This window comes from Scyliorhinus canicula, chromosome 8 (genome assembly GCF_902713615.1).
Source record: "Scyliorhinus canicula chromosome 8, sScyCan1.1, whole genome shotgun sequence".
Lineage (NCBI taxonomy): Eukaryota > Metazoa > Chordata > Chondrichthyes > Carcharhiniformes > Scyliorhinidae > Scyliorhinus > Scyliorhinus canicula.
Genome location: NC_052153.1, coordinates 163,889,798 through 164,011,693, shown reverse-complemented (window position 1 = coordinate 164,011,693; position 121,896 = coordinate 163,889,798). Strand labels below are relative to the sequence as shown.

The window sequence follows — 121,896 nt, the reverse complement described above, 5'->3', positions numbered from 1 at the left end:
TTTAGATATGTGCACTTACATACAAGGCTATGGGCCAAATGCTGGAAAATGGGTTTAGAATAGTTAGGTGGTTGTTTTTGACCAGTGCAGATGTGATAGCGGAAGGGCCTGTTCTGTGCTGTGTGATTCATGATTGTGTGACTGAGTGAGGGGGCTTGAGGTTGTCTATTGTCAGCTGCTGGCTGGGCAGAAGGGGTGCGGCCAACAGACTCGCCACTGGGCACGGGGGGGCGGGGCTGGCCTGTCACTCACTAGCGGGACGGAAGCGGCGGGGTCGCAGGTTGTCAATCACCAGCGGGACGGAGAGGGCGGGGCTGAGAGACTGAATCACCAGCCGGACGGAGGGGGCGGGGCGGACAGGCTGTCAATCACCAGCCAGGGGGCGGGGCGGACATGCTGTCGATCACCAGCGGGGCGGGCAGACTTCATCACTGGCTGTTTTGCAAAGGCTGCCGGGAGACGGGCCTAGTGCGACGTTCGCGCGGCAGAGAGAGAGAGAGAGAGAGAAAGGAAAACGATCAGATAGATAGATAGGAACCGAGAAAGAATCGCTCGATCGGGTGTGTCAGAAAAAAAGAGACTCCCACCGAAGGAGAGCACAGCCTCTCTCGGGGACCCTCCATCATGTCCACCTCCGTGGTCCAGGTCACTAACATCTCCCCGGTGGCCAGCAGTGAGCAGCTGACCACTCTCTTCAGCTTCCTGGGAGAGATCGAGCAGTTCCGTATCTTCCCTTCCGAGTAAGTGAACGGGCTTGCAGACGCAAGGGCCGAGTTGGGGGTGGTGGGTATTTGGGACAAACGGGCCCCGAGCGGCGGCCGATGCGCTCCCTCTCCCTTATCCCTCCCGGTCCCAGCGCTGCCGCCATTTTACGGCGAGCGTTGCGCAGCTTCTACTGTTAGCGCCGAGCTCCCACCCCCAGCCAGAGCCACAGGTCAGCCTGGTAGGCCGCTAACTGACAGAATGGGCCTGGGTTTCAAGCAGATGGAGGGAAGCCGATCCACAGGTTCAATTTGTCCACCGTTTCCCATCTTCATCTGTCTATTCCCGCCCTCTTCCCAGGCTCCTGACCTTTTTAAAAAAAATAACAAAACCCCAGATGCCTCGTCGACTGAATGGCAGTGGGCCAGTGATGCCCATTAGGAAAGCTATGTATACCTGTTATTAGACGATGTTGCTAGTTGCGTTGACAACGGGGATATGGTTTATTTGGACTTTCAGAAGGCTTTCGATGGTGCCATGTTGGAGATTAGCGTGTAATCTTAAAGTGCATGGAATTGGGGGCATTGCAGATTCACTTGAGAAAGGAGCAGTGCTCTGAAAGCTCGTGTTTGAAACAAACCTGTTGGACTTTAACCTGGTGTTGTTAGACTTCTTACTGTGCTCACCCCAGTCCAACGCCGGCATCTCCACATCATGGAATTGGGGGCATTGCATTGAGATGGACAGAAAGCTGGTTGGCAGACAGGAAACAAAGAGTAGGAGTAAACAGATCTTTTTCCAAATGGCAGATAGTGATTAGTGGGATACCACAGGGTAGGACCCAAGCTATTCACGATAAACAATGATTTAGATGAGAGAACTAAATATAACAGGAGGCAATGGTGAAGTGGTATTGTCGCTTGACTAGTAACCCAGAGACTTGGGCTAATGCTCTAGGGACCCAGATTACACTCCCACCAGGGCAGATAGTGAACCATTGTCGTTTGGCGTAAAAACCCACCTGGTTCGCTCTGCCAACTTTACCTGGACTAGCCTACATGTGACTCCAGATAACAGCAATGTGGTTGACTTTTAAATGCACCGTAGAATGGCCCAGCAAGCTGCTCCAACCAAGAACAAATACGGATGGGCAATAAAAAGAAAATCTCCAACTTTGCAGACGAGGCATAACTGGGTGGAAGGGTGGGCTGTGAGGAGGATGCAGAGATACTTTAGTGCGATTTGGACAAGTTGAGAGAGTGCAAATGCATCGCAGTTGCAGTATAATGTGGATATTTGTGAGCTTATCCACTTTGCTAGTTAGCAAAAACAGGAAGGCTGATTATTATCTGAATGACCGTAAATTGAGATAGGGGAATGGGCAATGAGACCTGGGTGTCATTGTGCACTAATCGCTGAAAGTAAGCAGGCAGGTGCAGCAAGGGTTAAAGAAGGCAAATGGTATATTGGCCTTCAAAATGAGAGGATTTGAGAACAGGAGCAGGGATGTCTTGCTGCAGTTGTACAGGACCTTGATGAGATCACACCTGGAATACTGTGTGCAGATTTGGCTCTTGCTATAGAGGGAGTGCAGCAAATATTTACCAGATTGATTCCGGGGATGGTGGGACTAATGTATGAGGATTAGGAGTCAGTTAGGATTATAATTTATTAGAAGAATGAGGGGTGAAAACCTGTAAAATTCTAACAGGACTAAACAGGGTAGAGATGGGATGTACCCGATGGCGGAGGAGTCCAGAACCAGGGGTCACAGTCTAAGGATACCATTTAGGACTGCGATGAGGAGAAATTTCTTCACCCAGACTGGTGAGCCTGTGGAAATAGCTACCACAGGAAGCAGTTGAGGCCAAAACATTGATGTTTACACCAAGGAGTTAGATATCGCTCTGGGGCTAAAGAGATCAAAGGATGGGGAGAGCGGGAGCAGGTTACTGAGTTGAATGATCAGCCTTGATTATTACGAACAGCGGAAGAAGGGCCGAATGGTCTACTATTTTTGATATTTCTATAATTTTATTTTTTCATGTTACAATGAGTGATGGGGAATGCGTATGTGAGGTGAATTTTCCCCCTTTTCCAGGCAGGAACCTGGGCTGTGATTTGTGCCACCTCTTCTGCACCATGTCTAAATTGTTTCCACATGCAAGCAAAAATTTGGTGGTTGTTAAAACTGCCGGCAGATCTGATACCATCTATTTTTCTCTTGCCAGATAAAAAGGGAAAATTCACCCCGTTGTGTCAATGCTGTTCTGTTCTATCATGTACATCGTGTCAAGAAACCGCTTTATTGATTTCAAAGTTTCCCAAATCTCTCTAGAGAACGTAAAATTAGTGTGAGCAGACCATATGCCTTCTCTAGCCTGCTTTGACAGTCAAAAACTGTTCTTGAACATCAATTCCAACAGAATATGTTGGTGGGCATCTATGAGATCACAAAATCTTGTACATGCAGTCAAAGATTTTGTGGCTATATAATGAGTCATACTATACTATAATGGAATTATTGGGCACTAAAGGTTCTGATCATCAAGGATATGGAGTCCACCTAGACTTCTGATATTGAACCAGAGAATATGTAGTGCAGGCTCAGAACATGTATCAGGAACATTTATATATTTCATCCCAAGAAGCAGTCCATGCCCACATGTAACAAGTTCTGGGCTGATGAGCATCAAATACCCTTTGTTACCCAGGTGCAAAGCAATGACTATTTCCAACAGGAGGAATTTAAATACTTACCCATGTCTTTCAATAGCATTGCCATTAAATCCCACCATCAACATACTGAAGTTACAGTATGTTGACTGAAAAAGTTAACAGGACCAGCCACACAAATTTTAATAAGTTTGCAGATGACAGCAAGATTGGTGGCATCGTGGATAGTGAAGACGGTTATATAAGATTGCAACAGGATCTTGACCAATTGGGCCGCTGAATGGCAGACGAGTTTAATTTGGATAAAGGTATTACAGAACAAAGAGATCTAGGGTTATAGGTTCAGAGCTCCTTGTAGGTGGAGTCGCAGGCGGACAGGGTGTTGAAGAAGGCATTCAGCATGCTACGTTTTATTGATCAGAATATTGAATACAGGAGTTAGGACGTCTTGTTGAAGTTGTACAAGACATTATTCAGACGACGCGTGGAATACTGTGTTCAGTTCTGGTCACCCTATTATAGGTAGTCGACATCTTTTCCCAAAGGTAGAGGAGTCTAGAACTAGAGGGCATAGGTTTACGGTGAGAGGAGAGAGATAGAAAATTAAATAGACGGGAAATTTCTTCACACTGAGCATCTGGAATGAGCTGCCAGAGGCAGTAGTTAACTTGGAAATTTATCACTGTCCCTTCCTTGACCGACACTGGGTCAAAATTCTGAAATTCCCTTCGGTACAACAGGTTTTGAGTACTTTTACCACACAGACTGCAGCAGTTTAAGAAGGCTGTTCACCATCACCTTCTCATGACTAGAATCTCTGAAAATATTGGAAGGTGGTAGGAGTACGCTGTGCAGTAACCCATTTTGTTTCTTTTGGGTGTTGGTTACAGATCGGTACGTCTTTAACTATACACATACCCAGTAAAGGGTACAAGCTAGGAACTATCTTCATGCATAGGTCCGTTCATGCTTCTGTTCAACACCTCACCCTGGGTCTGGTCATGTGCCTTAGGTCACTGTATGGGCTGTGCTGTACTCAGTCCCACATTGACCTATATGTGCCAGACTCTCAAACTACACCTCCATCCAAGTCTTTATCTAATGTATTTGGAGTAAGAACCACATTATAGGAAGGACAGAATTGAAAATGAAATGAAAATCACTTATTGTCACGAGTAGGCTTCAATGATGTTAGTGTGAAAAGCCCCTAGTCGCCACATTCCGGCGCCTGCCCGGGGAGGCTGGTACGGGAATCGAAGGGTGCTGCTTGGTCTACTTTAAAAGCCAGCGATTTAGCTCAGCGAGCTAAACCAGCCCCTGGAGAGAGAGTGTGGAGATTTACAAGAATGTTGCTAGGACTTGAAAATTGCAGATATGAGGAAAGATTAGGCAGATTGGATTGGGTATGTTTTCTTCAGAATAGAGCTGGCCGAGGGGCAACTTGATTCTGGTCTACAAAATTATGAGGGACCTAAGCAGAGTAAACAGGGAAGACTTGCTTCCCCTAGCAGGGAGCTCTTCTTACCAGGGGGCACAGGCTTGGGGCAAAGGATTAGGGTGGATATTAGGAAAAACCTTTCATTCAGAAGGTTGTAGGGTGGCTGGATTGGAGATTGAGGCAGAAACCCTTAACTCATTTAAAAGGTACCTGGATCTACACCCGTGCTGTAACCAGCTACAGACTGGGTGCTAGGTGGGATTAGAATAGGCAGCTAGTTTTTTATCCAGCCAGCGCAGACGTGATGGGCTGGACATATGAGATTCTTAGGGGGTTAGACCGGGTAAATGTTGAGAGGATCTTTCTACTCATGGGAGAACGTAGGACCAGAGGGTGTAGTCGTGGAAAAAGAGGACGCTCATTTAAGACAGATTTGAAGAAGAATTTCTTCTCTCTGGTGAATCTTTGGAATTCTTTACTCCAGGAAGCTGTGGTGGCAGAGTCCTTGAATTTTTTCAAAACGGAGATCAATAGGCTTTTAATCAGTAGAGGAATTAAGGGCTATGAAGAGAAGGCCGGAAAGTCGATTTGATGAGTGTCAGGTCAGCAATGGTCTTATTAAATGGTGGAGCAGGCTCAAAGGGCAGAATGGCCTACTCCCTTCCGTATTTTTATGGTCTTGTGTTTCCTCACAGCAGTAATTTTCAAGCCCGGGCAGCATTCTGCTAAATCTCCTCTGCACGCTCTTCAGAGCAGTTATGCCCTTCCTGTAATATGGTATAACTCCAAATACATTGGATAAAGATTTGGGCGGAGGTGTAGTTTACAAGTCTGGCACATATAATAGGGTCAATGTGACCAGAACTGTATGCAAAACTCCAGCTGTGGTCTAACCAATGTTTTGTACAGTATCAGCCGTACATCCCTGCTTTTCCATTCGGCCCATCGAGTCTGTACCGACCCTCCAAAAGAGAACCCTACCTAGGCCACTTCCCTGCCCTATCTCTGTAATCCTGCACATTGATCATGGCCAATCCACCAAACCTTAACATCTTTGTATTCTATAGCTTGTGCAATCAAGGAATGCATTCCATAAGCCTTCTTTATCACCTTATCCACCTGTCCTGCCACATTCAGGGATCTGTGGACATGCACTCCAAGGTCTCTCACTACCTCTACCCCTCTCAATACCTTCCCATTTTCCAAGTATTCATTTGCTTTGTTTGCCTTCCTGAAATGCCTAATCTCTTAGTTCTCTGGATTGAATTTTATTTGACACTTTTCTGCCCTCAACCGGACCATTGATGTAATCCTGGAGTTGACAGCTATCCTGTTCACCATCAACTGTTAAGGCATGGCTGATGGTAAATGTTCAGCTGCCCAAATCCCAAAGGGAAACTTGAAACAACTGCCAAAACGATTTATATTATGAGGAGGTTTTCTGAAATCAGGAAATGACTTCTCCAACAATTGTGATGATTTTATATTAAAATAAATGTTTATTAAAATAAAGAAAATGCACTTAAACACAAAATTGACTTCATAGAGTTAACAGTAGATTAAAACAGTTCCTTAAAATCTTAACTTAAACCACATTCAGAGCTAACCTCCTCTTTTCTGCTGGCAACAGTCCTATAAAATTCCAGTAACGTTATCACTGAATGACCTTTTGCTCTTGAGATGTCCTACTAAGACTGACAGTAACTGGCTCACCAATTCTGGCCTTGTCTATGTTGTCGCCTGGGAGATCGAAGCAGCTACCTTTTATTCGGGCTTCAATGTTTTCAAAAATGCATTCATTCCTGTTGATCGCTCTCCTCTATTGTTTCACACAATCTCACAAAAATTCCATTTACCCAGAACTGATCGGACTCCTTTTTTTACTTTATAACTCCTATATTTTAAGAAGTAAGTTTAACTTATTTTCCTCACTTACTTACAATTTTACACCTTTTATACTGTATGTTTCTCTTTTAAATAAAAGAATCCACCTCAAAACAATTTTACACCTTTTATACTGTATGTTTCTCTTTGAAATAAAACAATCCACTTCAAAACTACTTATTTTATTGCCACATGTAAATTCTTATTGAAGTTCCTCTTGGTTTAGTAACATACATTAACTCATCATTAACATAACATATTACAGGGCGGCATGGTAGCACAGTAGTTAGCACTGTTGCTTCACAGCACCAGGGTCCCGAGTTTGAATCCCGATTGCGTCACTGTCTATGCGGAGTCTGCACGTTCTCCCCGTGTCTGTATGGGTTTCTTCCGGGTGCTCTGGTTTCCTCCCACAAGTCCCGAAAGACGTGCTTGTTGGGTTAATTCGACCATCTCAATTCTCCCTTGGTGTGCCCGAACAGGTGCCGGAGTGTGGCGACTAGGTGATTTTCACAGTAACTGCATTGCAATGTTAATGTAAGCCTACTTGTGACAATAATAAAGGTTACTATATCAAAACCACCTCTTACTGTTGGTTTGATCCTTGCAGTCTCACGGTCTCTTTATCTGGGTACAATATGAGAAATATGAGGGTACAATGAGAAATATGACAGTGATGTTTCCAAAAGGAAAATCCTAATTTTCCTGACACAACTACAAGGCTGATTTTTGAGTCATCTGCAGATTTCCTAATTGTGTCTGTCGTGCTTACATCCAAATCACTAATATATACCACAAACAGCAGGGGACCCAAGCCCTGTGGAATGTCACTGGAAGCTACTTTCTATAATAATCTTTATCGTCACAAGTAGGCTTACATTAACACTGCAATGAAGTTACTGTGAAAAGCCCCTACTCACCACATTCCAGCATCTGTCCGGGTACACAGGGAGAATTCAGAATGTCCAATTCATTGAACCACATCTTTTGGGACTTGTGGAGGGCACCAGGAGGAAACCCATGCAGACGCAAGGAGAGCGCGTAGACTCCGCACAGACAGTGACCCAAGCCAGGAATCGAAACTGGGACTCTGGCGCTGTGAAACAACAGTGCCTGTCACTGAGCCACATTTTCCTGTATACCGCAAACTTTTACTTTTCCGCCCAGTCTGCCATGTGGAACTTCGTCAAATATCTTACGAAAATTGAGGTAGACCACACTTACTACTAAACCTCATTAATCGCTGTTACTTTGTCAAAAAATTCAATCGAGTTAGTATGGCGCGACTTGCCCTTACCAAATACATGCTGACTATTCCTGATTACTCATTGCTTTTTTAAATAACAGTATATCCTGGCTCTCAGAATTGATTCTAAAGCAGCACGGTGGCACAGTGGGTTAGCCCTGTTGCCTCACGGCGCCGAGGTCCCAGGTTCGAATCCCGGCTCTGGGTCACTGTCTGTGTGGAGTTTGCACATTCTCCCCGTGTTTGCGTGGGTTTCGCCCCCACAACCCAAAGATGTGCAGAGTAGGTGGATTGGCCACGCTAAATTGCCCCTTAATTGGAAAAATGAATTGGGTATTCTAAATTTAGAAAAGAAAAATTTTAAAAATGAACCATTTAGAATTGATTCTAATAATTTGCCCACCACTAAAGTCAGCCTGGACTGGTGTATAATTATTTGGTGTACCCTTTGTATCCCTTTTAAACAATTGTACAACATTCGCAGACTTCCAATCACTCTGGTACTTCGCCTTTATCTAGTGAGGATTAAAAAACGATCCTCGGGGCATCTGCTGTTTCCTCCCAGGCTTCCTTTAATGCAATCCATCGGGATGTAGTGATTTATCCACCTTCAAAGATGTCAGTCCCTCCAGTACTTTCTCTCGTTATGCTTCGTGTCCCAGTTGATATTACGCAAATAAAGTCCCCAAATGTTTCTACCCTATTGTTTATGCACTCAGGTATTTGCCTACATGTGAGCTCTTTAATATATCATCCCTCAGCTGTAATTGATTTTTTAGCCAATAATGCTTGGGAATTGTGGAGGGCACCCGGAGGAAACCCATGCAGACCCATTTTAGCCCCTCTATCCTGTCTGAACAACCTATATCCAGGGATGTTGAATTGCAAATTCTGCCTCTCTTTAAGTCAAGTTTCTGTTCTCGCGATGCTATCATGCAACCATGTGGTTCTCTTGTCAGCTCATTGCCTTTGTTTGCCGTACTACTTACATTTAAATATATATCTTTTAACTGCCAGGGACTGGTTTAGCACAGTGGGCTAAATAGCTGGCTTGTAATGCAGAACAAGGCAGCAGTGCCGGTTCAATTCCGGCCTCCCTGAACAGGAGCCGAAATGTGGCGACTAGGGGCTTGTCACAGTAACTTAATTGAAGCCTACTTGTGACAATAAGCGATTATTATGACATTTTTGTGCTGTACATTTATAAATTTTTGTTTCTTCGGTCTTGCAGTCACTCACTAATTTTCTGTGACTCATTCCCTTCTCTGAAATTGCCCTCGGGTTCCCATCCCTGACCAATCTAGTTTTAAACCCTCCCCCGCAACAAACAGTCCCTGCAGGATATTTGTCCTGGTCCAGTTCAGGTGTAGAACATCTGGCTTGTACTGACCCTACCTTCACTGGAATTGGTCCCGCTGCCCCAGAAAACTGAAGCCCTCCCATCTCTCCAGCCACTAATTCAACTGGTGTATTCCTTTATTTCTATACTCACTAGTATGTAACCAAGGAAGTTATCTGCAGATTACTATCTTTGAAGTCTTGTTTGGTAATCTCTTTCCTAACTCCCATTTTTCTACCGATATTGTTTGCACCAATGTGGACTACGACTTCCAGCTGTCCACACTCACTCTTCAGAATGCCCCGTAGCTGGTGATATCCATGACCCTGGCACCAGGGAGGCAACATGCCATCCTGGAATGTCAGAAGCGCCTGCATGTTCCTCTGACTAAATCCTTTATCACTACTGCTCTTCCCCTTCCTCATCTGTACAGCTAAACTACCTGTGATGCCAAAATCCTGGCTCTGACAACATTCCTCTGCTATACCAACTGCAAACCGATTAGCAAGCAGAACCTCGGGGGACTTCCGTACTACCTGCTTGGTTCCCTTGGACTTCATGGTAGCCACCCATTCCATTTTTGTCTCCATGCTCCTAGCCTACGGTTCAACATATGAGCAAGGAGCAGGAGGAGGCCATTTGGCCCCTTGAGTCTTCACTATTTAATAAGATAATGTTTGATCTGATAACCTCAAATCTGCATGCTGCCCATCCATTTTTAAAAAATAAATTTAGAGCATCCAATTCATTTTTTCCAACTAAGGGACAATTTACCATGGCCAGTCCACCTAGCCTGCACATCTTTTGGGTTGTGTGGGTGAAATCCATGCAAACACGGGGAGAATGTGCAAACTCCACCCGGACAGTGACCCAGAGGCGGGATCAAACCTGGGACCTCGACGCTGTGAGGCAACCGTGCTAACCACTTGCACCACCGTGCTGCCCTCTGCCCATCCCTGATAACCTGCCACCCTCTTGCTTACCAAGAGTCTATCCACCTTGGTCTTAAAAATATTCAAAGACTATGCTTCCACTGCCTTTTTAGGAAGAGTTCCAAACACTCATGACCGTGAGAAAAAGTTTTGCCTCATTCCTGTTTTAAACGGGCGATTCCTTATTGTTAAACAGTAACCCCTCGCAGATTCTCCCACAAGAGAAAACATCCTCTTCACATCCATCCTGTCAAGATGTGTTTGTCAAGTCACCTCTTACTCTTCTAAACTCCAACTCCAAGACTCTTCAAACTTTCTTCATAAAGACAACACACCCAATGCAGGTATTAGTTTGGTAAACTTCTCTGAACTGCTTTCAATGCACTTACATCCTCCTTTAAATAAGGTTACCAATACTGTACACAGTACTGGAGATCAGTGGCTCCCAACCGCCGTCAGTGTACCGCGAGAAGGTGTCATGGTCATCGGCGCCCCAGTTGTTTGGATTAAATTGCCCTTCAGCCAGGTTGACAGGGCCTGTGTGTTACTCTGTATTCTCAGGATTCTTAGTTTAAATGGTCTCCAGATTGCTATTCAAGACCAATCTGCTGATTCCAATGTGATCACCTCGCACCAGCTGCATTAAATAAATAACTTCTATCCGGTAAACAGGATAATGAGTGAAATACACAATTCACTTCACGTGATATCAAGAAATGGCTGACGGTACTGGAAACTGCAAAGGCTATGGGCCCTGACAATATCCTGGCAATAACATTAAAGACTTGTGCTCCAGAACTTGCCACACCCCTAGCCAAGCTGTTCCAGTACAGCTACAACACTGGCATCTACCCAGCAATGTGGAAAATTGCCCAGGTGTGTCCTGTACGCAAGAAACAGGCCAAATCCAACCCAATCAATTACCGCCCTATCAGTCTATTCTCCATCATCAGCAAAGTGTTGGAAGTAGTCATCAATAGTGCTATCAAGTGGCACTTACCAATAACCTACTCACGGACGCTCAGTTTGGGTTCCACCAGGGTCACTCAGCTCCTGACCGCATTACAGCCTTGGTTCAAATATGGACAAAAGAGCTGAATGCCAGAGGTTAGGTGAGAGTGACTGCCCTTGACATCAAGAAAGCATTTGACCGAGTATGGCATCAAGGAGCCCGAGAAAAACTGGAGTCAATGGGAATCGGGGGGAAAACTCTCTGCTGGTTGGAGTCATACCTGGCCCAAAGGAAGATGGTTGTGGTGGTTGAAGGTCAATCATCACAGCTTCAGAGCATCACTGCAGGAGTTCCTCGGGGTAAAGTTCTAGGCCCAGCGATCTTCAGCTGCTTCATCAATGACCCCCCTTCCATCATTAGGCCAGAAGTAGAGATGTTTGCGGATGACTGCACGTTGTTCAGCACCATTTGCAACTCCTCCGATAATGAAGCAGTTCATGTCAAAATGCAGCAAAACGCGGACAACATCCAGGCTTGGTCTAACAAGTGGCAAGTTACATTCGGGACACACAAGTGCCAGGGAATGACCATCTCCTACATGAGAGGATCTAACCACCGCCCTTTGACATTTAATGACATTACCATCGCTGAATCCCTCACAATTAATATCCTGGGGGTTACCATTGATCAGAAACTGAACTGGACTAACCATATTGATACTGTGGCTACCAGTGCAGGTCAAAGGTTAGGAATCCCATGGCGAGTATCTCACTTCCTGACCCCCACTAAGCCTGTTCGCCATCTACTAGGCACAAGTCAGGAGTGTAATGGAATACTCCCCACTTGACTGGATGAGTGCAGCTCTAACAACACTCAAGAAGCTCAACACCATCCAGGACAAAGTAGCCTGCTTGATTGCTCCCCTTCCACAAACATTCAAACCCTCCACCACTGACGAACAGTAGCAGCCATATGTACCAGCTACAAGATGAACTGCAATGCATCTTCCAAACCCACAGCAACTACAATCTAGAAGGACAAGATCGGCACAGATACCTGGGAACCCCACCGCCCTGGAGGTTCCCCTCCACGTCACTCACCACACCAACAAGGAAATATATCGCCGTACCTTCACTGTTGCTGGGGCAAAATCCTGGAACTCCCTCCTTAACAGCACAGTAGGTGTACCTACACCTCAAAGACTGCAGCAATTCAAGAAGGCAACTCACCACCACCTTCTGAAGGGCACCTAGGGATGGGCAATAAATGCCAAACCAGCGACTCCCACATCCCCTAAAGAACTTTTAAAAAATGACCATATCTAGTCTTTATTGATAAGGTTAATGGGACCATTCTAGATCAGATTAAAGTATGATTGTCTCTTTACCACGTTTAATGACCCTGCTTCGGTTTTCGCAGCTCCCTGAGCTGTGGAGCGAAAGTTGTGATATTCCCCTCAATAGCATTCACCCACTCACTTTGAGCACCAAGAGTAGTCTACCTCCAGGGAGTCTTCTCCAGTTATACAGAGCCAATCACTAAAAGTGGCCCAGTCAGTTTGTCATCAATGTAGGAGAAGATAAGAGAAAATGTTATCTGTATTAATGCGTGCATGCTACCAGTTCACCACAGCAACAGTTTTCATGTTGCCTGGGGCCCCTTTTAAATGCTGACAAATTTTAAAAGACAGTTAACCAAATGGTGTCACCCTGGGAGAAAATAGTGATTCTTAAATTTGTTCTCTCTCCTGTTTTAAATACAGAAATAACATAAGTTGCCTTTCAGTCATTTTTTAAAATAAAATATTTTTATTCTCCTTTTTCACATCTTCAAATTTACATCCACCAACAAACAATAAGCAATAACAAATACAGTATCAATCCCCTTATCAACAACAACAATCCCATCCTCCCACCAAACCCCAAAAAACTGCCCACAAACAAAAGACCAGAAAGTAATCAGGAATCACCTATAGTCACCATTAACATATACATTGTCCTGTATACAGTGTCCTGGGGTAGGTGGGGAAAGTTCGAAACCTGCCTCTGTGCAAAGTCCTCACCTGCAAGTAGCAGAACCCATTCCCCCCGGGCATATCAAAGTCCTCCAAGCATGGAAAGCTGCCGTCAATAAACAGGTCTCCAAACCGCTCGATCCCAGCTTGCTGCCACCTCTGAAACACACTCTCTCTCTCCCCCCCCCCCATCCAGCCCACCCGTGCAAACGGTGCTTGCCATAAATAGGTGTCTGTACCGATGCCCCCTCCACTCCCATGTGCTTCCGCCACTGTCCGCACACCCTCAAGGCCGCACTAGCACCAGGCTTGTGGAGTACCGAGCTGGTGAGAACGGCAGAGGTTCCGTTACCAGTGCCCCTAAACTTGTGCCCCTACATGAGGCTGCCTCCACCCGCTCCCACACCGACCCCTCCCCCACTACCCACGTCCTGACCATTGCTATGTTCGCCGCCCAGCAGTAGTTCCTGAAATTCGGTAGGGCCAGCCTTCCCTCGACCCCGCTCCAGCAGCCCCTTTTTTACCCGCCCATACAAACCTCTTAAAGAAAGCCTTCGGGATACAAATAGGCAGGGACTGAAATAGGAGCAAAAGCCTCGGGGAGAACCGTCATCCTTACCGTCTGCACGCTCCCCACCAATGACAACGGGAGCATATCCCATCTTCTGAAGTCCCCCATCATCTGCTCCACTAACTGAGCCAAATTCAGCTTGTGTAGCTGCTCCCACTCATGCACCACCTGGATACCCAAATACCAAAAGCTCCCGCCCACCACCGTGAACGGCATCCCTTCCTCCCCCATTCTCCTCTTCTTCTCCCTCGCCTGAATCGGAAAGACCTCGCTTTTGCCCATATTCAGTTTGTACCCTGAAAACCTGCCGAATTCCCTAGGATCCCCATAATTGTTCCGATCCTCCCAGCAGGTCAGAAATAATCAAAAGTAGGTCTTCTGCATAGAGCAAGACCATGTGCTCCACCACCACCCCCCCCCCCCCCCCCCCCACCATATTATCCTCTGCCAGTCCTTTGACGCTCTCAGCGCCATCGCCAGTGGCTCTATGGCCAAGGCAAACAACAGTGGGGGAGAGTGGACATCCCTTCCTCGTCCCCTGGTGCAGCCTAAAATAATCCAAGCTCCTAAAATAATCCAAGCTCCTAAAATAATTCGAGCTTCGTAGCCAGTTCTTACCCATCATCTGCTCGTGGGAAATTATGAGGACCCATTTGGAATTGAATTATTTCGTCTCATTCGCTGTACATTCTAGCTGGGTCACCTCTTCCTCATAGGTTCTGATCTAGGAATGAAAATCCTCGCACGTTCATCATCTTTCTATCTAAAGAGGGAGCTTGTTGTAAAACATAGGATGCAGACCTCGGATGTAAATGTAGGGATATTACACACTCAAATTTTCCCACTGAGAGAGCCTGTATGTGTGCCAGCTGTCTTTGTGCAGGATATATTGACCATTATTGCTTGCAATCATCCTTACATTCCAGGGTACTTTGGCAGCTGTTAGTGCTACTCCTGGGTTGGATTCTCCGCCGCTCCACTTTTCTGCCCCAACCCGCCGGCGGGATTCTCCGTTACGGCGGCCGGTCAATGGGGTTTCCCATTATGGGGCAGCCCCACGGCGTTGGGAAACTCCCGGGCGCTGGCAAAATGGAGAATCCCGCCCCCTATCTTTGACTTGAACTGCTCAGTTGGAGAATATCGGAGGTGTGCCTCAAGATTTTTATTGTATATAGGTGTGCCGTGACAGATAAAGGTTGGAACCACTGCTTCAAAGGTGATCTCACAAGTACCCTGTACAACTGAAGCACCGTACCCTTGCAACAAACGAAACATTTCAATTAGCTTTCCTAATTACTTGCTGTACCTGCATACTAGCCGTATGTGATTCATGCACCCGGACACCTCAGTGCACTGCAATCTCCCACCATTTAGATAATATGTTTTTCTTTAATTCTTGCTACTAAAATGTACAATTTCACATTTTCCCACATTATACTCAATTTTCCAGATCTTTGTCTGCTCACTTAACCTATCCATATCTTTTTGGAGCTTCATGTCCTCTTAACAATTTACTTACCTACCTATCTTTGTCTCATCAACAAATTTAGCAACCATCCCTTCATCCAAGCCATTTATATAATTTGTAAAGCATGGAGGTCCCTGTGACACACAACTCGCCAATCTGAAAAAGTCCCACTTGTGCCTACTCTCTGCTTCCTGTTAGCCATTCAATCTTCTATCCATCCCCTGTACCATCTCTCTCAACATGCTGTCCGTATAGCTCTGAGTCTCGCAGATGCACCACAGTGACTCCAGCTGCTGTCGAACTTCAAAACCCGGAACTCTAGTTTCTGCAGACACTTCCTGTACATGTGGTCGTCTTGGTCACTGGTAGTGTCCGTGATTCCCCACATGCTGCTGGACATGCATTTCACTTGACTGAGCTGCCCTGCCATTTCTGCACTTTATATTAACTTTATTTTACTTTGGCTTACATATATTAATTTTATTGTCAGAGGAATGGGAGTCTGTTGTTACTGTTTTTTCTTTTTGGTCTAAAGGTTGAACTGGCACCTGGGTATGTTTCCATTCCTTTGTGTTGAACTACATTTGGTCAGTCTAGCTGCCGTGTTGGTCGGTGATTGCTGCCATGCTAACTCGTTTCTTGCAGGGTGGGTGAACATTATGTTTGCCTCTTTTGCCTTGTATGAAATGAAATGAAAATCGCTTATTGTCACGATGTCGTCGCGGAGGATCATCTTGATGTCCCCTCTGTCTGAGGAAGAGCATTCTTGACAAGAAGGTTAAATGGTATGCTAACTTCTGCTTATTGTTGTTGGTGATGGACAGCTGCTACAAGGTTCCAGCTACTTGTGGTTTTGGTATGCCGGCTGGGAGTTGCAGCATATGTGCAATGGTTGCAGTGTTGACGTGCTGTAACCTCATCGGGCAAGATGTTCTTGGACTGCTGATCCCTTCATCCCTTTCACTGACTGTTGTGGTTACCTCATGGGTCGTTGACTGGTCTGACCAGGATTGCCCAGCAGCTACTTGAGTTGTCTTTGAGTTATCTGCAAAACTCTGATATAAGTTTGACAACTGCACCTGGGCATTCAATTCTTTCTGGAATGTTTCTTGCCTGGCCAATGATTGCTGTTTAGACTCCTTCAGTTAATTTGTTAGATCTTCACTGTGTTTCTTAGAATTCTCCTTATGTGCTTGCAAAGTCTGGCTTTGCTGTTCCATACTACACAACTCATCCATAGTGTTGTTCAGGTTGAATCTGAGTTCAACAAAACAATCAGTTTTAGTTATTAATTCTGCATTCAAGGAACTGTTATGATTCTTCAGCAATTCCATCTCTTATGCCAGACATTTTTCACAAAGTCGACTAGAGAGATCTGATGCCTGACGTTCATCAAGTTTTAGATAAAAATCTTTTCGTTGCTAAGTTTATTTGTAAAAGTTCATCATTTAAGGATTTCAGGTCCTCTTTCAAGTGTTCTATTTCCTGTGAGTGACACTTTAGTGTTCTCGTCAGCTCTCCTTTTTCCTTTTCAAACTTCTTTTGTACATGGAAGTTGATTCTCTACACTGATCAGTTTTCCCATGGCAGACTATAATTCCTCTGTGCAATCGTTCAAGCTCACTAGGGACTTTTAATTACGAATAGAGATCCGACAGACTGGGGCTGTTTTCCTTGGAGTAGGGGAGCCTGAGTTGGTTGGTTGGGGGACGGGGGACGGGGGGACATGATTGAGATGTATAAAATTATGAGGAGTATAGTGCAGACAAGAAGAAACCTTTCCCTTTGGTGGAAGGATCAATGACCAAGGGGGCATGGATTTAAGGTAAGGGGCAGGAGGTTTAGAGGGGTTAGAAGGAAACATGTTTTCATCCAGAGGGCGGTGGGAGTCTGGAACGCAGTGCCAGATATGGATGGTGGATGTAGAGGCCCTGGTAACATTTTTAAAATATTTAGATGTGTACTTGCGATGCCAGGGCATACAAGGCTATGGGCCAAGTGCTGGAAAATGGGATTAGAGTAGTTAGATGGTTGTTCTTGATTGGCGCAGACATGATGGGCCGATGGGCGTTTTTGGTGCTATAGACCTCTATGACTCGCATTCTGTAATTGCACTCAATTGCTTTGAGATACCTCACTCCTTTTTGTGAGAGCTTCTACCTTTATTTGCCTTCTATGTTTTTGATTTTCATCCCTTTGAATATCTCTTTGGAAAATAATGTGTTTCCCAGGTTCCTTCCCAATTAATTTTTCTCAGTCTTCAGCATTTCGATTTGGCAAAGTTCTGGGTTTTTATCCCATTTCTGCCACCATGTTGGGAGGATGTTGGTTACAGACTGGTATTTCTTAAAGAGTTCTCTGTAATCTTGTAGGTTAACTGTAAATCTTTATTAACTAGAACGATTTACACATGTATATGGAGCGGTCTCCATGTTTAGATCTTCTGTTCAATACTATCCTGATCCCTGGTGTTGCTCGTTATGCTTTTCCTTAATTTCCTCTGTTTCTAATTACTTTTGCTCAAGAGGCACCAGGTATTTTTCTGATACCACCACAGGGTTCAAAACCGAATACTGATCAATTACTTGATACACCAGTTAGTAAGTTTGAAATCAATGCACATTTATTTACACACATAGTCAATTATTACTCATGCACAAACTCTACTCACTAAACTACAACTACTATTAAAAGCCTATACTTAGCTTCGGGGGCCCACTCAGTCAGAGGAACAATGGCCGTTGTCCGGTTCTGATACTGCTGGCTTCGAACTGGTATAGAATAGTAGCTAGGAGCGCCTATCTCGTAGCATGCGTTGACCTTAGACTTACTTGGCTGGTGCTTGGCGGGCCTCTCGTCGCTGAGAGCCAAATGCCAAGGTGATGGTGACGAAGAAGAGTAAGAGCTCTTCCGAGAGCTTCAGAGAGCGTTCTGACCTTGGGGACTCTGTTTTATAGTGCAAAGGGTTTCGCGCCCTTCTGGGCGAACCCTGGACTTGGTCCCAATTAATTGGACCATGTCCCAATCTTTTATATCGATTCTCTCCAATAACGGGGTCGTTCCCCGATCGCTGGGCTGCCTACAGCAGGCACTGTTGTACAGCAGATTGGAACCGTTGGCCTGCCTTTGTTTTAGTCTCCACTGGCGCCGGGTAGTCTGTCCTGGTACTGATTGTTTAAATGTTTCTTTTTGTCCCCGGAGATAGCTCATTACTATGCTAATGGTTTGTAGTTTCAGTTCTGCCTGGGTTCTGCAAGTTCCAATCCACAGGAAATCTTGTACCTGCTTGTTTTTCTAGTGCTGTCCATTTTTCCCTGCACTCTTTGCGAGTGTCCATTTTGGAATCGGGACGTGGCCACCCCAGGTGGTGACACTGGGTATGGGTCATGTGCCTTCTTACATCCTGTGTGGGTGGTAGTGTATTCAGTCCCACATTAACTATATGCGCACACAACCTTGTATTACAATTTCTGTAGGTTATTCCTCATGATTTAAGCACTTTTATTTCTACATCCATCATTCATTCGGAACTTAGGAACAGAATGTAAATACAGCACTTAGCATGGAGCCAGGCATTCAATTCGGACAATAATCAGAGAAAACAAATTGTAATTAATACATAATTCTCAAAAAATAGGTTTGCATTAGTTGGTTATGAAGTTATTAAATCTAACAAGATTGAAAACTGTGAAAGTACAATTCTCAAAATTAATCATTCATTTTGTACGTCAAAACTGTGACAGGAAATTAAGTTATCTGGATACTGGTATCAAATTTATTTGCACATAAGCAGGCACTGTTGTACAGCAGATTGGAAGTTCATGGGCCCCCCCACCACCACCACCACACACATACCACCACCACACACATACCACCACCACACACATACCACCACCACACACATACCACCACCTAAAAAACACTTTAAAAATAATTTGACATTTTTATTTTGGAGGTATTGCTGGTAGTGTCACAGATAATCCATCACCCTTCTGGTAACCTCCCAAGTAACAATTCAAAGCTGGAGTGGGTAGCATGTGGTGAGAGGTATATTTAGTCATCATAAATCAACCTGAGCTTTAATGTTCAAAGGACAGATAACATTGAGAGTTTCCTAATTAACACCTTTTGGTTGGATGTTAACCCAAGGTCCTGTCTGCCCCATCTATACAGGTAGATGTAAAAGATTCCAATGGTACTATTTTGAGCAAGAGCCGGGCTTTTATCTTCAGTGTTAACTGTCTGGGAGTATGTTGGTTAAGCACCTGAAGAAAAATAATGCATGGATATGTGAATAGGCAAGGGGGTGAGAATAGCTGAGTAGCTCTTGCAGAAAGTTGATACGGTCTGTATGTCCATTCCCTTAAGTCCAGAAGGTGCAGATTCGAATGTTTGTGGCGGGCCACTGGTTTAGCCATTTATCACCAGATCTGGCTGAACCATTTCAAGCATCATCAGGTTCTGTTCTGTCAAAACTCTGGCAACTCCAGAATCATTCTAGAGTGCTCTCTACTATAACTCTGGTATCTCCTATCTCCCCTGTGTCTTCTCTAGGCTGATCTTGTTCATGAGACTTACCTCCTGTAGCTCAACCCTATTCTCACTAAACTTGTTCACACAATTTCCTATCCTAACCCCATTCTGACTGATATTGTTAAGGTTTCCTTTCCTCTAATGCCTCTTTCCTTTCATATCTCTGCCACCTATCCTATTTAAGGGAGGGAGGGAGAGAGAATACAGAGATCTACAGGCCTGTTAGCCATACATCAGTAGTGGGGGAAATGCTCAAATCTGTTCGAAAGGATATGATAAATGGATACTTGGATACTAAGAATTTGATTTGGCATAAGCAACATAGATTTATGAATGAAAAATCATGTTTGATGTACCTATTGGAATGTTTTGAGGATTTTACCAATAAAATTGATAAAGGAGAAACGGTGGACCACTTGTACTTAGATTTTCAGAAGACTTTTGATAAAGTTCTCCACAGGAGGTTAGCAAAATTAAAGCACTCAGGATTAGAGCTAATATACTGACATGAATTAAGAATTGGTTAATAGACAGAATAACCCCAGCTGTTTGCAATATAGATCAATGACATGGATGCAGGGACCAAATGTAATATTTACAAGTTCCAGATAACACAGTAAGGTGGGACTGCATGTCAAGAGGAAGATGCAAAGTGGCTTCAATGAGATTTGGACAGACTTAGTGAGTGGGCATGAACATGCTCGATGGAATATAATGGGGAAATATGTGAGGTCAACTACTTGAGGAGGAACAGCTGTGCAGGGTGTTTCTTAAATGGTAGATTAGAAATTGTAGATGTACAAAGGGACCTTTTCTTTATTCTCTCATGGGATGTGGGTGTTGAAGGCAAGGCCAGCATCTGTTGCCCATCCCTAATATGTTCCATCCCACCATCAGACTCACCATGGACTATTCTCCAAATTCAGTTGCATTCTTGGACACACACTTCTCCATCAAAAACGGTCACCTCAGCACTTTGCTTTACCGCAAGCCCACGGATAACCTCATGATGAGTGTGGCCTTAACAGAACCTTGGATTCATGTCGCATTACATTCACCCTCCACCATCTAGCCTGGACTTGCAAAATCCTACCAACTGTCCTGGCTTGAGACAATTCACACCTCTTTAACCTGGGGTTACCCGTATCTCTGGATCTGTAATGATTTAATTACCCGCAAATGCTCGCATTCCAAGCATTGTCTGGCATCTTTGACTTTGTCTATATAAATGTTTCTGGAACACACCTCTCTATTCCCCTGAGGAAGGAGCAGTGTTCCGAAAGCTCGTGTTTGAAACAAACCTATTGGACTTTAACCTGGTGTTGTAAGACTTCTTACCGTGCCCATCCCTAATTGCCCTTGAACTGAGTCAACCACATTTGATATGGAGTCATGTAGGCCAAACATCCAGCAGCTGAGGAAAGGACATTCTGAATAAAATCCCAGTGAGAAAATAATGGAAGTAAGCGACGGCTATGTCGAAAATGCACATGTCCTGTATTGTTATCTGTGGTCTGTATGTACCCAATGGAAGTTCCTCTTGAGTTCATTGGCCCACCCCAACCCCACAAAAATAGTTTTTTACCCAAGTAGATTTTGATCAGTGATACAGATTTATTTTACCATCGTAAAAGTCATGGGGTAGAATTTAATGTGGCCCTTTGGAACCAGGTTTGGAGTACTGCGGAGATCGGAGAATCAGGAGGCAAGGTAGAGCACCCTTGATCTACCAAACACCCCGGAATTCTCTCAGTAATGGGGAGGGTAGTGGTTGTCATTCCTGTCCAAAGGCTGTTGAGGATCTAAGTCAGTGGTGGGTAACCTGCGGTCCGGGAGCCACATGCAGCCCTTCTGGGTTCTGAGTGCGACCCATGTGCCTTTTTGTTGATCATTACCCATGTGCAGGGTTGCCACATTCCGCTGATTTCTGTCCACTTAATTGTTTTCGTACTGGTATGATTAAAATGATATACGCATAAAGCAAGGGCAAGTGAAGTGAGGTGCATTCTGATTGCTCACAACACTGACTGTGAGAGCCATTCGCTCCCTCTGTGCCCAAAGTTTTATTTTGTTTTTACCATTTGAAGTTGATGACTGATCTATGTGGCCAATTGAGTCTCTTCCTGCTGCCACTGTCATCCAGTGGTCCTCAAAGAGTTTGCGCTGTGGAAACATCCAGCTGACCTTAGCGATTGCTACCTCCCCCATCACTTTGCCAGGCCCTCTCTGACTGTCCCAGTGGCACAGATCCCATTTACCGTGATTCTAGGTTGAAATGAAAATGAAAATTGCTTATTGTCAGAAGTAGGCTTCAAATGAAGTTACTGTGAAAAGCCCCTAGTCTCCACATTCCGGCGCCTGTTTGGGGAGGCTGGTACGGGAATTGAACCGTGCTGCTGGCCTGCCTTGGTCTGCTTTAAAAGCCAGCGATTTAGTCCTGTGCTATACCAGCCCCTTGGTGGCTGGTTGAGAACATGTTGGTGTCCATGTTGGGGGCTGCACTCCAAGGGACTGAAGAACTGATGGTCCGCTGTCACAGCTTCTTCGACCCATCTGACTCTCTGTAAAGAAATCCAGTCAGTCCCATTCGCCAGCTGTAAATCTGTAAATCTATTTTCCACAATTTCCCAACGAGCCCTTGTACCATCTGTTAGTGGGAGCAGCTTTTCTTTGATAATCTCATATAAAATTGTCTTGATTTTGGTCACTTCTGTCAAATATCCTCGCAATCTCTTTTCCTTTTCCAGCCTAGCCCAGTAGCTAAAATCTTTCATCCCTTCATAAAGTATAGTGACCAGAACTGGACACAGTGTTCCAGTTGGGGCTGTTGCTAAGTGTGCCTTTACTTAATTGCTCTGTTTTAATAACCTTTGCTCTAGAGTCGCCAGGTATCTTTCTGATACCACCACGAGGTTCAAAGCCAAGTGCTGATCAATAACTCAATATACCAGTTAGTAAGTTTCAAACCAAAACACATTTATTATACACACAGTCAATCACTACTCAAGAATAAAACTCTACTTACTAAACTATCACTGCTACTGAAGGCCTGTACTTAGCTTTCAAATGGCCCACCAGGTCAGGGGAACAATGGCCTTTGTCCGGTTCTGAATCTGCTGGCTTCAAGCTGGTATGGAATAGTCGCTAGGAGCGTCTATCTTGTAGCGTGCGTTGACTGGAGACTTGCTTGGTTGGTGCAGCTGCTAGACAGGTCTCTCCTTGCTGAGAGTCACGGTCAAGAGTTCTTTGAGAGCTGCCATGAGAGCGAACTGAACTTGGGGACTCTACTTTATAGTCGCCAGGGGTTTCGCGCCCTTGTGGGTGGACCCCGGACCTGGTCCCAATTAATTGGACCATGTTCCAATCGTTTCTATCGATTTCTCCAATACTGGAGCTGTTCCCTGATCGTTGGGTGGGCCCTAGGTGTCCGTTGGCCTGCCTTTGTCCTAGCTCCCGCTGGCGCCGGGGAGTCTGTCTTGGTCCCGATTGATTCAATGTTTCTAATTGTTCCTGGGGATTGCTCATTAGTATGTAGATGGCTATTGGTTTTGGTTCTGTCTGGGTTCTGCAAATCTTAATACACAGGAAACCTTGCACCTGCTTGTTTTCCTGTGGCTGGCCAATTTTCCCTGTATTCTTTGCGGGCATCCATTTTGGAATCGGGAAGTGGCCACCCCAGGTGGCTACAGGGCCGAATATAGCTTTATAAAAGTTCACTTTAACTTCCATGCTTTTTTACTTGCATTATTTGCACAATTTTATATTTGTTAATACATGTGAGAATTTCCTGCACAAGGTTTTGTAACTATGCGACTGTTGCCGTACAGCGCCAGGGACCCAGGTTCAATTTCACCCTTGGTGACTGTGGGTTTCCTCCAGATGCTCTGATTTTCTCCCACAGTCCAAAGATGTGCAGGGTAGGTGGGGTAATGGTTTGACTAGGATAGGGCGTGGGAGCAGGCCTAGGTAGAGTGCTCTTTCAGTGGGTCGGTGCAGACTCGCTGGGCTGAATGGCCTCCTTCTGCACTGTAAAGATTCTATGATTCGATGAAAATTGGGTGAGATTGGGGTCCGACTTTTTTCGGACTTTAGGGCCTAAGGGACGGGCGCCAAACCAAACCAATTTAAAACCGATGAAGAACTCCGCGGGAATGTCGGGCAGCCGGAGTGGAGGCATCGAGCCCGGAGTGTGTGGCAGTTGGAGCGGGCTGTGAGCTAAGCTAGAGAATATGGAGAACCGCTCAAGTTGACAAAATTTAAGGATTGTGGGCCTACCTGAGGGGGCGGAGGGCCTGAGGCCGACGGAGTACTTTGCCAAGATGTTGGCAGAACTAATGGGGGAATCTCGGTATGAATTGGACCAAGCTCATCGGTCGCTGAGGCCTAAACCTAAGTTAAACGAGTGGCCAAGGGCAGTGATGATCTGTTTTCACAGATATCACATGAAGGAGAAGATATTTAACTGGGCAAAGAGCGTGAGGTATAATGGGCTGGTGCCAAGGTTCGTATCTATCAGGACTTGAGGGTGGAATTGGCAAAGCGGCTGAGTGAAGGCGGCATTGTACAACAGTGGAGTGCGTTTTGGAGTGGCATATCCAGCAACGCTAAGGGTGACTTACAACTCCAGAGACTTTAATTTTGAAACAGTGGAGGTGGCGGAGGCATTTATGAAGGCAGAAGGCTTGGGACGGAAGTAAAGACTGGGAAAATGCATTTATGGAACTTTGAATAATGTTCCTACTTCATACTGTTATAGAGGTATTTGTTGTTGTTCTTTATATCTTTGAATAATGTTCTTACATCATGGTATTATAGAGATTAAAGTTTTTTTGTTGCTGTTTGTAGCCTTGAATAATGTTTTTACTTCAAGCTGTTATATAGGTTAAAGGTTTTTGTTGATGTACTTAGTAGCGACAGGTTTTTATGAAAAGTATATATTTGATTGTTTTTTTTTCTGAGACTGGGCACTAACTAACTTAAGTTAGCTAGTGAGTGGAGGTGTTGTTGGGGGTGGGGGGGGGCTGCGGACATTGGAGCCTGGTGAACAGGTTTCAATGGGCCTCGGAGGTGAGAAAAGGGAGGGGATCGACACGGGATGGGGTTTCTTCTTCTTCGAGAGAGAGAGAGAGAGAGAGAGTGTGTCGGGGGGATTCTGGGAGGGGGCGATGGGGTTCAATGTCAACAATGGGTCAGGCTCAGTGGGTAGGGCTCGAAATTATGATGGTGGATAAGCCGGGAAGGGGGGGGGGGAAGAGAGAGAGAAATCCTTGTTAGGATAGTTACGTGGAACTTGAGGGTGTTGGGAGGCCCAGTGAAGAGGTTGAGGGTGCTTGCGCATTTGAAAAGTTTGAAAGCAGATGTCGCGATGCTGCAGGAGACACTTGAGGGTGAAGGATCGGGGAGGCTTAGAAAGGGCTGGTTTAGCCAGGTGTTTCACTCGGGCTTTGATAGTAGGGCGCGGGGAGTTGCAGACCCTTGGAGGTTCTTGCACCCAGGGGACTGGTAGTATTCCTTCTTCTCTTCAGTTCATAAGGCCTATTCGCAGATAGATTTTTTTGTGGTAGGGAAGTTGCTGTTGGCCAGGGTCAAGGGGTCAGAATATTCAGCAATAGCGATATCGGACCATGTGCCACAGTGGGTCGATGTGGTGTTGGAGAAGGGAATGGTTTTGTCATAAGATTGGAAAAGTGATTGTGGAATATGTGGATCCAACACTCTTGGAAAAGAGAAAGGAGTTGCCTGGCTGTCCACAAGGAAGGCGGTTTAATTGTACGGGTGAGGTCTCGCAGGCAGTGGTATGGGAAGCTTTGAAGGCAGTGGTGAGGGGGGAAGTGATATCGTTTAAGGCAAAGGTGGATAAGGAGGAGAGGGTGAAATGGCAAAGGTTAATAGATGAGGGGCTGGATTCTCCGACCCCCCCCTCCTGGTCGGAGAATCGCCGGGGGCGGCGTGAAATTGATTTCACTTATTTCATGTAGCACCTCTGCAGCCTGAAGAAAAATCTTTGAATCCAAATCCCAACGGCAAAACAGCAGTGTTTGATTCACTGGACACGATTCTCCCAAAAGATTCCGAAGTTAATTTGTGGCGGGTTTTTCAGGGAGTTTCCGCTGGCTCTGCCGGCAAGTTCCCCACCGCTAATCAATGACACTTAGTCACGTTTTTGGGCCCTGGGGAGTGTCCACACTTTAGTTTAGCCCACACTTAGAATTTTGCAGTTAAATGTATGGCCCTGTTTAGTGAAGTAGTATTTATGTACAAATCTCTTTGGCAGTTATGGTGTTTTTAAAGACTGACAAATATTTGATACAGCCTCATAGTATGCTACTCATAATAATAATCTTTGGAGGGCATGATGGCGCAGTGGGTTAGCCCTGCGGCCTCACGGTGCCAAGGTCCCAGGTTCGATCACGGCCCTGGGTCACTGTCCGTGTGAAGTTTGCACATTCTCCCCGTGTTTGCATGGGTTTCGCCCCCACAACCCAAAGATGTGCCGGTTAGGTGGATTGGCCACGCTAAATTGCCCCTTAATTGGAAAAAATGAATTGGGAACTCTAAATTTATTTTAAAAATAGTAATAATCTTTATTGTCACAAGTAGGCTTACATTAACACTGGAATGAAGTTACTGTGAAAAGCCCCTCGTCGTCACATTCGGCGCCTGTTCGCATCCATGGAGGGAGAATTCAGAATGTCCAGGTTAACTAACAGCATGGGCGCGATTCTCTGCTCCCCACGCCGGGTGGGAGAATCGCTGGAGGACCCCCCGACTAATTTCACGACCCCCTGGCGCCCCCCGTTATTCTACCACCCCCCTGCTCGGGAGAATCGGCGCTCGCCGTTTTTCACGGCGACCGGCGATTCTCCGACCCGGATGGGCCGAGCGGCCTGCCGTTCGCGACCGTTTCACGACGGCGGCAACCACACCTGGTCGCTGCTGTCGTGAAATCACCGTGAGGTGCCCGTTTTGGGGCTTGTAGGGGGCCTGGTGGGGAATGAGCACCACGACTATGCTTGGGAGGGGACAGGCCCGCGATCGGTGCCCACCGATCGTCGGGCCGGCGTCTCAATCGGACGCACTATTTCCCCTCCGCCGCCCCGCAAGATCAAGCCGCCACGTGTGCGGGGCGGCTGAGGGGAAAGACGGCCACCGTGCATGCGCAGGTTCGAGCTGTGAGCCGTCGTGACGTCAGCTGCGCAGGCGCGGGTTGCAGCTGGCAAACCTGCGCATGTGCGGCTGACGTCACATAGGCGCCGCTGTCGCGTCACTTTCGGCGCGTTGCCCGGCAGCCGAGAGTTACGGAGTGCCGCTCCTAGCCCCGCCGGGAGGGGAAAATAGGGGGCGAGGAGCGGCCTCCGAGGCCGTTGTGAAACTCGGCGAGTTCACAACGGCCCTCCCGATTTTTCTCGGGAGCGGAGAATTCCGCCCCATGTCTTTCGGGACTTGTGGGAGGAAACCGGAGCACCCGGAGGAAACCCATGCAGTCTTGGGGAGAACATGCAGAATCCGCACAGAAAGTGAATCAAGCCGGGAATCGAACCTGGGACCCTGCCACTGTGAAGCTACTGTGCTACCCATTAAGCGAACAAAACAACAGCACCAGTATCCCATCATTTTCTCCAGCTATGTGACTGTGTACCAGCATTCCACTCTTCTGACGCTATCCTACTTGGTGTCATGCTCCCTCTGCTCTCCTATTCACAAGTAGTTTATCAACTAGTTGTGGTACTGTAATGGTTGTGTTAATGTATAATAATCCAGAGAATAAAAGTTCTAATCCTATTTGGCATTTTGACCAACTGGTTCACCAAATTTCTTTAAGGAAGGAAACCTCCCACCTTATCCAGCCTAATCTATATGTGATTGCAATCGTACATTAACATAGTTGACTTGAATTACCTTCTGAAGTAGCCTAAAAAGCCATTTGTTTGTATCAAATCACTTCAAGAAGTGCATCACTATCTTCTCTGGACACCAGAGTCTGGCTATATATGCTGACTTGCTAATGATGCCTACATCCAGAAATTCAGTTTCGAAAAAGCCACTTCAGCCTTACTGCTTGGAACACCCTGTCTCAATGTCCCGACCGTGGCACCTTCCTTTCTGCTGCCCATTCAATTGTGCTTCCATCCTCTCCTAGTTACAAATTTCCCATTTTCCTTCCTGCTTACTGTCCAGCATCTTGGAAAATGTCTTGAAATGTTTTGCTATAGAAATGGTAATTGTTACTGTGATTTTGAAGAATATGATGTAACATCATTGCAATTTAAACCTAATGAATTTATTCTGATGTTTTTCTTGCAGCAATTCGCCTATCCCAGTTTCGTCAAGGGTATGTTACATTAAATATCACGATCCTGTGAGTGTTGGTGTGGCCCAGCATCTAACAAACGTGGTTTTTATAGACAGAGGCCTGATAGTTGTACCCTTCCGCGAAGGTAGGTATTTAAGGCTTTGTTGAAAATTTATCAGCTCTCTTGACTATTATTTTAATGTACATCCATTTCTTAGCTGAGGGAAAGAGTTTTCTAAGGATTCTTGATGGTGGACGGTGATATTTATTTAACACCGGTTATTCCATTGCCTGGAATGTGTATTACTGTGCTAAGCAGTGGGCCTGTTTTGTGGACATCTGAGTATTGCATTAAAGGCACAGCTCGAAATTCATGACAGGAAAAATTGTTCCTTGATGTTGAGAAGCAATGGAATTGGAGCCAAATGGAATTGGAACCAAATATAAAAGGAGGCTTGGGCCAGAAATTGTACTGTGCAAAATTAGTAATTAATGTATTCCATTATTTTAGCAAAGATGTTAATCTAGTGATTTTAAATTGATTAACAGATAAGTTAAGAGCAGATAGATGAATTGCATCCACCCATATAAAGCATTCATTACTAACTTTGCATTGTGGTCCATCAATCATTTGTGCACATCAGTTAACTATGGTTTTAATTTGTTCTTGTAATCTAACTAGCCTACCAATTTTAGTCTTGCTAAAATATTTTGCAAAAGGTTGTGCTTGCCTATTGGGCTATGTCAAACAACACAAAGTTTGTGCAATGTAGCACAAGATTTGTTGGTAGGTCTGTCTGCAACTGATCATATTGCAAAAAAGTAATATTGCAAGATTTCATAAAGACAACATGACAAAAACATTAACCTGGATTTTGCAGTCAGTGCTGCAAGGTCAGTGCTTGCTGCTGGCCGAAATAATTATTTATTTAGTGTTGCATAGACACAGAGCCAAGCAATAAGCAGGTAAGTTGCTCGATAGAGTTCTTTAAACCCATCTTTAAGGTTCGTCAACAGGCACTCCTCAGCAAAGTGAGTCATCATTTAGACTGCACCACAGTTGCAGCCTGGATGGTCTTGTTATCCTTTCTGATGTTGGGTAGCTACACAGAGGTTTTGGTTTAAAAGGGCCCACTATTGCTGTGAAAGAGCAAAATTTGGTTGATGAACAATGGGGTCTACGATGAGAGAGTGGTTTCTTTCTGGTGAATGTTGTCTCCTGCAAATGCTCCTTGAATAAAAGCTGCCCACAAAGATTTAGTAGGCGCCATAGCATTGATTTCCCCTCTTCCAATTAGTTTTTTAATGCGGAGTAATCTTTCGGGGATTTTTGACACCCTGTAACAGTGAAATCATCAAGCAATCTAATAAACCAGTCAGATTGAAAATTTCTGACAGAAAACCAAGAAGTAAAAAGCCTGAATAGTTTGATTTTTAAATCATTTTACAGAAAGTGAAATAAATATTCAACATAATCATGAAATAACATTTTAAAAACTTTGTAACGGTCCAATTACATTTCATTCGACAAGGCTGAACATTTCCAACATTTCTTGCAGCACAAATAGCGTGCAAAATGTTGAGGGTGTGAAATTACCAATTGTGTTGATTGCACCTGAAGACTGCAACAACATATCCTGTGGAGGAACAGGGTATTATTGACAGCAACCTTCAAATTTAACTATGCATGTATAGACGCCAGATGTTGCTGTCAGTTTTACACAGTAATGATAGCATCGCTGACAGCGTTGTTATTACTGCATGTTCTGGACCAATATCTTAATTTTGTCCCAGTATACAGAAGATGGCTTTGAAACAAATCTTTAGATTTAATTTTTGTATTTGATTTACTCTTGAGTAAATATTTTTAAGGCTGATGAATTATCATTGTGCTCTTGAAAGTACCGTGTAGCTGATACTGTGCTCCCTGCTGCCAAGGTCCACACTTAGAATCGCACAGTGCAGGTGAGGCCCATCGGCCCATCAAGTCTGCACTAACATGTGAAAATAATTGTAATCCTGATTTCTGACATGCATGGGTCCACAGAATTGGAACACACAGATTTAGGCACCCATGTTAAAGAAATGAGCAACCAAGATATCAACATATAAATTATATTTTATCATCGGTATCATTAATAAAAATTAATAGATTTCCATGCAGACACTTTAAATTATAAATAATGCTAATTGCTAATAGGTCCTACTAACTGACTGTAGAAATGTATTAGCTAGCGTAGCCAGGATTTAATGTTACTGTCGGAAGTTTTAACATCCTACCGAAATTTTAACTGTTTTGTTCCATGCTGATTTCATGCCATAAAACCTAAATGATCTATTACAAAAAATCCCAGTAGAAAGTCCACACCAAGATTTTGTTCTTGCATCTTTTTAAGTTGAAATTCATAGGTATGATAATTTTTTTAAGGTATGCTTTTGAAAGTATTCTGTGGAGCTACTTTATAATATACATAATTATGTTGGGCAACGAATAATGCAGTGCTGTTCTACCAACGGTATTGTATGAACTGAGAAAGGTGTCATGGCATGTAAAGTTTGATTTTAAAATGCTTATTTGGAACTTATATTAAACAACCCGTGTTAAAGATCTGATTCTTACTGTATAGAACTTAGTAAAGGTCTGATTTCTTGATATATCTCTTATTTTAAATTTGTGCTTTGGTCATCACGTATTAAAATTCATAGCTTGTGACTTTATGTGCCATTTGAATAATGATAATGGAATTTACAATCCCCTTGGAGCAAACAAGTTTTTGCTCAATGTACAGACATAAAAAAATTGAATCTGTGCAGTAAAAAGTCATCTGAGCCATTTTAAAATTCCTTTAGTGTATGTTGGCAACTGTTCCATTCCAATTCCAAAAAGTTGGTTTTGTGTTAATGGATTGTTAAGTACAAGTGGCTGCATTATCACGTATATAAGCCAAAACAGTGGCTGGTTCTTTTCCTGCAGGTATAATCATGTTTTCAAGTAATTTGAAATATGTCCTAATTAATATAAGATTTTTCTTTATTAACCATATTTAATGGTGGATGGAATCCCAGTACCAATATTAATTTGGTTTTGTATGTTTTCTCTGTGATGTGTGTGCATTAGTAGATGACTAGACTGGCGAAGGCAGACCTGTGCACTTGCCTACTGTAGGCATTGTTTGCCATGCCACTAATGCTGACACCAAGCAAAACCTTCACGGGGGGAATAATGACTGGAGGCTGCCCGTCGACATCTTCCAAGATGGATACCCTGTCTTTATTTTTTTATTTGTCCCTTGTATACATCTCTTTAAGCATTTTAACCTTTCTGTTTTTGTACTGTGTTCTTTATAAATGTTCTCTAATTAAGATACTGTTTTAATAAATCAGTTCCTGATGTGCGTGTCTGTGTGTGTGTATGTATGTATGTATTGGGGAGTGGAGTTCTTTTTAGATATAGTAGCTTATAATTATATCATTTTATCTAAGCAGCCAAGATAAATTATGCGACTGTTACTTAAGATTTGCATTATACCATGATATCATGTTTAAAAATATTCAGCAATTATTTGAGAGCTTTTGTAAGGCATTGAAATTTAAATTGATATATGATGCAATTCTCTAACTGCTTCCATCACACTTTTTGTGATTGCTGCAGTGATATCTCTTGTTTTATTTTGGTGAATGATAGCTGTATGTTTGTGCATATTCCTGTACGTTAATGAGAAATATTTTTGGAAACAATGTAATTATATCATGTAGATAATGGATAGTGGCTATAGCAAAACAAAATCTGTTTTATACCACACATGACCTTCCAATCTGCTGTTATACTTTTTTACTCCATGATTAAAAACCAGTGGTGCTTTAATGTGCAGTATTTTAACCAAATTGTGTACAAAAATTAATATAATGCAAACTTTTTCCCCCTGTATTCTTATATAGTGACAGCACACTGGCACTCTTGTGCATTTAAAAGTATGAAAGTATTTAGTTATCCTCTTTTCCTGCCCTGCACCGTGCCTTTATTAAAATAAGTTTATTGTGTGGTACAAATCAGAGTTTGCATTTGATAACATGAAAGTGCAGGGTACTTCATGACCATCAACATTTTCCTCCCCAAGTTTTTAACTTGTTCGCTAGTGGCTTCAGGTACTATTTGAATGTTAAAGCACGTAAAAAAATTGCGTGTAAAAGCGAGTGATATATCCTTTTATAAAGTTATAATTTATACGGTCCTCAAATATAGTCCAAGTGGTTGGAAGCATTTGTTCTCTTTGCCTGAAACTGTGCATTTCTATTTTTTAACCTAAGCTTTGACAATTTTTTCCAATCCATAGGCGATGATTTGAGTTAGTTTGCAGTTTTCTTGGATGCCAATAGCTCTTTGGCTCCTTACTCAAAACCTCTTTTTTATGCGTGCATTCTGATAAGTATCACCTGGTTAATAAAAACAGAAATTACTGGAATTCTTTAGCAGGACAGGCATGTGAAGAGAGAAAGAGTTACCGTTTCAGTTTGATAACCTTTCATTAGTTGTCAGTTGTCTTTTGAACAATGGGAGAATTTTATCCTCATCCAATACCCACATTTATGGTTACAGACCGCAGTGATTGGAAATGTAAACCCTAACTAATTTTCTTCTCCACTATTTGAAGGGTAGAATGATAAGTTGTAGCTCCGTCCCCTTGTTTTGGCCTATCTGTGGTCAGCACAAGCTGGAAATTAAACTGAGATCTTCCAAGTCTGCATGACTACCAAATCACATGGTGCATTTGTTTATTAAGTTATCTCTTTTACTGATTGTTTTTAGTAAGTAGTTGAATTAGGTTGAACTAATGTTAAAGCATTTTTTGGTCTTAAAATTCTGAGCCAATTATAATAACCACAAGGTACATATTGTTTATTACAATAGCTAGAGGCTGATTATTTGTATGTCTTGTAGTTAACTTCCATGTCTTGTTCACTGAAATTCATACATGGTGTTGCTGCTCACAGTAAGTTCAGTAAGCTAAAGGTGGCATCAGTAATTTGGTGTGTTTTGTTTTTACATAAAAACAAATGGCAAAAGCCAGCTGGTCCTTTCCAGTCTGATGCATTCAGACATGACATAGCCTTCATGTACCATCCAATTAGCTACACCCATTCTTAGTAAAACAATCCTATGGGAAAGAAAAGACAAACTTGGGCAAATTTGTGGAAAATTCTGGGAAATTCTTCCCAGGCCTCCAAAGGCACAAGGGTTGTTAAAGGTGGCTGGTATCTGAGCAAAGTGCAATCTTAAAACATATTCTGAGGATTTTACTATCACTTCCGTCAAATTACACTTGCATTAAGTAATACTTGAATGTGAAAAGTCATGACGGAGTCATAACAAGCTTGCTGTTGTCACCGTTGATGTTCAGGGCGGGAAGCAAAACATCACCATGTTGTCGTGTTGTGAGCAACAAAAGCAAATTTTTAACTCCTGTTATAAGGTGGAGAAGGTTGGATAGGGAATTAAATTTGCAAGTGCACAAAACATGACTTAACCCACTGTGCATGTGCTCACTGGATTTTTGAGCTGGTAGGTTCATTGACGTCCAAATGTCCTGCTGAGCTGAGGTGGAACATAAGACGTAGGAGCAGAAGTAGGCTATTCGGCCTGTTAAGTCTGCACTAGCATTTAATGAGATGATGAGTAATCTGATATGATAATATTTAAGTTGGACTCCCGTGGTGCAAATGGCAGTCCAATTTAAAATTGGTTGGTGCTGTGTGGGTTTCCCAGGGCTCAAGAAACAGGTCAATAAAAGGGAGAAGGGCAGTACTGACTTCACAAGATAATTGCCTTTTCAGCACTCTTGCAGGGTAGGGAGCAAAACTGCTTTTTGCAGCCTCCCATCTTCGATCATGGCCTCTCTTGACTGGCAACTGACCGTCATCACGACTGATTGCTGTGAACTGTTCCCAGGAGTACTTGACTGCGACCACCTGCAGCCTGCTTTTCTTCTGGCCACTGACTGAACTATCCTATTGACTGGTTGTTGGATAGAAAACTGATCCAAGAAAAAGACAATCATAGAATCATAGCATTTACAGTGCAGAAGGAGGCCATTCGGCCCATCAAGTCTGCACCGGCCCTTGGAAAGAGCACCCTACCTAAGCCCACATCTCCATGCTATCCTAGTAACCCCATCTAACATTTTGTTTTTGGACACCAAGGGCAATTTAGCATAGCCAATCCACTTAACCTGCACATTTTTGGACTGTGGGAGGAAACCGGAGCACCCAGAGGAAACCCATGCAGGCACGGAGGGAATGTGCAGACTCCGCACAGACAGTGACCCAAGCCCAGAATCGAATCCGGGACCCTGGAGCTGTGAAGAAACTGTGCTAACCACTGTGCTACAGTGCGATAGTGAATCGACCTGTTAGAGGTTAGGGTGCATAGGTAGATGCAAAGTATAATAAGCTGCAGGAGCCTACGATTAATTTTAACACTCATTTTCCTCCCTTCTACATTTGTTAAATTTTTGTATTTTTGATTCAATAAGAAGCATTGATGGTACATTTAAGGAAAGCTGGCTCGCAGTAGGGTAGATTGATTTTGCAGGAGTGTGCAGAAGGTAAACCAATTATCAGGAAGCCCAAATATGTTATCAGAGCTAACTGAAACGAAAGTGGTACAAAATCCTGTTACGGTTGACTGGAGTCCATTTCATATAATCCTTACAATGCAGAAAGAGGTCATTTTGTCCATCGAGTCTGCGCCGACCCTATGAAAGAGCACTCTACTCAGGTTGGAATTGAATCCGGGTCCCTGGCGCTGAGGCAACAGTGCTAACAACTGTGCCACAGTGCATTTCTCCCAGCAGAGCACATTGAAGCATCAATAAAATAGGCGGATGATGGGATAATAGCTTAATCACACACCATCCCTTCCACCCCCTGAGATATACTGCGGTGATGAGAAAGTACTATAGTGAGGTCCAGCCATGAAGTTCAACAGAACATGCATGTTTCTTACCATGCCAGATTCTTTGGCCTCCCCTGCATCCTCCGTAAATATAGAAGCTACGTATCAGAATTTTGAACAGCCAGTCTTACTTTATACTCAGTTTTTTGGATTCAATGATGCATCAGAATGATTTATGTCAGGGATAGCCAATGTTTGGTAGCTAAAGGAACATCAAAATAATTCTATGCTAACAAACAATGCACATTTTAATTTAAAAAAAATCTTAATCTCTCCAATATTCTCATTACAAATTCAGTTTGTCTGAAACATAGAAAAGTCATGAACCAGTTTGCTAACAACACATTTACCATTTAGCTACACATGGTGACACACCAAATATTGTTGGAAGTATAACTTGGCACACCTCTAATGATTTAATTGTCTTCTCACACCCTCTCGTTTATTGAATTCCATTTCTCCTCTCCCCTTTTCTATTATGCTCCATTTTTGGTCATTGACCCTTACTTTCGAACACTTATCCACTCTGTCATTTTGTCCCTGCCTGTAGTTTTCTCTCATTTGCTCACTCATTCATCACTGTTTGTTGTACTTCTTCCCCCACTGTCTTTCTCATTTTAGTCTTGCGTATTACTTGCATTTCTCTTTTTCAGTGTTAATGGCAACAATTAAGTCTTAATAACCTGAGCAGCACACAGCTGAATAAGGGAGCGGAATAAGCTTTTGCTCAGCTGCAGAAGCTTCTAAAACAAAAAGGATGTGCTTGTGGCAGGAGCCGCAGTTTCACAACCCACCTACTCTCCCACCCTCCTTGTTGTCTTCCCCTTTGGAGATTGCAGGACAATGTGGTTGTTCAAAAACTTTGTTCCAGCACCCCTGCTGGATAAAATTAATTAATTACCAAAGGGATGTGAAATTCTTGTGTTTAACTCTTTTCATCACACCTCAAAATGGTCAGAAATATTAAGTCAAAGCCAGTTATTTCCTGGTAGTCTTTCTGACCGTGACAATCTGGCTTCTACCTACAGCAGGAATCAAAAAATTGCAACGTCACTGATCTACAGAAGCTTAATTTAGTGTTTGTCTAGTTTATTCCACTTTTCCACATAGAATAATTTAGCAGTAACCTTAAAAGGATACCATTTCATCTTAGCAGCGAAACATGAAAACTAATCCTAATCGATGCTACAAATTAGCTATAGGTTACCTGGGTCAAGAAGAAAGGAAGGACAGTTAAGTACTTCATCAAAGAGGCACTTCAGCTACAGAAGGGCTGCATGCGTTTTGAGCTGCCATCCCTGCCCAACCCCATCCCAGTTTTTTAGTACAGTGACTGGCGATCAGTTGACTGTAAAATGATTTGTGCTGATGCACATATATTATTTTTCCATAGGCAAAGTAAACAGATGTGAAATTTTAGAGCTGTAATTTATCATGGTATCCAGGGCAAATTGAATTACGTGAAACATTATAATCTCATAAGTAAACAATTATGGTGTCTTGCTGCAACTGTTAACTGGTTTTTAATTTTTAAAAATCAGTTCTTCGATTTTGGCTATGTCATTTTATTGGGGACTAAAAAAAAGAATTTTAAAAAATGTTCTTCTTTTCTGTATCTGATGTTCTGTGTGCTAGTAGTGATGCAGCCAACATGAACGGTTGTCGTGTGTAACACAACTTTCGAACACTGAGAGTGATCGCCTGGGGAAAGCGTCCATGCTTGATATCGTATGGTACATGACCAATAAGTTTCAAGTACAGGTGACCATAGCTCAAAGTGTTAAATTATTGTCTACATTTTTAATTATTAAAACAACTTTTCCTGTAATATATGGTTGCTTACAGTTTTGACAGTTTTGCATTTTATTTTAATTTTATTACAGAGTAGGTTAAAAAGACATCTTTAAGTTGTATGTTTTTGGAAGGATCTAGAAGTGAGCTCTCAGATTAGTCAATCTGTGCTTTTGAGATGGGAAAAGAAACTCTTTATTTTACTTGATTCCATTATCCTAAGTAATTGTTTTGTTTCTTTCACAGGTAAAATCCCAGATGAAGCCAAAGCCGTGTCCCTTTTGGCTCCTGCCACTTCTACAGGATTGCTGTCTGGTGCAGGGTTGCTCCCAATCCCAACTTCAAATCCCCTTGCTTCCGTATGTGGCGTTTTGAAGTTTCATGTGCCTGTAAAGCATTCCTTCATATTTACAATACATTTATGCTTTCACTGAACTGTAATTGACAAGTATAATATATGAAATATATTTATACAGGTGTAATATATGACTAACAACTGGATGGCCAATGCGTTTTCTTTATAAAATTTAGTGTTAAACTTGTTAAAGAGATATGGGCAGCAGCCTGTGAGGGAGAACTAGTTAGTGAGCATTGGAAGCAAAGAACTTGGCAGCCATCGGCTGAGTTGGAACAGGAATGCAGCTTGATGGAATGAAAGGTGATCTTATGCCGAACAAATGAGAATTTGGATTGGGGAACGTGAATACAGAACCCTTCCCCACTTCTCTCCAGCCCATCATTGGCCCATGCTCCAGAATTCACTGCCTAAATCCCTTGACCTCCCTCTCACACTTTTAAGGCCATCATTCAACCGATATCTTGGAGCAAGCTAATGGTCACCTCTCCTAATAATCTCCCTGTTGAGCTCTGTTGGTTTTCACTTGTAAGTTCACGTATACATTCTGAATGTAAGGATATAGCACATTTTGAAAGGAAATGGTTGTTCTAAAATTAAAATTAAAAGATTTTGTCGACTAATCCAAATTACATTTTTTTGACAGATTACTACAGTTGAGGCAGTTACGAGTACAATGGGAGCTGTTGTTGCTTCTGTCCCTTTTACTACACTGGGAGCACTACAAGCTGGACTTGACCCTGCTCTTACAGCATTAGGATTAAACTCTCAACCTCCAACAATGGGAAATGTGGACCCGACCAAGATTGAAGAAATCAGAAGAACCATTTATGTTGGAAATTTGAACTCGCAGGTAACTTGTTGATTTATGTTGACAGAACTGTCAAGTTTTTAAATTCTTCCCTTCCTCTTAAAACATTTTCTGCCACTGAGAATTTAAATGAACTGGTACAATTGTTTCAAATTCTAGATTGAAATTATGTACATCGGAGCTTGATTTTACATTAGCCTAGAATTTCCAGTGGCAGCGATAGCGAAACTGTCAGCATCCACTGTCAATACTCCATTGAAACTGAGTTTTGGGAGTTCGGTGTGGAAGTCCAGAATTTGTCGCCAGTGTTTCTGGGCTTCTCTGTAGTTTGCACTGTTGAGGTCTCCCCAGACTGCAATCTGTGGGAAATCTTTGAACTGACAAAAGCTTACACTCTGCAGTTACTCTCACTGTAAAAAACGTTGAAACCGTACTGCGTGTTGAATGTGGTGTAACTGGACTTTTAACAACTTATGTACTTCGTAATTATGTCTAAACACACTTACTAGTACTGAAAAGCTAATTTGTATTTGTGGAAATTAAAATTTCTTCATGATAATTTAAAAATCCACCGGTTTAAAAAAGCTTGTTTCCTTCATTTTAGCTTCAATATTAATTACAATCATAAATAATTTATTTTGCTAAGTGAACATTGAAAATAAAAGTAAAGGGATTCACTCCATTTAGCTTTCTGCTCTGCTGTTTATAAGAATAATTCGACATGATTGCCTGCTTACTCTAACTGCTGACATCACTGCAGCTATATATCCGACATCTCATGAATTGGCACTCAATTTAAATTGCAGTCAAGAAAGAGAGAGTCCATGCCACAGAGCTTGCTAAATCTTAATTGGTGGTTTTATTTGAGGTCAGCAGCGAGTGCTTTTGCTTCACCACCGATCATAAAATCCAGGCCATTATCTCTTTAAGACATGTGAATTGAGGATATGTAATCATGATTTCGAGGAGGTAGTTCAAAGGCGTAGTTACAGAGACACTTTTGGAAAGCTTTTGAAAATGGGAAGGTGGTAAATTAGTCCCTTTGCAAAAGAACATTGAAAGCTTGACCAAGCCCTATTTCTTATATTATCACTCCTGGAATAAATCGATTTATCCACACCGTCTTAAAACTTTAAAAAGTTGTGGGCCTGGTCCAGTCTCTTAGCCACTGTTGAGAGCTGACTAGGATATCTCCAAGGCTGTTACTGCATTAATGGAGACATGGAGTTAGGTGTTAACTGTAGACAAGGGTGACTACACTTGTTGAAAGTTGTGTACAATTAATGAATAGGAGAGAAACGAGAAAGAGACTCTAGCGTTGTACCATAAGCTGCCATGTGGGGCAGAGGAAGTAAAACTTTAGTAAATGCGTTGGGACAGATCAAAATTGAACCGCAAAAGAATGGTGCCATGCAGGTTGACTGGGTGAAAAGACTTGTCAACAGTGTTGAAAATGGAAGCAGCGAGACATGGCTGCGGTATCACTGCTGAAGGATAGAAGCCAGATTTAGCGAACCTCAATGGGAAGTAATGGAAGAGGTAAGGGCTCATTTATATGCATAAGAGCTTCAGAAGTAGCAGGTCTAAGTTAATTTAGAGCAATTATAATATATAATGATTACAGCACAGGAGGCCATTTGGCCCATCAAGCCTATGTCGGCTCTCTCCAAGAGCAATTTAACTACCTCCACTTCACTGCTCTTTCCTCGGCCCTGCAAATATTTTCTTCAGGCACTGATCTAATTTCCTTTTGAAAGCGACAATTAAATCTGCCTCCATTGCCCTCCCAGGCACCGCATTCCAGACCTGAGCCATTCATTTCATTGAAACATGTTTCCTTATGTCGTCGCAGGTTCTCTTGCCAATCATTTAAAATCTGTGTCCTCCATTGTCTACCTTTCTTCCAATCGGAACACTCCTAAACGTCTGAGCCTTGCTTCTTCAGGTGAACAACCGCAGCTTCTCCAGGCTGTTTTATGGAGAAGGGTACCAGCAAATGCCTGGAATGTGGCTGTAATACTGTTGTGTGAATTTTTCAGCATTAGTGATTACACTCCATGTGCCATAATTCCTTTCCATACCCACCATTGGCTTTTTTTCATGTACTGAATTTCAAGAAATAAATTAATAAAACTAATGTAGCTCCTCGTAATGTAAGTGTATGGTTGCTGCATTCTAGACACGCTACACACTTCCCGTACCAGCCTCCCCAGACAGGCGCCGGAATGTGGCGACTAGCGTCTTTTCACAGTAACTTCATTGAAGCCTACTCGTGACAATAAGCGATTTACATTTACACATACATGCCCAGCACACGGCTAGTGCTAGATTCAGAAAATAAAATAAGCTTAAGGATCCAACAATCTTCAAAACTCGGTTTCTGTCAAACTATGCAAGCAGAATTCTATAAATGTATTAATAAGCACTTGCCACAAACGCATTCGTGGGATGGACATCACTGGTAAGGCTAGCATTTGCTGCCTATTCCTGATGCCCTTGAGATGGTTGTGGTGAAATTTCCAATTATCAATGCAAAAAACATTTCTGGGGTATCTGAGAAATCAAGTTTATGTGGGACGGCTGGGTGTATAAATCGTTTTGTGACCTTGTACCTACTTATTACATAGTATTTACAGCACAGAAAAGGGATTCAACCCAGAAGTCATGTCAATGTTTAGAACATAGAACATTACAGCGCAGTACAGGCCCTTCGCCCCTCGATGTTAAGCCGACCTGTGAAACCAATCTAAAGCCCATTTACACTATTCCACTATCATCCATATGTTTACCCAATGACCATTTAAATGCCCTTAATGTTGGCAAGTCCACTACTGTTGCAGGCAGGGCATTCCACGCCCTTACTACTCTCTGAGTAAAGAACCTACCTCTGACATCTGTCCTATATCTATCGCCCCTCAATTTAAAGCTGTCCCCTGTGCTAGCCATCACCATCTGAGGAAAAAGGCTCTCACGGTCCACCCTATTTTTTTTTTTTTTATATAAATTTAGATTACCCAATTATTTTTTCCAATTAAGGGGCAATTTAGCGTGGCCAATCCACCTACTCTGCACATTTTTGGGTTGTGGGGGCGAAACCCACGCAGACACGGGGAGAATATGCAAACTCCACACGGATAGTGACCCAGAGCCGGGATCGAACCTGGGACCTCAGCGCCATGAGGCGGTTGTGCTAACCACTAGGCCACCGTGCTGCCCTCTGTCCACCCTATTTAATCCTCCGATCATCTTGTATGCCTCTATTAAGTGACCTCTCAATCTTCTTCTCTCTAACGAAAACAGCCTCAAATCCCTCAGCCTTTCCTCATAAGATCTTCCCTCCATATCAGGCAACAGCCTGGTAAATCTCCTCTGTACCCTTTCCAATGCTTCCACATCCTTCCTATAATGCGGCGACCAGAACTACACGCAATACTCCAAATGCGGCCGCACCAGAGTTTTGTACAGCTGCAACATAACCTCATGGCTCCGAAACTCAATCCCTCTCCCAATAAAAGCTAACACAATGTACGCCTTCTTAACAACCCTATCAACCTGGGTGGCAACGTTCAGGGATCTATGTACATGGACACCGGGATCTTTCTGCTCATCCACACTACCAAGAATCTTACAATTAGCCCAGTACTCTGTATTCCTGTTACTCCTTCCAAAATGAATCACCTCACACTTTTCTGCATTAAACTCCATTTGCCACTTCACAGCCAAGCTCTGCAGCTTATCTATGTCCCTCTGTAACCTGCAACATCCTTCCGCACTGTCCACAACTCCACCGACTTTAGTGTCATCCACAGATTTACTCACCCATCCTTCTACGCCCACCTCCAGGTCGTTTATAAAAATAACAAACAGCAGTGGCCCCAAAACAGATCCTTGTGGTACACCACTAATAACTGAACTCCAGTCTGAACATTTCCCATCAACCACCACCCTCTGTCTTCTTACAGCTAGCCGATTTCTGATCCAAACCGCTAAATCACCCTCAATCCCATGCCTCCGTATTAGCCGTATCTGCAATAACCTACTGTGGGGAACCTGATCAAACGCTTTACTGAAATCCATATACACCACATCAACTGCTTTGCCTTCGTCCACCTGTTTGGTCACCTGCTCAAAGAACTCAATAAGGTTTGTGAGGCACGACCTACCCTTCACAAAACAAAGTAATCAAATTATTCCTTTCTAGATGATTATAAATCCTATCTCTTATAATCCTTTCCAAGACTTTGCCCACAACAGAAGTACGGCTCACTGGTCTATAGTTACCGGGGTTGTCTATACTCCCCTTCGTGAACAAGAGGACAACATTTGCTATCCTCCAGTCTTCTGGCACTATTCCTGTCGACAATGACGACATAAGATCAAAGCCAAAGGCTCTGCAATCTTCTCCCTAGCTTCCCAGAGAATCCTAGGTAAATCCCATCCAGCCCAGGGGACTTATCTATTTTCACACTTTCCAGAATTGCTAACACCTCCTCGTTATGAACCTCAATCCCGTCTACCCTAGTGGCCTGTATCTCAGTATTCTCCTCGACAACATTTTCTGTTTCTTGTGTGAATACTGCCGAAACATATTCATTTAGCGCCTCTCCTATCTCCTCGGACTCCACGCACAACTTCCCACTACTGTCCTTGACTGGCCCTACTCTTCCCCTAGTCATTCTTTTATTCCTGACATACCTATAGAAAGCTTTAGGGTTTTCCTTGATCCTACTTGCCAAGGACTTCTCATGTCCCCTCCTGGCTGTTCTTAGCTCTCTCTTTAAGTCCTTCCTGGCTAACTTGTAACTCTTTAGTGCCCTAACTGAACCTTCACGTCTCATCTTTACATAAGCCTCCTTCCTCTTGACAAGTGTTTCAACTGCTTTATAAATCACGGTTCCCTCGCTCGACCACTTCCTCCCTACCTGACAGGTACATACTTATCAAGGACACGCAGTAGCTGTTCCTTGAACGAGCTCCACATTTCAATTGTGCCCATCCCCTGCAGTTTTCTTCCCCATCCTATGCATCCTAAGTCTTGCCTAATCACATCATAATTGCCTTTCCCCCAGCTATAACTCTTGACCTGCGGTATATACCTATCCCTTTCCATCGCTAAAGTAAACGTAACCGAATTGTAGTCACTATCACCAAAGTGCTCACCTACCTCCAAATCTAACACCTGTCCTGGTTCATTACCCAGTACCAAATCCAATGTGGCCTCGCCTCTTGTTGGCCAATCTACATACTGTGTCAGACAACCCTCCTGCACACAATGGACAAAAACGGACCCATCTAAAGTACTTGAACTATAGCGTTTCCAGTCAATATTTGGAAAGTTAAAGTCCCCCATAACAACTACCCTGTTACTTTCGGTCCTATCCAGAATCATCTTTGCAATCTTTTCCTCTACATCTCTGGAACTTTTCGGAGGCCTACAGAAAATTCCCAACAGGGTAACCTCTCCTTTCCTGTTTCTAACCTCAGCCCATACTACCTCAGTAGACGAGTCCTCATCAAACGTCCTTTCTGCCACCGTAATACTGTCCTTGGCTAACAATGCCACACCTCCCGCTCTTTTACCACCACCCCTGAGCTTACTGAAACATCTAAACCCCGGAACCCGCAACAACCATTCCTGTCCCTGCTCTATCCATGTCTCTGAAATGGCCACAATGTCAAAGTCCCAGGTACCAACCCATGCTGCAAGTTCACCCACCTTATTCCGTATGCTCCTGGCATTGAAGTAGACACATTTCAAACCACCTTCCTGCCTGCCGGTACACTCCTGCGACCTTGAAACCTTACTCATGAGCTCACTACTCTCCTGTACACTGGAGCTACAATTCGGGTACCCATCCCCCTGCTGAATTCGTTTGTTCTATATATAAAACTCCTCTCACCCATCTTCATCTAACCCATGAACATATCTTTCTTTTCCTTTCTCTGATGCATGTTTATTTAGCTTCCCCTTAAATGTACCTAGGTTAGTTGCCTGAACTATGAAGTGTGGTAGTGAGGTCCACATTCACAACACTTGGACAAAGAAGATTTCCCAAATTCCTTCTTCGATTTATTAGTAACTATCTTATGTTTATGTTCTCTAGTTCTAGCCTCTTCCTTAAGTGGAAATGTTTTGTCTCAATATTTTTATAATAGAATCATCTATAAAATTATCCCCTCAACCTGGAGAAAAAGACCTCAGCCTGTTCAGTGTTTCCTAATATATATATAACTTTTCGGTTCTGGTATCATTCTAGTAAACCTTTTTCTACCTCTCCAGTACCTCAATTGTTTATATAATATGGAGACCAGAACAGCTCACAATACTCCCAAGTGTGATCTAACTGCAGTCTGTACAACTTTTACTTTGCTTCTCAATTTGAGCCTTGGAGAAATTGATCTCATTGCTTTCTCTTTTCTAATGCCCCTATTAAACTACATCTAGTCGTATGAGCATATATGTGAACAATTAGGCGCAGGAGCCGGCTGTTTGGCTCCCCGAGCCTGCTCTGCCATTTGATAGGATCATGGCTGATTGACTTGTGGCCTCCACTCTACTTTCTTGCCTAGCCTTTGACTCCCTTGTCAAACTGGAATCGTTGGTGTATATTTACTCCAGATTGCTCTGCTCCTGTTACTACATCATAGTTACCTATATTGATATTTATTTGCCAATTATGCAACCATTGTTCAAGTTTATTAATGTCCTCCTGTGTTTAATCTCATTAAGTACATCTTTCTCTCCTCCTCCACCCACCCATTTCTCTGGCCAAATGATTTTGTGTTGACCGGACATTTTGAAATTGTTGATTGATTCCTGATAGTTTCTGTAAATTATGAATGTCACTGGTCCCAGCATTGAGGCTCGAGTAATCTCCTTCAGCCCAATATCCAGCTTTGATTAACCAAGTCTATCTGTAAGTCTACATCACTTTTGTGTCACTCTTCCGAGGTATGGGGCTGGTTTAGCTCAGTGGGCTAGACAGCTGGTTTGTGATGCAGAACAAGGCCAGCAGCGCGGGTTCAATTACCGTACTAGCTTACCCGAACAGGCGCCGGAATGTGGCGACTAGGGACTTTTCACAGTAACTTCATACTTGTGACAATAAAATATTATTATTCAGGGCTGGTTCAGCACAGTGAGCTAAACAGCTGGCTTGTAATTCACAACAAGACCAGCAATGCAGGTTCAATTCCCATACCGGCCTCCCCGAACAGGCGCCGCAATATGGCGACTAGGGTCTTTTCACAGTAACTTCATTGAGGCCTATGTGTGACAATAAGCGATTATTATTATTATTAGAACAGCTGAGCAGTGCTCCATATTCTGGACTGGGATTGCAGGATTAGTGCAGAATGAACCCTTATATGTGCAACATTATGAATAATGATGGGTCCATTGTTCTCTTAACATTGGCAGTAATTATATTGCTTTCATTTTTCTTTGAAGACTACGACAGCAGATCAGCTACTAGAATTTTTCAGCCAGGTTGGTGAGGTGAAGTTTGTACGTATGGCAGGAGATGAGACACAGCCAACTCGATTTGCCTTCGTTGAATTTGCTGAGCAACCTTCTGTACTACGAGCCTTGGCCTTCAATGGAGCCATGTTTGGGGACAGACCTTTAAAGTAAGTTTTTGGTTACTTAGATTATTGATTTTAAAATAAGAACCAGCTGTTTACCAAAAGTGTATTATCAATCCAGAAATAGAGTATCAAACACTCTTTAACTTGCCCCTTGATTTTTTACAGATGTTCCTCCTCCTTATAATTTTCATCTTTTGTTGTGTTATAGGATGTTAGATTTCAAATAAAATAGCTCACAGAAAATCAGATTTGCAGAACTGGGAATGGCAGGTGCAAAGTGAAAAGATTGCTGCATCTGACAAACAGGAAGCAAAAGTATTAACAGTTCATTCCATCATAAAGTTCAAAATTGAAGATGATCCTCAATGATTACAATAAATATCCAATGGACAGCACTGTAGCACAGTGGTTAGCACTGTTGCCTCACAGTGCCAGGGTCCTGGGTTTGACTCCCGCTTGGGCCACTGTCTGTGCGGAGTCTGCACATTCTCCCTGTGTCTGCATGTGTTTCCTCCAATTTCCTCCCACAAGTCCCGAAAGACATGCTGTTAGGCAATTTGGACATTCTGAATTCTCCCGCTGTGTACCTGAAAAGGCACCGGAATGTGGCAACTAGGGGCTTTTCACAGTAGCTTAATTGCAGTGTTAATGAAGACTACTTGTGACAATAAAGATGTTGAGTAGACTGGGACTGTACTCGTTGGAATTTAGAAGGGTGCGGGGGGGATCTTATAGAAGCGTATAAAATTATGAAGGGAATAAATGGGGTTCCATGGTGTAATGGTGAGCCCTCTGGGCTCTGAATCCAGCAATCCGAGTTCAGGTCTCGGTGCAACCTTTCCTCTTGTTTATAGGGGCTGTTTAGCACAGGGCTAAATCGCTGGCTTTGAAAGCAGACCCAGGCAAGCCAGCAGCACGGTTCAATTCCCGTAACAGCCTCCCCGAACAGGCGCCGGAATGTGGCGACTAGGGGCTTTTCACAGTTACTTCATTTGAAGCCTACTTGTGACAATAAGCGATTTTCATTCATTCATTTCATTTAATTCATTCATTTCATTTCATTTCATTCAGATAGGATAGATGCGGGAGGTTGTTTCCACTGACAGGTGAAAGCAGAACTAGGGGGCATAGCATCAAAATGAGGGGAAGTACATTTAGGACTGAGCTTAGGAGGAACCTCTTCACCCAAAGGGTTGTGAAGTTTTGGAATTCCTTGACCAGTGAAGCAGTTGAGGCTCCTTCATTAAATGTTTTCAAGATAAAGATAAATAGTTTTTTGAAGAATAAAGGATTATGGTGTTCGGGCGGGAAAGTGGAGCTGAGTCCGCAGAAGATCTGCCATCACCTCATTGAAGGGCCAGATGGCCTACTCCTGCTCCTGGTGCTTATGTTCTTATTGTTATTATTATGGGGTTAAAATCTAGACAGCAAATTTTTTTCAATGCTGCATTGTGCTTTTGCAAGTATCTCTGCTATGGCATACGTTTATTTACTGTTGCTAAGTGATGTTTTATATTTTGTAGTTTAGAATTATTAATTTTTTTATTTGTTTGTTGCCGTTTGCACTTTGTGTGAGATAGAACTGGTCAAGGGAGTATTACATTTTGCAAATGGTAGACGGGACTCAGGACCAATAGAAAGTTAGAACTAAGGATCATTTCATCAACTGGCTGCTATTAAATGGAAGCTGCCACAACTATGCAGAAGTAAAATTCAACTTCAGGGGCATAAAAAGGGTGGTTTTAGGCCGACGCAGAGGTTAGCACTGCAGCATCACGGCGCCGAGGACCCGGGTTCAGGCCCGGGACACTGTCTATGTGGAGTTTGTACATTCTCCCCGTGTCTGTGTGGATCTCACCCCCACAACCCAAAGATGTGCAGGGTAGGTGGATTGGCCATGCAAAATTGCCCCATTAATTGGAATTTTTTTTTTTAAAGGTGGTTTGCTTTCAGTGGAGAGGAAAATCGGGCAGGGGCATAATCAACAGCCAATCCATTGCTGGTTGTTCTGTGCCTTCACCAAGTGGAATTTTACCCCATCGAGCCTGGGGAAAAATTTATGAACACGCGCTTTTATGGTTTTAAGTTAGACACGTAGACTTAACAGGTGTTCATTTAACATCTTGACTGAAAGACATAATTTCCAAGAATGCAGCACCCTCTTGCCGTTAGGAGTCCTCGAAGAATTGTGTCCCTTCAATCAGGTGGTTCCTCCAAGTAGGTCTCTTGTGAGCAAGGGTCTCCCAGTTGTTGATGTCTATGTTGCATTTCTTCAGGTAAGCCTTCAGAGTGTCTTTGAAGCACTTCCCTTGTTGTCATCTTGTTTGGAAGTCTTTCTCGAGTTGGGCTAACCCTCTTCATAGTTTGGCAGCCGGAGCCCTGACATCTAAAGCGCATAGCTGGCCCCGCGGTTTTGGTTTCGGATGATCATGGACTCGATACTGGTGCTCTTAGCTCCTTCAAGGGCACTGATGTTAGTATGTGGAGAATCCATCTCAGACAGCGTTGATGTTATCTCTGTAGGGCCTTGCAGTCTTGTTTGCACGTGGTCCATGTTTCTGAGTGGTATAGAAGAGTTGTGAGGATGACCGCCTTGTGCACAAGGACCTTGGTGTCAGCACGGATGGTGTGGTCGTGAAAGACACCTGTCCTTAGGTGTCCAAACGAGGAGCTCGTGGATTGGATCAGATGTTAGATATCCACATCAATGTCAGCTGTAGAGGAGAGTTGACTTCCTAGGTATGGGAAATGTTTCACTTTTGGAAGGGTTTCTCCATTGGCCTTAATGGAGGGAGAGACCTGATCTTGTTCTGGAGCGGGTTCGTAAAGGAGTTGAGTCTTCTTGAGGTTGAGGCTGATTCTTTTGTATGTTTCCATGAAGGTGTCGAGCATGGCGTGGAGATTCTCTTCTGAGAGAGTGGTGATGGCAATGTCATTAACATACTGAAGTTCCACGAACAATGTCAGTGTAGTTTTCTTCTTGGATTTCAATTGGTTGAGGTTGAAAAGTTTTCAGTCCATCCTGTAGACAATGTCCACTCCACTGGGAAGCTTGCTCTTGACAAGGTGAAGAATGGTGGTGATGAAGATGGAGGAAATAGAACATAGAACGATACAGCGCAGTACAGGCCCTTCGGCCCTCGATGTTGCACCGACATGGAAAAAAAAACTAAAGGCCATCTAACCTACACTATGCCCTTATCATCCATATGCTTATCCAATAAACTTTTAAATGCCCTCAATGTTGGCGAGTTCACTACTGTTGCAGGTAGGGCATTCCACGGCCTCACCACTCTTTGCGTAAAAAAACCACCTCTGACCTCTGTCCTATATCTATTACCCCTCAATTTAAGGCTATGTCCCCTCGTGCTAGCCACCTCCATCCGCGGGAGAAGGCTCTCGCTGTCCACCCTATCTAACCCTCTGATCATTTTGTATGCCTCTATTAAGTCACCTCTTAACCTTCTCTCTAACGAAAACAACCTCAAGTCCATCAGCCTTTCCTCATAAGATTTTCCCTCCATACCAGGCAACATCCTGGTAAATCTCCTCTGCACCCGTTCCAAAGCTTCCACGTCCTTCCTATAATGAGGCGACCAGAACTGTACGCAATGATGGGGTGATGACACACCCCTGCTTGACTCCAGTCTTGACCTCAAAGGTTTCTGATTCTTTCCATAAGTGAGGACATTGTTTTGTTACTGACATATTTTTGTTAAATTGTTGATGTTGCTTCTGACATTTCTCTTGAAGTTGCCGAACATTGAAGATCATGTCCTCTGTTCCACAGTTTGGTCGGAAGCCACACTGGTTTTCCGGAAGGATTTCTTCAGAGACTCGGAGAAGGCGGCTGGTGAGCATTCAGGCAATGATCTTCCTGGCAATGCGCAGTAGGGAGATTCCTCGGTAGTTCCCACAGTACGCTTGTCTCCTTTCTTGAAGGAGGTGGCGATATACGGCATCCCCGACGTTGGCAGGAATTTCTTCTTTGTCCCAGATTTTCAGCAACAGCTGATGGTGATAACGGGTGTTCGCTTCTCAAAGTTTGAAAATCTCTGCTGGGATCCCGTTCACTCATGGCTTTTCTATTCATGTGTTTAACGGCTTATTTATCCGTAATTTGAGGAAAGATGTAGTGGCATTGGAGGCAGTTCATAGGAGGTTCGCTAGGTTGATTCCAGGGATGAGGGGCTTGCTGTATGAAGAGGGATTAACAGTTTAGGCCTCTACTCTTTAGAGTTCAGAAGAATGGGGGGAGATCAAATTGAGATGTACAAGATGACAAAAGTAGACGTGGAGCAGATGCATTCTAGAACGAGAGGTCATAGTCTCAGGATAAAAGATAGCAAATTTAAAATGGATTTGTGAACCTGGAATTTGCTACCCCAGAATGCAGTGGATGCTGGGACAGTGAGTATATTTAAGTAGGAATTAGATCGATTTTTAATTGGTAATGGGTTTAAGGGTTATGAAGAATGGGCAGGATGGTGAAGTTAAGGCCAGGATGAGATCAGCCATGATCGAATGGTCGAGCAGACTCGATGGGCCAAATGGCCTATTTCTGCTCCTATCTCTTATGAACTTACAATGGAGACTTTGATTTTGTCCATGTTTGGTTGGAGTCCAAGATCATCTTTGATGGGGAGTTGGGAGGATTTCCCCAAACATCTCCTCATTTATGGTTGTATCATGGTTTAGGAATTCTTTGAATTGTTCTTGCCATCGAAGGCTGATATTTTCTCTGACTTTAGAGGGTTCCGTCCTTATTCTGCATTGGTTTGAGGCCTTGCGTATTGTGTCCTTGTATTGCCCTGGTTGCACTGAAGAAGCCCCGGATGACATGTTGGTCAGCGAGGAGTTGCACCTCCTTAGCTTTCCCAGTCCACCATTGGTTCTTGATTTCTCTAGGTGGTCTTTGTGGTTTATTCACAGCTTGGGATGATTGCTGTCTTCAGCTTTTTCCAGTTTCCCTCCACTCCATTAGAATGGACACGTGGGAGATTTTGGAGAACACTTTGTTGATGATCAGGAGCATGCTTGGCTCTTGAAGCCGCTCAACTGTAATCTTCTTCCTGAGCTGTTTCTTCATCTTCTGTTGCTTCTGGTGGAGTTTGATGGACATAGAGGAACATATGAGCCAGTCATCTGTCCAGCAGGCATCTGCACTGGTCATCACTTTGGTGATGAGGGTACCCTTTTGGTCTCTGGATCGAATGATGACAAGTCAATCATCTGCCAGTTCTCTGATTGTGGATGAGTCCAGGAAGTTTGAACTTGTCTTTTTGGCGGACCAGTGTGTTAGTGATGACAACCAGTGTTCTGCACATTTGGTGAGCAGGAGAATCCCGTTGGAGTTGCAATTCCCAACTCCTTCCTTTTCGATGGTTCATTTCCAGATTTGGGAGTCCTTTCCAAACCTGGCATTGAAGCCCCCAATGAGGATGATCTTGTCTTCCTTCGGAATGTTGGAGAATGTGGTGCCCAGGGTGGAGTAGAAGCTACTTTAGACTCATCATTGGCATCAAGGGTTGGGGTGAAGGCACTCTCAACCGTTGTCCACTGGTTCTTAGCAAGTTGTAGATGGAGAGTCATGAGTCGCTCGTTGATGTCAACCGGGAGCTCCGAGGTCAGTTGACGAGTTTGTTCTTGATGGCGAAACCAATTCCATGTGTCCTTAGCTGAACCTCAGGTTTTTCTCTCCAGAACAAGGTGTAACTGCCACCATCTTCCCTCAGCTGCCGTTTGCCTGCCCTTCGGGTCTCTTGCAGGGCAGTGAAGTATGTGCTTGAGTTCATGGGCAACAAGGGCAGTTCTCCGTTCCGATGGATTGTTTTGCTCATTATCCATGAGGGTTCGTATGTTCCAGGTTCTGAAATACAGTTTAACTTTGATTTTCTGACTGCAGGACTGGATGTGGTTTTCCACAGAACAGATTATTGTTGAGGCACCTTTTCTAGCCCTTTCCCCATGCAGGGTGAGCAGAGTGCATCCTGAAGAGGGCCGCTCAGTCGTGAAGAAAGCTGCTGGAACACACACCTGTTCCTATTCCAAGAGCGAGACGACTGAATCAAACTTTCCCACCTACATGCCAGTCCGAAGCTAGGGACTTCCGAATCTCACGGCTCTATCCCTGACACCGATCGCCAATCACTACAGGGCTCGTCTGTGTGGGGTTGTGCTGGTTTCCTGGTGTGGGGCATCTTTTAACGTGGGTATGCCATTGCACATCAGACACATGGTCCTTGACAGATGGTAGGCCAGTTCCAGTGGCAAGAGTACCTCGGTGACCGGGGGATCTCCCCATTGCTGCAGCCTTCATCTATCATCGCAGCCATTGATACTATACAAAGTATCTTCCGCCTGATCCGCCATTGAGGACTTGTTTTGGATTGCACTTTGTCTAGTTCGTCCCCTCTGGGCTTAAGACTCTTGACGGATGAGCTCTCAGGACCAACGGAGCGCTCAAACCTCTCCGCCACTTCAAGGTGGCAATCCAAGGAAAGGCCAGTACAGAATATCCTGGATGCAAACAGACTCTGAAATTTAATTTATCCCCTCTTATTCCCAAGTGCTGGATAGTTTCATCATATCGAAACTAATTATACCTGTATTTGGTGGGCCATGTTAATTGAACCACCTGCTTGCCTTGTGACCAGGAATACAATTATAACTGAACACCTAACCACTGGTCTTGCAAAATTTGGCTGCTTTTCAAATGTAATTTTTGAGTCTTAGCTTTGGGAAAAGCCGCGTGCCACTGGCAAAGTTACCCAACTTTCCAAAAATGCCCTCTAATTGCCTCCATTATTACCTTAATTGGCTTCCCATCATTGAAAGGCAATTAGCCATCATTGCTCTAAAGCTGTTTCCAACATAATGCAAGGAGGCACGAACATGCAAGGGAAATATTTTCTTGGCAGCTCAAAAGGAGAGATGAGAAAATTCACTGAGTTAATTGGAAGATTCTAGAAAATGATGATCATTGGGTCATGCCCCAGGCGCTCTTTCTGCTTGCATAAATTACTTTGTTGTGCTTTATCAGAGAATTGAGTTACTCAAGGGAAACATTTTCTCAGTTATTTACAAGTTTTGGTAAAGGGAAGGTGATCGTGGAACATATATTCTGTGTTAAATCGGAAAAGGTTGGCAAAATTTACAAATGCTCTCTACTTTGAATTCACAGGGTAACTTTTGTGCCAGGAATTTCCGATTGTGCCTTTCCAGCAGCGGCTTTGAATTCTTCATGTTTGAAAGTATTTTTAAAAATGTATTTTTGATATTCAGGATCAATCATTCTAATAATGCGATTGTGAAGCCTCCTGAGATGACACCACAGGCTGCTGCTAAAGAGCTTGAAGAAGTGATGAAGCGAGTGAGAGAAGCCCAGTCCTTTATATCAGCAGTTATTGAACCAGGTATGATAAATGGGAGTGTAAGTAAGTAGATCTCAGGTTTTCATGATAGGTATATGACATTAAACGTTTTAGTCCCGTGACTATTTTATTAAATATTTACTGAACTACCTTTCACTGATTGTTTGGTATTTCGGTTGTTGCTCTCCCCATTACTACAAGAAAAAAACAATAGTCACTCAAGCTGGGAGCTAAAATCAGCCCTTAAGATAAATTTGTCATTTAAATGCTCCAAAGTGAGGCAAATGCGAGTCATGAGCACTTTGGCAATCTGCATGTGGATATTTTCATTTTAAAATAAAGCTTTTTACCTCAAAAAGCAAGCCAAATGGTCAGTTTTATTTGCTCAGTTAAATATAAATTAAATTTAAATACAAAAGAAGCTGATGAGGTATTGTCTCTCCGATTTCTGTCTTTACAGTTTGTCAAAGGTTTGCTAGCGAAAGAAAATTGTAAACAGCGGGAATTTTAAAAAATTCTTGGGATGCGAGCATCAATCCCAAGGCCAACATTTATTGATCATCCCTAATTGTCTTTGAGCAGGTGTGATGAGCTGCTGCTTTGAACTGTTGCAGTATAAATGGTGCAGCTACACTCAGTGCTGTCAGAAAATAAGTTCCAGGATTTTGACCCAGCAATGGTAAAGGACAGCAATATAATTCCAAGTCAGGATGGTATGTCATTTGAAGGGAATCTTGCAAGTAGTTCCTATGCATCTGCTGCCCTTATTATTCTAAGTGGCAGCAGTCACAGGTCTGGCAAGTTGATCCTGTGTATCTTGCATATGGGTGCACATTGCTGCCAATGTGAACATTGAAATGGTTGATGGGATGACAATCAACTGGGCTGTTTTGACCTGGATGGTGTGAAAGCCCTTGAATGTTGTTGGAGGTGCATTCATCCAGGTAAGAAGAAAGTATTCTACCACACTCTTGACCGTGCAGTGTAGATACAGTGAGCCTTGAGCAGTGATACTTTGAGGAGTTAGGAGGTGAGTTACTTGCTGCAGAATTCCTAACCTCTGACCTTCTCCTTTAGCCACAGTATCTTTATGGCTGGCCCAGGGATTTTGGCCAATGGTAGCCCCACCACCCCAGATTTTGATGGTAAGGGATTCAGTGATGTTAACGGCATTAAATGTCAAGGGAAATGACTGTTGTCGATCATGATCATTGCCTGGCATTTCTGGTAATAATGCTACTTGTTACCTATCAGTCCAACCCTGATAGTTGTCCAGGTCTTACTGAATACAGGCATGGACCACTTCGGCATATTAGGAGTTGTGAATGATAATGAACATGGTGCAATCATCAGCAAATATTCCCATTTATGACCATACATTGGAGGAAAGGTCATTGATGTAATAACTGGAGATGCATTGGGCCTAGGATATTTCCCTGTCAAACTTGTGCAGCAATGCATGACTAAGATGTTTAACCCGCAATAATCACAACCATCTTTTGTGCTAGGTATGACTCCCATCCAGTGGAGTGCTTTCCCCCCCCTGATTCCCGTTGACTTCAAGTTACGAGGTATCCTTGATAACACAAAGGCAGACTTGATGTCAAGGCCAGTAGATTAATTTAGATAATTACCAGCAGCATGAAGTCTTCAATGGCAACTACTTGCTAACAAGTATGATTATCCATCAAAGAAACTCCATGTGACTGGTCATGGGTCTATGGGTCCTTGCGTGGCTGATGAGCTCGATCGAGAGCCACATCCCTGATCGCATGCTTGGCTGCATGAAGTACAATACTGTAGTGTGACATTTTGGAACACGCCGACGAACTGCCCCCAAGTATCCACAAAGCCTTCCTCTGACCCTCGGATGGCGTACTTAATCTTCTCCAGGTGGAGAAATTCTGAGAGGTCAGCGAGCCAGTCTGCAGCTTTGGGCGGTGCTGCCGATCGCCAGCCGGGCAGGATTCTCCGGCGTGCGATTAGGGAAGCGAAAGCAAGAGTGTTGGCCCCCTTCCCCATGTGTAGCTCTGGCTGCTCCAATACCCCGAAGATTACCACTATTGGGCATGGCTTCACCCTCACCCCCACAACCTTGGACATTGCTTCGGAGAAGGCTGTCCAGAACCCAGCAAGCTTGGGGCAAGCCCAAAACATATGGGTATGGTTGGCCGGGCCCCTCTGGCACCGTTCACATTTGTCCTCCACCTCCGGGAAGAAACTGCTCATTCGGGTTCTGGTCAAGCGCGCTCTGTGCACCACTTTGAGCTGCATTAGATTTAGCCTTGTGCAGGAGGAGGTGGAGCTCACCCTGCTCAGTGCTTCGCTCCAGAGACCCCATCCCACCTCTGTCCCCAGTTCGTCTTCCCATTTTTGTCTGGTCCCGTCCAGTGGTGTTCAGGCTCTATCTAGTAGCTGTCCGTATATTTTCCCACGTAGCCCCCCCCCCCCCATCTCGTTGCTTGTGCCAATCAGGTCCTCTAGTAGTGTGCTTTCTGGGGCCTCGGGGTACCCTACAGTCTATTTGCGGAGGAAGTGCTTTATTTGGAGGTGTCTCAATTCCTGTCCTCTTGATAGTTTCCACTTCCTCATCAGTTCGTCCAGTGTCGCCAGTTTGCGCCCTACGTAGAAGTCCCTGACCGTCAGTGTGCCCCCGTCCCGCCTCCATCTTGTGAAGGTGGTATCTAGCATGGCTGGGGGGGGAATCTGTGATTGCCGCAGATTGGGGCCATAAGGGACATTTTGGTTATCCCGAAGTGTTGTCTCAACTGGGTCCACATTTTCAACATGGCCGCTACCACTGGGCTCGTAGTGTACCTTGTTGAGGGGAATGGGAGTGCTGCTGTGGCCAGGGCACGGAGGGTTGTTCCTTTACAGGATGCCACCTCCATTTGTACCCAATCTGTGTCGGGTTCTTGTACTCATCCCCTCACTTTTTACGCCATTGCTGTCCAGTGGTAGTATTGTAGGTTCGGCAGAGCCAGGCCCCCTCTGACTTTCCCTCTTTGCATTGTTGGTTTGGGAATTCTCGGGTTCTTGCGCCCCCCCCCCCCCCCCCCCCCCCCCCCCGCCCCCCACACACACACCACACCCCACCCCACCCCACCCCACCCCACACACACACACACACAAACGCCATGATTAGCCTGTCTTATGTTTTGGAAAAAGGCCTTGGGGATGAAGATCGGAATGGATCTAAACAGGAAGAGGAGCCTTGGCAGTACGTTCATCTTGATCGTCTGCACTCTTCCCGCCAGGGAGAGTGGGAGTGAACCCCACCGTTGAAGGTCTTTTCTTACTTCCTCCACCAGGCTGGTCAGGTTCCACTTGTGAATCTGTGTCCAGTCTCTGGATATTTAGATCCCCAGGGAACGGAATCTGTTCTGGGCCGTTTTGAACGGGAGTCCCTTCAGCTCTGTCCCCCCCCCCCCTTTTGGGTTCATTGGGAATGTCTCGCTTTTGCCCAGGTTAAGATTGCAGCCCAAGAAGGTTCCAAACTCTTTCAGTATTTGCAGTATTGCCTTCAGTCCCTCCTGTGGCTTTGAGACACAGAGGAGCAGGTCATCTGCATAGAGTGTGACTCTGTCTCCTCTCCGGATTCCCTTCCAGTTTTTTGCGTCCCGCAGGGCTATCGCCAGGGGTTCGATCGCTAGTGTGAACAAGAGTGGGGACAGGGGGCAGCCCTGTCTTGTCCTCTCTGTAGCTGGAAGTATTCAGAGCTGGTGGTGTTCGTTCGGACACTCGCTTTGGGAGCGTTGTACAGGAGCCTCACCCAGGCTGTGAACCCCGCTCCCAGCCGAAACCGTTCCAGTACCTCGAGGAGGTATTTCCATTCGACTCTGTCGAAGGCCTTTTCTGCGTCCAGGGAGACGATCACCTCTGGTGTTCCCCGGGGTGGGGGTCATTATTACGTTCAGCAGCCGCCTGATGTTCTCTGTGAGCTGCCTATCCTTGACAGAGCCTGTTTGGTCCTCTGCGATCACTTCTGGTACACAGCCCTGTAGCCTTTTGGCCAGGACCTTTGCGAGTATTTTCACATCCACACTCGGCAGTGAAATGGGTCTATATGATCCACATTCCGTGAGGTCTTTATCTTTTTTGGGCATTAATGAGATTGTGGCCTGCGCTAGCGTTGGGGGCAGAGTGCCCCCTGCCAGCGAGTCCGCGAACATGTCCCTTAGGTGTGGGGCCAGGACTGGTGCAAATTTTTTTTAGAAGTCCGCTGGGAACCCGTTGGGTCCCGGTGCCTTCCCCGCCTGCATGGAGCTGATGCTCTTCATGATTTCTCCCAGGTCTATTGGCGCTTCCAGATCCCCCCGTCTGTCTTCCCCCACCACCGGCAGTTCTGAGAGGTGTACAGTCCCTGGTAGAAGGTCTCAAATGCCCGATTGATCTCCTTTGGGTCTGTTACCAGTCTGCCTTTGCTATCCTTAACCTGCGCTGTTCCCCTCGTGGCTTCCTGCTTTCTCAGCTGGTGAGCCAATAGGCGGCCAGCCTTGTCTCCGTGTTCGTAGAAGGTCCCCCGTGTCTGGCGGAGTTGGTACACTGCATTCCTCGTGGATAGCAGGTTAAAGTCCATTTGCATCTTTTGTATATTATATCCTCAGTAACATTGGTGCCACACAAGTGCCAGGCAATCACCATGCCCAACCTGAAAAAATCTGACCATTGTCCCTTGACACTCAATAGCATTATCATTGTTCAATCCCCCATTATCAACATCCTGGACTTATTATTGACCAGAAACTGACTGGACATGGCATATAAGTACTGTGGCTACAGGAGCAGGTCTGTGCGGAATCTGAACGTTCTCCCCTTGTCTGTGTGGGTTTCCTATGGGTGCTCCACAAGCCACGAAAGGTGTGTTGTTAGGTAATTTGGACATTCTGAATTCTCTCTCAGTGTACCTGAACAGGCGGTGGAATGTAGCGACTCGGGGCTTTTCACACTAACTTCATTGCAGTGTTAATGTAAACAATGAAGATTATTTTTTTAAAAAAAGAACTGCAATCCTGCAGCAAGTAACTCGCCTCCTGACTCCCTAAAGCCTGTCCATAATCTCTAAGGCACAAGTCAGGAGTACAATGAAATACTCCTCCCTTGCATGGATGAGTGCAGCTCCATCATCACTCAAGAAGCTCAATACCATCCAGGACAAAGTAGCCTGCTTAACTGGCACCCCTTCCATAAACAATCACTCTCCACCACCAACGAATTGTGGTAGCAGTGTACTGTAGGAACTCACCAAGGCTGCTTAGACAACACTTCACAACCCACGACAGCTGCAACCTTGAAGAACAAAGGCAACAGACGCGTGGAAACCCCCCCCCCCCCCCCCCCCCCCCCCAAGTCCCTTACCACTCTGTCTTAAAAATAAATTGCCATTCCTCCACTGTTTATGGGTCAAATTCCTGGAATCCTTTCACAACAGCATTGTGGTTGGGCCTACACCACAGAGACTGGTGTGGTTCAAAAGAGCAGCTCACCACCACCTTCTAAAGGACAATTCGGGATGGGCAATAAATGCTGGCCTAGCCACCGATGCTCACATCCTGTAAATGAATACCAAAAAATAAATTCTAACTAAATAAAGTGATTGTTGTCTGTGCTATTCATTGTATTTATTCTATGCAACTGGCTCAGAGTTACTCATTGTATTGTTTAAATTTACTTAAGCTGCGGAAAAAGAAAGTGATGATAAAAACAGAAGATCGCGATCCTATTCCCGATCGCGAAAGAAAAGATCTCGTTCCAGTTCAAAACAAAGGTGAGGCATTATACAAAGTATATTTACCTCAGATGTGGTTACTCTAAGGGTTTCATATTTCATTGGATATTTTATTTCTGATGTATGCAGATGTTTGTTAAAACATAAATCCCTGTTTAAAATCCCATGTCTTGCACTGTGTTCATTTTTCAGACGTCCACTGCTTTTCAATATGTATTTATGATGCAATACTGTACTGTCCCATTTTATTGCAATTATCAATCTTGTTTTTTAAAAAAAGCGGAATATATATATGTGAAAGCCTGCATGCAGTGAAAATGTAGACATTTAGCAATTCGATGGACGACATGGTGGCACAGTGGATAGCACTGCTGCCTCACAGCGCCGGGAACCTGGGTTCAATTCCGGCCTCGGGTGACTATCTGTGGAGTTTGCACTTGCTCACTGTGTCTGCGTGGGTTTCCTCTGGATGCTCCGGTTTCCTCCCACAGTCCAAAGATGTGCAGGTTAGGTGGATTGGCCATGCTAAATTGGCCCTTAGTGTCCAAAAAATTAGTTGGGGTTACTGGATTACGGCGATCGGGTGGGCTGTGCCTCCGTAAGTGCTCTTTCCAAGGGTCGGTGCAGACACAATGCACTGTAACGATTCTATGATTTGAGGCTAGGTGATAGTTAAGCAAATACAAAAATGCAGTAACACATAGTTTCACAAAAAATGCAAATGATTTGAAAAGAGACAACATTTGTTGGTCAACATGTGCAATCATAATCACTATGCTATAATTTTCTGAGAAGAAACAAAAATGCAAGTGCAAGATTTTGTGAAAGACTAAACCTTACTAGAAATTCGTGTTGCATAAATGTTTGAAATGGATATTGATAGTTTCTGGAAGCACCTGGAAATATGTAAAGTGGTTTCTCACAAATATTTATTGGCATTTTATTTGAGTCGTGTGCTAGTTTCAGCTGCCTCCTGATCAGCATTCAAGAATTGAAAATGCTGATCAGTATTGAACACTGAGACTGGCCACTGGATACTGGAGTTCTCTGGCATGTTTGACATTGTGGGATCTGGAATTGCAAAAATATAAATTTAAAACTCTGCCTTCTGATAATTATTTGAAGTGTGCGGAGACCAAAATCAGCCATGGTTCAATTTAATCAGATCTTGCATTGTTCAAATAGTTGAAATTAAATAGTTGGACATCACTCATCCTAAATGCTTGTTTTAATTCTTTGATTTATTCCCAGATAAAGACATAGCAATAAGCATATTACGCATTCTGATGAGTCCATAATAAGTAATCGTTTTACATTAGACATTCAACATATTAAAAAACCGTGTACATTATTTTCATAGTGCTTGTTTCTTTTTTAAGCTGAATGGTTTACACAAACACTGGGCAGGTGGCTGGGCTAGGAAATGGCATACTTGCATCTGACTAGTTTTGGTTACCATGTAGCCATACTCTATCTTATGAATGCTTTCTCCTACAGCAATTCTTCTTAGTACTTAAGTTGTTGTCTCCCGTAGACTGATCTAATCCAAAAAGCCTCCCCACTGAGAAAATGATTGCTATAATGAATTTCAGAACTGTTGTCTATTATTTTGGTTTTTAGTATCATCTCAGTAGATTTTCTGATATTTATGACATTAAAGAAACATTACTTCCTGGCCCTTTTACAAAATTTGGGTATTATGTTTAATGAATACTGCTTAATATTTCTCACTGACCCTTTTCTGTGATGAACCCTGAATGAAGATTTGCATTTTTACAAAAATTAAAAAAGTTAAAAATCTGTTTTGTGCAGCGTACCTCTAATTGGTAAATAATAAATTAGCCTGCCATTTTGTGGTATTTTCTTTCCCCTAACTGCAGCTGCAAGTAACTTGCTGAAACATGATACTCAGTGAGTACGATGGCGTTATGCAGGCTACCTCCATGAACTCAGAATGGCTGATCTGATGATACATGTGAGAGAAATTACAGGTTTTTGCTTGTCTTTCTTTTCAAGATCTTGAATTAGCCACAGTAAGAGTGACATAACTGCACTGTTTGAAACTTACTTCCAAATTCCTTTGATAATAATTTTACTGTTAAAAGCTTTTAAGGCAAGTTTAAAATATCGAAAGAAGTTGGAGAGAAAATGTAGAACAATCTGATAAAAGCAGATAAAAGAAATACATTGATAAATATTAGTAAATGGTTTATAGAGGAGTTTCAGTAGCAAGCCATTGAATATGGAATTTGTCCCAGAAAATTATTACGAGTGATCGAATGTTATGGCAATGAGTATGAATGAAGATAATCAGAAACATGTAATTTTGAGATTGGCTGGCTTGGTTTGAATAGCAGCGATGGAGGTTTAGATGGAGATTGTGGAGTTTGCCTGCATGCTTTCGAAGAGCTATGGAGATTTTTTTTCTAAGAACTATATTTTAGGTGACTGGATGAGTTGGGTACAGTCCACGGTGAAATCGATTTTGCATTTTTTTCTGGAAGGGTTGATAGTGAAAATGCTGTCTGTCTGCTCTTTTTTTTTGTCTTTCTCTCTCCTGTTTCTCTCTCTGTTTTAGCAATGAGCACTAAGTACCTCTTGTGTGTTTTGAGTATGCGCTGTTAATAACTGGGATAAATTCAATTTTCAGTGACTTACTAACAAATATTTTGTTTATACCGCAAACATGTTACTAGTTGTGAAATACAAAAAAATAATTATTTTAATTTGGTTGGGGTTATTAAAAATGTGGATACTGTTTGGGTTTTCATGAGAAACCAATTATATCTCTCAGATTTGATTTGTTATTTTGAAAATCCTGTTTCAGGATTAGAGATTGTAGCGGCATCACAATGAAGAAAGCCCAGTGACACACTGGACTTCAATCTGAAATAACAACCATCCTGTTTTCCTGTTGAAGCATTTAGATGCTCCTTTAAATTAAACCAGTATCCTCCCCTCAACCACTTTCCCTGCAGTTGAGCAAAAAATTTGTCTCGTGTATTCACTTTTGTTCTGAACTTCACAAACATGAACTGATGGTTTCTTGCCATGGCATATAAAAAGATTGATTTGAGTTCACTTTTCTCAATCCTGTAGATATTTTCTTCATTGTTTGTTCTTCAAATATGTGTGACAATGTCAAAGCAGCATTTATTACCTTGCTCTTGTTGTCCTGAGGGCATTAGGAATAAGCATCATAGTACACAAGTGAGGTTATGTAGGCCAGTCTGTGTAGGGATGCCAAATTATAGTCTCTGAAGGACATTATTGAAAAAGTTGAGTATTCAGTATAGTTTCACAACTTGGTGGGATTTGAACTCGCAGCCTATGCATTGCTAATCCAATACCATAATACTCATATCAGTTTGTTCTGAAACATCTCTTTTTGAGCTGAGGTTCTCCCTGTTGCTTTCTTTTGCATTGTTTCTGGGGCTTGGATGGTCCCTTAATCATGGAGACCAAGCTGCATTCAGTACTCCTGGCATTGGCTTGGAACACTGAGTACCCTGGCCACCACAATTGCTTCAAGGTGACTTCTGAGGGATTTGAACTCAGCTGATTTAGCAATAGAACCCAACATTACATTTGCTTTTTGTCCACCTCGTACTGTTTGGATATGGTGAGCAATAAGTCCAGTAACACCCCTTCCGTTTTGCCATTTCTTGTGGCAAGTTCTGTTGTAATGTGGAGTGATTAGTAACACTTCTAATACCTGAAATGCATGGGACAGTGTTGCTTTTCACTTCAATTTCAAATTAATTGTATTATTATAACTTTGTAAAAATAAAGTTACTTCATTCTGACAGAATTGTTCAATAAAATAATTTTTGTAACAATAGCACTTCCAAAAGGTAAAATAATTTTGAGTATTATTAGAATATCTCAGAACATCTTGAATGTTATGTTACAGTCTGTTGAAATTGTAATGCAGAATGGAAACATATATTCATTGCCATTCATTCAGGAACACTAACTTGACATTAAACAGGACAAACTAACCACTTTGTTAGATTTTGATTAATGAGCAAAAGTACCTGACCTAATTTCAGTTGAAAATGGGCACATATTGAAGGTACTGATGAAAGGATAGGTGATGGGTTGGCTATCTCATTACTTCTTAATTCTTGATTTCAACCATACTGCTCTTATAACCAGACATTGTATGTCGGTTTTCCAAGCCTTCCCCTGGTTGATAAGTGGGAAGAAAGTTTCTAAGGACTAATGGTTGTGTTGCTGTGTGACATATTGTTTCTGAAATGTTCACAACAGCAGAGATATATTATTTCTGAAATGTTCAGAGTGGTAGAGACATGGAAGGAATTCAATCATTGAGTAGCGTGATCTAGTAGAAACGCTCACCAAAATTGCATCATTCTGAATAGGTCCTTTTTCGGAGGGAATTTTCAGAAGTGTTTATTTTTTAAAAATACCATAAATTGCCATTGTTGAATTGTACATCTTTCCTGTCCTGGTAAACTTGTTACAACAGTTCTGAAGGTTTTGACTCAACATGATAATGGGTATCCATTAATTTCTTGAACTTTGACACAGTTCTTGGTGAATGTGAGACCATACATACATTTGTGACCTCAGTAACTTTCCGATTTCAACCAAAGCCATATATGTAATGGCACAGTGGCACAGTAGTTTGCACTATTGTCTCACAGTGCCAGGGGCCCCGGTTCGATTCCAGCCTTGGGTGACTGTGTGGAGTTTGCACGTTCTCCCCATGTCTATGGGGTTCCTCCGCGTGCTCCGGTTTTCACCCACAACCCATATATGTGCAGGTTAGGAGGATAGGAATGGGGGAGTGGGCCTAGGTAGGGAGCTCATTCAGAGGGTTGGTGCAGACATGATGGGGCTGAATGGTCTCCTTCTGCACTGCAGGGATTCTGGATTCTATGCATTTCTCCAATACATTACTAATTCTGCATTTAATTTGGTGGGAACCTACCTACTTGGATGTTAAATCGCATAAATATTGTGGTACATTTGCTGCATGTAAAATCTACTGAAACATGCAGCGCTAATAAAACTCATTTGTATTGTGCAAAATCTGCAGCATGCCCAAAATATCTGCGGAGCAAAGTATGTTTTGAAATTAGCTTGTAAACATTAAAATAATTTACTCCTAAACAGTGCAGTTGTAACATTTAAATTGAGATGATTTTGAAAAAGTGGCTGGTTTATAGATATGATTCTAGTCCACATTTTGTAATAGTTTAGTGATTTTTTACACGGTCAGTTTTTTTTTAGGATTGTTCATATTTCTATCGTTTATCCCTCCTCAGAAGGGGCGCAAATTCAATAATGCTTTATAAAGAGGAACTTTATGAATTGACACGGCTGACATCCATCTCAGATACTCCAATCCATGCTCTCACTTAAGTTGACTATATCAGGACTGGAGGGTTCTTCCAAAATTTCTTCGTCTTTTTTTTCTACCATTGGACAATAAGCTCCTCCCTTTAACATTTTGACAGTGTTCTAGACAATTTGTTTCTTTGTGACTTTAAAAGGTTATCTATGTCATCACTTTTCATCTGGTAATTGTGGCAGGAAAGGCACTGTCCGATAACATTGTACCTCTCATATATTGCTGCAACAGTAGATCTCTGTCTCAGATATTGAAACTCTGCTGTACCAGTGCAGCACATCTCTTTCTTGCAGTGTCTATCTTTCATACCATCAAACTACACCAAATAATGTGTGTTAAGAATGGTCTGACGCAGGTATATGCATGCTGCTGACCCTGAGATAGGAAACATCCGGAGTATGATATGCATGCTGACACTGAGATGAATTTCTGGCCCCACCATCAACAAGACTGCCTACAGGGCAGCACGGTGGCAGCATTGCTGCCTACGGCGCTGAGGACCCGAGTTCGAATCCCGGCCCTGGGTCACTGTCCGTGTGGAGTTTGCACATTCTCCCCCGTGTCTGCGTGTGTTTCACCCCCACAACCCAAAGATGTGCAGGATAGGTAGATTGGCCACTCTAAATTGCCCCTTAATTCGAAAAAATAATTGGGTACTCTAAATTTATAAAAAAAACAAGACTGCCTACTTCCACCTACACAAGAAATTAGAACAGGAGTAAGCCATTTGCTCCATTGAGCCTGCTTCATTATTCAATAAGATATATGTCGAACCTGACTGGTCTTAAATCCACTTTCCTTCCTCTCCCCCATAACCATAGATCTTTGATCTCCAATGGGATCAATCTGCTTCAGCTTTGAACATTTTCAATGACCAAGCCACTATTGCTCTTTACGGTAGAGAATTCCAAAAATTAATGACTACTGAAAGAAAGAAATTCCTCCTCCCCTCCATCTTAAATGGGAGACCCCTATATTTAAAACTGGCCCCAAGTTCTGAAATCCCCCCGGGAGGAGAGTTTCCTCTCCGCGTCTACCCTGTCAAACCCCTTCAGAATCTTAGGGTTAAATAAAGTCACCTCTCATTCTTCTAAATTCCAATGAGTATAGGCCCAGTTTTTTCCTTAGAAGACAACCCCTTTTTCACAGGAATCAGCCTTCTCTGAATTGTCTCTGATGCAATTAAATCCCTCCTTGAGTAAGGAGGCCAAAAATATGCAGTACTCCAGGTATAGTCTATTCAAAGCCTGTAGCGTTGTAGTAAGACCTCCTTATTTTTATACGTCATCCCCATTGCAATAAAGGCTAACATTCCAATTAGCCTTCACAATTAATTTGCAGTGCCTTCATACTGACATTTAGTGATTTATCTCCAAGGACACCCAGACCCCTCTGTACTGGTCTCTCTCCGTTTAAAAAATATACTGCTTTTCTACTCTCCTCGCCAAAGTAGAGAACCTCACTTTCCCACATTGGACTTCATCTGTCAAATCTTCCAACATAAAATCTATATTTCTTTGCAGGCTTGTAACTTAATCAATCTCTGCCTCACCTTAACTAATCTATGGCACCATCATCTGTTATCTCGAGACTTGCCTGTTCTAAAGGTGTACATCCCTATAACCCTCCGATATCTCTGCGCTCCTCCAGTCCTGGCCATTTGCGCACCCACCTTCATCAATCCATCATTGGTGGTTAGGCAGGCTCTAATCTATGGGATACCCTTTGTCCACCCCACTACTTTGCTCTCCTCACAGATGCACTTTAAAACCTAGTCTGTCCAAATATTCCCATGATGTGTCTCAATGTAAAATTATGCCTGATTAACACAACTTTAAGGACCTTGTGATATTTTACTATGTTAAGGATGCAATACTAATGCAAAGCGTCAATGTTGAATGCTTACTGACTTTGCAGCTATTTCCTGTCATGTTTTAAACCATGACCTTTTTTGCTCATCAAATCCAATTCATATCATCCATGGGCTGTTCTCCTAAGGTGTATGAAGAAGAAAAACAATACAATCATGCTTGTTGAGCTGTTCCTGCTGAGACTCTAATATAAATTGAGCTACCTATTAATGTAATCGGAACTTCACATTCTGCATTGAGGCATTCAGGATATATAGGTCCACTAGAGTGCAGAAAGATGGCATTCGGCCCATTGTGTCTGCACCACCCTCTGAAAGAGCAACCTAACCAGGCTTCCACCCTATCCCTGCAACCCTATTACCCTGCTTAACCTGCACATCCTTGGTCACTAAGGGCCAATCCACCTAACTTGCACATCTTTGAACTGTAGGAGGAAACTGGAACACCGGGAGGAAACCTATGCACACATGGGGATAATGTGCAAACTCCACACTATCACCCAAGGCTGGAATTGAACTGTGGTCCCTGGCGCTGTGAGGCAGTAGTGCTAACTAACGTCCGTGCTGCCTATAATTTTATAGGCCTCAGATTTTTTTTCATGAAGATGTTAGTTAATATTGGGTTAAGATGCAGTGTCCCATCATAGTGTCTATTTTTCTCAAGTGAGCCTAAAGAATGAGTGTCAGCAACATATTTGACCACAGTGTGGACATTGCAGCTGATCCCAATCATATCTGGACCTATATCCTCGTGTTCATGTTCCTGTAGTGATTTTGAAAGCACCATAGAATGCTTTACAGCACAGAAGAAGACCCATCAACCGTCATGTCGGTGCCAGCTCTCTGTAAGAGCACCTTCTCTAGTCCCATTCCCGTAGACCTACAAATTATTTTCTTTGCAGATATTTGTCCAGTTCTCTTTTGAAAGTCACAATTGCATTCTCAGATAGTGCACCCGTTGCATTAAAAACAGTTTTTCTTTGTGTCGCTGTGATCCTGCGTTTGCCAATCACTTTAAATTGGTGCCCTCTGGTTCGTAGTTCTTCCGTAAACGGGGACAGTTTCTCTCTCTCTCTAGCCTGTCTGGTCCCCTCATGATTTAGAAGATCTCTGTCAAATATCTTCTAATCTAAAAGGAGAGCATCCCAGCTTCTCCAATCTACACAAATTTGAAGTTCCTCATCCCCGGAACCATTCTAATGAATCTTTTCTGCTCTTTCTCTAATGCCTTCACATCCTTCCTAAAGTATGGTGCCCAGAACTGGAGGCATTTCTCCAGTTGAGTCCCAGCCAGTATTTGATACAGGTTTATCATAATCTCCTCACTTTTGTACTCGGTGGCCCTATTTGTAAAGCCAAGGATTCCATAAGCTTTATTTTTATTTTTTTAAATTTAGAGTACCCAATTATTTTTTCCAATTAAGGGGCAATTTAGCTTGGCCAATCCACCTATCCTGCACATCTTTTGGGTTGTGGGGGCGAAACCCACGCAGACACGGGGAGAATGTGCAAACTCCACACAGACAGTGACCCAGGGCCGGGATTCGAACCAGGGTCCTCAGCGCTGTAGGTAACAATGCTAACCACTGTGCCACTGTGCTGCCCTCCATAAGCTTTATTAACCATTTTCTCAAGCTGGCCCGCTACCACAAATGATTTGTCCACGATGGTACGATTCACCCGAGGAAGGGCAGTGCTTCAAAAGCTAGTGTTTGAATCAAACCTGTTGGACTTTAACCTGGTGTTGTAAGACTTCTTACTGTGCTCACCCCAGTCCAATGCCGGCATCTCCACATCACAAATGATTTGTGCAGTGTAACCCCAAGTCCCTCTTTCTTGCATCCCCGTTAGAATTATAATCTTTGGTATAATGCCTTTCTGTGTTCTTCCTGCCAAAATGAATGATTTTACACTTTCCTCTGTCACGTATCCATCCATTCCACTGCCTGTTTATGTGCTCTTGACGTTTATCCCCATCTTCACAGTTCGCCATACTTCCAAATTTTGTATATTCCCCAACTTTTGAGTTTGTGCCCTGTAGAACCAGGGTCTAGGTCATTAATATAAATCACGAAAAGCAGGGGTCCCAACACCAACCCCTGGAATATTTCTTCCTCCAGTCTGAAAAATAACTGCTGCATTAACACTTTCTTTCCAGTCACTCTGCAGCCAATTTTAAATTCATGCATACATAGAAAATAGAAGCAGGAGGAGGTCATTCGGCCCTTTGAGCCTGCTTCGCCAATAAATATGATCATGGCTGATCATCAAGTTCAATACCCTGATCGTGCCTTCCTCCCACATATGCCTTGATCCCTTTAGCTCCACAAGCTATATCTAATTCCTCCTTAAAATTACGCAACGATTTTGCCTCAACTACGTTTTGTGGTCATGAATACCACTCACCACTCTCTGGGTGAAGACATTTCTCCTCACCTCAGTCCTAAAAGGTTTACCCCTTATCTTCAAAAAATGACCCCTAGATCTGGACTCCCCCACCACCATGAATATTCTTTCTGAATTTACCCTGTCTCATCCTGTTAGAATTTTATAAGTTTCTATGAGATCCCCTCTCACTCTTCGAAACTCCAATGAATACAATCCTAGCCGCCTTAGACTCTCATGATATGGCAATCCTGCCATCCCAGGAATCAGTCTGGTAAACCTTTGCTGCACTCCGTCCATTGCAAAAACATGCATCCTCCGGTAAGGACACCAAAACTGCACACAATACTTCAGGTGTGATCTCATCAATGCCCTATACAATTGCAGTAAAACATCCCTCTGCTTATACTCAAATCCTCTCGCTATGAAGGCCAGCATTTCATTTGCCTACTTTACTGCCTGCGCTGTACCAACACGCTTACTTTCAGCGACTGCTGCACAAGAGCACCATGGTCTCGTTGAATATCCATCTCTCTCAATTTACAGCCATTCAAATAATAATCTGCCTTCCTTTTTTGCTACCAAAATGGATAACCTCACATTTATTCACATTACACTGCAGCTGCCCTGCATATGCTCACTCGGCCTGTTCAAATCCCACTGAAGCATATTCATGTTGATCCTGTCCCATTTATTCCATGGGCCCTAACTTTGCTGTCAAGCTTGTTATGTGGCACTTTATCAAATGCCTTCTGGAAATCCATGTACACCACATCAAATGCATTACCCTCAAAACCCTCTCGTGTTACCTCCTCAAATGTCAAACATGTTAGTTAAACATGATTTTCCCTGAATAAATAAGTTGTACCTAATCCATGTTTGTCAAGGTTTGTTAATTTTGTCCCTAATTATGTTTTCTAATAGTTTTCCCATCACCGAGGTTAAACTGACTGGCCTGTAGTTGTTGGGGTTATCCTTGCACCCCTTCCTGAGCAAGAGTGCTATATATGTGCAGTCCTCTGACACCAACCTGAGGAGGATTGGAAGACCATGGCCAGTGCGCCAACAATTCCTTCCTTCACTCTTCCTTCCCTCAGTATCCTTGAATGGAACTCATCCAATCCTGGTGAATTCTTAAAGGCAGTTGGTAGCCTGAATTATTACTCATGTTTCCTCTTTTCGATGCAAAGGTATTGTTGTTTATTGTGATGCTCTACTATCAGCTGTGATATTAATCCCCCACTCAGCATTACGTAGTGGACGCTTTCACACACCCATTGTTAGATATGGACTGTATATTCCATGTCGCCTTTAACATTGCCCTGTGTGGTCATGGGTAGTGTTCTTTTCATAGCAGTCTATTTAATGTGACTGGAATGCAAAAAATGTCTGTAGTTGGTTGTTTCAACACAAACGGATATTTTTTAAAACTGGATTTTTTGAAGCTGCAGTACTTTGCAAAAAGAATTGGGATTTATTTTACTTCAAAGTGGTTACAAGGCTAGTCACTAATATTTTCTGCTTTTTCTAAAAATAAATTCTGCATGCATTCAATTTTGAATCTTTCTAATTAATTGTGTTGTCACAGAAAAAAAACTTTTTTCCACCTTTATTCTTTAGATCTTCCAGGAGTAGGTCGCAACACAGATCTCCTTCAAGACAGAAAGACAGGCGTGATTCTAAGAGCCCTCCTACAAAGCGTTCACAATCAAAAGACAGGCAGCAATCAAAAAGCTGTTCCCCACCAAGGTAAACATCCATTATTGTTTAAAATTTACAGAGCCGAGCTTCCAATTTTCCCTTTTCAGTCTTCTGTTTTACTAGCTCTTAGTTAGATGCCCAGGCAGCACCGAACAAATGTGTTCTATCCAGAAACTCCGAGCTGGAACATTTCAGTGATGAAATGTGTCATGTGAGAGTGTGTTTAAGAAATGTGCCTTTAAGAAATAGGTGTTTATTAGTGATGCCAGGTGTGGGTGGAGCTGGGGTGTCTGTCAGCTTTTTACTTTCGTTTTAGGCTGTTTGCCGCAGGGTGTGTTTTAATTTTGTTTTCAGTGTTGGAACTGAAGCCAGACAGAGCAGGTGTACTGTTGATCTCTTTTCCATGAAAAGACTATCTCTTGATCATTTGGTGAATTCAGAATTATAAATGTTTTCAGTAGTGAATGTAAACTTGATGTGCTTCTGTTAGGAGGTGTTTCTTCTGTCTTCTGGATGTTGTTTGGGAAGTTATTAAGGATTACTTAGTGTTGCATTCTTTGGGGGTTGTATTTGAATTGATGGTTTCTAAGATGTTCACTATGTTTCAAAAAGGTTAACTTGAGTTCATAGAATAAACATTGTTTTGCTTTAAAAATAACTTTTCCATTTCTGCTGTACCACACCTGTAGAGTGGGCCGTTTTGATTTTTAACTATATTAGCTTTGTTGCCTGGGTACTTGACAGCAGAATGCTATTTTTTCTCAATAATGAATGATTTTCTGCTTTTTCTATTGAAAGAAAGTCAATTTTCTGTACAATGCCAGCTTCCACCTGGTGTTATGGCTTCTTTGGAGGATGTTATGGGGAAATGGCTGTAACTCCTCTTGACAACTTGTGAAGTAATTTGCCTGCCTTCTCGAATCATTGGCAATTGTGTCCCTATCATAAGATAGACGGCCCTGTACTTGTTAACTGCAGCACTCTTTTGTGTTACCTGGAATGGAATGCGAAGGCTCATGGTTAATTTACAATCTCCTATGCATGTTCCACATCTTTTTTGGCCCAATGACACCGTCATTTTATCTCATACAAGGCAGATTGCATCTGTGTCTCAATTGCTGCGTAGAGTTCTGCTGCCATTTCTGTAATGACCACAATTGCGTATGTTTTTAGGGTACTTTTGGATAGGGATGAGGGTAACCCTCGCGTTAAGGTGCTAAACTGGGGAAAGGCAAATTGTAATGACATTAGACAGGAATTGAAATATTTGGATTGGATGCGGCTCTTGGATGGTAAATCAACATCGACATGTGGGAGTCTCTCAAGCGACACTTGGTTAGGATTCAGGAAAGTCACGTTCCGGAGAGAACAAAAGATAAATATAGGAAGTTTAGGGTGCTTGGATAACAAGGGATATTGTGAACCTCGTCAAAAAGAAAAAGTAGACTTTTGTATGGTCTAGAAGGGTGGGGACTGTCGAAACCCTTGAGGAGTATAAAGAAAGTAGGAAGGTACTTTAGCGGGAAATTAGGAGGGGTCATGAAAAATCCTTGGCAAGTAGGATGAAGGTGAATCCCATGTGAGGTTCACCGGCCTATAATAATAATCTTTACTGTCACAAGTAGGCTTACAATAACACTGCAATGAAGTTACTGTGAAAAGCCCCTAGTCGTCACATTCTGGCGCCTGTTTGGGTACACAGAGGGAAAATGCTGTCTTTTACACGTCTTTTGACTGTGGGAGGAAACCGGAGCACCTGGAGGAAACCCACGCAGACACAGGAAGAACATACAGACTCCACACAGACAGTGACCCAAGCCGGGAATCGAACCTGGGACCCTGGCGCTGTGAAGGATTGTCAGAGGATACAGCAGGGCATAGATAGGTTGGAGACTCGGGCAGAGAAATGGCAAATGAAGTTTAATCCGGGCAAATGTGAGGTAATGCATTTTGGTGGGTCTGACATACAGGGGAAATATACCGTAAATGGTAAAACTCTTAGGTAAGTCACAGAGATCTGGCCTGCAGGTCCATAGATCTTTGAAGGTGGCAACACAAATGGATAAGATAGCCAAGAAAGCATACGGAATACTTGGACGGGGCATCGAATATAAAAACTGGCAAGTCATGCTACAATTGTATAGAACCTTGGTATGGCCGCACTTGGAATACTGCGTACAATACTGGTCGCCACATTACCAGAAGGATGTGGAGGCTTTGGAGAGGGTGCAGAGAAGACTTACCAGGATGTTGCCTGGTCTGGAGGGCGTTGGCTATGTGGAGAGTCTGTTTCATTAGAAAGACGGAGGTTGAGGAGTAACTTGATAGAGGCTGTACAAGATTATGAGGCGCATGGATAGTGTGGATGGGCAGGCACTCTTTCCCAGGGTGGAGGCGTCAGTCACCACGGGGCATAGGTTTAAGGTCCATGGGGCAAAATTTAGAGGAGATGTGCGAAGCAGGTTTTTACTCAGAGGGTGGTGAGTGCCTGGAACACGTTGCCAGGGAAGGTTGTGGAAGCAGATACATTAACGGCGTTCAACAGACATCTTGACAAATACATGGATAGGATGGGTATAGAGGGATACGGCACAAGGGTGCTAAGGGTTTTGACAAAGGTTGGTATCATGATTGGTATAGGCTTGGAGGGCTGAAGTGCCTGTTCCTGTGCTGTATTGTTCTTTGTTCTTTAACACAGCTACACAACCTTGTTCACAGGGAACAGAACATTTAAATAAACGTGAAGTATGCCAATACTTCAATCACAGATCCTTACGCACCTTCATTAAATTAAATCCTTACCAAAATTAATTGAAAGGTATACAAATCACATCCGTGACCCATTACTTGCAAAAATTGAGATGCTCTTCTTCTGCCTTAGGGTTTTAATGCCTTCGTAATAATACTGCAGGATCTAAATTTCTCCTGATTTCCGAGTCCCGTCTCCAAAAGAAGGGTTTCAGCCGTATCAGAAGTCTTTCTGATCCACATAAATGAGTGCTACAATGATATGCGGAAGCACAGTGCTTAGCACAGTTGCTTCACAGCGCCCAGGGTCCCAGGTTCGATTCCCGGCTTCGGCCACTGTCTGTGTGGAGTCTGCATGTTCTCCCTGTGTTTGTGTGGGTCTCTTCCGGGTGCTCCGGTTTCCTCCCACAGTCCAAAGATGTGCGGGTCAGGTGGATTGGCCATGGTAAATTGCCCTTAGTGTCCAAAAAGGTTAAGTTGAGTTATGGGGATAGGGTGGAAGGATGGGCCTGGGTAGGGTTCTCTTTCCAAGGGCCAGTACAGACTCAATGGACCGAATGGCCTCCTTCAGCACTGTAAATTCTATGATTCTACGACGGCGTCGGGACCGAGTCACAAAAACTGAGAATCGAGCACATGATTCCGGATACTTTTTCCAGCTTGCCATGAGGTCGAAAGCCATTCCACAGCTGAAAAACAACAATGCCTCTGGCACAGATGGAATCTCTGCAGATGTATTATAATGCGACGGACAGGCATCTACAACCACAACATCCTTCTCTGGATGGAAGAGAGCATGTCCTGTGATATCAGAGGCGCCTTAATTGTGACCATCTTCAAGAAAGGAGGCCGGCCTGACTGCGTAAATTACAAAGGGATTTACTTACTCTCCACCATAGGAAAGATCATCACAAGAATCCTCCTCAACTGCCTCCTCCCAGTGACTGAAGAGTTCCTCCCCTAGTCTCAGTGCGGCTGCCACCCATCAAGAGGTACAATGGAAATGATCTTTAGTGCACGCTAAATCCAGTAGATGACATTCTTCTGGTTTGCCTTTCCAGAAGAAGGTGTATCCACCACCTTATTCCTTAAGCTGCCCTTCTTCTGCCAGTCGTGTCTTGCTCAGGTCGGTGATGTTCTGATGCTGGAATTCCTGGGCTATGATGCCGATGCGACGTTGAAGTCTGTTGCAGTTGGTTATTGCCCATAGGGTCCTGACATTTCAGGTCCTGAAATTTATTTTGGGTGGATAGGGTGGGGTTGTAGATGCCTGTGCGAGGATTTGTTTTAACTTTGGGTGGTTCTTGCATATCAACCACCACACAGTGCCAGTGGCCCAGTGGCAGGGAAATCCAAGACGACTGGAGACCTGGCTTTGCTAAAGGATTGGGACTAACTGATCATCCAGTGAGGTTACTTTTATGAGTAATGTGATTTTCCCCCTCATGCCTTGCAGTCTTGCCCCTGCTTGCCCTGCTCCTCTAGCCCCAGCTTGCACTGCTCCTCTGGCCCCAACTTGCACTGCTCCTCTGGCCCCTGCTTGCCCTGCTCCTCTGGCCCCTGCTTGCACTGCTCCTCTGGCCCCTGCTTGCACTGTTCCTCTGGCCCCTGCTTGCACTGCTCCTCTTGCCCCGTCTTGCATCGCTCGTCTTGCCCCTGCTTCCACTGCTCCTCTGGCCCCTGCTTGCACTGCTCCTCTTGCCCCGTCTTGCATCGCTCGTCTTGCCCCTGCTTCCACTGCTCCTCTGGCCCCTGCTTGCCCTGCTCCTCTGGCCCCTGCTTGCCCTGCTCCTCTGGTCCCTGCTTGCCCTGCTCCTCTGGACCCTGCTTGCCCTGCTCCTCTGGACCCTGCTTGCCCTGCTCCTCTGGCCCCTGCTTGCCCTGCTCCTCTGGTCCCTGCTTGCCCTGCTCCTCTGGACCCTGCTTGCCCTGCTCCTCTGGCCCCTGCTTGCCCTGCTCCTCTGGCCCCTGCTTGAACTGCTCCTCTAGCCCCTGCTTGCACTGTCCCTGTGGCCCCTGCTTGCACTGTTCCTGTGGCCCCTGCTTGCACTGTTCCTCTTGCCCTGTCTTGCATTGCTCCTCTGGCCGCTGCTTCCCCTGCTCGTCTCGCCCCTGCTTCCACTGCTCCTCTGGTCCCTGCTTGCCCTGCTCCTCTGGCCCCTGCTTGTCCTGCTCCTCTGGCCCCTGCTTGTCCTGCTCCTCTGGCCCCTGCTTGTCCTGCTCCTCTGGCCCCTGCTCCTCTGGACCCTGCTTGCACTGCTCCTCTGGCCCCTGCTTGCACTGCTCCTCTGGCCCCACTGCTGCTCCTCTTGCTCCACTGCTGCTCCTCTCGCCCCATTGCTGCTCCTCTTGCACCCGCCAGCTTTACTGCGATCCTGACTGCAGGACACTGTTCCCTATATTTATACTTCAAACAAAAGTTTCTGAATCGTAGTCAGAAGCAAGAATTTTAACTCTGTTATGCTGAAGATAGGTTACAGTGCCATTAGTGTCCCAACTGAGATGAGCAAAGATGTGCAGGTTAGGTGGGATGAGAGGGACAGGGTGAGAGAATGGGCCAGGTTGGGCGCTCTTTCGGGGGGTCGGGTGGACCTGATGGGCCAAATGGCCTCGTGCATTATCGGGATTCTATGTATACTCAGCAGAGAGCAGGAATCATCTTGGTTTGTTCCACTGACCTTTGATTTTTTAAATGTATTTTATTCCAAACTTAGTCAGTTACAAATCAAGATCCTTCACCAGGCATCCAGAGAGGCGAAGGTCATGAAATCGGCCTTCCTCCCCTCCATCAGCTCTGGCTTCTCTGATATACCGAATATCGCCACCGAAAGGTCCGCCCAACCTCCTCCCCCCACCATCTTCGTTAGTGTTGTGAACACACCTGCCCAGTTCTTTACGCAGAGGGTGGTGGGTGCTTGGAACGCATTGCTGGCGGAGGTGGTCGAGGCGGGCATGATAGCGTCATTTAAGATGTATCTAGACAGATACATGAATGGGCAGGGAGCAGAGTGATACAGATCCTTAGAAAATAGATGACAGTTTCAGATAGAGGATCTGGATCGACGCAGGCTTGGAGGACTGAAGGGCCTGTTCCTTTGCTGTAAATGTTCTTTGTTCTTTGTACCGCGCAAAGCCCCTTACCTGAAAGTACCTAAACTCACTTCCTCTCAGGAGCTCTACCCTCTCCTTCAATTCCTCTGTACTAGCAAACCTCTCTTCCTGGTACAGATCTCTTACCTTGACCAGCCCCGCTTCTCTCCATGTCCTGTACATTCCGTCTGTTCCCCCCTGCTCAAACTTGTGGTTTTCGCACGACGGAGTTAACACTGACATCCCTTCTATCCCAGAGTGCCTCATCAACTAATTCCACACCTTCACTGGATTGCACCACTGGGCTCTCCGTATATCCCTCTGGCGCCAGAGGCAATGCCGCAGTCACTATAGCCCTCAGACTGGACCCCCTGCAGGATCCTTCTTCCATCCTAGCCTATTCTGCCCCCTCTCCTTCCCACCACCGCATCACATTCTCCACGTTCGCCACCGAATAATAATGCAGCAAGTTTGGCAACCTCCCCTTCTGCCTCTGCTCCTGCAGCAGGGTCAAAGAACAATACAGCACAGGAACAGGCCCTTCAGCCCTCCAAGCCTGCGCCGACTATGGTACCTTCCTAAACGAAAACTGTATGCACTTACGGAGTCCGTATCCTTCCATTTCCACCCTATTCATATATTTGTCTAAATGCCGCCATTGTACCTGCTCTCACCAACTACCCAGGCAGCGCGTTCCATAGATATATGACCCTGTGTTTAAAAAATTTGCCTTGCACATAGACACAGAATTTACACTTCAGAAGGAGGCCATTCGACCCATCGGGTCTGCACCAAACCTTGGGAAAAGAACCCTCCACATCTCCACCCTATCCCTGTAACCTCAACTAACCTTTTGTTTTGGACACTAAGGGCAATTTAGCATGGCCAATCCACCTAACCTACACATCTTTGGACTGTGGGAGGAAAGCGGAGCACCCGGAGGAAATCCACGCCGACACGGGGAGAATGTGCAGGCTCCGCACAGACAGTGACCCAAGCTGGGAATTGAAACTGGGACCCTGGATCTGTGAAGCACTGTGCTACCGTGCTGCCCCTAAACGCACCTGTTCTAAACTTTTCCCCACACACTTTAAACCTGTTCTCTTTACTCTTGGCGTCTTTCCCTCCACATAAACTCTGAAATAATCGTATCTAGCTTCTGGATAAAGATCTTTGGTACAAAAATCAGAAGCATCTGGAATATGAATAGGAACCTTGGCAGGACATTCATCTTCACACTTGGACCCTCCCTGCCAGAGTCAGATACAACGTGTCCCACCTCTTGTGATCCTCCCTAACCTCCTCCACCTAATCTAAATTCCACTTGTGCAACGTCGCCCACTCTCTCTGGATCATCAGGTATCTGAACCTGGCTTTGAATGACAACCCCCCTAGGTTAGCTCTCCGACCCAATTCATTTGCCGGGAACACTTCACTTTTCCCTACTTTCAATTTGTATCTTGAGAACTCCCCAAACCTCCCTAGTAGGCCCATAATCCTCCTCATGCTATCCAGCAGGTCCGACATGTACAGCAACAGGTCGTCCGCATATATTGACACCTGATGCTCCCTATTCCCCCTCATAATCCCTTGTCATTCTGCAGACAAGACTAATAACCAAACTCTGCAATCTTGGACTTGATCCCTCCCTGTGCAGCTGGATCCTTGACTTCTTCACCAACAGAGCGCAATCTGTCAGGATAGGTAACAGCACCTCCTCCACAATAGTCCTCAATACCAGGGCCCCGCAAGTATGTGCACTCACTCCTCTACTGTACTCCCTATACACACACGGCAGTGTGGCAAGACTTAACTCCAATTTGATCTATAAATTTGCGGATGATACGTCTGGTGGGTCGTAGCTCAAACAAGGGCGAATCAGACTACAGAAGGGAGATAAATCACTTGGTTGCATGGTGTACCAAAAACAATCTCTTTCTAAATGTTGGAAAGACCAAGGAACTGATCATTGACTTCAGGAAGCCTAGCACTAGCACGCCACCCCCCCACACACACACGCACACAGCTTGGTATAGCAACTGCTAGGTCCAAGATCGCAAGAAACTAGAGTGTGGTGAACTCAGCCCAATGCATCACACAAGTTTGCCACCGTCCCATTGATTCTGTCTACACCTCCCGCTACCTCAGGAAGGCATACAGCATTTTCAGAGACCTCTCGCATCTAGGCTTTGACCTCTTCCAGACCCTTGCATCAGGCAGAAGATACAGAAGTCTGAAGACCCGCACATCCAGACATAGGAACAGCTTCTTCCCCACAGCTACTAGACTCCTCAACGACTCTCCCTTGGACTGATCTGTTCCCTGTAAGAACACTGTTCACGACGTCCTATGCTGCTCTCCAATCACTATTTGTTGATGTACCATTTGTCAATGTACTCTGTTGCTTATTCTTTTGTCTACTAACATTCCCTTGGCCCAGAAAAATACTTTTCACTGTACTTCGGTACATGTGACAATAAATATCAATCAATCAATCTCTGGCAGCTCCCCCGTCTCCAGCGCCTCGCTAAACGCCCCCAACAGATGCGGTGCCAGTTCCGTCGCAAACTCTTTATAAAATTCCGTTTGGTAACCATCCGGCCCTGGAGACTTACCCAAATTCATCCCCCTTATACTATCTAGTACCTCTCTCAGCCCCAAAGGCTCCTCTAGCGCCTGCCCCTTCTCTTCCTTCAGCTGCAGAAACTGCGGCTGATCTAAAAACCGCCACATGTACCCTTCTTCGCCTCTGGGTCTGCCCTGTACAGTTCCTTATAGTGTTCCCTAAATGTCTCATTTATCTTCCCCGGCTCCATTACCACCTCCCCTGTCTCTCCAGCTTCAAAGCTTTGACAAAGGGTCATCTGAATCAAAACGTTAGCTCTTTTCTCCCCATAGATGCTGCCCGACCTGCTGAGATTTTCCAGTATTTTCTCTTTTAGAAAGCAAAATAGGACTTCAGCATCATAGTATCAGACTTGCTAGGCCTCTGAAAGGATGAGTTAGATAGGATTTGTGATGTTGTTAGGACGGTAGAAAGAGGGAAAATCGACCGTGGATATCTAAGGAAATAAGGGAGAGTATTAAATTGAAGGAAAAAGCATATAAAGTGGCAAAGATTGGTGGGAGACTAGAGGACTGGGAAATCTTTAGGGGGCAACAGAAAGCTACTAAAAAGCAATAAAGAAGAGTAAGATAGAGTATGAGAGTAAACTTGCTCAGAATATAAAAACAGACAGTAAAAGTTTTTACAAATATATAAAACAAAAAAGAGTGGCTAAGGTAAATATTGGTCATTTAGATGATGAGAAGGGAGTTTTAATAATGGGAGATGAGGAAATGGCTGAGGAACTGAACAGGTTTTTTGGGTCGGTCTTCACAGTGGAAGACACAAATAACATGCCAGCGACTGATAGAAATAAGGCTATGACAGGTGAGGACCTTGAGAGATTGTTATCACTAAGGAGGTAGTGATGGGCAAGCTAATGGGGCTAAAGGTAGACAAGTCTCCTGGCCCTGATGGAATGCATCCCAGAGTGCTAAAAGAGATGGCTAGGGAAATTGTAGATGCACTAATGATGATTTACCAAAATTCACTAGACTCTGGGGTGATCCCGGTGGATTGGAAATTAGCAAACGTGACACCACTGTTTAAAAAAGGAGGTAGGCAGAGAGCAGGAATTTATAGGCCAGTGAGCTTAATTTCGGTAGTAGGGAAGATGCTGGAATCTATCATCAAGGAAGAAATAGCGAGGCATCTGGATAGAAATTGTCCCATTGGGCAGACGCAGCATGGGTTCATAAAGGGCAGGTGGTGCCTAACTAATTTAGTGGAATTTTTTGAGGACATTACCAGTGCAGTAGATAACGGGGAGCCAATGGATGTGGTATATCTGGATTTCCAGAAAGCCTTTGACAAGGTGCCACACAAAAAGTTGCTGCATAAGATAAAGATGCATGGCATTAAGGGTAAAGTAGTAGCATGGGTAGAGGATTGGTTAATTAATAGAAAGCAAAGAGTGGGGATTAATGGGTGTTTCTCTGGTTGGCAATCAGTAGCTAGTGGTGTCCCTCAGGGATCCGTGTTGGGCCCACAATTGTTCACAATTTACATAGATGATTTGGAGTTGGGGACCAAGGGCAATGTGTCCAAGTTTGCAGATGACACTAAGATGAGTGGTAAAGCGAAAAGTGCAGAGGATACTGGAAGACTGCAGAGGGATTTGGATAGGTTAAGTGAATGGGCTAGGGTCTGGCAGATGGAATACAATGTTGACAAATGTGAGGTTATCCATTTTGGTAGAAATAACAGCAAATGGGATTATTATTTAAACGATAAAATATTAAAGCATGCCGCTGTGCAGAGAGACCTGGGTGTGCTAGTGCATGAGTCACAGAAAGTTGGTTTACAGGTGCAACAGGTGATTAAGAAGGCAAATGGAATTTTGCCCTTCATTGCTCGAGGGTGGAGTTTAAGACTAGGGAGGTTATGTTGCAATTGTAGGCTAAGGTGTTAGTGAGGCCACACCTGGAGTATTGTGTTCAGTTTTGGTCTCCTTACTTGAGAAAGGACATACTGGCACTGGAGGGTGTGCAGAGGAGATGCACTAGGTTAATCCCAGAGCTGAAGGGGTTGGATTATGAGGAGAGGTTGAGTAGACTGGGACTGTACTCGTTGGAATTTAGAAGGATGAGGGGGGATCTTATAGAAAAATATAAAATTATGAAGGGAATAGATAGGATAGATGCGGGCAGGTTGTTTCCACTGGTGGGTGAAAGCAGAACTAGGGGACATAGCCTCAAAATAAGGGGAATTAGATTTAGGACTGAGTTTAGGAGGAACTTCTTCACCCAAAGGGTTGTGAATCTATGGAATTCCTTGCCCAGTGAAGCAGTTGAGGCTCCTTCATTAAATGTTTTTACGGTAAAGATAGATAGATTTTCGAAGAATAAAGGGATTAAGGGTTATGGTGTTCAGGCTGGAAAGTGGAGCTGAGTCCACAAAAGATCAGCCATGATCTCATTGAATGGCGGAGCAGGCTTGAGGGGCCAGATGGCCTATTCCTGCTCCTAGTTCTTATGTTCTTATTTATTTTGTAATTCCCAGTCTGACATTCAGCATTCTTGTTGATGTCACTGCATTGTAGAAGTAATTAATTGCGTGAAATACATTGGCATGTTTCAATAACCTGATGAAGTGCTATAAAATTGCCAATCTTAGACGGTAAAAGGAGCCAGACTTGTGGAAAAATTGGATCTTATTTGTCTTAATCAAAGAAGGCATTATTATAGTCAGTAGTTTTCAATGAAAACGTATCGGTGAATTTTGATTAATAAAACAATTGTATCTTTGTAAATATAATTTGAAAGCACGATTGAGGAAACCTGACAGTAAACATAAATACATTACCCTTTAGAATAAGTTGTATGTTAAATATAGTTTTGTTTCTGTGATTTACAAATTCTGTACACCCTAACAGGGAAAAGGCAACGGAAAGTGACAGTAAAGGGAAAGAAGAAGAAGAAGTAAACAAAGATGGAAATGGGGATATTGGGAAGAAGAAAGAAAAGAAATCCAGCACTCCGCAAGAAAGAAACAGCTCATCTAGGAAATCTCGGAGTTCAAGCAGGTAGGATATCAAATAAACTGGGGCATTTAATCATGTTCAGAAAATTAGAGAAGTTCTCCCATGTATTTAGAATTGTCTTCTATTTGATGACATAATGATTTTAAAAAAGTAAAGTTGCCATCAACAAGGATTAGACCATAAGAAATCGATACAGGAGTAGACAGTTCGGACCCTCGAGCATGCTCCACTCTTCAATAGGATCGTGGTTGATCCGACGTTCCTCACGTCCACTTTCCAGCCCTTTCCCCGTAATCCTTCATTCCCTTACTGATCAAGAATCTATCTATCTCAGCCTTAAATATACACAAGGACTCTGCCCTCACAGCTCTTTGTGGCAAGGAGTTCCAAAGTGTCTCAACCCTCCGAGAGAAGAAATTCCTCCTCATCTCAGCCTTAAAGTGGGCACCCCTTTATTCTGAGACTATGCCCTCTGATCCTAGACTCTCCCATGAGGGGAAACATCCTCTCAGCATTTACCCTGTCAAGCCCCTTAAAAATCCTATATGTTTCAATGAGATCATCTCTGATGCTTTTAAATTCCAATAAGTTGAGTCCCAACCTGTTTAACCTTCGCTCATAAGACAATCCTTCCATGCCGTGGATCATCTCTGAACCGTTTCCAATGAAATAATATCGTTTCATAAATAACAGGAACAAAACTGCTCTCAGTACTCCAGGTGTGATCTCACCAGTAGTTTGTACAGTTGCAGCAAGATTACCAAACTCTTATTCTCCAACCACCTTGAAATAAGGGCCAACAGTCCATTTGCCTTCCTGGTTACCTGTTGCACTTGTGTGCTAGCTTTCTGTGTTTCATGCACAAGTACTCCCAAGTCCCTTTGTGATGCAGCTTTCTGCAGTTTTTCTTCATTTAAATAATACACTCTTTTGTTCTCTATTCCAAAATGAACAACTTCACATTCCCCACATTATACTCCATTTGCCAACTTTTTGGCCACTAGTTAACCTATTAATATCTGTTTGCAAGCTTTGTATCCCCCTCACAACTTGCCTTTCACCTATTTATGTGTTGTCTGCAAATTGGCTACAGTACATTTGCTTCCTTCCTCCAAGTCATCAATATATATTGTAAACAGTTGTGGTCCCAGCACCGATCCCTGTGGATCCCCACTAGTTACAGGTTGCCAACCTGAAAAAGAACACCTTACCTCCACTGTTTGCTTCCCATCAGCCAATTCTCAGCCAATCCATGCCAATGTACTACCTCCACCACCATGGTTTTCTTATGGCGTAACTTTTTGTGAAGTACCTTGTCGAATGCCTTCCGGAAGCCCAAATATAACACATCTATTGGTTCCCCTCTATACACTGTGGTTGAGACTTCCTTGAAAAACTAAGAAATGTAATTTTTTTTAAAAAGAGTACTCGATTCTTTTTTTTCCCCCCCATTTAGCGTGGCCAATCCACCTACCTGCACATCTTTCGGTTGTGGGGGTGAAACCCACGTAGACACGGGAGAATGTGCAAACTCCACGCGGACAGTGACTTGGGACTGGGCTTGAACCAGGTCCTTGCCGCCATGAGGCAGCAGTGCTAACCAAAACTCTAATAAATTTAGTCAGACATGATTTCCCTTTCATGAAACCATGTTGACTCTACTCGATTAGTTTATAATTTTCCAAATTTGCTGTTATTACTTCCTTAATAATTGATACCATTTTCCAAATAATCGATGTTAGGCTAATTGGCTTATTGCTTTTTACCTCCTTTTTTAAAAATGTATTTTATTCCAAACATGTGTAAAGAAAAAAAAATAGCAAAATATACAAAAACACACTCCCCAAACTCATAGTCCACAGTTTGTACAATCTTCCCCCTTTATTGTACACCACCCCATCACACACGACAAACAGTTCACAACATTGTTATGAACCCCCACTGTATCTCAAAGCCCTCCACTGACTCCCTCAAGTCAAATTTAATCTTTTCCAACTGAAGAAAATTGTACAAACCCCCCCCCCCCCCCCCCCAAGGCTGCCACACCTGGCTGTGCATGTGGCCTCCAATTTGGCAAGACCCTTCGCCGGGCTATTAGAAGGCCACAACATCAGCCCCCTTCCCCTCCAGCAGCTCCGGCACTTCCAATACCCCGAAGATCGCTACCATTGGGTCCGGCCTATCCTCCACCTCCACAATTGTAGATAGCTTCATGGGCTACACGGCAGCAGAGCGCCAGGTTCGCTTCCCGGCTTCGGTCACTGTCTGCACGTTCTCCCCGTGTCTGCGTGGATTTCCTCCGGGTGCTCCGGCTTCCTCTCTCAAGTTCCGAAAGACATGCTGTTAGGTAAATTGGACATTCTGACTTCTCCCTCCGTGTACCCGAACAGGCCCTGGAATGTGGTGACTAAAGGCCTTTCACGGTAACTTGATTGCAATGTAAGCCTACTTACCAGTCTCTTGAGCTCCCCCCCCCCCCCCCCCCCCCCCCCCCCCCCCCCCCCCCCCCCCCCCCCCCCCCCCCCCCCCCCCCCCCCCCGCGCCACCCAATATATGTGCAGCACGTTTGGGAGCGCTGATCCCTCTTTCTGCCTCTGTGGAAGGGCCCTCTTTACCCTCGGCCCATGTATACGCCTAAATCACTATTTCCAATTTCCGGAAGAAGGCCTCAGGGAGAAAGATCGGGAGGGTCTGGAAAACGATCGGGAACCTTGGCAGCACATTCATCTTTACCACCTGCACCCTCCCTGCCAGTGTCACGTGTATTTTATCCGATCTCTTAAAATCCCCCCTAATCTTCATCAACATTGTCAAATTCACCTGTGTATCGGAGCTCATTCCCTCGTCACCTGAATCTCCAAATACCTGAACCTATCCCTAGCTACCTTGAATGGCAACAACACAAACTTGGTCCCCCGCCCTGCTGCATTCATCGGAAACACCTCACTCTTCCCAACATTTAACTTATACCCAGAGAAGACCCCAAACCTCTCCAATATTCCCATGATCTTACCCATACTCTCCAGGGAGACTGACACAAAACGACACCAGATGCTCCCTGTTCCCCCTCACAATTCCCTGCCACTCCACTGACCCCCTATATGTCATTGCTAAGGGCTCAGTTGCCAGCGCAACAGCGACAGTGGATACTCCTGTCTCGTTCCCCTGTGCAGTCCAAAACTCCATGAACTCATCTCATTTGTATGTACACTTGCTACATACAACAGACAAACCCACGCCACAAACTTTTGGCCAAATCAAAACCTTAAAAATTTTTTTTACAGTACCCAATTTTTTTTTTTCCAATTAAGGGGCAATATTGTGTGGTTAATCCACCAAACCTGCACATATTTGGGTTGTGGGGATGAAACCCATACAGACATGTGGAGAATGCAAACTAGGCAGCATTGCGAACCACTGTGCCGCCCAAGGGCCAAACCCAAACCTACCCAAGACCTCAAATAAATACTCCATCCCACCTGATCAAAAGCCTTCTGTGCATCCAGAGAGACAATAATCTCCGGCACCTGCCCCACTGACGGAGTCTCCTCATGTTTCGAGAGAGCAGTCTACCCTTTACAAAACCCTTTTGATTCTCGGCGACCACCCCAGCACACATCCCTCCATCCTCCCCGCCACTAACTTAGCCAGCACAGTCACATGTATGTTCAACAACAAAATGGGCCTAAACGATCCCCGCTCCCTTTTTTTAATGCATTTTTTACAAGCATGTATCAAAACAGGTTACAACATATAAACACCCAGGAAACATAATCCCCAGCAAACGACCAGCTCCTCAAACACGGTCACAAACATCCCCCACCTTTTTCAAACCCCTCTGCAGGGCCCTTTAACTCACATTTTATTTTCTCCAACCGCAGGAAGTTGTACAGGTCACCCAACCAAGTTGCTACCCCTGATGACGATGCCGACAGTCACTCCAGTAAAATTCACCGCCATGCTATCAGAGAGGCAAAGGCCACGACATCGGCCTTTTTCCTCTCCATGAGATCTGGCTTCTCTGAAACCCCAAATATCAGCACCAAAGGGTTCACCTCCTCCTCCACTATCCTGGCTATGACTGCAAACACTCCTGCCCAGAATCTTCCCAATTTTCCCAAAACACGTGGGCGTGATTTGCTGGACCCCGCCCACACCTGTCACACTCATCTGCTACCCCCTGAAAGAACCCACACATTCTCGCCTGAGTCATATACACCCTGTGCACCACCTTAACCTGTATCAGGCTCATCCTTGCACAGGAGGAGGTCCCGTTTACCCTACGCAGTGCCTCACTCCATACTCCCCAATTGATCTCCGCTCTAACTCCCCTTCCCATTTCACCTTGATCTTCACCGCCCACTCGCCTCCCTGACCCCCCAGCCACTTGTATATATCCACAATTCTTCCCTCCCCTTTCCACATCCGGAAGAAGCAGTCGCTCCTGCAGGGTGTATCCCGGGAACCTAAGGAACCCCCCTCCAGATCTTTCACACAAAGTTCCTAACCTGCAAATACCTGAACTCATTCCCCCTCGGCAGCTCTACCCTCTCCCTTAGCTCCTCCAGACTGGCGAACCCTTCCTCCAAATACAGATCCCTCACCTAGGCCAGCCCCACTTTCCTCCACCTCCTGTATATACTATCAATCCCCCTGGCTCAAATTCATGATTCTTGCACAGCGCCGTTAACACCGACATCCCTTCCACCCTAAAATGCCTCCTCAACTGATTCCATATCTTGTGGACTGCACCACGGGCTCCCTGAATACCTACTTGGAGCCATTGCAACGCTGCCGTCACTATAGCCCTCAAACTAGACCCCTTACAAGATTCCTTCCACATCTGGAAGCAGCAGTCGCTCTTGCAGGGTGTATCCCGGGAACCTAAGGAACCCCCTCCAGATCTTTCACACAAAGTTCCTAACCTGCAAATACCTGAACTCATTCCCCCTCGGCAGCTCTACCCTCTTCCTTAGCTCCTCCAGACTGGCGAACCCTTCCTCCAAATACAGATCCCTCACCTAGGCCAGCCCCACTTTCCTCCACCTCCTGTATATACTATCAATCCCCCTGGCTCAAATTCATGATTCTTGCACAGCGCCGTTAACACCGACATCCCTTCCACCCTAAAATGCCTCCTCAACTGATTCCATATCTTGTGGACTGCACCACGGGCTCCCTGAATACCTACTTGGAGCCATTGCAACGCTGCCGTCACTATAGCCCTCAAACTAGACCCCTTACAAGATTCCTTCCACATCTGGAAGCAGCAGTCGCTCTTGCAGGGTGTATCCCGGGAAACAAGGAAACCCCCTCCAGATCTTTCGTGCAAAGTTCCTAACCTGCAGATACCCAAATTCACTCCCCCACGGCAGCTTTACCCTCTCCTTTAGCTCCTCCAGACTGGCGACAATTCCTCCAAATACAGATCCCTCACCATCCTAACCCACTCTACCCTTCTTCCCACCATCGCCGCACCTTATCCACATTCGCCGTCCAATAATAATGAAGCAGGTTCAGCAACAGCAATCCCCCGCTGTCACTGCCTCTGTAGCAGGGTCCTCCCGACCCTCGGCACCTTCCCCACCCAGACAAAGTCCAAAATGATCATGTCCAATTTATGAAAGAAGGCCTTTGGCATAAAGATCGAGGGGCTCTGAAAAATAAACAAGAACCTTGGCCGAATATTCATTTGCTCCACTTGGACCCTCCCGCCAAGGTCAACTGCAGTGTATCCCACCTCTTACGATCATCCCTGGGCTTCCTTCACCAGCTTTGTTAAGGTCCATTTATTGAGCCCCTAAACCTATCCCTTGCTCCCGTAAATGGCATCCCTCCTAAGTTTGCCCGTGTCCCAGCTCATTCACCGGAAAAACCTCGCTTTTCACTTGTACCCTGAGAATCCTCCAAACCTCCCCAGCAAGCCCATAATCCTTCCCATATTCTCCAGCGGATCTGAAACATACAGCAACAGGTCATCGGCATAGAGCAACACCCGATGCTCCCTCTGTCCCCTCAGAATCCCCTGCCACTCCACCGACTCCCTGAGAGCCAGCGGCAACGGCTCTATGGCCAGTGCAAACGGTAATGGCTACAGCGGGCACCCCTGCCTCGTACCCCTGTGTAAGTCAAAGCTCCATGAACTCATATTATTCGTCCCCACATTGTCTTTGGTGCCACATATTGCAACCGCACCCATGCCTCAAATCTCAGCCCAAACCCAAACCTTCCCAAAACCTCGAACAAGTACTGCCACTCCACCAGATCAAATGCCTTCTCCGCGTCCATGGACACCACCACCTCCGGTACCAGAACGCACGACAGATTCATCACTATATTCAACAGCCGTGTTAAATTACTCGTGAGCTGCCTGCCTTCACAAAGCCTGTTTGATCTTCTGCGACCACCCCCTGGGACAAAATTGTCCATCCTCCCCACCAATAACTTAGCCAGTACTTTCACATCCGAGTTCAATAGTGATATGGTACTATACGGCCCACATTCCACAGGGTCCTTCCCCTTTTTCGGGATTAGTGTGATTACTGCCTGCGTGATCGTCTCCGACAGCTCCTCCTTCTCCAGCGCTTCATTAAATGTCCCCAACAGATGTGGTGCCAGGTCCATTACAAATTCCTTCTAAAATTCCACCGGGTACCCATCCGGCTCAGGGGCCTTCCCCAACTTCATAAACCTGATACTATCCAGCACCTCCCTAAGACCCAGGGGCTCCTCCAACGCATGCCTCTTTGCTTCCTCTATCTGGAGAAATTCCGGGTCGTCCAGAAACCGCCCCATGTCCCCCTTCTCTCTACCCAGGTCCGCCTCGTACAGCCCTGCTAGTATTCCCTAAACGCCTCGTTTATGTTCCCCGGCTCCGACACCATATCTCCAGCCCCAGTCCATATCTGCAATATTTCCCTGGACAGGACCTGCCTCCGCAGCTGGTGTGCCAGCATGCAGCTCGCCTTCTACCCATACTCGTATTGCACCCCTCTTGTCCGACACAGTTGCCCAACCGCCCTCCCCATTGTCAACCTGTCAAACTGTGACCCACACTCCCAACAGGTCCTTTGCCTTCTTCAGGATCAATGTTGTGGATGCCTGCGTCGGTGTCTCTGGCAACTCCCCCTTCTCCAACACCTCATTAAACATCCCCAACAAATGCGATGCCAACTCTGCTGTGACCATCTTCTAAATCTCCGCCGGAGAGTCGTCCAGACCTGGAGCCTTCCTGACTTCATTCCCCTAATGCTGTCAATCACCTCCCTCAGTCCCAGCGGCTCATCCAATGCCTGCCTCCTCTCTTCCGCCAACCTTGGAAACTCCAACCCATCTAAAAATCATCCCATATCCCCTTCCTCCCCATCCGGCTCAGCCCTGTACAGCTTCTCATAATACCCCCTGAACACTTCATGTATAATCCCCGGCTCTGACACTACCTTCTGTGTTCGCACCCATAGAATTTTCCTGGGCGCAGCTCGTGGGCTAGCATTCGGCTCGCCTTCTCTCCATATTCTTGTTGCATGCCCCTCACTCTCCGTAGCTGCCCCAATGTCGTTCCCGTCATGACCTTATCGAACTGCCCCTGCAATCTCTTCCTCTCTGCTAACTACTCCTTAGTGGGAGATCCCAAGCATCTCCTGTCCACCTCTACCCTCGTCGAGCAACCGTCCATGCTCCTCCCTCCTCTGTGCACCTTGAATGAGATAATCTCCCTTTGGACCATCCACTTTGACGTTTCCCAGAACATGGCTGCTGACACCTCCCCGTTCTGATTCAGCTCCACGTAATCCCCAATCACTGACCTCACCTTTTCACAAAAACCCTTATCTGCCAAAAGACCAGAATCCACCCTCCATCCCAGCCTCTACACCTGCCCCGAGGTAAGCCTCACCTGCAGCCAATAAGGCATGTGATCCAAAATCACGATTCCCGCATACTCCACCCCCACCAACACCGCTTGACTCACCACAAAGAAAGCAATTCCCAAATGCACCTTATACACGTGTGAGGAGTATTCACCCCCGGTTCTTAAACCTCCACGGATCAACTGTTCCCATATGTTCCAAAAACCCTCCCAACTCTTTCACCATCCTCAATCTTTGACTTGGACCTCAACCTGTCCACCTTCGTTTCCATCACACAATTAAAGTCTCCACCCATAATCAGTTGGTGCTTTTCCAATTCTGGGATTGTTCCAAGTAAACCCTTCACAAACCCCACATCACCCCAATTTGGCGCATATAAGTTGACGCGCACCACCCCTTCTGCGCCCCACTCACTATCACATATCTTCTCTCCCCCCCCCCGGTCCCACACTCCTTGGTCCCCACAAATCCCATCCTTTTGTTCAACAAAATAGCCACCCCCGCGACTTGGAGTCAAACCTCGAGTGAAATACTTGTCCCACCCATCCCTTCCTCAACCTAACCTGATCCTTCACCTGGATGTACGTCTCCTGTAAAACGATCACCTCCGCCTTCAAACTCCTCACGTGTACAAAAGTCTGAGACCTCTTAATCGGCCCGTTTAACCCATGGACATTCCACGTCACAACTCCCCTCAGTCAGCAACCCCGCCCACGGGCCCCATCATACACACCTCCTACCAGAAAAGAAAAAAAAACACCCAAGATCACAAATTGCCTCATCCAAAAAGAAAACACCACAAACAGGGGTGAGGGGGGAATCCAACACTCCTCTTCGCCAGCTCCGCATCAATGTCCTGATAAATTCAGATGTGATTGCCCTCCCATTCACAATCTCGCTTTGCCCTGGCCCACCGCAGAATCTTGTACTTTTTCACAAACTTGCACAACTGCACAATCACCGCTTGCGACGGCTCCCCCACCCTCGGCTTCTGCCAAAGAGACATGTTGGCCCTGTCCACCTCTGGAGCCTTGTCCAGCAACCCCTCCTACACCAGCCTGGCCAGCGCCTCAACACGTATTTTGTGGCGCTCGTTCCTTCCACACCCTCTGGCAGACCCACAATTTGCAGGGCCTGGACCTTTTCTCCTGCTCCTCAACCGTCACTCTCAGCAACTTGAATAGGTCCACCCAGGATCCGCACCTCTGCATCCAGGGACACGATGCAGTCGCTCTGGACGGACACCACCTTCTCCACCTCGCGTATTGTCGCCCCCTTGTGCCTCAAGATCCTTCCATCTCCGACATTCTTGCAATTGTTGCTGTGCCACAGGTCCCCTCCAATTCCTTAGCCAGTTCTTTAACTGTTTTTTTGCCGAGACTGGTAGTCAGTAGACATGCCAAACAATGCATTCACCATCTCTGTAGCTACTTCTTTTAGGATCCTAGAATGCAAGTCATCAGGGCCTGGGTACGTTTCTGCCTTGAGCCCACATTAGTTTGTCTAATACGACTTCTCTAGTCATGATGTGGAGATGCTGGCATTGGCATTGAAACTTCACAAAATACTTAATTTTATAGTTTTGAATGAGCTACAATTTCCTCCATCAAAACATTGAAAATACAAATGCCATTATCTTTAGTCCCTATTGCATATTTGCCATCAATTACAACCCTCTCTTAAATCACTGTAAATACCAGCCTTGGCGTCTTATTCAACCTGAACCAAGTTTCAGACCCCATATTGTCTATTTCACAAAGCTGCCTACTTCCAGCTGTTTAACAATAGCCCATTTGCTGCTAAAACCTTCATCCATGTAGTTGCCATCTCCAGACTATACTATTCTAGTACTCTCCTAGCAGGCCACCCCTGTCCCCCCCCTCTTATATTTTAGCTGATCCAAAATTCTGCAATCTGTATACTATCCTGCACCAAGTTTTGCACATCCATCATCCCTCTCCTCCTTCATCCAAATTGGCACCCAGTCAGCCAATACTGCAAATTTAAAATTCTCATTCTTTTGTTCAAAAACCTTTTGGCCTCACTCCTCTCTAACTCTACAACCTCTTCCATTCTACAACATTCCCAGGTTCTCCATTCCTCTGACTTCAGTCTCCAGTGCATTCCTTCTTTTACCCCATCATTGGTTGTCATAGTTCCAGTTGCCAGGGTCCCAAACTCTGGAATTTTCCTCATTTAAGATCCTCTAAATCCCACTCCTCTGTTAAATGTGTTATACAAACACAAATTGTTGTTATTAAAAATATGGCAGCCACTTAACACAGGAAGATATCAAAAGCAGAACTGGCTTAATGACCAGATATGCTGTTTTTGGTGGTGGCTAAGAAAGGAATATTTCTTTGGATATTGCTGTTGCATTGTTAATGGATAGATGTCTCATCTGATGGACTGCCCTTTTAGAAGTGCAACACTCCCTCAATGCTCTGGAATTTCAGCCTAATTTATGCACTCGCTTCTGGAAGTCAGACTTGAACACTCCTCCTCTTGGCCCATGTGATGCTGTCACTCAAGTGACAGTGTAGTTTATTTATTGTCGTTCAATGTCATTTTCTATCAGGTGTTGTGAACATGGTGTGAAATTATGGTTAATTTTATTTACAGAGAGAAACATCCAAAGAAAAGCAGAAGTTTATCAAGAAAAAGATCCAAGTCACCAAGGAAGAAGTCCAGGTCTCCGAGGAAGAAGTCCAGGTCTCCGAGGAAGAAGTCCAAGTCTCCGATGAAGAAGTCCAGGTCTCCGATGAAGAAGTCCAGGTCTCCGAGGAAGAAGTCCAGGTCTCCGAGGAAGAAGTCCAGGTCTCCGAGGAAGATGTCCAAGTCTCCGAGGAAGATGTCCAAGTCTCCAAGGAAGAAGTCCAGGTCTCCGAGAAAGAAGTCCAGGTCACCGAGGAAGAGGTCCAGGTCGCCGAGGAAGAGGTCCAAATCTCCGAGGAGGCGGTCCAGGTCACCGAGGAGGCGGTCCAGGTCGCCGAGGAGGCGGTCCAGGTCGCCCAGGCGCATATCTAGGTCGCCACGGAGGAGGTCCAGGTCGCCGAGGAGGAAGTCCAGGTCGCCGAAGAAGAGGTCCCGGTCACCGAGGAGGAGGTCCAGGTCGCCCAGGCGCGTGTCCAGGTCGCCCAGGCGCGTGTCCAGGTCGCCCAGGCGCGTGTCCAGGACGCCCAGGCGAGTATCCAGGTCGCCCAGGCGGGTGTCCAGGTCACCCAGGCGAGTGTCCAGGTCGCCCAGGCGAGTGTCCAGGTCACCGAGAAGGAGATCCAGGTCACCAAGAAGGCGGCCAAGGACACCAAAAAGAAGGTTTTCCAGATCTCCATCTCCAAGAAGGTGACTTTATGCAAATTTCTATACATATCAAAATGAACAAAATAATTTGTTTCGGACCTAAGATTTACATTTATGTACACTTCTTGATCATCAATCAGCTTAAGTGAACTTCAGTTCTCAAGTTTTTAACTTTTAGACCCCTGTTTCCTGGACCTCTTCCTATAGCCCTTTAAACTTTCTGCACTTTTAATGCACCTTCAGTTGACTGCTCAAACCTGCCTTTTTGACTTTGCCTTCAGTTATTTCCCTAACATCTCTCTGATAGTTGTCCTGTGTCTTTTCTTCCTCTCCGATTTCTATCAAATGCTTTGGGGCATTTGGTTGCAATAAAGTTAGTGTATTGGCCAGCTGTTGGTTTTGTTGAGTATGTATGGCAGCTTGAGTTTGAGTTTATTTTATCATCAGGCTCTCATGTACAATGAACAATACTAACTCCCACTTGTCAACCAATCAGCACTTTCTTATACAATAGAATTTATTTTCTCTCCTGACATTGGTGTTCTTGTAAGTTGTCCTGATGAGTGGAAGATAAGAACAGAAGAACTAGGGGCAGGACTAGGCCATCTGGCCCCTCGAGCCTGCTCCGCCATTCAATTAGATCATGGCTGATCTTTTGTGGACTCAGCTCCACTTTCCGGCCCGAACACCATAACCCTTAATCCCTTTATTCTTCAAAAAACTATCTATCTTTACCTTAAAAACATGTAATGAAGGAGCCTCAACTGCTTCACTGGGCAAGGAATTCCATAGATTCACAACCCTTTGGGTGAAGAAGTTCCTCCTAAACTCAGTCCTAAATCTAATTCCCATTATTTTGAGGCTATGTACCCTAGTTCTGCTGTCACCCGCCAGTGGAAACAACGTGCCCGCATCTATCCTATCTATTCCCTTCATAATTTTAAATGTTTCTATAAGATCCTCCCTCATCCTTCTAAATTCCAACGAGTACAGTCCCAGTCTACTCAACCTCTCCTCATAATCCAACCCCTTCAGCTCTGGGATTAACCTAGTGAATCTCCTCTGCACACCCTCCAGCGCCAGTACGTCCTTTCTCAAGGAAGGAGACCAAAACTGAACACAATACTCCAGGTGTGGCCGCACTAACACCTTATACAATTGCAACATAACCTCCCTAGTCTTAAACTCCATCCCTCTAGCAATGAAGGACAAAATTCCATTTGCCTTCTTAATCACCTGTTGCACTTGTAAACCAACCTTCTGTGACTCATGCACTAGTACACCCAAGTCTCTCTGAACAGCGGCATGCTTTAATATTTTATCGTTTAAATAATAATCCCGTTTGCTGTTATTCCTACCAAAATGGATAACCTCACATTTGTCAACATTGTATTCCATCTGCCAGACCCTAGCCCATTCACTTAACCTATCCAAATCCCTCTGCAGACTTCCAGTATCTCTGCACTTTTCGCTTTACCACTCATCTTAGTGTCATCTGCAAACTTGGACACATTGCCCTTGGTCCCCAACTCCAAATCATCTATGTAATACTCCAGGTGTGGCCGCACTAACACCTTATACAATTGCAACATAACCTCCCTAGTCTTAAACTCCATCCCTCTAGCAATGAAGGACATATTTTCAAAGATGAAAAGCTTTGACAAAAAAAAGTATATATATATTTTTTTGAAATGTTTTTTATTGAGTTTTCATATTTTATATCCAACAAATCACACAAATTATTAGGGGGAAAAAACACGCAAAAATTAACATGTAAGCATCTTCATAATAACAACTGTGGCCGCCCCCTTTAGCCGGCATACATATTTTACATTCCCCAATATGGCCGAGGCACATGTTTATAGGCATTTATTTACAGTTTGGTTTTGGGCCTTGGCTAGCCATCAAACCCCCATAACGAACCCCGATTCCAGTCTATTTTCCCCTGATTCTTGGCCACCCGACTATTCTTCCTCTTGTTCGTTGGCCACAATCAGGTCCCGGAACAATTGCATGAATGGCTCCCACGTTCTGTGGAAGCCCTCGGATGGCGAATTTGATTTTCTCCATTTGGAGAGATTCCGAGAGGTCGGACAGCCAGTCTGCAGCTCTGGGCGGTGCTGCTGACCGCCAGCCAAACAGGATTCTACGGCGGGCAATCAGGGAGGCAAAGGCAAGGGCGTCCGCTCTCCTCCCCAGGAATAGATCTAGCTGGTCTGAAATCCCGAAGACCGCCACTATCGGACATGGCTCCACCCTCACCCCCACCACTTTGGACATAGCCTCGAAGAAGGCTGTCCAGTACTCCACAAGTCTGGGGCAAGACCAGAACATGTGGGCGTGGTTGGCCGGGCCTCTTTGGCACCGTTCACATCTGTCCTCCACCTCCGGGAAGAACCTACTCATACGGTTTCTTGTTAAGTGGGCTCTATGTACCACTTTTAGTTGCGTCAGGCTGAGCCTTGCGCACGTGGAGGTGGAGTTGACCCTATGCAGTGCTTCGCTGAAGAGTCCCCACCCTATTTCAATCCCCAGGTCGTCCTCCCGTTTCATTCTTGTTGCGTCCAGTACGGTGTCGTCCCTTTCTACCAGTCGGTCATACATGTCGCTACAGTTCTCTTTCTCTAGGATACTTGCGTCCAGTAGGTCTTCCAGTAGTGTCTGTCGTGGCGGTTGTGGGTACGTCCTTGTCTCCTTTCGTAAGAAGTTTCTGAGCTGCAGGTACCGTAGCTCATTTCCCCCCGGCTAGCCGAAATTTCTCTGTCATTTCGTCCAGTGTTGCGACCCTGTCGTCCGTGTATAGGTCCCTGACTGTCAGTGTCCCCCCCCCGTCCTGCCTCCACCTTTTGAGGGTGGCATCAGTCAATACTGGTGTGAACCTATGGTTGTTGCAGATGGGAGCCTTGTCCGACATTTTGGTCAGGCCAAATTGCTGCCGCAGTTGGTTCCAGGATTGGAGGGTGGCTGTCACCACTGGGCTGCTGGAGTGTTTTTTGGGTGGGGATGGGAGTGCTGCCGTGGCGAGGGCCCGGAGGGAGGTCCCCATGCAGGAGGCCTCCTCCGCACAAGTATATATTTTTTAGCAATATTCAAGTTCTGTACTACACAGAGACCACTAATGTGATTGTTGTATATTTAGGTATTTGACAGTCCCATGCATTTGACAGTACACTGCATTTGCAATAAAAGTTATGAATAAAAATGTACCTTTTTTGTCAGAAATAAGAAAGAGAAAAGAAAAGACAAAGACACAGGACACAGCAGAGACAGAGTTGAGAACAGAGAAAATTCTAGCGGCCAGAACCAGGATAAACGGGACAAACGTGATCATTCCACCTCCAAGAAGAAGAAAGACAAGGAGAAAGATGGCAAAATCAAGCTGGACAAAACTGATATCAAGGTGGTATTTAATGAAAAAATTTGCTGGAAGTAAAGTTGTACCATAAATCACATTTTAAGTGCAGCTTAAAAATAATTCAAGAAATACAAGTTAACATTGAAGAAAAATACTTTAAAAAAGCACATCCACATGGCAGCATGGTGACATCACGGCGCCAATGTCCCAAGTTCGATCCTGGCTCTGGGTCACTGTCTGTGGAGTTTGCACATTCTCCCCATGTTTGCGTGGGTTTTGCCCCCACAACCCAGAGATGTGCAGGGTAGGTGAATTGACCACACTAAATTGCCCCTTAATTGGAAAAATGAATTGGGTACTCTAAATTTATATTTAAAAAAAGCACATCCACGATGAGAAGCTAATTTTCCAAAATTAGCAGGAAAAAATAAATGGAAGCCCTTTATTTGAATATTCATATAGGTGGTTATTTGTTGTAAAATAACCTTAACATGTAATGCAGCCTAAATTGGAATCAGAGGTGATCTGTTAGACAAAATCAGATTTATATTCTTATCCTGAATAGATGGGTCTTGAGATATAAAACAAATAAATAAGTAGGTTTGAAATGAAGACAGATTAGTGTTGCGTGAGTTCAAAAAGGACAAATTTCAAAATAATGATGCAGGCACACCCAGTTACACTACAGTGGAGTTCTGAAGACTGTCACAATGGCAAAGGCAGCCAGCCACAACTGACTGACTTTCACAAAGTGGTATCCCATAATAATTCTATTCTGTTACGCTCACTTCCATTTGTTGCCTGAATGTGCTGCAATTTTACATAATTGACTCGAGGCAGTAAAAAATGTCAGTTATTCAGCTGGTCTGAGAAGTTAACAAATCACTTGCTTATCCATTGGGCATTTACACGTGTACAACTGATGTGAATTTTGGCTTAATTGTGAACTGTGACAAGATTGTGAAACACGTTCAACACGTTGCATCTTTAGAATTGCCTTTCACTTTGCCAGAACTTCATAAACATTGTATTGAGAAGGGATCTTGTTTCAGACATTTATACATTAAAAAGGCCCTCTTATTGCTTCAAATTGTGATAAGTATATAGAACATAGAACAGTGCATTCAGCCCTCGATGTTGTGCCGAGCAATGATCACCCTACTCAAACCCACGTATCCACCCTATACCCGTAACCCAACAACCCCCCCATACCTTACTTTTTTAGGACACTACGGGCAATTTAGCATGGCCAATCCACCTAACCCGCACATCTTTGGACTGTGGGAGGAAACCGGAGCACCCGGCGGAAACCCACGCACACACGGGGAGGACGTGCAGACTCCGCACAGACAGTGACCCAGCCGGGAACTGAACCTGGGACCCTGGAGCTGTGAAGCATCTATGCTAACCACCATGCTACCGTGCTGCTAATACTGTGAAGTAGCAGAACTTTGATTACAATGTCACCATACCATTTTGTTTTGTTACATTGAGGCCTTTGGATGTATTTTTAACTCCGTTAAATCTGACAGAAACACCTGCGTTTATTGATAAATTTTCTCCATTTACAAACTTGATTTTAATAGCATGAGTGTGAATAACCAGTTAATTCCCCAATGGGGACAGAATACTGAAATGAGTGACATTCCCAAGACACTCCTGTTCCTCTCCGATGTTGGCAAGGAGTGTTATTGGTCGATGCATGAGAGCAGACGTTCTGCCACACTTCTTAGCTGCAGGTACTGCAATTTGCAAGGAAACTTGGTAGAAAACAGTGAAATTGATTGCATCCTCAAAATTATGAAACAAATGCCTAACCGATCATGCATACACTGGGCAGCACGGTAGCATTATGGATAGCACAATCGCTTCACAGCTCCAGGGTCCCAGGTTCGATTCCGGCTTGGGTTACCGTGCGGAGTCTGCACATCCTCCCCGTGTGTGTGTGGGTTTCCTCCAGGTGCTCCGGTTTCCTCCCACAGTCCAAAGATGTGCAGGTTAGGTGGATTGGCCATGATAAATTGCCCTTAGTGTCCAAAATTGCCCTGTGGGTTGGATGGGGTTACTGGGTTATGGGTATAGGGTGGAGTTGTTGACCTTGGGTAGGGTGCTCTTTCCAAGAGCCGGTGCAGACTCGATGGGCTGAATGGCCTCCTTCTGCACTGTAAATTCTATAACTTCAACCATTTTAAATTTTGCTTCCATAAAGTGTAAATCAGGATTTGACCAACATTGTGCTTGAATGGTGGTGGATCATCAAAACAGGAACTAAAGTGTTTAAATACTAAGCTACCTACTTGTAACTAGATTCTTGGTCACTTTTCAATGATTGATTCTTCAGTGAAGTTCTGCTACAAGGCCACGCTATGTTCATTTGGAGTTACTGATTTTAAGAAATTGGCCATCATTGCGCAATGATAGGAACTGGTGGGTATAAATGAGTGGCTAATGGAGAGACTCAATGTCATACAGTGTTGTGTTGATGAGCTTTGTTTGCCTCAGTGTCAAATATTCTAAAGAAGTTACGTTGGAACCATTGGATTTTTACTGCATAGAAGAAGGCCATTCAATCCAACAACAGCAGTGGAAATCCACTAAGTGGATAGTGAAAGCGCAGTCGAATTAGTCCTTTGAACTTAAAAAAAAAAAAGTATGGCCTTTATTTAAATAAATATGTTATGATGGCCTGTGCAAACATAGATTACTGTAATCAGTCATGGTTTTTGTGGAGTTTTTAAATGGATTTTTATTATTTTTCAGGTCGAAGGAGACTGCAATAATGAAGAGGTGTATAATAATGATAAAAAGAAAGAAAACACTGAAACTAGTAGTGAAGTCTTGGTCAATGTTAAAGAAAATGGCGACCATAACATAGTTCACCAAAATATAAAAGAAGACATAGTTCACCAAAATACAAAAGAAGACATAGTTCACCAAAATACAAAAGAAGACATGGTTCACCAAAATACAAAAGAAGACATAATTCACCAAAATATAGAAGAAGACACAGTTCGTCAAAATACAAAAGACGACATAGTTCTCCAAAATACAAAAGAGACAGTTCTCCAAAATACAGAAGTAGACACAGTTCTCCAAAATACAGAAGTAGACACAGTTCTCAAAAATACAAAAGAAGACACAGTTCTCCAGAATACAAAAGAAGACACAGTTCTCCAGAATACAAAAGAAGACACAGTTCTCCAGAATACAAAAGAAGACACAGTTCCCCAGAATACAAAAGACACAGTTCTCCAAAATTCAGAAGTAGACACAGTTCACCAAAATACAAAAGACACAGTTCTCCAAAATTCAGAAGTAGACACAGTTCACCAAAATACAAAAGAAGACACAGTTCTCCAGAATACAAAAGAAGACACAGTTCTCCAAAATACAAAAGAAGACACAGTTATCCAAAATACAAAAGACATAGTTCTCCAGAATATAAAAGAAGACATAGTTCTCCAGAATATAAAAGAAGACACAGTTCTCCAGAATACAGAAGAAGATACAGTTCTCCAGAATACAGAAGAAGATACAGTTCTCCAAAATACAAAAGAAGACATGGTTCTTCAAAATATAAAAGAAGACATAGTTCTCCGGAATACAGAAGAAGACACAGTTCTCCAAAATACAAAACATGACACAGTTCTTCAAAATACAAAAGAAGACATAGTTCACCAAAATACAGAAGAAGACAAGTCTGAAAATACCCCTATAGTTAGTGCTGAAGAGGAAAATGGAGAAAAAACAGACACCTTATCTACAGATTTAAATGATACGCAGACCAAGTCTGTATCTTCAGCTGAGGTAGAATGTCCTTCACATTTAACCTAATTACACATCTGTGTGATGTTAACTTTGATGGATCCCAGAATTGGGCCCCGCTTGGCTCTTTAAAAGCTGACAATGGAAGGATTTTGTAATGAAAAACTTGACTGTGTTCGTGAATGAACCAATGAGCAGAGAATGGATGGATGGATGGAGGAGCAATGTCACTCAGACTGAAAATGGCAAAGTAGTGCCTTTGTCATAAAAGGATTTGTAAATATATATACTACTTTCTTCAAACTCTCACAAACACACATTTGCCTTCACAGAATGTTGTTAAACTGTAAGATGTCCTTACATTATTTTGCTAGCATTGTTAGTGAGAGGAGGGAACAGTGTCATATTTCTTCATCTAGAATTTTTTCACTCCAAGTTATAGACTTGGCCATTTGCAGATGTATTGATATAGAGAGTGAAATATAGAAAAATACACAGTTGGATAGAATAAGATTTTATTGCCGAATTCAAGTTTTTCACAAGAAATAAAATTAATGATTCCAATCTCTGAATTTTTCTATTTGTCTCATGTAGCTTTAGCAAACAAATGAAATTGAGCTCTTATGTATATGTACCACAGAAAGGAGGAGGATTGTGATTTGCTGAGTAACAACAGTGGTATCAATACTTTCACTGAAATTATAGCATTTTTCAATTGATTCTGGATGTCTTTTTAATTATTTTAGAAGATTAGTTTATTTACTTTGATTAAGATTAAGGACAGCACTGTTAAGTTATTGTCTAGTTTACGAGTCACATGAATCAAATCATAGTGTTGCTACGAATCACTTTGTTACTGAAAGCTTTAAACTATGGTCATTATTCATTGTTGTTCTGTCTATGAGCTATCACATACTGGAATCTTACTGATTGCAGATAAATGAATGAGTTTGTGAACAAAGCCACCAAAACTAGATGTGAGGATGTGACTCATTATTAGCTGGGTAGACCGAGCACCTGCAGTGAGTAGGACCGATCAGGAAGATCCCATATTCAGTGGTCAGTCTGTGCTGTATTACCAGTGAGATGGTAGTTGGGTTCGACAGATGGCCTCAGTGCTGTGGAATAGGAAGCAGCCAGGACATCTGGTTTTAATGTCATCAGTGATTCTTGCAAGAAATTGAGCAGATGCGAATGGTACGTGAGGGTAAGATTCAACTTTGTTGCTCATAAGCCTAAAATTGCTCACAGTCACCATGGAGGCTCATGCATGAGGATTGGCTGCAAGAAGTATCTAGGCTCATGGCTTAAAGTTCTGGATAGCTCTTGGTGTCCAAACCATAACATGTTATGAGCCACCACATTTAAGAAGAGAGATAAAAATTGAACAGGTAAACAAAGTAGTGTAATCTAATTCTACATTTAAATCCATTATATTTAAGAAACCAATAACGTGTTGTAGCATAGCAAGAAAACACTGTTACAACCTCATTATCAACCTGATTTTTTTTAAACAAAAGCACTGTAAAGTTGTGGGAAACATTTATATGTAGTTAATGGAACATTTTGGGAAAATATTGCTCGCTCTTCTATTTTATTAATTCTGATATTTTCAGTGGCAGTTGACTGTTTTAGCCTAAAAGGGGGAAAAAGAGATTAAGCTATCTTAATTGCCCTATTCATGGCCCAGTACAACTACAAGTAGTATACTTTGAGGCTATAGTTGACTAGTTCAGAGTAATATGTTGTTCTAAACTATTGCTGGATTTATCTGACTTAGCAGGAATCTGTTAGCATATTTTTCATACATGACTACTTTCCTGCCAAAGAATATGGAGATTTGAACTCTTATTTCTGAAAATAAACCTATAATTGAGTCCAAGTACTGTACCATGACATACTGTAACTATCAATACTATCAATACAAGAAGTTGTCTTGTTAACTTAACACACTACCATTTATAGTCCAAATGACCGTTTCCTCTCACTTCTACAGAATGCCACAGGGTATGTTATTTCTTAGTTGATCTAACAATACAGAAGTGAAGAGTGTCTGTTTTCTTTTGCTGATGGCTCTTGTTTGTTAAATAAGCTCCATTCATTATACACTGCTTACATTTTGAAAGATGCATTGTGTTAGGAGGGTGAGATATGTACTGACATTTTGGAATATTTAGTACGTGTAAAGCTCTGACAGTCTGCAAAGATGCTATTTGTATGTTGTGTTAAACTGTGAAGTGCAATTTTCTATTAAAAGTTTATAGTACAAGAAGAACCATAATACAAAACCTGCAAATTGGCTAGTTGCTAATTACAGTCTATTTCAGAAAATGCGACTGAATTCATCTTTGTGGCACTAAAGGTTGTTGTGTGATACCCATTTTACAAATAGTCACGGGTTGCTAATGTGATTATTTTGTCCAATTGTTCCTTTTTAATTGTTATAAAATTAATAAATATAGTTAAACTATTAATAAAAGGTCAATTGATTGATTCCCTCTTAAAATATGGTTTAGGCTAATTACTGCTCTGTAATGCCTTTGGAATCATGTTCTCTAATGATATCAAGGGAATACCTTGCAGGCAAAGGGGGAACTAACGAAAATCAAAGCATTATTATCTAATGGGTTATTTCTTGAATTGCTTATTTATGGCCAACCAAAAGTAAGTTTGATTAGAGTTAGCGATGGCTACAAACTGCAGAGGATATATACACGTGTGAGTATGTTTTTTATATATTACGACCAGGTGAGAAGAAGTTGAAGTGCTCCACATTTTTTCCCTTTCCTCGTTTGACTGCAAAAGAGTTTTTTTTTAAATAGTTTATATTTTCTGAATTCACTGTACTTTAAGTTTCTGTGGTTATGATTACAAAGTACTAGTCAGACAGGTTTTCAGTTTAACAACGTAAGGGGTTACTTAAAACTAACCTGGGTCAAAAATTTTAAAATGCTTCCGCAAACGTGCATATGAATAATTGAAAACCATACATACAAATATGGATTATGGTGTAGAGATGGGTAAATTGACCAAATTGGAGTTGGAAAAAAGATAAACAAAGTTCATGGTTTGTAGCTTGCTATCTTGTCCGGCAAATAGCATCTCAAGGCCTTGGTTTCAGCAAGGAGGTGGTTTAAAGTTGTAGCTGGTGTTTTCTTCTCTGGGTGCACTGCTGTAAAATTGAAGTCTTCCTTTAAAACCTCAGTCTGCTGCAGCAATGAAGACGCAATCAAATTTACTGGACAGAGCTCAAGTCTTTAGATGGAGAGGGAACAGGAACTTTCCTACACTCAACTGATGATCAGCTGCAAGCATGTGCTTCAAACACACAAAAGTCATGATAAAAGCAAATGACTGCAGATGCCGGAATCTGAAACAAAAATAGAAACAACTGGACAATCTCAGCAGGTCTGACAGCATTTGTGGAGAGAGAAGGGAGCGAATGTTTTGAGTCTGGGTGACTGTCAAAGCGGGAAAAAAACCGTGGCTGGCCATGCGACTCTACTCCAAATGCCAATATTTCAAAACTACACTTTCCAATGATGACTTCATTAGCTTGTTTGGAGAGCTATCTTAGAAAAATTATGTTTTTTGTCCAAGCAATTAACCTTTGAATGGTTCAGATATATTTGATAAAGCAGGAAGAGTGTTGTTTACCTAGGAAAGCTATTGTCCGTGTTGAATTTGTCGACTTGTTGTCTTTGATGAAATAATTTAATTAGATTCCATCTTCCTGTAGATTTGAAATCACCTTGGTCTGTCTCAAAGAAAATCTTTTTAAAAGTCCAATATTTGACTTGGGTATATCCTCATAGCTATATATATAATACAGATGCATGCGTGTGTGTGTGTATGTAGATATATATATTTCCTTGTTTGATTATACCCCTGGCAAGAAATCAATCGAATTATTGAGCCAAAAGGAAGGAGAGAAAAGAAGAGGAAAAAATAGAGGGTTGGGAGTCGACTTGCGTTTATTTTTTAATATAATTTTAAATGCCCAATTTTTTTTTTCCTATTAAGGGTCAATTTAACATGGCCAATCCACCTACCCTACACACCTTTTGTGTTGTGGGAGTGAGACCCACTTGGACACGGGAAGAATGTGCAAACTCCACACAGACTGACCCGGGCGGCCTGGATCGAACCCAGGTCCTCGGCGCTGTGAGGCAGCAGTGCTAACTTTGACTTCCATTTATGTAATAGCTTTGACATGGAACATATCCCACGGTAGAAATGTAGGAAGAAAAAATGGAGCAGATATAGGGAATGGTGACGTTACAAACAGGAGACGATTTAATTTCAACAGTCTTGATTTCTCTTAAAAACAGAAAGCTGTTTTGATTTGCACCTCCTTCTACAAGATGTGGGGTATTTTCTAACCCCTCAGTTTTGGTCTGTTTCAATTTTCTGTCAATAACCCCACTGCAAACTCAAGATTTTCACACTTTTAAACTGAGGGAGGAGGTTCACAATGTTGCTTCCTGTTCCCTCCTACAGTAAAAGGAATAGAGAAAAGAATAATTTAGAGGGAAAAATATCACAAAAAAGGAATTATTATTTCAAGTGGAATCCAGAATCAAAGTCCAATAACATATTTGTTCATGGAGGAGCAGGTTGAGATAGGCACGCAAAGGTTAATCAGCCTTGTCGGCTACGGTACAGAAGTTTCAGAAGAAAGTGTGGTCAAGGCCAGGTACGCAATCTGGGCAGAGCCCCTTTTCTGTGAGGCTGTTTGAATTGAAAAGGATGTGGTGAGTTACACAAGAAGTATATAACCAGAAGAATAGGTTCACGGCATAGGTCTTAGTGGTGCAATATGTTGGAATACTCAAAAGTAGGAACCACAAGAGTGGAGAGTTTGTGGATGTGGTATATTGCACTGGAGATCGGCGATGTGGTGGGAGGCAAATTAAGGTGTATGGGAGCAGGTGAACAGGACAGAGCAGCATAGATACATGCAACAAGGTTTTGGCCCAGCTAAAGTTTGCAAAGATTTGGAGCATGCCAGGACGGTATAGAACATAGAACACTACAGCGCAGTACGGGCCCTCGATGTTGCGCCGACCTGTGAAACCATCTGAAGCCTATCTGACCTACGCTATTCCATTTTCATCCATATGTCTATCCAGTGACCACTTAAATGCCCTTAAAGATGGCGAGTTTACTACTGTTGCAGGCAGGCCGTTCCACACCCCTACTACTCTCTGAGTGAAGAAACTGCCTCTGACATCTGTCCTATATCTATCACCCCTCAATTTAAAGCTATGTCCCCTCGTGTTGGTCATCACCATCCGAGGAAAAAGACTCTCACTGTCCACCCTATCTAACCCTCTGACTATCTTATATGTCTATTAAGTCACCTCTCAGCCTTCTCCTCTCTAACGAAAACAACCTCAAGTCCCTGAGCCTTTCCTCGTAAGACCTTCCCTCCATACCAGGCAACATCCTAGTAAATCTCCTCTGAACCCTTTCCAAAGCTTCCACATCCTTCCTATAATGTGGTGACCAGAACTGCACGCACTACTCCAGGTGCGGCCGCACCAGAGTTATGTACAGCTGCAGCATGACCTTGTGGCTCCGAAACTCAATCCCCCTGCTGATAAAGGCTAGCACACCATATGCCTTCTTAACAGCCCTATTAACTTGGGTGACAACTTTCAGGGATTTATGTATCTGGATGCCGAGATCTCTCTGTTCATCTACACTACCAAGAATCTTGCCATTAGCCCAGTACTCTGCATTCCTGTTACTCCTTCCAAAGTGAACCACCTCACACTTTTCCGCTTTAAACTCCATCTGCCACCTCTCAGCCCAGCTCTGCAGCTTATCAATGTCCCTCTGTATCCTATAACATCCTTCAGCACTATCCACAACTCCACCGACCTTCGTGTCATCTGCAAATTTACTAACCCATCCTTCTACACCCTCTTCCAGGTCATTTATAAAAATGACAACAGCAGTGGCCCCAAAACAGATCCTTGCGGTACACCACTAGTAACTGAACTCCAGGATGAGCATTTGCCACCAACCACCATCCTCTGTCTTCTTTCAGCTAGCCAATTACTGATCCAAACCGCTAAATCACCTTCAATCCCATACTTACTGCAATAGCCTACCGTGGGGAACCTTATCAAACGCCTTACTGAAATCCATATACACCACATCAACCGCTTTACCCTCATCCGCCTGTTTGGTCACCTTCTCAAAAACTCAATAAGGTTTGTGAGGCATGACCTACCCTTCACAAAACCGTGTTGACTATCGCTAATCAACTTGTTCTTTTCAAGATGATTATAAACCCTATCTCTTATAACCTTTTCCAACATTTTACCCACAACCGAAGTAAGGCTCACAGGTCTATAATTACCAGGGTTGTCTCTACTCCCCTTCTTGAACAAGGGGACAACATTTGCTATCCTCCAGTCTTCCGGCACTATTCCTGTCAACAAAGACGACATAAAGATCAAGGACAAAGGCTCTGCAATCTCCTCCCTGGCTTCCCAGAGAATCCCAGGATAAATCCCATCTGGCCCAGGGGACTTATCTATTTTGACATTTTCCAAAATTGCTAACACCTCCTCCTTTTGAACCTCAATTCCATCTAGCCTGGTCGACTGAACCTGAGTGTTCTCCTCGACAACATTGTCTTTCTCCAGTGTAAACACTGACGAAAAATATCCATTTAATGCTTCCCCTATCTCCTCTGATTCCACACACAACTTTCCACTACTATCCTTGATTGGCCCTAATCTTACTCTAGTCATTCTTTTGTTCCTGATATACCTATAGAAAGCCTTAGAGTTTTCCTTCATCCTATCCACCAACGACTTTTCGTGTCCTCTCCTCGCTCTTCTTGACTCTCCCCTTAGGTCCTTCCTGGCTAACTTGTAACTCTCAAGTGCCCTAACTGAACCTTCATGTCTCATCCTAACATAAGCCTTCTTCTTCCTCTTGACAAGTGCTTCAACTTCCTTAGTAAACCACGGTTCCCTTGCTCGACAACTTCCTCCCTGCCTGACAGGTACATACTTATCAAGGACACGCAGTAGCTGTTCCTTGAAAAAGCTCCACATTTCGATTGTACCCATCCCCTGGAGTTTCCTTCCCCATCCTATACATCCTAAATCTTGCCGAATAGCATCATAATTGCCTTTCCCCAGCTATAATTCTTGCCTTGCAGTATATACCTAGCCCTGCCCATTGCTAAAGTAAACATAACCGAGTTGTGATCACTATCACCAAAGTGCTCACCTACATCTAAATCTAACACCTGGCCAGGTTCATTACCCAGTACCAAATCCAATGTGGCCTCGCCCCTTGTTGGCCTGTCTACATACTGTGTCAGAAAACCCTCCTGCACACACTGTACAAAAACTGACCCATCAATAGTACTCGAACTATAGTATTTCCAGTCAATATTTGGAAAGTTAAAGTCCCCCATAACAACTACCCTGTTACTCTCGCTCCTGTCGAGAATCATCTTTGCAATCCTTTCCTCTACATCTCTGGAACTATTCGGAGGTCTATAGACAACTCCCAACAGGGTGACCTCTCCTCTCCTGTTCCTAACCTCGGCCCATACTACCTCAGTAGACGAGACCTCAAACGTCCTTATTCTAACCGCTGTAATACTTTCCTTGATTAACAATGCCACAACCCCCCCCCCCCCCCCCCCCCCCCCCCCCCCCTCTTTTACCATCTTCTCTGTTCTTACAGAAACATCTAAATCCTGGAACCTGCAACAACCATTCCTGTCCCTGCTCTACCCATGTCTCCAAAATCGCCACAACATCGAGATCCCAGGTACCAACCCATGCTGCAAGCTCACCCACCTTATTCCGGATGCTCCTGGCGTTGAAGTAGACACACTTCAAACCAGCGTCTTGCTTGCCAGTGCCCTCTTTCGAACTTTTAACCCTATCCCTGGCCTCTCTACTCTCAACATCCTGTACACTGGGACGACAATTTAGGTTCCCATCCCCCTGCTGAATTAGTTTAACCCCCCCCCCCCCCCCCCCCCCCCCCCGAAGAGCACTAGCAAATCTCCCCCCCAGGATATTGGTACCCCACTGGTTCAGGTGAAGACCATCCTGTTTGTAGAGGTCCCACCTACCCCAGAATGAGCCCCAATTATTCCATGGATTATTATACCGTATTCCACGGTAAAATTGATTGGATTGGTACAAAGAAAATTACAGCACAGGAACAGTCCCTTCAGCCCTCCCAGACTGCGCCGATCCAGATCCTTTATGTAAACCTGTCACCCATTTTCCAAGGATCTACTTCCCTCTGTTCCCCGCCTGTTCATATATCTGTCTAGATGCATCTTAAATGATGCTATCGTGTCCGCCTCTACCACCTCCGCTGGCAAAGCGTTCCAGGCATCCACCACCTGTGTAAAAAACTTTCTACGCGCAGCTCCCTTAAACATTCCCCCTCTCACCTTGAAATCGTGACTCCTTGTAATTGGCACCCCCACTCTTGGAAAAAGCTTGTTGCTATCCACCCTGTCCATACCTTATAATTTTGTAGACCTCAAAGGTCCCCCTTCAACCTCCGTCTTTCGAACGAAAACAATCCTAATCTACTCAATCTTTCTTCATAGCTAGCACCCTCCATAGCAGGCAACATCCTGGTGACCTCCTCTGCACCGTCTCTAAAGCATCCACATCCTTCTGGTAATGTGGCGACCAGAACTGCACGCAGTATTCCAAATATGGCCTAACCAAAGTCCTATACAATGTAACATGACTTGCCGACTCTTGTACTCAATACCCCATCCGATGAAGGCAAGCATGCTGTATGCCTTCTTGACCACTCTATCAACCTGCGTTGCCACCTTCAGGATACAATGGACCTGAACTCCCGGATCTCTCTGTACATCAATTTTCCCCAGGACTCTTCCATTGACCATATAGTCTGCTCCTGAATTGGATCTTCCAAAATGCATCACCTCGCATTGGTAAGAATTGAAGAAGCCTTAGAAGTGTCGATATTGTCGAAGGCTGTAGAAACCTCATGGAGAAAGAATACACCACCATCACAGAATATTGTTTGTGACTGGGTAGTCCTGCTGTGGGAGATATTTTTTTAAATAAATTTTGAGTACCCAATTATTGTTTTCCAATTAAGGGGCAATTTAGTGTGGCCAATCCACCAACTCTGCACATCTCTGGGTTGTGGGGGTGAAACCCACACAGACATGGGGAGAATGTGCAAACTCCACACACTGACCCGGGGCTGGGATTGAACCCGGGTCTTCAGTGCTGTAGGCAACAGTGCTAACCACTGCCCCACCGTGCCGCCATGTGGGAGGTATTTTCTTGTGTAATTCAAACCTGAGTTTCCACAGTGGCGGGCATGCTTCCGTGACGTGACAACACAGACAAGCATTGGAGAAGAAAAGGAGATTGGATTTGTGAGTAGTGGGGTCAAAGGTGGGTCTTTTGAGGAGTGGCAGGGTGATTGGTGCTTTGCAGAGGAAATGGAAAGGCAGTGTGAAAGATACCGGTGCATCTTTTTTGGGTCTAGTGGAGATAGAGAATTACCCTATTTAGGAACAGAGACAGTTTTGAGAAATATGCTGGTAGATGAAGGAGAAACTGTGGGAAAGTATCTCCGATTTTACTTAGCTGGTCTTAGTAGACTTGCATTATAAATCGCCATTTATCATAAGCACTGGCATCATTGAGCCATGAACAATAGATGTATATTTTACACTTGCATTGCTGGAAAGAATACTGCTCTATAGGATTTTGCCTTGTGGCATGGTTTCCAAAAAACAGACTGGGTTTTCTTTAACTGAGTTCCAGTCTACTTGGGTTGATGTATCTTGGGTCTAACAATTGATTCATCGTGAATAGTTGTTCGCAGACGAATAAGAACATAATGAAATGAAATGAAAATCACTTATTGTCATGAGTAGGCTTCAATGAAGTTACTGTGAAAAGCCCCTAGTCGCCACATTCCGGCGCCTGTTCGGGCAGCAAAGTGGATAGCCCTGTGGCTTCACAGCGCCAGGGTCCCAGGTTCGATTCCCCGCTGGGTCCATGACTGTGTGGAGTCTGCACGTCCTCCCTGTGTCTGTGTGGGTTTCCTCCGGGTGCTCCAGTTTCCTCTCTCAGCCCAAAGACGTGCAGGTTAGGTGGATTGGCCAGGATAAATTGCCCTTAGTGACCAAAAAGGTTAGATTGTGTTACAGGGATAGGATGGAAGCGAAGGCTTAAGTGGGTTGGTGCAGACTCGATGGGCCGAATGGCCTTCTCTGTACTGTATGTTCTATGTAACATAAGAACTAGGAGCAGGAGTAGGCCATCTGGCCCTTTGAGCCTGCTCCGCCATTCAATGAGCTCATGGCTGATCTTTTGCGGACTCGGCTCCACTTTCCCGCCTGAACACCATAACTCTTTATTCTTCAAAAATTCTTCTTTATCTTGAAAACATTTAATGAAGGAGCCTCAACTGCTTCACTGGGTGAAGAGGTTCCTCCTAAACTCAGTCCTAAATCTACTTCCTCTTATTTTGAGGTGATACCCCCTAGTTCTGCGTTCACCCGCCAGTGGAAACAACCTACCCGTATCTATCCTATCTATTCCCTTCATAATTTTAGATGTTTCTATAAGAACCCCCCGCATCCTTCTAAATTCCAACGAGTACAGTCCCAGTCTACTCAACCTCTCCTCGTAATCCAACCCCCTCAACTCTGGGATTAACCTAGTGAATCTCCTCTGCACACCATCCAACTTGAAATGTTCAAATGATCACATCACTTTATACAAAATCAGCTACTGGGGAGTTTTATAGAGCAAGTATCACAGAAGTACAAAGACAAGACATAGAAAATATATACAACATCGTTATAAGACTGAGACTATGTACAAACTTTTAAAATGCCTGTTAGCTGTTTCTTGATTACGCTTCCTCTTCTGCTGACAGTACTTTTCCCCCTGGCCTGTGTAGAGCCTCAATGAATAGAGGACTGAAGAATAGTCACAAGATTTGATATTTATATGCAGGATCCTTTTGGTGTTGCATAGAAGCACCATCATGAATTTGCTATCAGATCTTCAAAATTGCCCAATATCTTCTGCCCACACTGATGTGGGTGGCACGGCAGCACAGTGTTCAGCATTGTTGCTTCACAGCGCCAGGGACCCGGATTAGATTCCCGGCTTGGGTCACTGTGCCGAGTCTACATGTTCTCCCCGTGTCTGCGTGCGTTTCCTCCGGGTGCTCCAGTTTTCTCCCACAAGTTCCGAAAGATGTGCTTAAGGTGAATTGGACATTCTGAATTCTCTCTCGGCGTACCCGAACAGACGCCGGAGTGTGGCGACTAGGGAATTTTCACAGTAACTTCATTTGCACTGTTAATGTAAGTCTACTTGTGACACTAATAAAGATTATTATTATGTCTCATTGAAGATAGGGCTTGGATTGGATTGGATTTGTTTATTGTCACGTGCACCGATGTACAGTGAAAAGTATTTTTCTGCGAGCAGCTCAACAGATCATCAAGTACATGGGAAGAAAAGGAAATACATAATAGGGCAACACAAGGTACACAATGTAACTACATAAGCACCGGCATCGGATGAAGCATACAGGGGTGTAGTGTTAATGAGGTCAGTCCATAAGAGGGTCATTAGGAGTCTGTTAACAGTGGGGAAGAAGCTGTTTTTGAGTGTTCGTGCATGTTCTCCGACTTCTGTATCTCCTGCCCGATGGAACAAGTTGGAAGAGTGAGTAAGCCAGGTGGGAGGGGTCTTTGATTATGCTGCCTGCTTTTCCCAGGCAGCAGGAGATGTAGATGGAGTCAATGGATGGGAGGCAGGTTCGTGTGAGGGACTGGGCTGTGTTCACGACTCTGAAGTTTCTTGCTGTCCTGGGCTGAGCAGTTGCCATACCAGGCTGTGATGCAGCCAGATAGGATGCTTTCTATGGTGCATATGTAAACGTTGGTAAGAGTTAATGTGGACGTGCCAAAATTTCCTTAGTTTCCTGAGGAAGTATAGGCGCTGTTGTGCTTTCTTGGTGGTAGCGTCGACGTGGGTGGACCAGGACAGATTTTTGGAGATGTGCACCCCTTGGAACTTAAAACTGCTAACCATCTCCACGTTGGCCCTGTTGATGCTGACAGGTGTGTACAATACTTTGCTTCCTGAAGTCAATGACCAGCTCTTTAGTTTTGCTGGCATTGAGGGAGAGATTGTTGTTGCTGCACCACTCCACTAGGTTCTCTGACTCCCTCCTGTATTTTGACTCGTTATTCGAGATCCGGCCCACTATGATATCGTCAGCAATCGGAGCTGTGGTCAACAAATAGGAGTCTGATGTAGGAGTCCTTGTTGTCGAGCTGCTCTAGGGATGAGTGTCGGGCCAGGGAAATGGCGTCTGCTGGGGACCGGTTGCGACGGTATGCAAATTGCAGTTGATCAAGGCGTTCTGGGAGTATGGAAGTGATGCGCTTCATGATCAACTTCTTGAACACTTCATTACGATTGAAGTCAGGGCCACCGGATGGTAGTCATTGAGGCACATTGCCTGGTTCTTCTTTGGCACCGGTATGATGGTGGTCTTCTTGAAGCAGGTGGGGACCGCGGAGTAGAGACAGGTTAAAGATGTCCGCGAACACCTCTGCCAGCTGGTCCACGCAGGCTCTGAGTGCATGACCAGGAATTCCGTCCAGGCCCATCGTCTTCCGAGGGTTTACTTTTAGGAAGGCTGATCTGACTTTGGAAGCTGTGATGGTGGGTGTGGGTGAGTAATGGGCTGCTGGGGCACTCAACAGCAAATTGTCGGTTACCTGCTCAAACTGAGCATGGAATGCATTGAGTTCATCGGGGAGGGGTGCACGGCTGCCGGAGATACTGCTCGGCTTCGCTTTGTAGCCCATTATGTTGTTAAGTCCTTGCCACAACCCCCGAGAGTCTGTGACTAGCTTGGTCTGATATTCTCTCTTGGCATCTCGGGTGCCTTTGCGGAGATCGTACCTTGATTTCTTGTATAGGTCAGGGTCATCTGACTTGAATGCCTCAGATCTGTCCTTCAGTAGGGAGTCAATCTCGCGATTGAGCCACCGTTTCCGGTTGGGGAACATACATACTGCTTTCTTTGGCACGCAGTCATCATCCCCAAAGGATCCAATTAGGTTAGTTCTGAGAACCAAACTGGAGCGTGTCCAATTGTTAAAAACCCTGGAGAAGGAACCATATTTATTGTTTTGCAGCCATCACCCAGTAGCTAACATTGTACTTGTGGCTTGGAAGCCCTCATGGTAGTATAACATGGGACCTGTTGAGCCTGCTCACCATTCACTGTGGTCATGGCTGATCTTACTATCCTGCCTGCTCCCCATACTCCTTAATTGCCTGAGACACCAAAAATCTGGCATTCCAGCCCTAAAAATGGAGCATCCACAACCTCATGGGATAGAGAATTCCAAATATTTACAACTCTTTGAGTGAAGAAATTTCTAATCTCAGTCCTGAATGATCAATCCTTAATGCTGAGATTGCCAAAGTTCTAGCTTCCTCAGTCAACAGAAACACCTGAGTCTACCCTATCAAACCCCTTCATGTTTCAATTAGATCACCTCATTCTGGTTTAGCACACTGGGCTAAATCGCTGGTTTTTAAGCAGACCAAGGCAGGCCAGCAGCATGGTTCAATTCCCGTACCAGCCTCCCCGAACAGGTGCCGGAATGTGGCGACTAGGGGCTTTTCACAGTAACTTCATTGAAGCCTACTCGTGACAATAAGTGATTTTCACTTCATTCTTCTAAACTCCAGAGAATGCAGGCCCAATTTACTCAGCGTATCAATATAGGACAACACTCTCATCCCAGGGACCAACCTAGTGAGGCTTCTCTGTACTGCCCCAATGCAAGTATATCCTTAAATATGGAGACCAAAGGTCTCACCAAAGCCCTGTTCAGTCGTAGCAAGAATCATTCTTGGGCTCCATTTCCCTAGCAATAAAGAACTGTTGAAAATATGACCCAGAGGCATCCAACAGCACCTAGAAGAGTGGGTGAAAAGAGGACTTGGAATCGGCAGCAAAACCTAGAAGAGCTATTGAGTCCCGTGTGACATCAAAGGAAAACAGATAACTGATTTTGCTCATTTATCTTCAAACCTTGTGTAATTTATCCGTAATTATAAGGTTTTTTTTAGTTGTAGTGAGGCATTTGATAAGATGCCACATCAAAGGTTATTGCAGAAAGTAAAAGCTTATGTGTAGGGGTAATATAGCACGGATAGGAGATTGGATGGCTGGCAGAAAAAGTGCATAATTTCTTCCCTGGTTAGCAGGATATAATAACAAGTCCCATGGGGGTCTGTGCTGGGGTCTCAACCTTTTACAAATTATATCAATGACTTAGATGAGGGGATTGAAGGCATGGTAGTTAAGTTTGTAGATAACACCAAGAGGTAGGAAAGTATGTTGTGAATAAAATATAAGGAGGTTGCAGACATGTGTGTATATACGTCAGCAAAAAGGAGGTTTACTACACTTGATACTGGGAATGAGCGGGTTGTCTTGTGAGGAAAGATTAGACAGATTGGGCTCGTTTCCACGGGAGTTCAGAACAGTGAGGGGCAACTTGATTGAAATATATAAAGTTCTGAACGGTCTTGACAAGGTGGATGTGGAAAGGATGTTTCCTCTTGTGAGTGAGTCCAGAACTAGGGAGCAATGTTTAAAATTAGGGAGTGCCCTTTTGGACAGAAAGGAGAATTTATTTCTCTTGAGGGTTGTGCGACTTTGGAACTCAACCTCAGAAGGCAGTGGAGGTGGGATTGTTGAATATTTGTGAGGCAGATAGATTCTTGTTTGGCAAGGGAAACCAAAGGTTATTGGGGTAGATAGGAACGTAGAACTTGAAGCACAAGCAGATCAACCATGATCTTATCAAATGGCGGAGCATGCACGAGGTGCTGAATGGCCTACTGTTTCTCGTTCGTATTTACCAGCAGTAGCTAATATTTTTTTTCCAATTCAGGGGCCACTTTAGTGTGGCCAATCCTCCTACCCTGCACATCTTTGAGTTGTGGGATGAGGTCCACGCAGACAGAGGGAGAATGTGCAAACTCCACAAGGACAGTGACCCCGGGGCCAGGATTGAACCCAGGTCTTCGGCGCCGTGAGACTGCAGTGCTTACCTGCAGCAGTTAAGGTGATTGGGCGCAGCAGTGTTTATTAATTATTAAGGTATTAAATTAAGAAAAGTAAATTAATTAACAATAAAGATGGCAGGGCAGGTGTGTTGTGACAGCAGAATGTGGTTGGTGCTAGACACTTGTGATCTAGGGCAAACACGTCTATAGCAAGGGTCTACAACTTGAGGAGCTTCAGCTCCGAATCATTGAGCTGGAGGCCAAGCTGCAGATACTGCAATGCATCAGGGAGGGGAAATATTATCTGAACACTTTTTAACCAGGAGGCAGTCACATCCCTGAGCATAGAGACTTCAGATTGGTTAGTAGTTAAGGACAGGAGTGACTGACTGCGCGAGGTAGGCATGGGGACACAAGGTAGAAGTGGAGGAGCCTCAGACTGCATTGGCCAACAGCTTTGGGGTGCTTTCAACCTGTATGGATGAAAATGGGGCTGTAAGGTGGATGAGCGAACTGACCATGGAACCATTGTAGAGGTGCCCAGTCAAAGAGGTGAAGAAATTAGGAAAGTAGTGAATGTCGGGGGCAGTATAGTCAGGGGGATAGGCACTGTTTTCTGCAGCTGGGAACAAAAGTTCCAGCAGGCTCTGTTGCCTGTCCAGTGCCAGGGCTTGGAAAATCTGCTCTGGGGCATTGGGTGGCGAGGAAAGAGGTTTTGCTTTGGGAATCTGCACAGCTAGATTACACTAAAAAGCTAAATCTAAAAGTAATCTCTGTGTTGTTACCTGAGCCATGAGTAAATTGGTAGAGGGTAAACAAAATTAGGAGTGGGAGAAATGGATTTCAATTCATGGGGTACTGGAGCCAGTATTTATGGAAACTGAACTGCTGGGATGGTCCTCGCCGGAATTGTTCTGGGACCTGTGTTCTGACCAGATGTGTAACTAGGAGAGTAGAGAGGATTTTAAATAATGGGGTTGAGATTAGGGATCAAGTATTTAAAGATTAAAGAGAGAAGACGAGGCAAGGGAACAAGTTAGCAATAAGAGAAGTGACAGTCGGAGGGTGCCACTGCATGTCAGAGCACACATGATTAATTGTGCACAAACAGAATAGGCGAGAGATTTTAAAAATGATAAAAAGACAATGAATGGTTCTGAATCTGAATGAATGTAGTATTTGCAACAAAATAGATGAATTGACAGCTCAAATATAAATTATTTTGTATGATCTGATAGCCATTACAGAGACATGCCTGCAAGGTGACAATAACTGGGACCTGAATATTCAAGGGTACATAATATTTTGAAACTCGGAAAAAGTGGAGGGAGAAGCTCTTAGTTAAGGGTGACAGTACAATAGACAGAGGTGACCTTAGTTCTCAAAACCAAGGTGTAGAATCAGTTTAGAACAAAGAACAAAGAAAAGTACAGCACAGGAACAGGCCCTTTGGCCCTCCAAGACTGCGCCGACCATGCTGCCCGTCTAAACTAAAATCTTCTGCACTTCCGGGGTCTGTATCCCTCTATTCCCAATCTATTCACGTATTTGTCAAGATGCCCCTTAAATGTCACTATTGTCCCTGCTTCCACCACCTCCTCCGGCAGCGAGTTCCAGGCACCCTTTACCCTCTGTGTAAAAAAACTTGCCTCGTACATCTCCTCTAAACCTTGCCCCTTGCACCTTAAACCTATGCCCCCTAATAATTGACCCCTCTCTCCCGGGAAAAAGTCTCTGACTATCCACCCTGTCTATGCCCCTCATAATTTTGTAGACCTCTATCAGGTTGCCCCTCAACCTCCTTCGTTCCAGTGAGAATAATTCAACCTCTACTTATAGCTAATGCCATCCATACCAGGCAACATCCTGGTAAATCTTTTCTGCACCCTCTCGAAAGCCTCTGATAGTGTGGCAACCAGAATTGAACACTATACTCCAAGTGTGGCCTAACTAACGTTCTATACAGCTGAAACATGACTTGCCAATGTTTATACTCAATGCCCTAGCCAATGAAGGCCATATGCCTTCTTGACTACCTTCTCCACCTATGTTGCCCTTTTCAGTGACCTGTGGACCTGTACACCTAGATCTCTCTGACTGTCAATACCCTTGATGGTTCTACCATTCACTGTATATTACCTACCTGTATTAGACCTTCCAAAATGCATTACCTCACATTTGTCCAGATTAAACTCCATCTGCCATCTCTCCGCCCAAGTCTCCAAACAATCTAAATCCTGCTGTATCCTCCTACAGTCCTCATCGCTATCCACAATTCCACCAACCTTTGTGTCGTCCGCAAACGTACTAATCAGACCAGTTGCATTTTCCTCCAAATCATTTATATATACTAGGAACAGCAAAGGTCCCAGCACTGATCTCTGCAGAATACCACTAGTCACAGCCTCCAATCAGAAAAGCACCCTTCCATTGCTACTCTCTGCCTTCTATGACCTAGCCAGTTCCATAACCATCTTGCCAGCTCACCTCTGATCCCGTGTGACTTCACCTTTTGTACCAGTCTGCCATGAGGGACCTTGTCAAAGGCCTTACTGAAGTCCATATAGACAACATCCACTGCTCTACCTGCATCAATCATTTTTGTGACCTCCTCGAAAAACTCGATCAAGTTAGTGAGACACGACCTCCCCTTCACAAAACCGTGCTGCGATTTTAGGTAGGGTTAAATAGAAAAAAAAGGAAATCACTTGTGGGAATAGTTCATAGCTCCACCTAGCAGTAGCCACACTGTAAGATGGAGGATGCAGAAAGAAATAATGTAAGAAAGGTATGGCTTACTGCTTCATGGCGCCGAGAAGCTGGGTTCCATCCCGACTCCGGGTCACTGTCCATGTGAAGTTTTCACATTCTCCCCGTGTCTGCATGGGTCTCACCCCGCAACCCAAAGGGCCGCATGGCTGCACAGTGGTTAGCACTGTTGCTTCACAGTGCCTGGGACCCGGGTTCACTTCCCGGCTTGGGTCACTGCCTGTGTCACTGTCTGCACATTCTCCCCCTGACTGCATGGATTCCCTCCGGGTGCTCCAGTTTCCTCCCATAAGGCGCGAAAGACATGCTGTTAGGTGAATTGGACATTCTGAATTCACCCTCTGTACCTGAACAGGCGACTAGGGGATTTTTATAGTAACTTCATTGTAGTTTTAATGTAAGGCCACTTGTGACACTGATATAGATTATTATTATAAGATGTGAAGAGTAGGTGGATTGGTCACACTAAAAGTGCCTCTTATTTGGAAACTGCAGTAGTCATGGGTGGTTTTAATTTACGCATAGATTAGGCAAATCAGATTGGCAAAGGTAGCCTACAAAATGAGTTCATTTTGGGACATTTTCTTGGAGCAGCACATGCTAGAGCCAACCAGAGAGTCGGCTATTTTAAATCTGGTAATGTGCAATGTGACAGGATTAATTATTGATCTCGTAGTAAAGCGCCCCTGGGTAACCCTAACTTAATTGAATATTGCATTCAGTTTGAGATCAAGAGGATGGGTCTAAGACTAGTGTTTTAAACTTAATGAACCAGCCTCCCCGGACAGGCGCCGGTATGTGGCGACTAGGGGCTTTTCACAGTAACTTCATTGAAGTCTACTCCTGACAATAAGCGATTTTCATTTCATTTCAAAGACAATATTTTGAGGGTATAAAACAAAGCTGGATAAAGTGAACTGAAAAATTTGGTTAAATCAGTAGAGATGCAATGACATTTAAGGAGATATACCTTGACACTCAGCAAAGATACATTCTATACCTTGACACTCAGCAAAGATACATTCTAATGATAAAGATATACTTTTCATGCAGGATGTACTAGGTGTGGCTAAAGGAAATTTGGGGCAGTATCAAATTGAAAGAAAATGTGTACAATTCCGCAAAGATTAGTGGCAGGTTAGAAGATTGAGGGAGAAACTAGATATGAGAGAATGCTAGCTAGAAATATAAAAACAGTTTCTACAGGTATTTAAAAAGGGAAAGCACAAGAAAAGTGAATGTTGATGAGTCTGGGGAATTAATACTTTTGAATTATTTCATGGGATGTGGGCATCACTGGCTAGGCCAGCATTTATTGTTCATTGCTAATTGCCCTCAAGAAGATGGTGGTGAGCTGCCTTCTTGAACTGCTGCAGCCTATGTGGTGTAGGAACACAATGCTGTTAGGATGGGATTTCCAGGATTTTGACCCAGCGACAATGAAGGACTGCCGAGCTTCTTGCAAGTCAGGATGGCGAATGACTTGGAGGGAAACTTGCAAGTGGTAGTGATCCCATGTATTTGCTGTCCATGCCCTTCTAGGTGGCGGAGATTGTGGGTTTGAAAGGTGATGTTAAAGGAACCTTGGTAAGTTGTTGCAGTGCACCTTGTAGGTGGCACATACTGCTGCTGTGTGTGGTGAGATAACCACTGTAGTTATGTGTACTGCAGTAGGGGGATGTATGCCTGTACCTGTAATACAGGTTCCTCCGGTCAGCCCCTGCCGGCTAGCTCCGCCCACAGGGAGCTTATGTATAAATGTATGAGAGCTGCTCAGACCCTCAGTCTACAGTTGCGGATGGAGGGACAACATCGTACAGCAATAAAGCCTCTATTGTACTAGTCTCTCGGCTTTGAGTATAATTGTTAGCGCCACAATTTATTGCTGTACGATTTCCCAGTCACCATGGACATCAGAGTCAAGCCTGACCGTCTGCAGCTGGATCCACATTCGCCTCACGCCAGAAAAGACTTTGATCACTGGCTCGCAGTCTTCGAGGCCTACATCTCTTCAGCACACCCTCCCCCGACGGAGGCTCAGAAAAAGCAACTCCTGTACTCCAGACTTAGCTCCAGCGTCTTTCCGCTCATTCGAGATGCGACCGACTACACCGCAGCTATGGAACTGCTCAAGGAGAATTATGCACCATCGACGAACACCCTGTTTGCGAGGCATCAACTTTCTACTCGCGTCCAGCAGCCGGGTGAGTCGATTGAGGACTTCTGGAGGGCCCTTATACCTCTGGTACGAGACTGCGACTGCCGGGCCCTCACAGCCGCGGAACATTCGGATTTACTCATGCGCGATGCCTTCATTACAGGCATTGCATCGGACCCCATCCGGCAACGACTGCTGGAAGGGGTCGCCCCCGACCTCGCGGCCGCAAAGGCCCTGGCGCTCTCCATGACGGCCGCCTCCCGTAGTGCGCACACTTACTCCGCTAGCCACTCGGCCCACCCGTCCTACCCCTCGTGGACCCCGCAAACGGCTCCCCAGGCCCATCCGTCCCACCCCTCGTGGACCCCGCAAACGGCCCCCCCAGCAGCCGCCCCCGCGCACTATGCCTGCGCTGCCCGCCGCACCGCACCCCCTGGGGGTCCCCACTGTTACTTCTGCGGCCAACAGAAGGACCCTCGCCAACGCTGCCCGGCCCGCACAGCGACCTGCAAAGTTTGTGGAAAGAAAGGCCACTTTGCAGCGGTGTGTCAGTCCCGGACGGTCGCCGCTATCGCGCCGCCGGTCCCCACGCCTCAGCCGCTCCCTCAATGGGCCCCGCCGTCCGCTTCCCCCGACCCCACGTGCAATCAGTGGGCGCCGCCATCTTTTGCCGCCCCCCGCCACGTGCGCCCCATGGGCGCCGCCATCTTCATCCACCACAGCCATGTGCGTTCCATGGGCGCCGCCATTTTGTTCCGACCCCATAACGTGCGCTCCATGGATGCCGCCATTTTACCCACAGGTACTGCGGATGCCGCCATCTCGTCTTCAGGGGCCGCCATCACGGGACACGGGTCGCTACCGCTCCTCGTCGGACTCATCTGACTCAACCGCCGACCAACCACTGCTCGCCTCCATTACGCTCGACCAGTCCCGTCCTTGCAACCTGGCACCCTCTTCCACATCGGTGCTGGTCAACGGCCATGTGACCTCCTGCCTCATCGACTCCGGGAGCACCGAGAGCTTCGTCCACCCGGACACGGTAAGGCGCTATTCCCTTGCGATCCATCCCGCCGACCGACAGATCTCCCTTGCCTCCGGTTCCCACTCTGTCCCGATCCGGGGTTTCTGCCTGGTTAAACTCACTGTACAGGGTGTGGAATTCGACCGTTTCCGTCTGTACATTCTCCCCGACCTCTGCACTTCACTCCTACTAGGCCTGGATTTCCAGTGCAATCTCCAGAGCCTCTCCCTCAAATTCGGTGGACCCCTACCTCCCCTCACCGTTTGCGGCCTCGCGACCCTCAAGGTCGAGCCCCCCTCCCTCTTTGCCAATCTGACTGTGGATTGCAAGCCCGTCGCCACCAGGAGCAGACGGTACAGCACCCAGGACAAGGCCTTCATCAGGTCCGAAGTCCAGCGGCTGCTTCGGGAGGGTATCATCGAGGCCAGCAACAGCCCTTGGAGAGCCCAGGTGGTAGTGGTTAAGACTGGGGAGAAGCACAGGATGGTCGTGGACTACAGCCAGACCATCAACCGGTACACGCAGCTCGACGCGTGCCCCCTCCCCCGCATTTCTGATATGGTCAATCAGATTGCACAGTACCGGGTCTTCTCTACTATTGACCTGAAATCCGCCTACCACCAGCTCCCCATCCGTAAATCGGACCGTCCCTACACTGCCTTTGAGGCGGACGGTCGTCTGTACCAATTTCTGAGGGTTCCCTTCGGCGTCACGAATGGGGTCTCGGTCTTTCAGCGAGAAATGGACCGAATGGTTGACCGGTACGAATTGCAGGCCACCTTCCCGTAACTCGACAATGTCACCATCTGCGGCCATGACCAGCAGGACCATGATGCCAACCTTTATAAATTCCTCCACACCGCATCTCTCCTTAATCTCACGTACAACAAGGAGAAATGCGTGTTCCGCACAGACCGCTTAGCCATCCTTGGCTACGTAGTCCGAAACGGACTACTGGGGCCCGATCCCGACCGCATGCGCCCCCTCATGGAGCTCCCAATTCCCCACTGCCCCAAGGCCCTCAAACGCTGCCTTGGGTTTTTCTCTTATTACGCCCAGTGGGTCCCGCAATACGCAGACAAGACCCGGCCACTTATCCAGTCCACACATTTTCCCCTCTCGGCCGAGGCA

The 121,896-nt window shown here is 44.5% G+C and overlaps 1 protein-coding gene across 7 annotated transcripts; it reads left to right on the top strand.

Annotated features, from left to right (window-relative positions):
- The first annotated feature begins 449 nt into the window (after positions 1-449).
- LOC119970655 (muscle M-line assembly protein unc-89-like) lies at positions 450-103,360 on the top strand. Of its 7 annotated transcripts, none has more exons than XM_038805622.1 (13): positions 450-740; positions 28,060-28,193; positions 37,038-37,180; positions 37,793-37,999; positions 45,408-45,586; positions 49,335-49,397; positions 52,829-52,959; positions 58,594-58,684; positions 69,901-70,029; positions 81,300-81,449; positions 91,898-92,617; positions 95,795-95,975; positions 98,691-103,360. In XM_038805622.1, the coding sequence occupies exons 1-13, from the start codon at positions 625-627 to the stop codon at positions 99,762-99,764; spliced, it is 3,318 nt and encodes a 1,105-aa protein (XP_038661550.1). In that variant the 5' UTR covers positions 450-624; the 3' UTR covers positions 99,765-103,360. The 7 variants fall into 7 exon arrangements, with proteins under 7 accessions (XP_038661550.1, XP_038661551.1, XP_038661553.1 ...); XM_038805623.1 differs by having other exon boundaries at positions 451-740; positions 37,038-37,150; XM_038805627.1 differs by lacking the exon at positions 450-740 and adding an exon at positions 36,639-36,761 and having other exon boundaries at positions 37,038-37,150.
- The last annotated feature ends 18,536 nt before the right edge of the window (positions 103,361-121,896 follow it).

Bases quoted from the DNA above. Each gene is read 5' to 3' on its own strand.
- LOC119970655 (XM_038805622.1), top strand. From the start codon at position 625: ATGTCCACCTCCGTGGTCCAGGTCACTAACATCTCCCCGGTGGCCAGC. The intron at 38,000-45,407 runs GTAACTTGTTGA...TTTTCTTTGAAG, and splicing joins TTGGAAATTTGAACTCGCAG to ACTACGACAGCAGATCAGCT. The intron at 70,030-81,299 runs GTAAACATCCAT...ACACCCTAACAG, and splicing joins AAAAGCTGTTCCCCACCAAG to GGAAAAGGCAACGGAAAGTG.